General features: G+C 42.2%; 2 protein-coding genes across 3 annotated transcripts; one reads left to right on the top strand and one right to left on the bottom strand.

The window, feature by feature from the left end:
* Positions 1-40544: 40544 nt before the first annotated feature.
* ARHGEF25 (Rho guanine nucleotide exchange factor 25) lies at positions 40545-108355 on the top strand. Of its 2 annotated transcripts, none has more exons than XM_063293906.1 (16): positions 40545-40779; positions 78953-79263; positions 80895-80972; positions 83167-83294; positions 83828-83894; positions 87600-87703; positions 88307-88376; positions 89878-89967; positions 90776-90868; positions 94379-94429; positions 94865-94942; positions 95493-95687; positions 96380-96560; positions 101022-101242; positions 102874-102989; positions 108130-108238. In XM_063293906.1, the coding sequence occupies exons 1-16, from the start codon at positions 40689-40691 to the stop codon at positions 108134-108136; spliced, it is 1881 nt and encodes a 626-aa protein (XP_063149976.1). In that variant the 5' UTR covers positions 40545-40688; the 3' UTR covers positions 108137-108238. The 2 variants fall into 2 exon arrangements, with proteins under 2 accessions (XP_063149976.1, XP_063149974.1); XM_063293904.1 differs by having other exon boundaries at positions 40550-40779; positions 102874-102978; positions 108130-108355.
* A 5464-nt stretch (positions 108356-113819) lies between these two features.
* On the bottom strand, positions 113820-116039 carry LOC134492430 (transcription factor Sp5-like). Its single transcript, XM_063296599.1, has 2 exons — positions 115949-116039; positions 113820-115561 (listed from the first exon to the last, which is right to left on the bottom strand). The coding sequence occupies exon 2, from the start codon at positions 115436-115438 to the stop codon at positions 114620-114622; it is 819 nt and encodes a 272-aa protein (XP_063152669.1). The 5' UTR covers positions 115439-115561; positions 115949-116039; the 3' UTR covers positions 113820-114619.
* Positions 116040-119426: the final 3387 nt, after the last annotated feature.

Below are 119426 nucleotides of genomic sequence, written 5' to 3'. Positions count from 1 at the left end.
GCTGCACAGTTGTTTGCTATTTTCCTCAAAGTAAGCTTATTGAAATGAACGGGATTTTATTCTTGAGTAGAGATGCATAATTATGGACTGGGTATCCTATGAAATGGAAGCTACACTCCAAAATTGTTACAGAATTTGAAATATTTTAGAGATGGGTACTTATAATCAGAACAAAATCTGAAAGTCTGGTTATCAGATAGGAAAACACAGAAATGTCCATTTTCCTTGTATATGTGTGGAAATGTAATTTGTGTGATTTGGACACCTGCAAGAATTAGATTCTTGCCTTAAAACAAACACCATTTCTGCCCCTTATTATTGAGGTACATTTCAATATGCATTTGGTACCATGACATTGCTAGTTGATTGTTTGATACACAGTTCAGTGCTCTGTGTACGAACCTTAATTGGCTTGCTATTGCTTTACAGCAGCACCTATGGGTGGTAGGTCAAAAGAGGCAGGGTGGAAGATGCGGCATTGTGATCCAAGCTCCCTTTTGTGCACACATTAACATTGCTTGCATATCCAAAGGAGTGGGACTTGGATTGCCCTGCTGTGTCTGCTGACTTGTGTGTTTTGACCCCCACCCTACCCCCTGGATGCCACTGATAGTTTAGGCTGCTTGAAAAATAATAATTTAATAATTTATTAATATATGCTGCCTGACTCCCACTTGAGAACAACACAAAACAAAAAAGGGCAAAGATGGCAAAGATAACAAACCTGGATGGGACAAAATAATTGAAGGGGGCTTCAATAATGCTCTCCAAAGGCCCGGACAAGAAGCTAAGTCTTCAGGGCCCTTCAAAACACCAGTAAGGTAGGGGCCATTCAAGTCTTGGGGGGAATGTTGTTCCAGAGGGCAGGATGCAATACAAGAGGCGCCAAGCTCAAAAGCGTTGTTATTCCTGCCTTCTTTGCATGGTTGCTGGCACTAGTTGGTGTTTGTTCAGACATAGATGCTAGGAAGAGGGGTACCAAGCTAAGAGTTCTAATAGTTTTTAGTTTATGAAAGTCATGAGCTAAAAGGTGAAGATAAACTACTAGGAATGTTGGGAATGGCAGAATGAGTACACCTTCATCAGACAAATGTGGGAGAGCATCAGCTTTTTCAGATGACTTCTAATACTCCGTTTGTCTCGTATTATTCAGAGAGCTGATACTCTCTAGTAGGATCTCTGAACTCCATAACTGCCATACTGCTGAACAGAAATAGTTGAGGGTATAGACGTGCTGAAGAGACCCTAACCCTTGGCCAACGCAGGTTTCACACCCTATATTCTTGAGATAGCATGCATGAGTGGAGGAAGGTGTGTTTAAACCTATAATCCCAGGTTTATTTCAGGCCTTACCATTTGTAATCCCAGGTTTATTTCATGTCTTAGAACTTAGATGGGAGGAAAGAGGCCTTACAAACAATGAACTGAAAGGCTTCTGATGGTCTTGCAATGTATTTAGTGCTTTGTCTGTTCCATGTATACTCTGTACGAAAGGCCAGAGGAAGACTGTGAAACTGAAATCCTTTTCCTGGGAAAAAAACAGGAAGCACTGTGGGTTAGCCCCCCATTTGGCCAGTGAGGTAACTAATATGCCCCATTCAGTGGGCAAGACAGAAAGGAACAGCGATATTCTAATAGTTTCTTCCATGGTTAGATAGAAATCAAATACCTGAATATGTACTTGGAGATGGTATTTTTGTGCTAAGATTTAGCTGCTACATCATTACTCCTCTTCTGGTGGCTGCTCAATCCCATTTCCCATATTGGAATTTATACTTCTCTAGTTGCCCCCCATGCATTGACCAAGTCTCTGCATGTGCTTATTTGTACAACCTATTTTCAACTTAGAATTTGAACATTTAAAGTAGGAAATTCAATAGTTATATGCTTTTGTCTCTTGCACTGAATGTGACCACTCTTGATCCCAGTTAATTTTATCTGATTAGCTTAATTATGTTAGATCAGCAGGTCTGATGGCAAGGAGCTGTAGAGGCAAGCAAAGAATGGCATCCAGACGGAAGCATTGCCAGCTTGATCTTGAAAAGCTAAGCAGGGCTGGTTACTTCTGGTGGACTTCCAGGTGTGGAATCCCAGGGCTATTGGCTTGGCTGAAAACCTCAGAAAAAGGCAATGGCAAATCATTTCTGCTTTGTCAATAAAACTACATGGATGTGTCAACAGAAGTCGGGCTCAGTATGAAGGAGGCCAAACCTTTTTTAAAAAGAACAAATCACTCAAGGGCTACTGAGTAGGTGGACCAACATACATAACTTATACACAACAGGATAAAGGTAGGCAAGCTGTGCAACTTGTTTCCATGGATGCTTAACATTCTTCTATATCTTAAATTAACTAGGCATGGGAAACAGGTGTAGGTCAGTGACCTCCCTTATCTGAATATTAGCTGTACTCTGCTTTTAACCGAAGCACCTAAAGAAACCTAATTGTAATCAGAAAATAGGAAATAACACGTTCATAAAGAGTGGTGGATAGTCTTTAAAATGGCAGTAGAAATTCAAGCAAATGAATTTTACTAGGAGAGATTAGACTAAACATGAATTTCAGCAGTTTACTGTAAGTAGAAGCATTCAGTTAGAAGAAAGCATGCAACAAACTCTTAACAAAAATTCCTCACTTTTCTCTATAGTTTGTTCTGTTGTTTAACAATTTGTGCCATCAGGAAGTTCTTACTGTTTTGCTGAAATCTCCTTTATGGAGATCAAAACCCTATATGGGCTAAAGCTGGCAAGGCTGGAAACCAGGATCCCAGATAGGACCCTTCACACTGAAAGCCAAGAAATGAGTGGCAAGAAGGCCTTCATCATATAAAGATGGGAGAAAGAGACATAATAAAATCTTAGAGCTATTATATAGATAAGTTGCTTGATTCTACGGTAGCTGACCTTTGTTCTTAGGGCTTCTTGTATATGCAATAAAAGCAACATCCCTATTTGAATTTTGCCATTGACTCTGATGCTGTTCACTCCTGAGTGCTGGTTGAGGTTCTAGAGGGACCTATTGCTGTGCCCCTGGAGAAGTTTTAACAACAAGATCAATTACTATTCACAACCCCAAGAGAGGAGAAAACACACTCAAGACTCCAGTAATAAACCATGGCTACCAACCCTCTTGCAAATCCCGTGTCACCAGTGCCTTGCTGTAGTATCAAAACCACAGGTGACCCATATGGGCCAATTAATTGAGTGAACTAGCAAGAGGGACAGAATTTATTCTTAACTGGTGGCTCCCCTGCTTCCCTCTGCCCAGGATCCAGCGTTAGTAGCATCAATCTCTACCATGCATGTGACAAATATGATGGGAACCTTCGTAAATTCACTACCTTCCTTGATCAAGGACCGCTCTTAAGACATGATAATTTATTGTTGGAATCTTGATAGAGGGAACTGCAGAACAGCCCACACTTGGACAACGATGCAAATGTCACAATAGACCTGAGGACTTATTTTGATGATTCCATCAAGTAGCTGACTGGCAACCTGGTATCTGTTGCCAACATAGGGCAAGCATTCTATGAGAAAGTGTGTTGCTGACTTTCAGTTTTTAGCTCAGGATTTGTGCTAGAATGACAGATATTTGACCGGACTGAAGAGTAGCTATCAGATGAAATACCAGATGAGCTCATTCATCGGGGCACCCCAGGGACGATGTGAATTTTGCCTTTTCCAGGAAATTTAAAACTTAGACAAATGTGTTTAGAATTGTTGTCCCACAATGTGCTGAGTAAAGATGATAAATCCCTAAAATAAAACCTTTACATCAGTGATAGATTATACTATCCTGTGTACTGAAGAATCAATAAGTGAAAGGGAAAAAATAGAAAGTTTTCTATGGATGGAAACAGAGCAGATTAAATGGATAGTGCAAGCATTGAATTACATTAAAAATATACATTGCTGGACATTCTGATTCTTAAGTGGGTTGATCAGATAGATAACTAATATAGCACCAATCTTTAAATAGTTAAATGGATTTTTCTATCAGCTTATGCTTTTCTAGTTATTCACTGCTTAGTAGAGAAGTCATCAGTGCATAAACAAGAGTCCTTTTTCCCTAAAAAAATTACAGTGAAGATTAACTTTGGTTCTGTATACCTCAACAAGTAAGGATGCTCTCCATTCTTGGGGATATTTCCTGTGTTTTTTGTCTCTTGGTTCAAAAAGCCAAACTATGTTTGCTTCTTTAATCTCATGTGATTGAAACCTCAAAATACAGGTTATACCACTGTTCTCATCTTACCAATATGCCAAGACCAACCAACACATCTCACTGAAACTGGGGTACTGGAATTTCTTCCTGTCTTGGGGTGACCTTATTTCCTATCACACTTTGCATCAATCCAAGTCTGCATGGGAATTGATGGAGGACTTAAGGCAGCAGAGGAAGATGCCACTAATAACCTTATATTCATTCCACCTCACCCCATTCATTAGAGATGTGAGCTGTTGAACTCACCACTGGGAGCAAGTAGAGCACCAGATAAAATCTGCACCCATGTACTCAAGGTCTGAGTTTATATTGTAGAGAACCTGGCTACCTTGCAGAGGTGTGCCCTGCCAATACACCCTCTTCTGAAACATCCACAAAATATCCTGGGTATTTCACAAGCAGATACCCTAAATAGTCCAGATCTGGCTTGTCAGGGAATGAGTCAGTTCCAATCTCAAAGGCCTCAGTGTGGTTTGATGTGACTTCTCAGGATTGGTCCGCCAAGATACAGTATGCAAGGTCTTTCTTATAAACCACTCCATTAAAAAAAATCTTAGCATAACAAGAGTAAAAAGACTCTGAAAGTTTGGCTTTTCCAGGCAGATAACTAAGCAAGCGGAATTCAGTTACTTTGTACAAACAGGCCTATAATCTTCCCTTCCCTCCTGGGCCTGCCTTCAAAGGAGGTTTGAATATGGCAAATTTCTTGACATAACTGCTCTGCAGTTCAGAAATTAACTCTCTCTCTCTGCCAGCAACAGTACTGCTTCTGCTAAAACGACGATGTGCCCATCCTATAAAGTAGTTGCTATTAAATTCCTGAGAACATTCATCAAGGGCTTCAATTAAATTTAGTTGGCAATATCTCACAGTCAGCAAAACATGGGTTTTTGTGGTGTTTTTAGTTCCTCTTTCCCCTCTGGATATTCTTGCGGGGTCATTCCTCCGAAGCAGTTTCCAAACCAGTTCCTCTTTGGTGGTCTTGAACTTCTCAGGAACCTGCACATCTTCAGCAGCTTAGTCCTGCTTAATCCCTTATTTTTCTGCTAGCCATTTCTCTTCTCTTCCTTCCATTTCTGCCAGCTTCTTAGTTCATTTCCCCTTTCTCTCCCCATGGGAGACTCTGTGTGAACCCCTTATCTTCTCTTTTCTCAAACTATCAGCCACAAGTACAGTTTATATGTCTGAGTGGTGATGTGACAGGATGGCAGATAGTGTTTATCGTGTCCATATATGGAGCACCCAGATGGTGTTAAGTGGACCCCTGACATTATTGGATTTTGGCTGTTCTTTTAGCATGTCAAGATTTGTCAAAATAATATTTCTATATAAACTCCAGTTATACTACAGTAGTTGACTAGTACATGAATGATAAGTTGAAGGGAAATTTCCTTTGAGATTGACTGCATACATTCTTCTCACTCTTAACTATGGGACAAATACGCCATGGCAACTTCTTTTTCCAGTGGTGCCCCCATATCATTGCCTTCATCTTATCCCCAGCCTATAAGTAAGGCAGACTTATTATATTCTTAGATTTACCCAGTGTTAAGATAGGGTTTGGGTTTTTTTTTCCTATGCTTTTGAGTCAGTATTGGCTCCTGGCGACTGTCTGGACAAGTCCCTGCGGTTTTCGTGGCAAGATTTCAGATGTGGTTTGCCCTTTCCTGTTTCCTAGGGCTGAGAGAGTGACTGGCCCAAGGTCACCCACCTGGCTTTGTGCCTAAGGCAGGACTAGAACTCATGGTCTGCCAGTTTCTAGCCTGATGCCTTAACCACTACACCAAACTGGCTCTCTTTTTAAAATGTAGTATCCCCCACCCCTGCTTATTCCAACACTATTGAAAGGCAAAAAAAAGGTTTGTAAAATCTGTTAGACTTTGGCCATTCCTCAAATACTGATTCATGGCATCTACACAGAATCACCCAGCCATCATTAGAAATTATATAAAGTATGTCATCATTACTGTTCTTTTGGAACAACAATGGTGCTTGTCAATAGTGAGGACTGTCATCCCTTATTTTGGCAAAACCTCAGGTAACTGGCTATGACTGGGAACAGAAGCAATAAGCAGGACAGGACATATGAGGACAGCCAATTTCAGGCTAGTATAGTTTTCTGCAGACTCAAAGTTAGTGTTCCTTTTAAATCAGTCTCTCATGTTTCAGCAAGTGACTACTTGCTCACAGACATTTATATATTACAGGTAGATGCTGCTGGAATTTTGACACCCCAGGCAGTTTTCTAGAATGCCTCTAGGGTGTATTGACCCTCAGTGATATTTTTTTCTGGAATAAGTGTGTACTTTTAAAGCTTTGTGGAATTGTAGATAAATGTAAAGATGCCCTTCTTGAACTCTACTTCTGGTAACTAGCTGGACACAACCATATTGTTTTCTCGGCAGGAATACTGAAGTGATTTGCCCTTCCTTTCTTTTGGAATGTTTCTTCAACTTCCAAGTCTAGCTCATAGCCTTGGGATTTCCTAGTAGTCTTCCACCCAAGTGTTAATCAGGTCAGATCCTGAGATCAACTTATCTTGGTGAAGCACAGCCACAAAAATTGTCTTCCTCTCTGAAGTGTTTCTATTCATAACCTACATCCAGCAGAATCTAGCTATGTTCTATAGAATATGATCCTGGTGATTGGAGATCTACAGCCTCTGATTGTGAAGGCTTTAATTTTGTTTCTGTGGCTTTTAATTTTAATTACAAACTGCCACCTGATTTTTTTGGAGCAGTGTGCATGTCTGCAATCTTGAGAAAGTTCTGTGTGTACCTATTCACAAAATGGCCATGGTGATACCAAAATACTGATTTCAAAGAGGGACAGTTTTGGTAGGCACAGTCACTTTTCTAAGAAACTAAATCAAGGATAGAAGCAAGATTTAAGATTTAAAATAGAACCCCGCTTTTGTGAACTCACAGTTATTCTCATCTAGAATCATCCTCTCCAAAACCGCTCTCTCTTATATGTTTGTAGATGCCCATATATAACATTCCTAATATGCAATTCACATCCGACTCATATAATTCATATTTCGCTGTTTTAGTCTCATGTCAACCAGAATCTCAGTTTTACATGGTACACAGAGGACCTCATTCTTCCAGCCACTTGTCCTCTTTATTTCCTAAAAATATTTCTAGGTCTAAATGAGTCCATGCAAAATGCATACATTTCAAAAAGTAGCATCATTTGAAACACAGCTGCTTGCAAGGCAAGTCAATAGCCCAGGATATCTCCAAAAGGGCAGTAGCTCCAAAGGACACTGTATGGCTTAAAACCTCTCCACCAATGCTTTAGGAGAAACCAAAGGTCCATGAATTTGTGATTTTCACATTTCGTTGTAATTAATCTCCTTTAAAAAATGATGATCTGTGTGAAAATCCTACTTTCTAATTTGTCATGCCTTGGAGTAAACACTTAGGTTTTATTCTAGCTGGACCTCTACCAAAAGTACTCTGGGGAAATGCTGCTAAATGAGCAACTTGCAAGCCACCTGTGTGGCTTTAGCATTGCCTTCAATTTAATTTGCAATCTTTTCCAAGTTTCCTTAGGCATAAGTTGTCTTGAATAGAATGCAGCTTGTTTCCAAGTGACCATGCATAGAACTGGAACATATGCCCCTCTCAAAGACTTGTGAGTGCAAAAATGATATGGCTATTTCTAGCCTTGAATGTAAATATTTTTGCCTTTCTCAAATTTAAAGTGAAAAAAGTAAAGTTTCAAATCTACCATCTGCTGAACAGCCTCAGCCTTTCAGATATTTGTGAATATGGCACTAAAACAAACAAACAAAACAGCTGGTTTGGTGTACTGGCTAAGATGCTAGGCCACAAACCAGGCGCCCATGAGTTCTACTCCTCTGCTAGGCATGAAAAGTATCTGGGAGACTGGGCCAGTCACTCTCTCTCAGGCCAACCCAACTCACAGCATGGTTGTTGTGGGGAAATTGGAGGAGGAAGGAGCATTAGGTATGTATGCCACCCTGAGTTGACCAAAATAAAGGTGGGATAAAAATCAAACCAATCAATAAAAGACTGTGTATTAACATATTAGAGTTAAGATTGGCATGCAGAACAAGGTAACTTAAAAAATAACAGTGATAATTGACTGAGAAGAAGGAAGTGGTACCTGATATATTTTCAGATGCTTCCAAAATCTTCCATATTGGGATGCTGTTTTCTTTTTCTGGAGTGTAAGTGGATAGGGCTCTCAAGCCATGAGGAATTCTGGCCAAAACCAGCTGCTGTGGCTCTTTGCCAGCCTGTTCCTGAGAATAAAAAAACCAGAAACGAGCAGAAGGGGTGGGAATCTGAAAACATGTACAACTTTCCTCCACTGTTTTGCAGCAGATCACAGATCCTGAGGTCTGGTTCCTCCACAGCACGCTGAGAATCATGTGCGGCGGTAGAGGAAGAACGGCAGGCTGATTTCCCTTTCGATGTAAGTAAAAGGGTCGAGATTTCATGTTGTGTCGAGCAAAGGTTGCAGGCAAGATTTTGCAGAAAGTAATATGGAATGTAGTAAGAAACTACTTTTTTAGTGTCTGGTATTTATAAACATTTTCACCATCAACTGCTGTAAATGTGTGCACATTTGTCTTCAGTTTTCACCCACAAGGCTAAAATTGATCAAAGATATTTGGCTGCTTGAGGCAAAGGGCAGAGAGAGTAATTTGTACCCCAATCCCTACTTCCCATAAAAATAGGCGCCAACTAGACAAGCTGCTGAATAGTATTTTGGTGTAGGACTGTCTGCCCCTGAGAATGACAGCCAGGCACCCAAAACATCTCTCAAAATCACTTCCCCAACCTCTGTTTGTAGGCAGGGAGAAAGGAACAAAAGGATTTCACCAAGTTTCTTGAATGAAATGGCTTGAACTAAGGTTAACCATCAGTGTAAGGCAGCCTTTCTAAATCTTTTGAGCCTGGAGGGACCCTTGAAATATTTTTCAGGCCTCGGGGAACCTCTGCACATTCAGGCTCAAATACAGGCCAGAAGTTACAAAATTATATTTGTTTCATGTTCAGGCCTGTACATATGGATTAACAGTGTTCTTAAACTAAAAATGAAGAATGAAACTTATCTCTTTAATGTGAAGTTGCCAACATTTGAAATAATTTTTTAAATAAATCATGATCTCCCAAGGAACCCCTAGTGATCTCTTGCGGAACTCTGGTTGAGAAACCCTGGTGTAAGGAAATAGTTTTCTTTCTTCAGTTGGCAGCCTGGCCATATTTGACTCTCCCCTAGGGCCTGGGCCTAGCACTGTTATTTGGTGGGCTTTTGTACATGGCTTGGACAAAATGGTGGCCAGGATAGATGGGACCAAGCTTACAATACATCTCAGCCACTGTCCTGACTGGTTTACGAAGTCCAGGGAAGTAGGACTGTGCAGACCCACCAAAGGCGAATGTGGGTTTAGCCATCTGTCACAACTTGCTCCCCCAAGGCCCATGCAAGGCAACGGGCTTGTGCAGGCAAAGGGGGAGGAAGTCTAAGCAACTAAACCCATGTTTTTTGCCCTAATTTAACTGCTTGAAAAGATGGTAAGTCTTGACACGACCAGTCCCCACACCCATTTCCTAGAATGGAAAGCATAGGCAGGGCCGCAACTAGGGTCTGTGTCACCCAGGGCAAACATGGATTCCGTGCCCATTTTGGCACCCCACCAGCATGGTGCCCAGGGCACATGCCCTGGTTGCCCTCCCTAGTTGCATCCCTGAGAATAGGGGGAATCTTCCCATCCCAGCTAACCCCCCAGGATGTTCTCTACCATCCCAGCTTCCATTTGCCTTTTTCTCTGGTCAGATGCATGTATTTTTAAACAAAGAAGGGGTCTGCAGACACCATGTTTATTTTCTAGAAGTGCCTACAGGGGCTCCCAGTGGGTCCTAGAGAGCTTGCAGGCTCCCATTTCAGTTTTAATTAAAATGTAAAATCAGTGCAGGGGAGGATGTTATTGCAGGCAAATGCTACCCCTGGGTCCTCTGCTGCCTGCCCCATGGCAGTTTTGCCTTAGGGACTGGACTAAAGGAACCTGTTATTGTACCAGTCTTCCAGCAGGTGGAGCCACGAAGTCACACGATTTCCCCACATTGTGCAAGAGTATATAGGCCTTGCAGGGAGTTTGGGCCCCAGAGAAAAACAGGGACTTTGCCTTCTTACCGCCCCTGTCCTCCCTCTCCACACACATCTTTTCTCCCCCCCTTAATTAAGTATGGTTGTAATAATGTGGAATGTGTTTGCTGTACACATGTCAGCTTTGTTGAAGTCCCAAAGAATGAGAAAGCCTGACATATGATAAACATTACAGTGAGTCTGTTTGGTTCTTGGAATGATGAGGGTCCAGCTGCACTGCCATCCAGTTTTTGTTTTTGCAGCCCTGTGAAACCTAATCCCCAAACATAGCAGCTGTTGCTGAAGGCAGAAACCACCCCTCTGCAGCCCTTGATGCCTGAACACCCCTTATTTCACCTGCTCTGCCCAGCCCAAACTCTAGTACTTTGCCATTGCCTGGCCAATTGCATGCTTAGCGAGACTATTTTTAACTTTCAGATGCATCTATTTTTATCCCCACTCCCTTTGTGCCAGGGATCCTCAATGGGCATTGCTGATCCAAAGCTGCACACCGCAATGCTCTGGGATGGTAGACCATATAGGCATCTGGCCCATTTCACTATGGGGTCTTATAGAGGGGATGGACTGGGAAAAGAACAGCACTGGTTTCATCCCCGTTTTTCCATATACAGTACACGCCCTTTATCCCTCTCTCTGTGTTTCTGCAGCCAGCTCAGGCTTGGTTGAATTCCTCCGCTTTGAGGAGAGGATGCGGATCCTGAGGCTTTCCCCTTATTTGGCAATTTCTCTTCTGGAACCTAAGGAGGTTGGGTCTCAAGACTGGCAGAGTTCTTGTCCATCTGCTGTGTGTGCAAGTGAAGATTCTTCCAGAGATAGATTGAGGGTTATGGGCGCGGAATAGATCACAAGGAACATTTTCTTTAAGGTCTTTAATGCACAAACATTCCTGCATACAACTCAAGCAGACATATAGATGGCATGCCGTTCTACCACTTCAGCCTACTCTGCTCACATTTTACTTCAGTACAAATGAAGTGGGAAGAGCAATCTCACTTCTCAGCTTCACAGAGCACATAAAAACAATAATGAATATGATGCTGCCTATGGAATGGCTCTCTTCATTCTGAGCCAGGCTGAGAACAGCAACATCGCAATCTCTGCTGAAGGGAAGTGGGATTCTAATCCAGGACACTGGAAGAGACTAAAGGATCTTAGTTAAAACCTCCATATTCAGAAGCAGTAGTGAGCATCTACATTGGGGACAAATGGGAAAGTTGCAGCTGAGATGCTCCATGCTTCCAAAAAGGAAGTTGCAATGCTAACCAGTGTAGGGAAGGGTACCCTGGATGAGAGATGGACCTCAGTGGCAAATGTTCTTACCTGATTCAGTGTATGTATATCTTTATTTTGCTTTGTGTGCAGTTAGGCCATAGGCAGACTGTGGAGAAAAGATAATCAATCAATCAATCAATCAATCACATTTATAAATCTCTCAGGATGTCTGAGAAAGTCTTCATGCCCAAGCTCTACAGACCTCTTTTCAATTGGAATGAAGTGTTTTTAGGTTAGCCATAAGCTTGACTCTACCTAAGGTGGCTACATAGAGGACATTCATACCCGAGTCATGCATCACATTTCTGCAGTGCCTAGACAGGCATGCCATATAGGTGGGCACCATTTCAAGGTCCTCACTGTCCCTCCAGTGCTTCCTCAGAAAAAGCATCTTGTAATAAAAGTCCTCACTGCAATACGCTTTTGTGGTTGCTGTCATCCCAGGAATTTCTGACTCTTTTCTTGTAGTTGCTATCTCTGTTGTCTAGTTTCCAACTTTGTCCATTTCCCAATCCCTCAAAAGCAGCTTGGAGACAATGGGGATCTGATACCACTGATCTTGCATCTCCAAGAACAAGGAACAAAGAATCATGGCCTTACCCACAAACTACCATTGGTTCTGGAGAAATGAAATTTCCTCACCTTCCCTCTATGCAAAAAGGAAATACAATTACAGTAATTGCTATCCTTCATGCTGTGTACATTTGCCTGGTTGTGTGCAAAAAATTCATGTGGTTCCTTAAAGGGGGAATTGTAAAACCATCACACCAACTTTCTCCTGGCATGACCTGCTATGGTGACCAAAGTCCAGGAGGCAGGGGGAGGCAATCCACAAGGTTAAGAGCTACAGCATTGCATAGAAAACTACTTTGCTCCATTTTCAAATAAACTAGAGCTGAAAGAGAAAATAAACAGGCTCAGCTTTCAAAACAGGGAAGTTGTGAGACCACACAGGTTTGGAAATGGTGGAGAGTCCTTGTGGAAGAGAACTGAGTAGGGATCAGTCAGCGTTACTGCTTGGAGACATCTTGGCTGAACTGGTTGTGTAGACAGCCAGTGCAATGAAGGGGGTGAGACATTCCTCCCTTACTTCTCAGGCTATCCAACCCAAGTGCTGTACTCTCAAGAGTGTAAGAGGATGGCCGGGGTCTGATATAGACAGGGCACAGAATTGCCAACCAACAAACTTTTCCCATTTGGGATTTTGCATATCAGGCTGTGTGTGCAATAGCAGTATTCTGGCCTTGCATCCTCCTGTGGTAGATGTGTTAATGGGGCAGTTCATATCTAAAGTATAAAGATACAGGATTTAAAAAAAAAGACTATAGTGTGATATTTATGTCACATTGGACCTTTTCCCCAGGAAAAAACAACTGATTTTTTCAAAGTAGCAAAACTAAGGGTCAAAGTAATAAAACTGGTGGAAAATCTGCAATATGTAAGTTAGGCTAAGCGGACAATTTGTCTAGCCAGACACAGTAGACTTTGTGGTCAGGCAGGGATTTGAATCTGGGTCTCCCCAGCCCAGTCCAACATGCCTGTTGCCACCCAAATGTGAGAAAGAAGGGGCTTCTCTCTTCCTTGCTCCCATTCTTGAGCTTGCAGTGACTGTTTCAGTTTGCATGAGGGACTAGAGAAAAGAATATCCACCCTGTCAGCACTGGAGATGGCAAAGATGGTTAGATTTGTCTGTTTCTGCATCAAGATCTTAGTCTAGATGAACTCTTTGCCTCTTAAATGAACTTGGTCTCCCATCAGCCAGGAATGCTGCCTCATCTGTTTGAGGAGCTGCTGACCAAAGGGAATGAACAGGTCCCAAAGCCTACTGGATTGCCACAGATCTAGTCCATTTAGCAGGCCACCTGAGGGCAGTCAAATGTGCAAAACTAAAACAGATTTTTCCAAACAAGAGGAACAGTGATTATGAGGCTGAAGTTGTATCATTCACTTTTAAGTCTGAAGAAAGAGATAGAGGTTACAAGACATGAGAAATGTAGAGATGAAGTAACTTCTACTCAGCTTGGATTGAGCAGAAATGCAAAACTTCTACACATTTTTAAGCAGGCTGGAAGGGGGATACAAACCACTACTTTTAAAAATGGAAAACACCCCCCTCCAAAAAAACCCCACCCAACCTTAAAAAAATTTAATTGAAAGATAGCTTGCATTATCATTTAAAGAAAATAAAAATGAAAAGTCACTCTGTGACTGTTCACACATCACAAATGATCCAGTCTGGAATATAAGAGGTCAGCATTTATCCATCAAATCTAATACAATATTCAGGCAGCAGCTTTACAGGATCTTGCAGAGAATGTTCTTTTCAACCATTTGCTCTCCTTTTCCTTCAAGACAGACTGAACTAGATCTGGATTCTTCTGTAAATCATATGCTCCCTGTGGCCCTCGGTCTCCCAAAATATGTTAAATAGTCTTTGGCCAAAAAAAAAAAAAATTTTACACCCAGGATTTACCGTAAGAAAAAATGGAACTGGCAAAATAGCGCTAGTATTACACTTGCATTAAGGATTTAGGATAACTTTCCCTAGTTTGGCACATTTTTAGAAATGTTGGACTACATTTCCAGTATCCCCAACCAGGAGCCCTTTGGGATTGGAATTGCCAGCAGAGAGGGCACGAAGTTGGGGGAAAGCTTAGATAGTATTCATTGGGATACAGCAGGACAGAAAATTGTGAATTGTGCATAAGCTGGCATTAGGGGAATTTGAGTCAAGTGCAAGAAACTGCAGTTTGTGTACAACAGTAAGCATAACCAAAGAGTATGGTGTAACTAAAACAGAAGGGAGTAGATGGCCATGACACAGACATGGATGGAACTTCTTTGGGGGGAATCTTTGGGAATTTTCCTTGATAGGCTTATTTTAGGGCATACTGTATATAACATTTTTCAACAGCAGGAAATGGTGCCATCAGTTTTCAGCAATCACAGCCAGACAAGTTCCAAAGGCCACAAAAAGGGGACTTGGGAGATTGTGTGCAGGCTATCCATTCTAACTCTGAAGGCTAGGTTTTATGAACTTAAGAAAGTAGAAGGTTTGTACAAATAGAAACAGGCCTCTGTCACATATGTGTGTGTTCCTGATAATATGTGGGTGTTCGAAGATGAATCCATTATTTTCCCTTACAGACAAAAATCTGATGTAATGAAAAATAACAACAGCCAACAGCTTTATTAAGCAAAGTCTCTGCCACCCCCATTACACCAACTTGGCAGAGCTGGAGGCAGAGAGGGGTCTGCTGTTTCTTTAGTAATGACAGAGTAGTGAAGTATTTTCTCTGGGTCTGGAGACATACAAGCTTGGGGTATAATAAACGTAAGAACACACCACAAGCATAAGGATTATATATGAATACAGAACAATTAACATCAGGACACCTTCACTACTGTGTTACAGTACCCATTCTATGAGCCTGCACAAAACTCTACTGGCATGAAAGTCGCTTCTCCCTTTGCTGATCCCAACAGATTTCTGTTGCTTCTGTTCTGACAGCTGCTGAATGACAATGTCTTGATTTGGCATGTGCAGCATGCTGTTCGAGGAGGCATCCATAGGATCCAATACGTTCACCAGAATCAAAAAGGGAGCATTGTGACATCACATCAGCACCACTCCTTTTATTCCTGTGACATCACACCACATATACAAAAGGGGTGGAGCTTGTACCACAACGGGGGCAATAGTAATTTCATCATTTGTCACAGACTTTTCTGCCACATCACCTGTCCTTTGGAACAAGCTGGCCTTAACTCTGCTGGCCTTAAGACCTGATTGTTTTCCTGGCATGGGGTCAGGAGGTTAGCTGAGCCCATGAAGTGTTGTTTGATTGGTCTCCTCGGTTGCTATTTTATGCTTCTTTATTTAGTTATTGCTTGGTATTGATACTTTAAATTCTGTGAGATGACTGGCAATATAAATTTACTGAAATAAATTCCCCCTTAACTCACCCTGTGGATGCCTTTGGCTATTCACCCTCTTTTGAATGTCACCAACCAGTGAGAAAATTTTCCATCAATCATAGAAGTGCAACAGGAATGGGGGGCCCTACTCTTACACCCCTGAGGGTTTTGGGTTTTTTAGCAGATCAGAGGCATACCTTTATTTATTTAGAATTTCTCTCCCCTTTTCCTTTATCTAGACCAGAAATGCTGACTTCCAGATTCCTCTATGCTGTTTTCAGAGGCAATTGGGGCAGGGCTGGTCCAGTCTGTTTATTGTATTGGCCAGTGCTAACCAGTCAAGGCCTTTGAGTTAAAGCACTTTGATTACTGCTGATGGGCCAGTCTAGAGCTATTGCACAATTTTGACAGACCACAGATACCATGCTGTGTATCCAGCACTTCAGGGAGACACCACCAGCAGCAAATTAGGTTAATCAGGAACTGGAGAGAAGTGCCCAAAGAACACCTTCCCTCTGATTCACCCCACCTGCGACTGGTCATCTGATTGTGCCTCCAATAAAAATGGTGGCAAAGTGGGACTGATGTTACACACCTTGCAGTTGTCCTTGGACTGTGTAGGAGTGAAACCAGTATTTTAAGCTAATGGCTGCTTAATCCTGTTTCACCCTTGGGCAGGCGAAGAGATCAAAGGGATGTCATGGGGACTTGGCCAAACAAGACATTGCTGGGCCTGTTTGTCCTCTGGTTAGATATAAGTGGACTAGCTTGGATTGGCAGTGGAGGCCTGCTTCAAGCAGGGCTGCAAAATCTACAGTACTCAAGTGCTACTTGAGTAGATAGACCGCCCAGTATGACTTTCTATGAAGCAGCTTCCAATACTCGTTTCTCCTCCCTCCCTCACAGAAACTTGCATTACAGTATGCCGAACAATTTACTTACTCGTCTAGCCCTATATTTTCTACTTTTAACTGGCAGCGCTTCTTCAAGTTCTCCAGAAAATCAGCCCCTGCCCTTTCCCCCACCCCGTCTTCAGATCTTCCATTCTCTGCCATTAACTCTCATGGCCACCTCCACTGAACAAGCGCACGGTCTGTCTTTGCCTCAGATCCAACTACCAAGTTCTACAGATTGCAAGATTACAGAGCCCCCCCTCCACCCGCCTCCCCGTTCCTTATAGTTCTCCACTCAGTCCGCCACCACGAAGGGCGGCTTTCGTGCCTCATCCAGTGGCGCACACTTAAGACCAACCGCCTCCTCGCCCGGTTTGCGGTGTAAACGTGAGACGCCCTGAACTCAGCAATGCAGCAGCCTGGTCCCGTTTGCAGACGCTTCTTAACTCGGCCGTGGAGCTGGCCTGGATAAGTTCCCGGCCGCAGCGATCGTATTTCTCTTCCCAGCCTGCCCCTCCTCCTCGCCCACCTTGCAGCAGGCTCGCCGTTACTGCGGCGCCTTGTGTCTTGGATCAAGTTGCCCGCGAGTGGGGTGGGGCAACGCGTGGCTGATGATTATAGCAGTGAGGCGAAGAACAAAGAAATGAGGATTGCCTTCCCCTCCCTCCACGGTAGACAGAATAAAACTGTGGCGGCGGCGGCGGCGGAGAAGAAGAGAGAAAATAATAAATATACTATTAGACGTCTCGTCGAAGCCCAATCGCGGGGACAGCTGCAAAGATGCGGCTCGCGCCAAATCCCGGCCTGACCCAAACTAGCTCTGCGATTGGACAAGACGTGGCGACTTTTCCAGCTTGAGAACATTTTGTAAGAGAAGCGGGGTGAAGCCGAGAGCGAGCGGCCAGGTTTTAATTTCAGCTGAGAGTTGTCTTCCTTCTTGGAACGTGTTTTGAAACCTAGTCCCACTCAGCATTTCAGTGCTGGAATAGAAAGATACATCTGGCGTGGCTCCTGCCTGCCAACCATCTTGAGCAAATTTGGAAGCGGAGCTGGGCGAACGAACAAAGCCCACAGATTTTGCCTGTTTTGAGCGGCCAGGATTTAAGTCAAGTTGCGGGGGGGGGGGAGCTTTTCTCCTTGAAACGTGTTTTGAATTGCCCTCTTCCCTCAGCAGCTAAGCTTTGCAGTATGGACATTAGAAAAAGACGTTTGGGGGTACAGAATGCACTATCTGTCACACTATGCTTTCCAGATTTCGTGCAATTAAACCATGGTTCCTATAGGACAATGTTGGAGGAATCAACAATTCTCTTAAAAACAAGAAGAAAATGCTGCAGAGCTGAACTCGTTTGTGTAGTGTGTGTTTTGATGATGTTGCAGAGTACATTAAATATAGAATCAGTTTTCCATCTTCCATCTTTCCAGACATTAAATATAGAATCAGTTTTCCATCTTCCATCTTTCCAGACATTAAATATAGAATCGGTTTTCCATGTTTACTTGGGCTAGCAAGTAAAAATTGTGACATTATCAAGTAGTGTTGTCTCCTGTAGTGGCGTTTGGGGCAATTCATAGTTTTCAGCTTTGTTTCGTCAGCTGAAATTCAGGATAATAGTAAAAAACAGTTTCAGTAGAGTGGCATTGAAAAAGTATTTTGAAATTGAGAGACAGGTCCAGTGATGAAGGTGTTTGATTGGTCATCATGAGATCTTGGTTCTAGTCCAGCCTGAGCCACCTAACCTCCCTGGGTGACTTCAGGCCACTCACTCCCTCACCCCAACCTATTGAATGGATGTTGTGGAGAAAAATGAGCAGGGAGCAGTATGAATAGCACCCTGAGCTCCTGAACAAAAAAGCAGAATATAAATTGAACAAGTAAATATACTAATGAACCTTTTTACAGTGGTTCTAAACTTACTTATTTATGCATTTATATGGCTGCCCAACTCAGACTGACTGGCGGTATACAAAAAGACAAAAAAGACCATAATTAATATAAAATAACATACTAAACAATAAAATGGCAAACAATTGAAAATTTTTACAGATCAAAGACCAGATGAAGAGCCAGGCCTTAACATCCTTCCTAAAGGCCTGTAGGATTGGGGCCAACTGTAGATCCAGGGAAAACCATTCCAAAGTGTGGGGGCCATCACAGAGAAGGGTCCTGTAAGGCAGATATTCTAGGGAGCAGGCAATTCCACAGATAACCTGGTCCTATGCCATGCAGGGCTCAAATTGGGATCCAGAAGCTGATTGAGAGCCAGTACAGTTTGTGGAATAAAGATGTTATGTGGGCATAACAAGGGACACTCATAACTAGGGTGAGGATTTCTATGACCTAAAAGTGTTAGAAATATGCAAGCATTTATGATCTTAAAACCATTTAAATATGACCAATTAAACCAAAAATATGACTTTTAAAGCAAAAATACGACTTTACAATTTTTCTGAAATTAGCACCCAATTTTTAAAAATCTGTGCTTACACACACATACGTTGTTGTTTATTCGTTTAGTTGCTTCCGACTCTTCGTGACTTCATGGACCAGCCCACACCAGAACTTCCTGTCGGTCGTCAACACCCCCAGCTCCCCCAGGGATGAGTCCATCACCTCTAGAATATCAACACACACATACACACACACACAAATTAAGAGGTTTATTCTTCACTTCCAGTGCAGAAGTGCTAGTATTGAAGGAATCAAATGAACATTTTGAGAGTAAAATGGTCATCCCTGGATTAGTTTTCATTAACAGCAGAATTGCATTGGATGACCACTTGTGTCTCGAGGTTATAAAACTCAGAACTCCTTCTGTTGTCCACCAGTATGTTCTTGTATCTGGAGAAACTCCGACGTCACAAGAGGTTATAGGAACAAATTTGAAAAAAGAAAACTCATCTGGAGAAAGTTCTGGCTTGAAGTCTTCAAATTTTGCTTCAAGTCCATTTAGAATGCTACTTATTTTGCAAAGTGTTGAATAACCCAGGATAGATTGCAGTACTCTTTGCAGTTTATCACTAATTTTTTCAGCTACTTTCCCCCTTTGCTTGCTTTAAATCACTCTCAGTTGGTTTTACAGTTGGTTCAGTGCATCACTAAGTTCCATTCCTACAGTTTCAAGGTGGGTGATTGCTCTTGATAATCCACAGAAGTGAGATCCTATATATGCTAAGTTTCTAGCCAAGGTTTCAGAAAAGGAATCTTGCACAATCTTGATGGAGGAAGATTCACAACAGTCAAATTCTTTATCTGCTGCAAGGAAGCATAATTTGTGAAATAATACATAGCCGCATCTAGCCAAGTCCCCCAGTGTGTCACGACAGGTTGGGGAGGGAGAGCCAAGGTAGGAGCAATTTCTTTGAACTTTTGTACTCGAAGTGGAGCTTTAATGAACATTGTTTCCCCATTTGAAATTATCTTATCTACATCAGGATAGTTGCTTCGAATCTCTTCAGCCATTCTGTGTAAACCATGTGCAAGGCATGTGATATGGATCATTTTTTGGATAAAGAAGTTTAAGTCCCTTGGCTGCTTTAGTCATGTATGGAGCAGCATCTGTTACAAAGAGAAGGATATTTCCCCTTTTTACACCATCCAGCAGAGTAGTTTCATAGAATCATCAAAGAGCATAGCAATAGTGGAATTGTTTACTTTTTGTAGAGTTTCACATGTTAGAAAAAATACTTCACCAGGCTTGTCACATTTCAGAGTGCCAGTAATAACACTGGCTACATATCTTCTGTTTACATCACTTGTTTCATCTATTGAAACCCATATCTTATTGTTGTCAACAGCAGATCTTATCTTTTCTAACACATCTTCATAGCAGGCAGAGATGTACTTTTTCCTTACAGTTGATTCATTTGGAATCGGGTGACTGGTGTACTTCTCCAAAAAATGCCTGAGGCTACCACTACCTAATTTCCTTAAGGGAATATCTGAAGTAACCATCACTGTACAGAGATCCTTACAAAATTCTGACTGGGTATTTGATGAACCTGCAGTTGAAGAAGAAGCTCTCTTGAAAAGGAGATGTTGCCTGTTCTCAGTGAAGGTAAATCTTGTTAAACAACTCTTGTGTTTCGCGGTGTCACAATGTTGTTGAATATTAAAATGCTTTTGGGCCAATATCTTAACTTTACACAATTTACAAAACAAAATATCACCATCGCTACTAAAAAACTGCTCCCCAAATTCTTGAACAAGACGCCATAATTTCACACTCGCTGAACATCTACTTTTAGGCATTTGAAATCAGATTGCAGCTCTCACGTGACTCCACCACCTCGAACACACACGCCTGAGTTGGGGAGCAAATGAGAAAAAGAAAAAGAAAAAGGCAAATTCTCACTCTTTTTTTCAGGCCTGGTCAGGGGAGAAGCCTCTGCCTGCTGAAGTCATTTTAAAAAAGGTTGCTCTCCCTCTCTTATACATACACACATACAACACAGAGAGCCCTGAGTTGGGGAGCAAATAAGAAAAAGAAGAAACAGGCAAATTCTCACCTTTTTTTCAGGCCTGGTCAGGGGAGAAGCCTTTGTTCCCACCTCTCCCTCTCTCTCTCTCTCTCACACACAGACACACACCCCTCCCTGAGTTGGGGAGCAAATTAAAAAAAAAAAAGGCAAATTCTCACTTTCTTTGCTGGCTTGAACTTGCTGGCTTATCAGGAGGGTTGCCAATGACCAAAATATGACCAAAATTTGATGTTTGTTACAAAATTAAGCAGAAATATGACATAACACCTTTAAAAAGTCAAAATATGACTTTTCAGGCAAAATAAAAAGCTTCTAATTCTCACCAGATTACTCTAAAACATGTTTTAACTTATTTACAAATCCAAATAAAAGTTCCAGAAAAAATATGACATGTCATAGAAATCCTCGCCTTACTCATAACTATCTGTGCCACCTCATTCTGAACCAACTGAAGCTTCCAAATGGTCTTCAGGAAAGCCCCATGTGGACCATGTTGCAGTAATCCAAGCAGGAGATAACTATGGCATGAGCAGGGCTTCCCAATCAAGGAATGGGTGCAACTGACACATAAAATGGAGCTGTGTGAAGGTACCCCTAGCCACAGCTAGCCATAGCCGCTTCAGGCAAGAGCCATGAGTTCAGGAGAACTTCCAGATCGTACACAGAATCCAAGCAAGGCAGTGCAACCCCACCCAGTTTCAAAGATGAAATATCTCCAGTTCTGGGATCTGTGAGCTGAAGCCTGTTCTTCCCCATCCAGATCCCCACAGCTTCCAGACACTGGGATAAAGGTAAAGAATGTGTTTATGACATTAATTATAGCAAATATTTACAGTTAGGAAGAGTTGGGGATTCAGAAATAGATAACGCTTCCATTGCACTTAAGGAAAAAAAAATAGCTAGCCTTAGGATGAATTAATTAATTATACATATATAATGCCTGTTATGCAGTACAATGTACAGAATTTAAAATACAATTAATATGAAAATATTTAAAATATAGCAACAAAGCATAAGGCCATAAGGAATAGCTTTGCACCATCATGGACTCTTATCTTCCAAGGTAGGTAACAACTTTTTTTCAGGAAACATCTAAATTTAGCTAAGTGTTGGTACATATTTTCTTTCTCCTCCTTGTAAGCTGAAAACTATGTCCCCTCCCTAACTTGTAGAAGATCCCAGATTTAGTTTATAGCATTTGTGAACTCCTGATCCTGGGAGATTCCTGAACCTTTTGATGATTGTGGCTTTAGCTTGTTGGCCAAAGCATTCAATGTAAAAATCCAATTTAGCACTGCATCCATCTGGGGGTATTCATGCAGGGTTGGGTTTGTTTTTTTTAATATATTGGGGATTTGGTGTGATCTGTAGCTGTATGTTGTTCCAGGATGTGTTGGGTTAACAATGGCTGGGTTTCTGTGTTTTGCTTCTTGATTTGAAAGTACTTCTGAAGTCTCAAGCTGCCTAAATAAATAAATAAATAAAATTAAAGGTCCCCACAGAGTTGTATATTTTGTGTGGGCTTAGTGGGACAAAAGGATAACCCTCAAGCCAGAAAAGGCTCTTCAGTTTAGCTGAGTGTGTGGCTGAATGGATTCCCAGTATTGTGAAGCCCTTTTTGTGAGTGCATGCTTGTAGAAGTTTGGACAGTTTGTTTTCTATCTTTTTCTTCAAGGAGGTGAGTTCCACAGCATAGGTTTGTTGTTTTGTCCTGGCAAACTCCTGGTGCTGTTGAAGTTCCAATAGAGATGGCATTGATGATTAACTTTTGCTTGTTGTAAAAGATGCTGATTAGATGGTTTACAAGTTTATTGGAGAGAAACTGTCTTGGGGAGTCGGAAAGCAGTGTTAGAATATTGTACACATCCTAACCCACTCAGCAAACTTCTCTGATGAGTACCCCATACATACTTTTGCCTGGCACAGAGACACAAATCTTGTCTCGCCTATCCCCTACCTGAAATCTGACACTGGGTGGAGAGGGACTCTGTTCCTTCTGCAAGGCAACCTCCTCACTGTTTTTTAATTTCTGTACAGCTGGAGCGCTGCCGTTGCTTGAGTTTCTGTCAGTGTCTCAGCTCTGGAAAATTTCAAAGGATTCCTAGGAAGCAGGATCCTTGTAGATGCTCACACATGCTGCAGTTGTAAAAGATGTGCTCTGGCATACTGAGCAAAATGATTAATGTAGTCTTGGCGAATTTGGAAGGCCAGGGATTTTCACCTTGGCACTTTACCATTTTTTTTTCTTTCAGTGGTTCCATTAGACTTGGAGGTCTGGGGTCCCACTTAGCAGAGTGAATGGAAGGCAAAGCTGCCTTTAAACAGTTTTAAAGTTGTTTTAAAGTAGGCAAAGCAATATACATCTAAAGAGAGGGATCATTTACTCCAGAATATGAAAATACCACTGGACTCCTTTCCCAGAGGCCAGGCTGTCTCTTAAGAAAACCTCTATCAGAGGTGGGCAGGGGGCTTTGTTTACTCCATGGTAAGAGAGGAGGTTGTGCCTTATGTTCAGAAGTATTCTTGCCTTCATACCTTCATATGGGGTGAGTCTTATTACTGGAAACAGTTTTAGATCCACCACATAGTAGGCTCAAGTTAAGCCAGAAGTACAGAAGAGTGAGTTCTGGCTTCCAGTCTCACACTGGGCTCCAAAGATTGGGATCTGGACCAGCTCCCCCAATCTGCTACTTTGGACCACAGTGCCCACAATCATAGCCAGGGATGATGGGAGTTGTGGTTCAAGGCACTTGAAGGATGGCCATTTGGAGCAGGCTGTTTCTTTTGGAGCATGCCTGGAGACCTTCCAGCTGTTTCTTTTAGCCACATCCTCCATAAAATACTGAGCCTCTGACTCAAGTGTTCCAATGTCTCTACTCTAATTAGGCTTGTCTTACCTCACTCCCCTACCTTGTGCTGGCTATGTCTGCACAAGAGGCCAGTCTAAAATATGCTTCTGGTTTGCTGGGTTCAGTAACCCTGCTCGTGTGATTGATGTATGATTCAGAGAGTTGTGCAAACCCCAGCATTTAGGTTGAGTCAGTGAAGCCTATGTTAACATCATGTGTGACCGAAGGGCCTTTTCTCGCTACTGAGTTGAGGTGTTCTCCCTTCGTGCTTGAATTGGCAGAAAATCATACCAGCATGAAATTGGCTGTCCCCATTGCCGATCCTTGTTCTGCATTTATCACCTCTTTTCCAGTTGCTGCCAATCACTGGGCCTCCCCGCAAGGTAATGGGGAAAGAGAGCCTAAGGGAATTCATACACCCTGATGCTGCCCTTGAATGAGAGGAAATAACTACTTTAACACCACTGCAGTTCAGGACAATGTAAGACTATCTCATTTATGGGCTGGGTCAGGGGCATCCAATGGGGGGTGGGGTGTCAAAAAAGCCAAAATGCTATGTGACCGAAACTCCGCTCCTTGGTACAAGTGACATGCTGCACTTAAAGGAGGGGTAGGGTTTGTGTGGCTGCGGCACCACTTCTTTTTTTGTTTTTGCCCTCCCCCCTTTTCCTTGGGCTGGGAACAAGATGAGGCAACGTCATGGGACACGTCAGAGAAAAGGATGCCTTTTTTGCTTAAGCCCACGTACCCTCTCTTTTGTGACTTGTGTTTGATTTAGTGGTTGAAAGAAAACTCTACCAAAATCAGTGGAATTTAGATTACTCATGCCTTATGTTTTGCTTTTTGGGTAGCTAACTAGAAACAAAGCAGTTTTTCTCTTAGACCAGCCTTTCTCAATCTTTTGACCCTGGAGGACCCCTTGAAAAGTTTTTCAGGCCTCAGGGAACCCCTGCACATTCAGGCTCAAATATAGGCCAGAAGTTACAAAATTATTATATTCGTTTCATGGGTAGGTATGTATGTATGCATAAGCAGTGTTCTTAAACTAAAAATAAAGAATGAAACTTTCCTCTTTCACGTGAAGTTGCCCAAATTTAAAATATTTTTTTAAAATAAATTGTGATCTCCCAGGGAACCCTAGTGACCTCTCGTGGAACCCTAGGGCTCCACAGAACCCTGGCTGAGGAACCCTGTCTTAGACGAATCAATTCACCTGTAAAGGTAAAGGTTTCCCTTGACATTAAGTCCAGTTGTGTCCGACTCTAGGGGGCGGTGCTCATCTCTGTTTCAAGGCCAAAGAGCCGGCGTTTGTCTGTAGACACTTCCGTGGTCATGTGGCCGGCATGACTAAACAGAACGCCATTACCTGCCCGCCGAAGCGGTACCTATTAATCTACTCACATTTGCATGTTTTTGAACTGCTAGGTTGGCAGGAGCTGGGACTAGCAACAGGAGCTCACCCCGTCACGCGGATTTGAACCGCCAAATCAATTCACCACAGAGGTATATAGCCATGCAAAAGCTGGGGACCCAGGGCTTAGCACAGGGTGCAAATCCAGCCCAGGAGGTTAGCAGCCTCAAGTGCTGCGTGAATCAGTCCTGCAGGAGGATTAACCAAGGAGGTTACTGTTGTCAGCATATGCTCATTTTCCAGGGTCCAGCAGCAAGTACTTGGAGGGCGAGGGATGGGGCTGCAATGGTGGGTGATTCCAGAAGGCAGAGGAAGAGACTTGTGCATTCAGCACAAGCAGTAACTTTGGGGCCCAGAACAGGATTAAAAGCTCTCAATGGGGAGAGAAGCTGTGCAGAAGGTTTGCATGGTCTGAAGGCTGGGAAAGGACGCTTGTGGTTGCGTGGCAGAGAGGCCAGAGCTCTGATCTCTCCACCCCCTTTTTCCTTCCCTCATGGCTTGCGCTCAAGGCTTTGGCTCCAGAAATGTTTTTTGTCTCTCTGGAAAGTGGGAATGAAAAACTGCAGGAAATGAACATGAGGGTGGGGGAGACCCCGCTCCCGTATTTGCAAGACTATATAGGGCAGCAGAGAAAACTAGCCGGAGTGGCTGCTGTACCATAATTGCAATAGGCTCATGGAAGAAACAAGGAGTTTGTTGGGGTTACACATTCTTTTAAATCAACTGCCTCCAACTGGATGCCTTCTAAATGTGTTAAATGAACTCCCGTAATTCCTAGGCTGGATATGGTAGCTGAAGTTCAACCCAACCCTGGAAGGCACTGGGTTGGAGAGATTTCTTTTGGTTTTGTGTTGTGGGGAGCAAGTCTGGATGAGATTTCCCACTGAGAAGGGAACAAATATGGTTTAGTTCAAGTAAATCCAAAGAGACCACTAGAGGTAACCACTGCCACTATGAAAAGGCCACTGCTGACAGTAGTAGACAATATGCATGATGTCACATGATAACTGAGGTAGTGGCTTAATAATTGCCTTCCTTCCTGAATATAATACTGACAGGAGATACGGCATACTTTCTTAGAAGTAAACCTCGTTGGTCTCAGAAAATTTGTTTCCGAGAAGGCATGCAAGGGATCGGCCACTAAACTGCAAACCAGGAGTTTCCAAAATGAAAGATTCAGAGAAGTCAGTTGATCCAGTTGACCTAAATATTAGCTTTTGCTATTCAGATAATGCAGCAGATCTTATGGGATAAAACAGCAGTGTGAAGAAAGTCACTGATCTTTGCCATTCCTCAGAGTTTGTTCCACACAGGTCGCCTTTTTCTGGCCTGAATTTGGAAGGTCACTCTGATACTGTCCCATTGGCTTGTTCCATTTACTGGTTGCTAGGCAACTATCAAATAGATCCCATCAACTAGCTGTGTTTGTTAAAAATTGGGGTTCAGCAGAGTGCTGCCTCTGGATACCAACTTGCCTGGCAACACCTCTTTTGGCTCCTGCCAGACTCCCCTACCTTGCCGGATATTTTTTAAAACATACAAAAGAGTAAAAACTAAGAGGAAGTAAGCCTGCTATAAAGCGAAGCACCAGCTTCTAATGTCATTTTTATTTGCAAGAATCTCTCAGAATTCCATGTGGACCCTGTTATGTATTCTTAGAAAATAAAAATGCTATATGGCTGCAACTTAGTGTTTTCTTGGAAGTGTTTCTGTCCATTCAAGGGGTGAAAAAGACAAAGCTAAGTTGGAGTGGAAAAGAGCATTGCTGGGAATGTGAGTACCTTATGAGTTTGCTTTCTGGTAAATGGGTGTTTTGATTAGCAGTGTCTGCTGTGACAGCCATTTTGTGAACTGGCAAATCCCACCACGACAGCCATTTTGTCAGTGATAGGTTCTGAAAATTCTAAATCAGCCCAGGCAGGTTGTCTCCCCTTGGTAGAGAGCAGCCAGTTTTGACTAGGAAATGGCTAGGTTCTCCCCCTCAGATCTTGTTTGGAAAGAATTAAAATGATTGTACACAATGTTTTTGGCAAATGGGAAGTCATGGAAGAACTCAAGGAGCATTTCTTCTGCCTCTGGGCTTTTATTAAGGTCAGCTGAGCCTGACTATGTGGTGCCCTCTAGTGGCCTACTATCCTTGACACATATCCCTTCTGCCCAATGGCAGGACTGTTCAGCTGCAGGACTGTGTTTCTCACAGAATAAATACTGTGTGTTTATCTCTTACTATCATAATTAAACACTTGATTTTACCACCAGTTCTGTCCTCCACTCCTGCTCATTCATAGTCTGTTTAAACTAGTTTCAGGTTTAACACCTCTGAACCCTGCTGTTTGCCAGGGCTAGCTGATTTGTCTCTGCTGCTGCTCCCTTTAAATCATGCTATCCCTTTAAATCATGCTATCCGCTTAGGCATGAAAGCCGGCTGGGTGACCTTGGGACAGTCACTCTCTCTCAGCCCAACTGGGTGCAATGTAGACTAGCCTCCTTGTGGTGCACCCTGGGCAACGTGACTTGTCACAGCTAAACAGTCTACACATCTGGCTGCTGGACCTCACAAGGATTTCCCAGCAAGAAAAAGCAGCATAAACACTGAACTGCTATGCCATACAATTAAAAAAAAATGCTATCCGCTATTTTCCTTGTATATAGAACCAGGGCTGCAACTAGGGGGACGGCAAGCGGGGCATGTGCCCTGGACGCTGTGCTGGGGGGGCACCAAAATGAGCGCTGGGGGGTTGCCAAAATGGGCACAGAATCCATGTTTGCCCTGGGTGACACAAACCCTAATTGCAGGCCTGTATAAACTCAGCTTCCAGTCATGGCGACATGCTTCACTTTGTCTGCAGTGGTCCCTCTGTCCCTAATTCATTACTATCTGTGAGAGTCTGTAAATGGAGATGATGTTTAAGAGATAAAGGATTTAGGATCCAGACACACAGGGGTGTGGCTAAAAAGGCAGCAGCTTGTAGCAGGGAAGTTATGGTAGCTGGAGCTGGCTGACTTGGAAATGGTTTTTACTTGACTGTTCCAGCACCCAACACACACACACTCACTCACACACACAGACACACATGGGCAGGGTGCCCAGTCTCCTCCCAGTCCCCCAGATGTCTCCAGCTCTGAAGCCGAGGTTGGTGGGAGAAGGTGAGCAGGATCCTCGGCATCATGAAAGCTCCACAACAGGCAGGGGGACGCACTGACCAGATGCTAGGGGCAATGGGGGATATCCTGACATCGCTGGCTCTACCCAGCCAACCCTGGGTAAGATGTGAGGGAACTAGGCAGTGGGAGGCGGAAAACTTTTGCAAGAAAAGAGGCACTCTTGCATGCAACATTTAAGCATAGTGGAGATGATTTGGGGCAACTGAAGCTCTATGAGGAACTTCCCTGGGCCAGTTGTATTGCAGGTTATTGCCTGCCTGGAGAGTATGCACTGCCGAAGGAAGTGGGGGATTTATCCTCCTAGCAGGACAAAAGATGTACCTGAGGTATTGATTGTGGTTCTGAGATGAAGAGGGAGGATTGATGATTCCCCAGGAAAGAAGATAAGTATGTTCTAAACTCTTGCCATCTACAATGGTTCTGGGAGGACAAGGCAACTCTGTATCTCTTGCCTATAAGATTCTGCACAGAAATAATAATCGATGGTGGATTTTGAACTGCAAATCAATACATTTCCATGTCATTATCTGTGACCAGGACTGTTGTGGTATTTGGAAGGGTGCCAACCGTTATAGACAGAGGTTTAGTTTTGTTAATTAATTTGGAAGGTCCAAATTAATTACCCTTGATCAGACAGAAGTAAATTATGCCGAACCAGGGTCATCCCGATCCTTCAGACATTTCCAGCCCTGAAGGTCGGAAAGTAAGGGTGAAGAGGAATCTCTTCTCTCCAACTGAGCAATTTTCTTCATTAAGGCTAAGCTGGGGTTCTTAGGCTTTGGGGTGAGTTTTCCCATCATCCCCCCAACGCAGTTTCAAAGTTATTTTTATTGTTCTGAGAACTGGGATGTGGCAATGGACCCAGGGGGAATTTCTCTTCCAATTTTTTCATCAGGGTGAGTCTGTGCCCCTCCCCACCCACAGGGCTGATATCCCTAGTCCAGGACAGAAAAATGAGCTTGTGGGGGTTGCTGAGCAATGCTAAAGGGTGGGGTGGGCACAACTCTAATGGAAAAGTAAAGATTGGGTTTTTATAATCTTTGGAATGCTCCTGTCTTTGCAGAACTAAATGTGCTGCCTTGGATGAGGCTGGTAAGTTACTAAGAGAGCTTCTCGGAACGAGGACAGCATTATATGGTATCTCTGGGGTTATTTGGTGGAATGGATTCTTTTGTAGGGTTTTTCTCAATTAGGTTTGGAGTGTTGTTGTTGAAGCTGCGCAGCCATGGTTGCTCAAAACTGCATGAGGACACTGCAGCATTCCTGTTTCTTGGGGGATAGGTTTTTTTACAAACTTTTTTTTTTCATAATTGGGCCTTAAACAACAACAATAATAAGCATCTTGATTTCCAGATGCTTGTAATTTAAACAGAATATCTGGTGAGTTTAAAATGGGCTGCCACTTTCTGAACATTAGTAACATTAACAAGTAGTAGTAAAGAAGACCGCTATCCACAGCTTTGCTCTGTTGAAAGCCAAGGATAAGCAGGCTACCTGGGGTTTCAGTTCCATGGTGTTGTAGTGTTGCCCTCTCTGAGCCCCAGGGCTAATAAAGAAGATTTCCCCCTCTTACTCATGATCTTTGCCCAACCCAGAAAATTAGGGAGTGGGGGGAGGAGGGGCAGAGGCTCCATTTACCAACAACCAGTGACATAGTTGCCAAATCAGATGTTTGTGGATCCTGTCAGTAGTATTCTCAGCATGTCAAAAACAAGTTTCAAGGGTCTTCTTAAGCTAACCTTGCCCTTTAAGTCTATAAACAGTACTATCTGACAGAAATCCATACTAACCTGTTTTCCCTGATGTAGCATCAGGAAAAGTAGACTTGTGGTCCCAGGAAGGCTCAAGTTTTATTGTGGTGTAGACTCCCCCCACCCTCTTAGCAAGAAGCAGAATAACATGGCTTCCTCTCTGAATGCATTTTCATAGAATATACCTATGCTAATAAATCTACAGCATTTTGCTGGCCAAAAAAGGAAAAAGAGATTGGTTTTCATCACCTAGTCACCTGATGGAATTCTTTTTTTTAACTTTGCTGCAGGTAACTGTGCCCATAGCTCTTTGCAAGCCTGATGTGGGCGGGTTTTTGTTTGTTTATAGAGATTGGTTGCTTGTTTGGATACTGTACCACCCGGAGTGCTTGGTCATGGTGCTATGAACCACATGTCATGTTGAGCAGTGTGTATGGCTCTCTAATGGCTTGATAGGTTTTGCACAGACTTGCCCACGTATGGCAACCCAAGAGAGTAGCTGCTTAAATGTATTTCTCTTCAGAAGGGATCTACAGCAGGGCATCATTCTTGCAGTGCCCAACTTCTGTGCTTAATCATCTTGGGACTGGGCTTGGGTCCCACGTTTATAAGAAGAGGGATGACCATGCAAAGGAGGATGGAGCTTTGCTAATTTTAGGAGGTGTGGAGAGAACTGAGCAGATGTAGCTTGATGTATTGCTTCTGCAGTGTCTACTTCTAAGGGTGTTAAACAAGGGTATATTTTAGCCCCCTTCCTAAAAACTGGAGCATAACCTGTCAGGTCAGGCTAGTTGACATATAGCATTACTTTTATATGCAGATGATGCAGCCATTATCTCAACTTCACCTATGGACTATCATATTGCAATATCACAGAGGTCCTGTATTTACTACCATTTGATCATCCCAATTTCAAGGAGGAAAGAATGTTGAATCTTGAGAAATAAGCTGTGGTTATTTAATGAAGTCTGGTGAACTTAGCAATGGATTCAGGGAAAAATAAAACAAAGTGTTTATTCTTACTATGCATCTCCTGAACTCACAGCCATAGGACATAATGGCCACTGGCTTCAATCTTTAAAGTTATTGATGATAACTTATCAGTACAGTAGTTAAATAGGACCTGTTTGTACAGAGCAACATGTTGGTCACTGCCTATTCCTTTTTGTGTGTGTGGAGCGAAGCAGAAGCATTTATGTTCTGTTTACAGGTTTCCCAGTGATCTCTGGCAGACCAATGTAGAAAACAGGATATTGGTGATAAGATGGGGAGAATACACACGGGAGCCAGAATTCTCTCCTTTCCTACTTCTTTTATTTTCTGCCAGAACTGGCATGTACATTGACTTGTCTTTGTTTCTGTTCCTTTGAAATCTACTTGTAAAAATTACTGTTTTTCTTTCTGTGTCCCCAATATCCTCACACTTCCTGCTTACTCAGTACTTCACTCTGATGCTCTGTCCCCACCCCAGGAAGAGCATTATATAGCAAAAAGGTTTCAGATCAGTGTTTACAAATTAGTCTATCACATCAAGTCCGTTTAGTCCTGTATTGCTTCCTACAGTGATCAAGCTGATACCTCCAGAAAGCGCAAAAGCTGGGCTTGAAGAGGTCATCTTTCCATAGGGATTTCATTTCAGTGTTTCTTCTAAAGAGATATGCTTATTCAGAACAGAGAGATTCCATTTTGATGTGAAGTTAATAGCCTCCATTAGAGGTATCCAATTTAGTGGGAAAAAAGATCCCATTCCCTGTATGTGAAAATTTTTATCTATCAGCTCCTTTTTATATTACTCATAAAAACTGGGTCACCAATGTTTGTGGCAAGGCACTTCAACTATGTAATCTAGAGCAACTCTCAGCACCACTTTTGTAGCTTCTGTGACCTGCTCGGATGGTCAGTCACTGCGCTGTAGGAGACCAGCTTCACTGGGAGGAGAGAGGAAGTCAGGAACTTCCTCTTTTATTTAAAAAAAAAAAAAGCCCTGTAAAGAAGCAGCCAGTGGCAGTGGAAATACAGTAATTTGGTTTCCTTCACTGGGAAGAAAATTTTAATGGGAGTAACAGTAAGACCCTGAAGCTTGGAAGCAGATACTGGGAAAGAGGGAAGTACTGTTGCTCCTTTCTCCCTTAGCAATCCTGTTCTGGACCATGAGAGAGAGAGGGTGAACAGAGTTTTCAACCTCACTCCCAACATCCATGTTTAAAATAACTGGATTCCCACAGTTGGAAACTAATGATATGCAAACCAGTCATTTGGTGGGAAAAGCATGGTGGGTGAGAGGAAATATAGGTGATGATGAGGCATGAAGTTCTAACTTAGAAACTGATGCATCCCTTGGGAACAAAAATGTTGTCTGTTGCTGATCCAGACATTGGAATGGATGTTCTCCTGTACCTCTGTGAAGGCTTGGAAATCCCTGTTTCTTTATCTCTCATTCTTTAAAAAGTAAGTTTCTGTCTTCAAGCTAGGCATTTAAAATGAATTGACACAGTTTTGAAGCTTGCCATAACGGGTAGAAAAGGTTTCATTCTGTGTTTAGCTGTTATTTACAACTGTATGTCAAAGTACCTCTTGCCTTCTCTGATGGCATATGAACACTTCATGCCAGAATATACACATACAGATATACATACATTCTCAGATTTTTTCATTTGAGGGAAACAACTGCTTCAATAAAAAAAAATGAAGTAAAAAGTGCAATATGTCTGCCAAATGTAGTTCTGGCATCCTTGATGTTCACAAAATGATCTGCAGACTATGCTAATTGCATTGTCAAAAATATACCCATTAATGGTTGTGTGCCAGCTTGTGATCTATTTCTGACACTGAAGCTCCTCATACCAAACAGGTTGTCTGAATCTTAACCTAAAACCTAAACTTGTTTTTCCTGCTTCATTGCAGCTGTCAGACCTGTACTCACAAGAGCAGGGAGCTGAGATGCAACCCCAGGCTAGCAACAAAGACAACAGGGGGCAGCCTGATATGGGATCCCAGCAAGAAGCAGTAGCATCCTCAGGAATCCCTGAGGTCCAGATCACAGAAGGTGAGCCGCTTGATTTGTTTCATTACTGGGTTGCCTCTCCAGATCTAGTGCAATGAGGAAAGGAGCTTTACCATTTTTTAAATCTTGTTATGCTCTAACGTGATTGATTGATTGATTGACTGACTATACTTCTGTGCTACCGTATTTCCCAGGAACATATGTTTCCTTTCTCAGTACATTTATTCATTCACTGTGTACCTCCAAAAGCTTAACAAATAGGTAGTATACAATGTTGGAAAGTAAAGAAATGACTTCTTACTGATCTGGGGAACTTGGACAATTGTAATGATTGTAATGTCTTAATGAGTCTTGCTTTCTCTGACAAGCAGTGTTTCTCCAAAGTCTTTCCATACCACTAGCTATTAGCCTTTTGTGTGTACTCCATCACTGACCTATACTCCATTCAAGTGGGTTGCTTATGGCAGGCCTCATCCTGCTGATGTTAGGACCAGAAGCTACTCCCATGAAATCTCTGTATTACTTGCTCCACTGGTACTGCACAATCTTAATTTGGGTTTGCAGCTCACAATAATCTATAGCTTGTTTAAAATATATTTTTGAATAAGCCACAATTGATTGGATTTATACATCATGCTAAATAAAAAATCAGAGTACATCGCAATGGCTAAACCAGCATGAAATATAATGAAGTTTTTTGTGTGAACCCTCCCAATTGTGTGTGGGGTTTTTTTTACAATAATCCATGGTGAAGCAGACATGGCTTAATGTGATATTTGAATCCAGTCTAATACAAAGTGAAACCAATCCCAGTATAGCTTTGAGTAAAGTATGAACCCAGTCTTAGCTATTCTCTGCATCTTTTCTCTGCTTATGGTCTATTTCCATTGTGTTTAAAAAGATCTACTCATCATGCTGCAGGAAACAGTATGATAAAACCAGGGTAAATAACTAGCATGGTCACTGGGCAATACACAAGCTTCTCTATTATTTATATGATATTATGATATTATGATATATTATATAATGGGGTGGGAAAGATGCTCATGTCTCCCTTCCAGATCCCCAAAACAGAGTTTCTACCTGACCCAGTTGGACAGCTTGGTCCATATTAGATGTCTGCCCAGATCCAGTGTACATTAAAGACATATTTCAGAGGCCATCCTGAGAGGGGGAAGATAGCAAGACTGATAAGAGGAGGACAAGGTAGAACAGTAGGATGGTTCTGTCAACAGCCTGAGTTAGCCCACAGCCTGCCAGCTGCTAGTATTTAATCTCCGTGATATTCTTTTAAATTAACATATGGGAGAAGCGGATATCCTAGTATCCATGGCTCTGTTTTGCTATCCCTGCTTTAACAGAGAACCCATTCTTTATACGACTAACAGGAGGCAGTCCTGTGGACCTCACTGTTAAAATGGGCTCTTTGCATTCTTAAAAAAAAATTAAGACATTTGTCATTTGTCATATTTGTCTGACATGTTTTCTAGAAATCTGTCTGTTACAACAGCATAAAACAATAAAGAAAATCTGAGCTGGGTGATTGAGTGTCATTTTGGGAAATAAAACTGTCATATACCTAATCAGTGACAGGGAACCTGAAGTGCAAATGCTAGAATCAGAGAGAGGCATGCATTAAATGCACAGTTTCCCCATTTTTCAAATGTAATTACTTTCCCCAAGGCCATTTTCTTTAGCGTGATTTTTGAACGGAAGCTTTTTCAAGTATCAGGTCCCAGACTCAATTCCTAACAACAAATGGGCTGTGGAAAGCCCAAGCCTGAAATATTGTTTCAGATCTGTTGGCTGCTACTATGGAACTGCCTTCTCCTGCATGATACTTGCTAAATGTGTTAACTGCAACTCCCATAATCCTCAACAACTCCTTGGGGATTAAAGGATTATGAACCAACAACTGGTGAGATCAGATTGAAGGCAGTTCTTGATTTCATTTAACTCATCAAGAGGGTGCCAGAGTCACACTTGGCATAATTGCTCCCAAATAAGTGAAAATCAAGACTAAAAACAAGGGAGAGTCAGGGAAGAAAACTCTACATTTGATTTAATATAAATGTATATTTAATTAAAATTAATTAATGGAATACAATTAACATTACTATGAGCATATTGAATGTTTCCCCTTCATCACCTTAAAATTAAAACTGAATGGCAAAAGGTATGAGGAATTCCCCCAAAGCTTTTGGACCCACATACAGTCTAAAGTCCTCAGACTGTGTACTGCTGCTCTTAAGGCATAAAGTTTCTCAAACTGTGATCTGGAAAAACACCTGTTTATCTTTTATCCCTCCCTCCCTCCCTCCCTCCCTGAAAGTGTACAGGCACACAGAACAAAGTAAAAAAAGAGCGACAGTAGGCCCTGCTCCTAGGTTTATAATTGACCAAACAGGAGGGACCAAGTGAAGACAGGGAAAGGAGAGTGATAAGAGCCAGACGAAAGATACTTCTAGATTAGGCTTTTATTATATAATTGGTCTGCCTCATTTAGGGAATTTACTCCTTTTTTGTTTTCTTAGATTTTTTTTTCTTATACCCAAAAAATCCATTAAGGAAGAAAAGATGGAATAGCTAGATGATAACATTTCATTGGTAGCATTAGGCGCTATCCTAATGCTACCTGGAAGCATTCAAAGTAGAGAAATTATTTTTGTTTTCCTTGTTTATTATCTAATTGTGAAGAAAATAAATAAAAAATGTCAGAAAATAAGACCTTCCTTGGGAAGCAAGCAGTTGAGGCTATAGCCACAGAATAGAGGAGCCAATATTGGGTTCATTTGGTATAAAGGGGTGGGGGGAAGAAACTTATGAACGTAAGAGCATTAGAATGACTGAAAGTTGGCAGATGTTGTTTCAAATGAATACAAGAAAAAAGAGGGAGGTAACACAGAGGTCAGAAAAGAGGAGTAAGCTGTTCATGGCAATAAGCAAAATGAATGAGGAACTCAAAACAGAGGTGAGATGGTTGAAGGAAGGGGCAGAAAGGATGAAGGAATAAGCCTCTGCTGATTAATTCCCAGAATAATTAATAGAGCATCTATGAGCAACAGGCAGGGTAGTTGGGCATGTTTCTTTCAGACCTGATGACATCTGTGCGCTGATGGGCTCTTCAGTAGAGGTGAAAGCTGACTCCTTGCCAGTTTCATCTGCTTGCCAATGCCCCTGCTTTTCTTGGTTCTCCCACAGGCTCATATAAAGGTCTCTCTTCAAATAAGTAGGGAGACCATTCTGGTAATCTAGTGCTGCTAAAGCCAGCCACATTCTTACCCAACTGGATCTGGAATTGGGACTAGTGGCCTGCAACTCTACTAAGCCAGGTCTCAAGGGCTTGATTCTGCTCCACTGAGGACTTGGCTAGTATCTCCAAGTGGCTAGTCCATTGACTATAAGCTTGCAGTGTCCTGGGTGGAAAACTTTTTCCAACTGTGAGCTTTCTAATGAACTCATTATCTGGCAGCTTGAACATCTCCAACCTCTCAGGAGAGCAATTGTGAATTGGAAGAGCTACCAATTTAAAGGTGCAACAGACACGTTTATTCCCTTGAGTGATTATGAGTATAGAAGTAGTAGGTAAAATGTGCATGCCAATTAAATAATAGATAATGTAAGAAGCGTTGCATATATTCTGATAACTGATTTGTAGTTCCTCATCTATCTTCTGTCTTTGCCCTTGCAAGCACAACCAATGTTCTGCAAACTGACTGGGACAGTTTGCTTCCTCCCCCCTACCATATACCAATTCTAATTAGGGGAAATTGAAGGGGAAAAATATACTGTTATTTTATGCCCCAAGTCCACCTACAATCTACAGTTACCCTGATGTAGCTTCTGCTTCTCTTGTGCTTCTTTTTACTATCTCGCTTTGCCTTTCTTTGTCCTATCCCACAGCTTCACTATACAAAAGTACAGTTGCCACGCTCTTCTCACAACATCCTGGCAGCAGGATACCAGGGCTTGCCCTCACCTCCATCTGCCCTGATATTTGAGTAACATCCACACAACTATTTTTTAACATTCTTTCCATTCTGAAATTGTAGTTTGGGAGGGGAAAGCAGCTGGACTATGTTCTCTCCATGTGACAGCTCCCATCATCAATAGGCATTTTGGTTTAGGGTTATAGAGATTATAATTTAAAATATTTGGGGAGTACCAGGATGAGTAAGACTTGACCTAGATTCTATAGCAAACTATTCTCAGTGTTGGAAGTTTTGGCAAATCCAGCATGCCTCATTAACATGTAAATTAAGTTGCCCGAAATGCAACTCTGAGGAAGCTGTTCGTTGCCACTCCCACTTCCTCTTTCCCCCTTCTCCACCCAGGGAGAGGCAGCATGGATGCTGCTCTCTTCATCAGGGCCATGTGCTTGGGCCCTGATGAGGGATTCTACCCCTTTCTATCACACACCTCTTGGCAGCTGTAGGGCTGAGAGTTTAGGGCAAACTATGTAATTGGAAAGAAAAGAAGAACAAAGGAACTTCATCTTTTCCACCAAGATGGATGTAGCAGAAGCAACAAAGAATAAAGTCAGTAAGCTTCTTTTTACTTCTTAACCTAATGTGTCTAAGCGTGTGATTCTTTATGCTTGGGAGGGCTGAATGTGTAAGAGCAATAACCTGTGTTTCTCTGGCATGCTCACTGAAGCTAAGATAATTTTCTTTTTCTGTCCCAGCTTCTAAGCTGTGTTAAGCTCTGCTCCATTTCAGTGGTTCTAGCAGGCCGTTGAATTGGCTTCACTCAGCACCTCACTAGAAGCAATGACTAATTTAAACGGTGCATAAAACCAATGGTCTTAGGGTGAAAACATACTACTATCAAGATGCTTACATCTTTAATAACAAAAAAGGAAGGGTGCTATGGTTTAAGCCAGGCTTGAGAAGAGTAGAATCCTAAATATCCTCTTGAGTTATCTTTGAAAAGATCCTGAGAAAGAATGACAGTTTGCACAGGTCACTCTTACCATTATTATTGCTCCATATGTTATACACTTGAACTTGCACTCTGAAAATAGGTGCCAGAGCTAATCTCTGATTCAAATCTGATTTGAGATAAAACACAACATATACCAAAATTGAACAGTTTGCAGAAAAGGTCTAATATACAGTTTGCAGCAGAATGGAGTGGTAGAGTGACAGAGGAGATTGTACCATATCTCTGAAGAGCATGTAAATGCATGATGTTATTTTCAAAAGCTATCCCATATAACAACCAAATACATCCTGCAAGTAGGAAAACATCATACTGGGGAGAAAATGTTTTCTCTCAACTTCCTTTTTTTATGTCTTAGCTTTTTCCTCTAGGGAATTGATTTTATGACTGGTTTTTAATGCCGAACATTAAACTAGCCCAATGAGTTGATCGTACCAAAATATAGCCATCATTCTGTGGCACACTGGACAACCTGAAGGAACTTTGTGTTCCTGGATGACAATTTTGAGTCTGTTTCTAGTTCTGCAGGATAAGCATTTTAATTACTGTACTGTTAAGATTCCGGTTGGAGATGATGGGGGTTGTAGTCACAACATGCCTGGGGAGCATTAGGTTGTGGAAGGCTTCCAACAGTAATGAAACATGTTCCTGATAGAGGATTGACTTTTTTTTGTGGGGCAGTAAGAATTTGAAAGCATGACATTGTGGTAATGAGGAAAAGGAAAAAAAAATAACAGATGGCAATAAATGTAACCACTGGGGCAGGTTTTCTCAGCCAGGGCTCCGTGGAACTCTAGGGTTCCACGAGAGGTCACTCGGGGTTCCCTGGGAGATCATAATTTATGTAAAAAAAATATTTCAAATTCGGGCAACTTCATTCATTCTTTATTTTTAGTTTAAGAACATTGTTCATGCATATATACAGGCCTACAAAATATAATAATTTTGTAACTTCTGGCCTATATTTGAGCTTGAATGTGCAGGGGTTCCCCGAGGCCTGAAAAACATTTCAAGGGTTCCTCCAGGGTCAACAGGTTGAGAAAGGCTGTACTGGGGACTGGTGCAAATGTAATCAATATTTCCTTTATTCAAAAAACATTTTTGTGTTGATTTTGTATATTCTAGTTATATCTAATATATCTAAAAACTTCAGTCTATATGGTTCTCATCTACTCACCCCCATTTTGTCCTGATAACAATTCTGTAAGGAAGAATGAGTATTATGATTGCCTCAAAACATCATATGGCTGAGAGAGGATTTGAACCTGGACCTTCTCAGATAAGTCTGGCACTTTTGATGATTAGACTTCATTTGGCCATTCATCCCCCACGCAGATTTCTTTATGAGGAAACATGAAGCACTGCACGCTCATACTTTGTACACACAGCAAAATAGTTACAGTATGTACTGCCTGTGGCTGTCATCTGCCCTTCTTTTTAAATGTATTGGTAGACTTTTTCTGGGAATTCGAAGTGTGCATGGGCGTGGGCAGTGTCTAAACTCATTTCATCATCTCAACAAGAATCCCTGAAATAATTGAACTGAGAGATAATGATGGGCTCAGAGTGAGCCGGTGTGGACTTCGGCCTGGTCTCCTGAGTCCCAGTCTAACAACTTAACCTCTGCATCATACCAGCTCTTATGTGTTACAGGTTTCGTGTATATATTTTTTCTATGTGAAAATGTATTTGTATTTTATTTGTTAGATTTCTATCCTACCTTTTCTCCAGGAGCCTAAGGACCCCAGCACTCCTTTCTCCAATTTTATCCCGAGAGGCAGTTGGGCCAAGAGAGAGTGGCGGGCCCAAACTAACTATTGCCTTCTGGGTAGGCATTTTCAGCTGTCCTTTTTGTTCAAGATCTTGAGGTTGGATCTTGAGGCTTCGGCCTTTGCTGCAGGACGTGGGTGTGAAAAGGACTGTACAAGTCCCTCTCCACTCCTTGTTTTTGGAGTACTGCTGTCCGGTGTGGGCAGGGGGAACTGTAACACTGATGCACAGTGTAGGGTTCAACCTTCACAACCCTCAGCACAAGAGGAGTTGCCAACTCATTCCTGGATGTTCCATTAGCTGATATGCTGTCTCCCCCACTTTGTACACTCTGGATAGTCAACCTTTTCTATGTGTATGTCCACACACACTCACACAGACACATGCATGCCCTCTAATTTATTCCTGCTTGTTTTCTTGCATGTCCAGTCCCGGACTGCTGCATCCACTGAGGTTTATTTTCTTTCCTCTCCCCCCTCACTGTAGCCTATTTGCTTGCCTTCTGTGTTGGTAGGAGCTCCGGAGATCTCACTTCTGCCTGCTGCAGGCTCAGCTGCTGCAGAGCTGGCTGCAATGGCTCAGCAAGAGTGAGGAAGGAGGGAGGGGGAGTCTGGCTCCGGGAAGCTCTGGAGATGGATGAAGAGAGGGAGGGAGGGAGGAGAGAAGCAAGGGGGCAGCTGCAGAAGCTCCTCCTCCCCACGGGCAGCACCAGCCCAGCCCTGTTGTTCTGTCACTGAGCAAACGGCTGTGGTGGCAGGAACTCCCCACCCCACAGCCCCCTTTCACTGCCTGGGAAGTACTGTCCCCTCGCTCGATGGCTGGCATAGTGAGTGACGGAGCCCAGCACAGCCGGGCAGCACCATGAGAGGTGGGAGCCAGCAAGGCTGTGCTTGCCACCACTTGTTCTGCAAAGTCCTGGCCAAGTGCAGCTGCTGCCCCTCTAGGGCACGAGGTGAGTGGGATTCCCAACATAGGCACTGTTCTTATCCTCTCCCCAGCTCTCCCCACCCCCCTCCCCCACTTAGGCACAACAGCCTTTATGTTGCCTTTCTTCTTAAATAGACACTGCTCATTCACCCATCACTGCTCGAATGCCACCTGGCCAATACCAGCATCACTGTCCAAAGTGGGCATCACCAACCAGCAGCATGGGATGGGCGTTGTCTTCCTTGCTAGTGATATCACCTGGCCTGGGATACCTTCCCTGGTCATCCCTGCTGCTTCCTTCTGATCAGACATTAATATTACTTTACCTGAGCACACCATTTGCCATTGAATCACCCCTGTGCCTGACACAGAAAGGCATCATTTTCCATGCCTGGTCCCTTTCGGTGCTTCACATGTGCCAGGCTTCCCCTGGATGGGTATGAGTTTCCTCTTCTGGTGCTGGATTTGGGATGGGATCTGCTTTCCTTAACATGGTTTCTCACATTCTTGTACTAGTCTGGCACTTTCTGCTTACCAAACAATTAGATGGGAGCATACCAAGTTACCTCAGATGCCAGTCTTTTGTGGCCATACCCAGGGGGCACTAAGAGGGGGCAGAGTGACACAGCATGGGGAGGGGCGGTTGAGAAAAGTTTGTGGCAAGTATCAGAGGTACAACTGGAGAATAGGTGGTCCAGTATCTTGGCTTTCAGACAAGTGGTCAATTTTTAGTGGCTGTTAATGAGGTGCATTTTTTAGAACATATGAACATGCATAACCTCCAAAAGAGTGCACCCTTGTTTGTTGTTTATAGTGCTTTAGCATGATTTTGCATGCATATGTGTATTTAGAATTGCAGATGTGAATTGGACCTCTACATCAATCTCTGTAAGATCCCTGTTTGCCTCTGTCAATGCACAAATCTGCTTTTGCATTCAGGTTGTACATGTGTGTGGAGGGGACAACTTGTGGGAGGCTATAGATACAAGAAGGCTGGCTGTGGGAGAGAGAAAAAGAAAAAAACTGTGGCTGTGGGGGAGGCTGTGCATGCACGTCTGAATGTTTGGCTGTGTATCACTACGTGTATGACTGCATTTCTCTTGCAGTCTGTGAATATGTGAGGTTGCATATTTCAGTGGACTGTATTCTGCACATGGGCTTGAGAATATAAAGCACTCTCTGCATGAGCAGAGTTTAAAAATCCTGAAAAAAGAGAGATGAGCAGCAGCAGGGAGGGATGATTTGGGAGCTGTCTTCCCCTTGCTGTGAGTTTCCTGCTACTCAGTGCTGCGCGCGCCCCCCATTTCCAGCTAGTCTTTATTGCCCAAATATCTAAGATTGAGGCTGAAAGCAGTACAGTAAAGATATGAATTAAGGAATCATAGAACTGAAGGTTGAAGGTGGTGTTGTGGGACTAGAGACTTGTATCGAGGCTCCAAGTGTTAATCCTGATCCGGTAAGCGGGGGTGGAAGGCGAGGTCCATCTCTTTGTATATATATATATATTGCGTTCCCTAATGCTTGGAACTTGCTACAAAGGGCTATCACTCTGATTTCCCTTCCCCAAATCTTATCTTAGCCCTCCTTTCTCTGTGCTTGTTTTTGGCTTAAAAGCCAGGTGCCTATACCCAGCCATCAGAGAGGAAGACTAGGTTACGTGTACTGTAACTACCATTCGTTATTCCTTGCTATCTCTACATCTCCCCTTGCCTTTCCATCTGTTGACATTTAGACTGTAAGTTCTTCAGTGCAGAGATCTGCTTTTTAAAAAAATGTAACTCAAGACAAAGCCATGTGTTTGGATATTTCTTATAAAAATAATAAGGATGTGTGGGTAGCGACTGGCTATGTTGTTGGCTTTTTATACTTCTCATTTTCAGGGAACTTTTCTGTGTTAACTCTTTTCTACCAAGGATCCTGCAGAGGATTCTGAGCTCTATGTTTGAGATGCCATCAGGGTTCAACATGAGTTCACATTTTAGTGCACTCCAAAACATACCCAGCACTCCCCTGTGGCCTCAGGTTGAAGCTTGGTGATGGTAGGGAGGCTGTCTCATTCACTATTCCCACTTGTCTCATTGAGAATCCCATGATAAAATGGTTAAGAAACCCCAACGTAGTTCTGGAATCAGTTTGAAGACCATTGGACTTACATGGATTAATACATTTACCCACATATACATGTAAAAAAATGCATATATGATTTTGATCCTATATGGACTCTCAGTTTGGCCTACTCACATCTGACTCCTTGTCTTTTCTTTTGTGCCTTACATGTCCACCCAAGTAATTCTGGCCAGTAATATGTTCCTTATTGCTGTTTTCTCTCTGTGTACTGGAACTTCCCTGTTCTCTTCCCTTCCACTGAAGAAAGGTGAAGCCTGCCAATTCTCAGTCACGCAGCTAAATTAATAATAGGTTAGAAGGGACAAGCTGTGGGTTGGAATCTTGTTGCCAAATAGGTACCTGTGCTGCTCCAAATACTGTATACAGAAAATGTTCTTTTTAGAGTCTGGGTGCTCCTTTTCTTGGGCATTGACTACTCATTTGGATGGGAGTCAGACGATTTCAGGCACTGACCACAACTTTGTGCCATGGCCTATCTCAAACCACCCTTAAGCTTTTAAGAAATGGCTAGTTTGGGGAACTGTTATAGGATAGGTGGCTTATATACAGGGTTTGCCAGCAACAGTCACTGGCTTCAAAATGGTGGATGCAACAGAGCGATTGAAACCCTACTGTGTTAATGTTTATGTAATGAGGGTGACACATGTTAAAAGGGCAAGGCCCTTGTTTATATGGTTTAGAAATAGTTAAAAAGTTCCATTGAGGGCACACTACATATGTAAGTCTGCATATCATTTAAAGAAACTAACTGCAAAAACTGTAAGGAAGCTGTAGAATTTTGTTTCTAGTGTTCTCCGATTTTTTTAATGGAATGCCTTTCCAAAATCCTCAGTATAAGTTGGATGCAGCTCCCATTATTTATTTATTTTCTCTCCCGCCTTTATTATTTTTATAAATAACTCAAGGCGGGGAACATACTTATTACTCCTTTTTCCTCCTATTTTCCCCACAACAACAACCCTGTGAGGTGAGTTGGACTGAGACAGATTGACTGGCCCAAGGTCATTCAGCCAGCTTTCATGCCTAAGGTGGGACTAGAACTCTCAGTCTCTTGGTTTCTAGCCCGTTGCCTTAACCACTAGGCCAAACTGGCTCTCTCATTACCCTAAACAGGAGGGCCACTTCATTATGGATTAGCCTGATGTGTGTTATCATTCACAAGTGAAAGGCACCAGATTTGAGATTTCCTTTAGTCTCCATAGAATTATGGTTCCCAAGGTCCATTGATTAGAAATCATGGGACTTGAACAGATCTGAAATTCGTAATGTAGACTTTAGTTAAAAAACTGATTTTTTTTCTAGAAGAGTTTTTGGATTTTTCATTTCCCTGTATTGCATTAAAATTGTTCACATCCCTGTAATAAAATTGGGATTGTATTTTCTATTCATGAGCAAACGTATTGTTGGTTTTCTCACTGCTGATCAAAGTTTTTGGGCCTCACACTTATGAACATGATTCTTCCAAAACACTACTGTAACTCATAATGCAGTTTGTTTGATCTTGGTATAATATGTTTTCTGAACCCATTGTGAAATGTTCAGAAACTAAACAAAACTATAGTTTATAGCTTGCCATGTTGTGTGAGGCCAGCCAGTGGTCATTTCTATGGTGATTAAGCAAAAGATGGCTTAGTTTGACATGTGAACCTAATCATAGAGCACAAAGACTTGTTTATTTGCCAATCTCTGGTCTATTTTGGTCAGACCTCCAAGGCTTGCTGGTTTATTCCTCTGGTTTGATGGGCCTGGAACTAGGCCTCTTGGGGTCTAGAAGCAGCTGTAGGAATCATAGTGGTCCCATGAAACTGGAACAAAGGTTGTGGGAGCAAACATGACTTTTGTCCTCATTTCTGGGAGCACTGTTGAGACTTAAGTGGTGAAGCAGAAACTAAGGGAAGAGAAGCTGGTATTAATTCCCTTTCCTTTGTTCTCAGATCAAAGGTGGATTGTTAATGCCCCTTTCCCACTGTCAAATGGAAGTGCTAAAATATACATTGCTTGCACATCTCCAAGCTCCCTTTATTAACTATGCAGGCAGCAAACAAGGCTTCCATGCTGGAGGGAGAATCAGCATAGGGCCTTTTCATTATGCAGGCCTCCCTTCCTGCAAGAAAAGAGTGCTTTGAATCATGTCCAGAGTGCCTCTTCTCCTGACACAAGTAATCACAGCTGGTTCAAGTGTACTGAGGGATTAGGAGCAAAGCTTTCCAGAACAAAGCTAGTGACCTAGCAACTCTTTAAGCACCCAGGAAGGATTAGGATGCCCCCTCTTGCCTACTCCTCTCCATAGGATGTTTCTTGAGAATCTGACCCAGAAATAAATGCTGGCCAAGTCCCAAACCCTGCAGCTGGCTGCTGCAGTTATAAACAATGCCTCTAGTCCAGATACAACTGGTGCTGCTCCCAGATTTCTGGTGGTAACCAATTGCTCTGCCCTGCCCAGGCCTGCTTTCCTGTCCCAATCCTGTTCTTCACAGACAGGCATAGAAATATTTTGCAGGGCAAATGCTACCCATGGGAGGAAAACAGTGGTAAGGCCTAGTGTTAGGCTCAGTCCAAGTCAGATGTCACTCAGGTTCTGACTGGAAGTGCTTTCAGCCTCAGCAGTGAGGAAGGAATAACAAGAAGACAGTCGCTTTGAGCTGGTGCAGAGTGGCTTTTCCTCCTCCACGTCAGAGCAGTGGGCTGCACTGGAAGAGCCAGAAGTCTCAGGCGCTGGGTGGCTGTTCAGCGGGCTTGAGGTTTGGGAAGTTCTTATTTTAGAAATTGCTTTCTGGAGAGAGGGCATGTGTGTCCACTTAGGCATCCTGCCTCAGCTCCTAACAGAAAAAAGGGGAATGCAGTGTCCTAAGCCAGGGTGTCTAGAATAGGTAAGTTATCATCAGTCCAAACTTTTCCCTTGGTGGAATTTGGGGTCCAGGAGGGCTGGTGGAACTTGGAACTACTTCATTCTGCAGAAGTCAAGTTGTAGTCATGTAAATGAAGTGCTCAAATCCTCACATTTGTGAGCAGGCTTTCTTTTCTTGGAGCATGGGGGAAATGAGAGCAATGATCTCAGGCCCTACAAATGCAGGGGAGCCATTTAAAATGATCAGATGTGACAATGCATCAGTACTGTATAAATCCAAGTGTTATTTTAATAATTGTGTTTATTGGGCCATTGATGTCAATGGATAAGAAACCATGGAGGAAAAAATAAATTGATGAGGGACTCAAACATTATCCCTCTCTGAATCTTTAAAAAAAATCTTGCCTGGTGACTGAGAAAACCTGAACCAGTATATAAATGTCAGCTGGATCCAGATGTGCCCATTGGCATGAGGTAACTCTGCAGAAACTCAGAAGCTGGAATAAACTGAATATCAGTACCACTGTATACTTTATACCCCAAATTACTTCTCAACATAAATAACTTCTGAGTATAATTTCAACCATTCCCCTTTTCCATAGCTGCAGTTATAAAAGTGAATAAGAATCCTTGATTTGCCCATAAGTGCACTGTGAAAGGCTGGGAGGCTTTTCAGCTTACAGTACTCAGCTGTCTTTAACCACATTGATGGTGCATAGCTGCAAAAAGAAGTTACAAACACCTTATTAAGAGTTCTTGAGTATATGACATTGCTTAATGTCATTAGGTGATTAAAATACCCATGAGTAATTAAATTATTTGATTGCTGTCCTTCTCCTTTACACCTGTTTGTTAGGAGTTCAGAATTGGCCAAGCTAATTACTTCTCATCCTAACTGCAGACTGAATTTGTCTCCTTTCTTTGCTTCAGTGGGCACTCTTCTTCATAGTGATCTGTTAGACTAGGGTTTCCCAAACTTTGAGGTGTCCCTCCCTTGGGGAGGTGCAGACAGAGTCCAGGGAGGTATGAAGAATCTTTTAGTGGTACATTGTTACTATAAATCCACCTTTCCCAAATTTTCACTGTATTGTTTTCATTGTTCATTTGTGTTCATTTTGGTGTTTGGATTTTTAGGGGAGGTGTATACATTAAAATTACACTAAAGGGAGGCCTGATGGCAAAAAGTTTAGGAACCCCTATGTTAGAAGGTCAGGTCTCTAAAATCTACACACCATATATTATTCCACATAAGAGCAGACTTAGATGTTATTGGTAATTGGAATGAATATGGAATTAACTCTACAATACCTCCTTGTTTTTGCCTTAAATGATCATACAAATTGATTGTCTTTATTCCATAATTTGATGAACAGTCCGGCATTCTAAGGATTAGTGCTTAAGACCTTGTTATTTTGCAGCAATCACTTGTTTCTCTGAGAATTTGGGCCATCTTATTGTGGAAATTTGTCTAGTTAGTTCATCACAACCAGGCATCACTATTTGGCTTGGCATGCTGGGCCCAAAACTGTTGTGTGTTGTGGAAGCAACCAGTTGCAAGCAGAGCTGTTTTCAGATCAGCCTTAAATGACAGAACAAGCTGATAGATGAATTTTCAGTGTCATACGTTATTTTGACAGATGGCTGTGCAAGCTTTTGAGTTACACTGAGCTCTTTGTCATGTACCCAAATGACTAAGGAAGGATTATTTCTTTCATTACTTGGGTTTGTTTCTAATGATGGAAACCAGAGATAGAAAATGTTGTAAATAAGTAAATTTTCCTTACTCTCCTTCCAAAGTAGTGTCAAGAGACAGTGCAAAGATGAATAAGGTTTTACCACTGTAAATAGTGTTAGTATGAGTCTGAGATATGCTTCCACCCATCTCCCCTTCTGGTGGTTTGTGATGCATAGGAATTGCCTTGTTGGACAGGGCCAGCAGCCAGCTCATCAAACATTTGCCCACCAGATGTATCAGGCACATGCATAAGTGGTAAAGCTATGAATTTTCCAGCTACTGTGAGTTGCTTCCTGAAATACATGTAACGTTTGACTCTAGACACCATTGGGGGGGAGGAAGCAAAATTCCTTACCAAAGCAAATTCTTACAGCTGTTTTAAGTAGGGAGTGCCTGGGCTACTCCATTTCAAGATTAATCATCTGAAGAGAAAATACCCAGGCAAAAGATGGAGAAAGCAGAGATCTCCTCTAAACTACATGATCCATTCTGTCTGTGTGGGGTTTGGAGAGTCAATTCAGGTCTTTAACTATTGTGGCAGACAAGATCATTTTTTGAATGGGCCGTCAGGTCTGAAAGCAAATCTCTTCTCTCCTACTGTTCCTGTAGTAATAAAATAATAATTTAGGTTGGTTGGTTGGTTTTGGTGCACCAGCTCCTGTACTATTAACACCATCCCAACACATAAAAATTAAGCAGACAAGCTTTTCCTGGCATGAAGATGGGATAGGCATAGTCTAAGGGTCAGCTAAAACATGATGCTAAAGTCCTGCTTGCATGTGATACATCCGGTCTTTTTTCCCCTCATAAATAACAGCCATGATGGGCACTAACGAAAGCTTGTTATGGAAGAGTCTTTTTAAACCCTTTCCTCTTTTCAAAAAGCCTAATGAAACCCGTCCCCAAAGCTGCAGTTAGCCCTCAGATGGACCTTTCCACTGATACCAATGATTGGGCTATAGATCTGTAAGACCTTAGGTAGAATTTTCTTTTGCAAATTGATCACCTTAGGGCAATCCTCTCAGCTTCAGTATTCATCTGCAATTATCATTTGTTATCATTAATTAATACTTATAAATAGTTTTTCTAAACACTATGTATACAGTATATTGAAAGGTAAGATTGTACAAGCCCACAGGTTCAGTGTCTGATAGACACGATAGAAAAGGAAAAGTAAGTGGAGAGGGAAGGGGAGAACAGAGTAAATAATGGAGTAGCAACGCCTTTCTTTGGCCAACAATTAATGTTCCCCCAAGCAAGGATACTCTGCCTAGGAGAAGGGGAATGTAGCTTCCCAGCACTGCTTGGTCTCTAGGCCAATGGATGGTGCCAGATTATGCTGCAGGTCTGATGGACACAGCACTACATCATTGGGTAAAAGCACTGCATAATGCTGCTGATGTTAAGCAGGTATGCCTTCTGCTACGTTTTTACAGAAGTGACACAAACTTTGTAAGAACCTGCTGAGAGAGCTCCTTCCCTTGGCCGCTTCCCCACAGCTCAGTCTGCTTTCTCCACCTGCTTTCACAGTGATCTCATCCTTCTTCTCCATTCACTATTGTTTCCTCCATCCATGCTGCCAATTCCACCGGCATCCAGTTCCAGCATTGTTGTGGGGATGAACAATTTCTGCAGTAGCAGAAGCCTGTACTGTTTTCCTTGAACAGAAATTAAATATATAGCTGAACCAATTCACGTGCTGCCTTTGGCAGTGCTGAAGTAGCATAGGACCAGGTTTATTGCTTCTTCTCCATGCATCTCAAGGAGTTTCTGATTGGTTCAGCTACCTGTCATCATACTTGGAAAAGTAATTTCTTTTAAATTATATGCTGCTGCTACAGGTTTGCCTATATGGAAACCTGCAGGCAATTATCCCTGTTTATTTCCAAAGAGACCAGGAGTGGCTCTATACTCCTAAACTCTCTTGAGGCTTCCTTCAAGTTACTATGGATTAGCCAATAAGCTAAAGAATACTGTATGAATGATGTTTAATTTTTTCTCTAAGTACAACATTGCTCTAAAATGATACAGATACACCATCTGTTGTCTGAAGCACTTGCAGAGAATGGTGAAAGTATGTTTTTGGAGGGTGGGGCAAAAGGAACAGTTAGATCTGTCTAAAAAACAGGTAGGACTTGGAGGACAATTCAACAACTTCTGAAGATACTGTATATTTTAGACTAAGTCTGGATTTGCAGTTCCCTGAAACCTATTAGCTGCACTTAGATTTTGTTTGCTTTTTTGGTTGCCTGAATATCTGATAAAGTTTTATGAATATGTTCTGTGCTGAAAGTTTTGTTAAACTGAAGTCTACCCATCTCCTTCATTGGCTAAGCTCATTCACTTTACAATAGTTCTTTTTTGCTTTCTCTTCTGCATGGACATAGTAATAGTTTAAACTAATTAGTGCAAGAGAAATAGAGAAATGATACAGGCACCTCGGGCAGCCTGACTAAGAAGTTGAGCAAATTATCTTCACTGAATAACAGAGGTAAGATAAAGTCTTCTTGCAGATGAGCTCCTGTTGGCTTCATGGGTATGTCCTTGCAGTTTTCTTGGCAAGAGGATTTTCACTGTCTACTTTTTGGATGTTTTTATAACTTCCCAATCTGGTTATTGCCCTTAATTCTCTAATGGCTTCTCATCCAAATATTAACCAGGGCCAACTCTGCTTAGTTTCCAAACTCAGACATGATCAGCCAAGAAAGTACTGCCACATACTGAGACAAATAGTAAAAGAGGGGGCAACAAGTTTAATAGGAGCTTGTACTCTTTTCATAGCACCCAAGATGTGGTTAATATAGAAACAAAGAAGACAATTAATTTGCACCACTGAAAGGATTAGCCCTATGGAAAGGGAGGATGATCTTCCCAGAATGGCTGCATCTTTCCAGCCCTTGTATGCAAGTGTTAGAGATTTATGCACATTCCATTGCTGCTTGTGGCATTCTCATTGGCATGTTGTTCTATTTCCTACTCAATAGGCTCCTTCTGCAGGAAAGGCATTATGCAAGCAGCTACCCTAGAAGAGGCTGGATGGGATGATCCACACAATTGTTCTTCTTGTGAACGTTCTTTCATTTTTCTGCCTGAATCCAGTTATGCACATGGTGAATGGGACTTCTGGCCATGATTTGTGCAAGGTCTACTAACCATAGCTTCACTTTTCAAAGCAGATTGAATAGTAGAATGGGGAAAAAATGTTCTACTCTTGGTGAATAGTTCAAGTATTACCTTTGACAGCTATATATTGCATTCTAGAAAAAATAACACCTATCAAAATGAAAGCTGACTACAAGGTGAACCACTGTGTGAGTCATCTTAGCCTACTGACCAGTTTTCAATTTAGTGCCTTCCAGATGTGTTGAACAATATCCGTGATGCCTAGCTATCATGCCTAATTAGTGCCTGTCTGGGGACAATGGAGGATATAGTGTAAAATATAGACAACTCCCTTAGAGTAAGATGAACATATTTTGTGTGGAGTTCTATATCATCTGAACACATGAGTGAGCTGATCAGAGAATTACCATTCTATAATGATTGCCTCAAAAAGCTTCAGAGTGTAGTGAATGTCTAGAAAGGTGCACACCTTTTGTCACTCAGAAGCTAAATTCATGTACTCTTAGCTTTTTAAAAAGTTTTACTGGAGCAGCATTCCCCAAATTGGTACCCTTCAGAAGTGCTTGGGTTACAGTTCCCAGAATTCTCAGCTGGCATCTGGAAGACACCAAAGTTGGGAAGGCTGCCTAGACCACCAGTTCCCTTATTCATTGCTTTGATTAAAAGAAAGCTTAAAGCTAGCTTAAATTCATGGTTGGTTGTGCTGTTAGTGTTTGATGGCTAGTTACACTGTGCTTTTAACCTGTAAAAAGAATTTAGTCTTCACCTATTTTGCCTGCTCAACATACTTGTGAGGTGAATCGCAATCATTCCCAGATGGGAAAATTGAGATTGAGAGAATATATTTGCTAACAACTTGTTAAGCAGAGCAAGGATTTGAGCTCAAGCCTTCTGTTCTATATCCAGTGCTCTGGGTACTCTCCATTAACTTAATTGCAATGATCTTCAGCTGTACCAGATGTGAGATTTTCATTTGATTCTCAATAAGGCATGATTATTTTCTTTTTTAGTTTTAATGCCACATTTCTTTGTCTAAATCTGACTTTTTTGGTAATTTCTTTTCTCCTTGTTATCCTTTCTCCCTCTTTGATTCTCTCTTTTCTCTGTTAGCTCATGGCTATGGCACCAGTAATATGATCCATGCAATTGAATAGATGAAGACCCATGTTCTATGGGATGCCTATATTAGGCTCAACTGTCATCCCCCTCAGGGAAGAAAAAGAAAGGGCTACTTCTCAGTCATCATCATCAATATAATGTGTGTAAATTTAAAATAATATTCTGTTTTGAAGGCTAAAAATCTCAGCTTTGCACACGCTGTTTAATGAATTGTGAATAATCTGATAAAACTTATTTTAAGTAAGTTTACAGGGCAAAGACGGATACAATATAAAAATACGTTTTGGTGGATTTAACCATAGGGTGAGCCTTGTTCTTTACAGTTTTGCAATTTAAATAATTGACCTAGATGCCAAACAAATTGAATTCTGATTCAGTCATCACTCTTCCCCTTGTTCTTGCTTCAGTGTGCCTTGCTTTTTCTTGCTTTTGAAAGCAAAGCATGAATGCTTATCAGTCCAGATATCCATTCTTTATTTTATTTTTAATACACACAGATGTATAAATATTTTTTATCTTTTCAGTATAAAGTAGTTCCCATTTCATTCCTTGATGGCGTGTTCATAAAGACAGTTTTTGTTTCCTTTATGAAATCTGCCATAGAAAGATAATATGAAATGCCTGTATAATCTATACATGTGGACTCTCGTTGCTTGTCCTCATATTTCTGCACACACGTTTTTGTTTATTTAATAACGGCAGAAATGTTACTGTTCTTTTTCCCTGTGGCTATTTGGCTGAATGATTTCATTTTCTTTTTTTAAAGAAACGATTAAAAGGAAATATCAGGCATTTAGTGTTTACCTAGGCACATGAGGGTGGGAATTTCATAGGCAAATTGATTTTGTGGCTTGTTCCATGTTTCTGTCATCACTTATTGATTTGTGATGCTTCTCCTCCTGCTCCCATAATCCACACAGAAGAAAGAAACTCTTTTAGTGCTGTTGTTGTGCAAATAAAGCATAAACAATATCAGGGATAAGGACTCCCAAGATTTGATAGTGACCCTTTTTATGGGACATAACAGATGCTCAGTGAAGCCAGTCTGATGCTGGCCCTAAGTGCTGATTCACCTAGGAACCCTAATAATTTAAACAGTTAACTATTTCAACTGAAATAAAACTTGTCTATTTCAGTATAAAATGTTATGAGCCCTTTAGACAGTTTTTCCTCTCCCCTTCCTGCCACTAGTCTTTTTTATTTTCAGCGAACTGAAAATCAATTTTATTAGGATCTTCACAAGAAGATGAATCAAATGACCAACTCAAGCCTGTGTTGTTTTTTAAGTAGGGATTAGAATGTTTGGTAGTGATACACTGAGAAAAATTTACCACTTCTTTAATAAAAATTCTCTTTTCTCTGGCAGCTTAATGTGTGAATAGGATTAGAGATTTTTTGTTAGATTTCTTTCTGTGAAGTCTAGGTAGTATCATGAAACTGCAATTCCCATAATTCTCTTGCAGAAAACTATGATATTCAAGTTTATACAACCAATATATTGTATATATATTGTATATGTATTGCAGTATAGAATAAAATGAAATGAGGCAAGAGTCCTGAGCTGAGATGAATCTTTAAGAATTATATGCGTGTTTCCTTTTCTTTTTTACAGTTGCACTTGAACCATAGACATTTCTAACCCTTTCCTTTTCTGTATTATCCTTTTGGGATGGGCCCATAACTCTGAGATAGTTTATGTATTCCTGAAAAATACATAGAAGGTCTCAAGTTCAGTCTTAGCTTTCTCATCTAAGAGGATTTCAGACAGCAGGACTGAAAAAATCCTTCCTTTCCTCTGAGGTCTGAGGCTACCAATGCTATTTAGGCAGTACTGAGTCAGAGACCAGATGGATCAATACTCTGACTCTGTACAGTAGCTTCAGATATGGGTCTCTCTAAAGCTGAGCCAGCCCTGCCTTTAGGCATAGCAGAACAAACTTCCAAAGTAGGATATTTTGGTTGTATTAGCTTTGTGCTCTTAAGGTAGCTTGGTGTTTTCAGATGCAGAGGTAAACTGCTGATTGCCAATGTTCTAGAAATATTCTGGAGGTGTTCTAGAGGCTGGTGAAAGCCCAGAACTGAGTATACTGCAAAGGCCAAGAGTGACAAAGAAAAAAAAGACAAAGGAAGAAGCATGAGAATAGAGGTGAGCCTTGGAGACTGGCAGGAAACTGTACCAGTGAACCAATAGGAAGTGCTACTCCCAATCTCAGATGTTTCTACACCAATATATAGAGTATGGGAAATAAAAAACTTGAAATCTTAACACAGGAAGACAAATATGGTATCACAGGCATCACTGAAACTTGGTGGGATGACTGCTTGTGTTCTAGTAGATCACAAGTTGAACATGAGCTGAAAGCGTGATACAGCTACTAAAAAGGCAAATCTATTGTGGGGTGTTGTATTAATGGAAATGTAGAGTTCAGATCATGAAAAGTAACTATCCCATTCTACTCTGCCCTGGTCAGACCCCATTTGGAATACTGTGAGCAGTTCCAGACACCACAGTCAAAAAAGGTCATGGTCAAACTGGAGTGAATTTAGGGGAGGGCTACCAGGATAGTGAGGGTGTCATGTTCACTGTTTCAATGTGCACTGCACATCTTAACGTTTCACATGCCATGGCGCTGACGCGTGTTTCTGTTTGGGAGAGAGCTGCTGTGAGACCTTGTACCAAGCTCTGTATCGGTATTCATTACAATGGAATGTGTTTGGGTTATGTGCTCTGTTCAAGGACTTTTCCCGCAGACCATCAGCAGCTGTTAGGAGCACCTGGGATTGTGAACTTGGGAAGATTCTACGGGGGGAGGGATCTCATTTGCACCGAGGGTTTTTAGTTTGCGTTTGGCGCGCTTTTATCATTCTCAGCTTTCTTTGTGATCCTGCATACTATTCTTTAATAAATCAGATATCTTTGAATTCCTGCTCATGAGTCTGAGAGTGTTTTAGAATAGACAATCATTACATAAAGCTGAGAATCAGCAAAGTTGTACCGTTAGCTCCTACCAAGATTAGTTTCTTGTGAGGGAAAATAGTTAACGATGGCCAAGTCCAAGCTCACGACCGGGGGACTTGAGGAGCCAGCTAGCTTGATGCCCGAGTCAACGGTCAAGAGCGGAGAACTGAGCCTCACCCCAGAACCTTCAGATTTCCGGCTGGATTCAAGTTCCAGCCCTGAGGTGGAGGAATCTGACGATGGGGGAGAACCAGAGCAATCGGCACCCAGCGAATCGCCCGCAGAGTTGATCACCTGGGATGCAATGGGAGAACCCCAGCCAGGGACGTCCCAGGCGTCCTGGAAGTATTGGTTCCCGCTGACCCCAGATGTAGAATCTACCACGATATCAATGGAGAGACAGCCTAACATGCGAGGGAGGGAGGAATCTCAAACCCCTGAAAGGCTAAGAGTGGTGAAGGCCAAAATAGAATCGATGGAGTACATGTTAAGAAACCTGTCTCTATCATTGGGGGGGCAGGGGAGGCGCGGAGGAGATCCCAGCTTCACGCAACCATCCCCCATCCTCCCATCCGGACCACCAGCAGAGCGGGGCCGGAGACGGCTCCGGGATGAATCTCCACCCCGCAGGGCTCGACCACCAGTGTCCCCACCCCGAAGAGGAAGAGCTACTGTAACCTGGGGCCCAAGCACTCAAGCAGCCGCCGATTCCGCTCCAACAGGAGTGGGGGTGAGAGACTTTTCTGTCAAGTTTGATGGGGATCCAACCAAGTTATCTTTCTTTCTAACCAATACTAAAAGTTACATGAGGCAGTTTGGAGCATACTTCCCTTCCAAAGAGGCTAAGATAACTGCCATTGCCACCAAGTTGAAGGGTTGAGCGGCTGACTGGTATGTTCAATTAAGTGAGGCTGACTCCCCTGAACTTGAGTATTTCGAGGACTTCATGTGGGCATTAAAGCTGCATTTTGAGGATCCTCTGGCCAAGGCAAGAGCTAAGAAGGCACTGAAGGATCTTACCCAGGGCCAGCTGTCTGTAGCTGATTATGCCCTGGAGTTTAAGGCTTTAGCTGGGAAAATCCCCGACTGGTCTCAGTCGACCTTAATAGAACGGTTTAAAGAGGGACTCAACCGGGATGTCCTATGGTGGGCGTTGTGTAGAGACGACCCAGAGTAATTGTATAAAGGGATCTGTCTGGCCGGCAAGGCTGAGCACGCTCAGCATAACTTCATGCAAACCAGACAACCTGAAAAACCACCAGCCACCATGAGGGGACCCCGAAGTGCTGCAACTGCTGCCTGGCCAGGCTATAGAGCCTGGGAAGAGGAGAGAGATTGGCGCTATGCGAGGGGTCAGTGTCTCCGATGCGGAAAGGAAGGGCATCGAGCAGCTGATTGCCCAAAAGCCAAGGCTGGAGATCGAACGGGCAAGCCGCTGGCCAAATCACACACCCCCTTGCGGCGGATGACAGCAGCCAAGGGCGCAGCCAACGCTGAGGAAATATTCTACTTCCCGGGAGAGGCTGAAGATGACTCTAAGGAGCTGGCGGGAAATGCCAGCCACCTGCCATGAAGAGCGCCTGTGGGCAGGTGGAGGAGGATGGGCGCGAGGATGCTATGGTGAGTGCTGACTGTCCCACTTTAGCAGTAAAAGTGAAATTGGGCTCCCGCACAACGACTACAGAAGTCTGGGCTTTAGTTGACTCTGGGTGTTCCAGGTGTCTAATTCTGTCATGAGTACTGATGGCGAGCAGGAGGGGACCTCTATCCAGGGGGGAAAACGCATGCGTAGTACTGAGGAATTAAGCAGCCATTCAAAGAGACACAGATCAGACCCGCCCTAACTTTTGGGGTTTATCTGTCTGGGTTTTCCCACGCTTCTTCAGTTTGTTAGGATTCTGTCTTACGTAGCAGTAATAAACACTAGAGACCTACTCCTCGTCTCAGCGTGATTCCTGACTGTTAGGACATTTGGAAAATGTCTTCGGAAAACCAGGAAATTCGACAAGCCATCCAACAATTGGCAGCAGCCCTGCAACAACAACAACAAGTAGATCTCCAGATCAGCAGCAGCTCCACCAGTAGTCTTGAGATCCCAGGGCAGTCTACCAGAGAAGTTTGGAGGAGAAGCAGGACAGTTGAGAACCTTTCTCACACAGTGCACTATGTTTTTCGACAGCAGACCGGCAGAGTTTCCCAGAGACAGAACCAGAGTCACCTTCATTCTAAGTCTGCTAAAGGGACCAGCAGCCAAATGGGCTATTCCCATGGTGGAGAACAACTACCCAATTCTCAACGACTACCAGAATTTTCTGGCAGGGTTCCGAGCACACTTTGACGACCCGATCAGAGAGGCCACGGCCAGCCGGGAAATTCGGAAGCTCAAGCAAGGCAACAAGAGAGTGGGAATCTACATTGCTGATTTCAAGCTGTTAGCAGGAGATCTGGACTGGAATGAGAGTGCCTTGAAAGACCAATTCAAACAGGGGCTGGATGAAGAAATTAAGAATGAATTAGTGCACCAGGGAACACCAGCTACTCTAGAAGCCTTATATCAGTTGTCTGTGGTCATAGATGCCAGGCTAGAAGAGCTCAGACAGATGCAGCCAGGGAGAGGCAGGGGCCTCAGGACGCTTCCAGGATTTCCAGCTCTCTCCGCAGCATCTCCTTACTCAGGACCAGAGGAGCCGATGCAGATCGGGGTGAGCAGGAGGCTTATTTCCGAGGCTGAGAGACAAAGAAGGAGAGAAAGAGCCCTCTGTTTCTACTGCGGAGTCCAGGGGCACATGGTGAGAGCTTGCCCAGCGAGAAGCCAAGCAAATTCCGTAAGAGCCGCAGGGCAAGCAGCTGAAACGAGCCACCTCCACCTCTACTTCCAACCAGGGAAACTCCGTTGGTCTCCCTCCACAGAGCTCAGCAGGGAGACCATCAATCAATTAAGAAGGGTTCATTCCGAGGAGTCCAGGCAATCCTTTTACTACTTACCAGTAATAATGCATGTAAACCCAGAGCACCAGGTCAAGCTAGAGGCCCTCGTGGATTCTGGAGCTTCCACCAATTTTATTGATGTACAGACCGTACAAGACTTCAACATCCCGACCATAGAATTGCCACATCCCATAGAAGTGGAGACCATTGACGGCCAGCCCCTCAAGGCAGGGCCGATTAGAAGGTTCACAGAACCTTTGCAACTAACAATGGGAGACCACACTGAGTGGGTCCAACTTTATGTTACGGCATCACTTAATGTGCCTATAGTCCTGGGCACACCTTGGCTGAAGATCCACAACCCATTGTTGAACTGGACTATGGGAGCAATCTCCTTCCCAGCTAAGGAATGCCAGCACCACCGCTCTCCTCTCTCCAGCAACCAACGCAGTCATGGAAGCAGGGGGGGGGTCCAGTTGCCAGCCAAGTATGCAGATTTCGCAGACGTTTTCAGCGAACAAGAGGCCACAGCACTACCCCCCCCCCCAATAGGGACTGTGATTGCACCATTGAGTTGATACCAGGAGCCAAGATTCCAGCAAGGAAACAATATCCCATGTCCCCCAAGGAACTAGCCACCTTAAAGGATTACTTGGATTCTAATCTCCAAAAGGGGTTCATCCGACCATCTACTTCCCCAGCGACTGCTCCTACCTTCTTCGTACCAAAGAAGCCTGACCCATTGACACCGGCAACCCAGGAGGCACCCATGACAGTGGTCCACAATTTCAGTTCCCTCAATAAACTCACAAAAAAAGAAAATTATCCCATGCCGATAATATCTGATCTGCTGGATCACTTACAGAAAGCACGCATTTTTACTAGGTTGGACCTCAGGAATGCATACAATCTGATCCGGATGAAAGAGGGGCATGAATATCTGACTGCCTTCGACACCAGGTTTGGTAAATTTGAGTACCTTGTTTTGCCCTTTGGCTTGTCTAATGCAGGAGCCATATTTTCCCGATTTATGAATCAATTTTTTTCTGATTTACTAGATAAGTATCTGATCATTTATCTAGATGACACATTAATTTTCTCTGAGGATGCTACAACTCATGTAACCCATGTACGTAATGTCTTAAAAAGACTGAGAGAGAACAAGCTGTTTGCCAAGCTAGAGAAATGTGCCTTCGATTTAACTGAATTACATTTCCTGGGCTATAAAGTATCAACAGAAGGCATATCCATGGATCCTTCTAAGGTCCAAGCAATTCTCTCTTGGCAACCCCCCCGAAATGTGAAAGATGTACAAAGGTTCCTGGGGTTCTGCAATTTTTACAGGAGGTTCATAAAAAAATTTAGTGACAGGGCTAAACCCCTCATACAGCTTTTGAAGAAAGGATCAACATTCATTTGGGGGGAGAGGGAGCAAACAGCCTTCCAAGAATTTAAGCAACTCTTTGCATCCCAGCCGCTGTTAAAGCACCCTGATCCCATGAAGCAATTCATAATGCATTCAGATGCTTCCGATATTGCCATTGGGGTGGTGTTATTGCAATATACAAACAAAACCGAGAATACATTGCTTCCTTGTGCCTTTTTTTCATGCACACTCTCACCAGCAGAGAGAAACTATGATGTTTTTAACAAGGAGTTGCTAGCAATTAAAGCAGCATTCCAAGAGTGGAGGCACTGGCTAGAAGGTGCAGCCTTTCCTGTGAAAGTTTGCACCAATCACAAGAATTTACAGCTTCTACAAAACGCCAGGTCCCTCACACCACACCAAATCAGATGGAGCCAGTTTTTCCCCCATTTCAATTTTGTTATTTCTTATGTTCCCGGGGCACAGAACTGTTTGGCAGATGCCCTGTCTCGATCCATTCGGGCAACCCCCGCTACTCACCAGGAGGTACAGGCTACTATATTACAACTTCACAACTTTGATCAGTCTATGAGGGGGAACCAGACAGAGATTTTAGCAGCAGGCAGACTACCAGAGGACCTATGTACAAGAGTCAGAGCTCAGCAGCAACAGGACCCGTATGCCAGGGCCAGGATGGATGACCTCCAGAGGGGCCCACAAGACACTGCCTCCCCCTTTAATATGGAGGCAGGAATCCTCTGGCATAGCGGGCGATTATACATTCCCCCCTCATTGAGGGAAGAAGTACTGAGACTTTGCCATGACCATCAAACGGCAGGCCACGGAGGTGTTTTCAAAACTCTCCATAGAGCTCTGAGAGACTACTGGTGGCCTAAGATGACTGCAGACATAAAGGGCTATGTGGCTTCTTGTCATACCTGTAGACAAGACAAGCCTCTCCCAGGGAAGCCCACAGGACTCTTGCAACCCCTACCCACCCCCAGTCAGCCTTGGGATACAATCTCCATGGATTTCATCACTGATTTACCCCCGGTCCAGGGGCTGACTTCTATACTAGTGGTGGTGGACCTTTTCACTAAAATGGCGCATTTTATTCCTTGCAAGGACCTTCCATCTGCGCAAGCCACAGTGCAGTTGTTCATGGACCATGTTTTTAGGTATAGAGGCATGGTGAATCACTTGGTGAGTGACAGAGGCCCACAGTTCACTTCCAGGTTCTGGAGGGCCCTTTTCCAGTCATTCGGGGTCCAGATCCACCTATCATCATCACATCATCCGGCTAGTAATGGGCAAGCTGAGAAAATTAACCAATGGTTACAGCAGTATCTCAGGTGTTACACCACTTATCAGCAAGACAATTGGCCAGCCCTGCTCCCCATGGCAGAATTTACATATAATAACTCTGTGCAATCCTCTACCATGATGTCTTCTTTCCAAGCACTCTGCGGGGTTAACCCTCGGGTGTTGCCCACCTCCTCCCAGCAGGGAGCTGTTCCAGCTGCAGCTGATTTCCTTAAAGAGCAACAAGCCACACAGGAGTTGTTAAAGGAGCAGCTGAACAGGGCAAAGAGTGCTTACAAGAGAGCTGCAGATGCTCACAGACAAGAGGGGCCAGCGATTGCGGTAGGAGACAGAGTGTGGTTCTCTACCAAGTTTTTGACCTCTACCAGACCCTCCAAGAAGTTGGACTCTAAGTTTGTGGGCCCTTTCACTGTGGTACAACAGATAAATCCAGTGGCTTATCGCTTAAAGCTGCCAGCATCCATGAAAATCCATCCAGTCTTTCACAGAGCCTTGCTAGCCAAAGACCCTTCCCCAAGTACCTTGCGATCACAAATGCCCCCCCCCCCTCCAGTAATTGTGGAGGTGGAGGAAGAATACAAAGTCGAAATTCTGGACTCTAGGAGGAGGGGAAGGGGCATCCAATATTTCATACACTGGAAAGGGTACCCTGAAGAAGAGCACACGTGGGAGAGTGCCAGAGATGTGCATGCACCAACGCTGGTTCATCGATTCCATCAGCTTTTCCCTCACAAACCCAAGCCTCGCACTCTACCAGAGATTCCTCACTTGGCTGAGCAAGCAGAGGAATCCCAAGCAGAGGAGTTCATAAGTTTGCAGTTTCCACCCCTGCCTGAAGCCTTGACACCAGTAACAGAGGAGTGGGGGGAACCGCAGCCCTCCACCTCAGGCTGGCATTTCCCAGGGGGGAGGGGGGACGACTCTTCTAATTATCTAGCTATTTTCCAGCAGCAGCCACCTGGGCCAGAAGAGTTATCAGGCCTGGAGAGCAGCACTGATTTGTCCTTGGAGGAGTTTTCCTTTGAAGACTTTCCATCGTTGCCCAGTTCCCATGGGAGCTTAGAAGGAGACATAGACTCTTATCAAACCTCTGGAAGGCAGGGGGCTGAAATGGAATGTGAACCTGGAGGGGAGGGTGATGTCATGAGTACTGATGGCGAGCAGGAGGGGGCCTCTATCCAGGGGGGAAAACACATGCGTAGTACTGAGGAATTAAGCAGCCATTCAAAGAGACACAGATCAGACCCACCTTAACTTTTGGGGTTTATCTGTCTGGGTTTTCCCACGCTTCTTCAGTTTGTTAGGATTCTGTCTTATGTAGCAGTAATAAACACTAGAGACCTACTCCTTGTCTCAGCGTGATTCCTGACTGTTAGGACAAATTCACCCTGATCTGGTTGCTGCTTTGGACCTGCCTAGCTTCCCCCTCCAGCAGCCTTTGATCTTCACACAGTTGGATGGTTCAACGGCGGGGGGGGGAGGGGGCTGGCAACCCATTTCACTGGGACTGTCACAATCCAAATGGGCAGCCACCGTGAGACTTTAAAATTCGTAGTAGCACCTGTTGGCAATCCCTTGGTAATTCTGGGGATCCCCTGGTTGACCTATCGAAGCCCATATATAAACTGGGAACACAGAACTGTGACTTTTAAAGATGGGTTTTACCAAGCTCCTACAGTGGAGAGAGCTGCATGTGCGGGGGTTGGAAGGGCTGCGGCCACCACGCCGCGCCCTAACTTGGCACATTTAGAAGGCTTGCCCGATCGATACCAAGACTTTGCAGACGTTTTTGGGGAAATGGAAGCAGTTCAGCTACCCCCCCCCCATTGGAAAACTGACTGTGCAATAGAGTTGGTTCCCAAAGCTCAATTGCCCAAGCCAAAAATTTATCCAATGACTCAGAAGGAGCTTGAGGCATTATGAGACTTTATTGACAAAAATCTGTCAAGGGGGTTTATTGAACCTGCAAATTCCCCAGTTGGGGCCCCTGTGCTATTCCGGGAAAAGAAAGATGGCACGCTTTGACTCTGTACGGACTATCGGGGGTTAAATTCCATCTCAATTTGCAACAAGTACCCTCTTCCGCTCATGAAGGACATGTTAGCTCACTTGTCTAAGGGCAAGATTTTCTCCAAGCTCGATCTTCGTGAAGCCTATTTCCGCATCCGCATACGGGCTGGAGATGAGTGGAAAACCGCTTTTAATTGTCCACTGGGTTCATTTCAGTACAAAGTCCTCCCTTTTGGGTTGGCAGGGGCGCCCGGAGTCTTCATGCAATTGATTAATGAAGTATTACATGATCATTTGTTTAAAGGGGTCCTGGTTTATTTAGATGTTCTCATTTACACTGAAACCGAGGAGGAACACGAACACCTCCTCAAACAGGTGTTAAGCAAGCTTAGAGATGCCAAGCTCTATGCCAAGCTTTCCAAATGTGAGTTTCACAAGACCCAACTTGACTATCTGGGCTATAGGGTGTCTGACAAGGGCATTGAAATGGACCCTGCAAAAATTCAGGCGATTTTAAGTTGGGAACGTCCCTGTACCCGGAGGCAATTGCAAAGTTTCCTCGGGTTCAGTAATTACTATCGCCAATTTATCCAGGGGTTTGCTGAGATTGCTTTGCCCCTCACTGATTTACTCCGTACCAAGGGCTTGGGGGAGACACGCAAAGTAAGAAACCCTGGGGCAGTGCTGAATTGGATACCTGAATGCCAGGCAGCATTTGAGAAGTTAAAAACCCTCTTCACTGCTGAGCCTATTCTACAGCACCCGGATCCTGAACTCCCCTTTGTGGTCCAAGTTGATGCTTCTGACTCCTCAGTTGGGGCTATATTGTTACAGAGAGATTCTGAAAATCACTTAAAACCCTGCGCTTATCTGTCCAGAAAATTTTCTGAAACCGAACGCCGGTGGCATGTTTGGGAAAAGGAGGCTTTTGCTGTAAAAGCCGCTTTGGAGGCCTGGCATCACCTCCTGGAAGGCGCTAAATGCCCTTTCAAGGTTTGGACCAATCACAGGAATTTGGAAGCCCTCCGCACCCCCCGGCATCTCAGTCCTAAACAAATTCGCTGGGCTCAATCTTCTTCATTGCTTTCCCTGGAATGAAGTTTAAGCATTTTATTTTTTTTTTTTCTCCTGTAGTGTCCTGGCTCTAAAGTGATACCTTGCCATCCATCAGAGCTCCAAAAGCTCCAGAAACTCCTGCAATGGAGGAAAAACATATCCTTATTGTTACTTACATTCATTCATTCTCCCTCAGATTTGATGGAAGAGCCTATAGGTGGTAAAAATCTTGTTATCTCAAAACCTCTTGCTATGCCAGAGTTGTTTATAGAGCATATGAATGCTATGGCCTTTGTGTTCATTTTATACAGAATGTGCAAAAAATTGCCACCATCTTTTAAAGCCTCAGCCACCAGACCTATGGGATTTTCATGGGAACAATTGGTTAGGAACAGGAATTCCTGGACCAGATATAGATCAATATGCCAATGAACTACCTGCATAATGGTGTCATTTGGGCTGGTGCATGGGTATCGCAGGCCATGAATGAAGTGGGGTAGAAAACCCCAATGATGCGACCCGTTAATCCCAAAGTATAATAGGAAAGTAAATATCAAAGAATCTGTTTGCTTTTACTGATAACATAAAATGTTCTGCCTGAGGCAAGCCACTTCGTTGTACTGAATTAAAAGATAATGCTGTCAATGTTAACACTTTTTTAACATTTGTTTTTGTGCTTTGGTAATTTGTTTTGTAATGCAGTCCTCCACATGTCTGTTTAGAAGTAAACCTATTGATTTCAATGGGATGTATTGCTGGATAACTGTGTATAGCAGTTTTTCTCACTGATACTCAATTCTCAGAACCAGCACAGCCAGTGGGAACTGAGGTCCATCATATTTAGGTTGTGGGATGCTAGTATGTAGGGTCGCGGCCTTAGAGAGTGAGCATTTCACTCTATATCCATTAAAGTAGAACTTTCACATAGCAGAGGGAGAACTGGGAAGCCAGCTAGATTACCTCACCCCCCCCCCCCCCAAATCCCTCACTTCCATTTTTGGATTTCGGGGCATGTGTCTCTTTCTTATGCTCAACTAAAGAAAGAAATAAAGGTAGGAGGATCTCTCAGCTGGCAAATTTCTTTTTAACTTACCTGCCCTCACCTCTGTCTATTAAGTCATTCTGAATGTACCCAAAAATTATTTCAGCATGTAGAATTAAATAAGTTTTCTTTCAAGATCTAAGAGGAAACATCAGAAAGTATCTTGGATATGCACCCCTGGAGAACGTGTGGGAAGGAGAGAGATAAAATATTAAGTTGGAGGGGACCCAAATTAGTGTATAAAATAATTAGAATCTAGCTGTTCTTATTTTAGAAGAGCAAGGGCACAGTCCATCTGCAAGGTGTTGTTGTTTTTTTGCTAAATGTTGCACAATTACTGTTTATTTCAATGGGACTTGCACAGGAGAATTTCTTAGGAAATTGGAGTCCTAAGTTTAATTACTAGCTTTCATGCTTAAAGAGGGGAGGGATGTCATTTTGAAAATATGATTCTGTCTGCTATTAATTCTGGAGTTACCTAAAAGCAAATACCATAAAAAGAAGTTGATGATTTTGTCTTTGAAGTCTGGAGATTATAAATAACAACATCATATTTTCAAGACCTTAGTCATAATGTTTGCAATTGTCTGTGATTAGTGATCCCAGAGTTGGCTGGACACCTACGTTCATGTTGCCAAATGTCCCTTATATTACATAATCATCTCTATTTCTGCATTACAGCCTTGTATTATATGGATGTACCTTAAAGTTTGTCCAAGCAATGATGACATCTTGTGCTTCTTTGTGAGGGAAGATAATGGTTTTCAGAAAGTTGGCACATTTTCTGTGTGGAATTGCCCCCTTCATAACAAACACTATAGAGTTGCCATCTTTTTCTTTATGGACAAAAGGTGCCATATCCTGCAGCAGTTCAAGCTATTCCTACCATAGAAGGGCAATTTTAAGAAAGGTTTCATCTCTAAATTCTGCAATTTGTGAAAATGTAATAACATAGGAGCATCTCTCCATAAAACATGGGAACGTTAGAAGCCACAGAAAGAGAAAATTCAACAGAATGGTTTTTGTGGCTTGCCTTCCATTATAACTCCTGAAGCTGGATAATGAATTGTACCTCCTAAGAAACCCTGTACCTCACAGCTGTGTAGACTAATGTGCACCATCATGGCTTGAATCAGCCATCATAGATGGACCAGTAGTGTTCTCAGTCAACCAAAGAAAAAACATGGGCCCAGCTTTTATTTCCACACTTCCATAGGCTTTAATGAATGTCTTTATTGCACAATTTGTGGCCCACCAGGTATGCAGAACAGCCCACAATGTGGTTTTATTCTTTGTTTTAAACATTGACTTTTTAGAAGGTATTTGTGTTTAATAGTACACAATACAAATGATGAATTATTTTAATATACCATTTCATAACTGAATTCGCTGGATGACTTTCAGCCAGTCAGCTAACAGCCTTTCCTCACTCCCGGGCCCAAGTACTCTTCACCCATCCTTGAATCAGCAGAAAAGTATTCCAGCATGAAATCTGTTGCCCTCACTACTGATCCCTAGCCTGCTTCTCTTGCCTCTGTTCCCTGTCATGGTAACCAGACTTCCCTGCAAGGCAATGGATAAAGTCTAACAGATTTTATATACCTTGAGACTGCCCTTGGACATTGTCTGAAGAAGGGAGAAAAACAGTTAACATCAGTGCAGGCAGGATGACTTAAGGCTGTTTCTCCCATGGAACTGCGGGCACGATGAAAGCATTATCATGGGGACATGGTAGAAAGATGTTGCCAAAGCCTGTTTGAGCTGCAGTTAGTTTCAAGTAGAGAAAGGCCCAGTGTTTTTGTGAGGATAAAATAAGGGGAGAATCCATGTGTACTATCAGGAGCTCCTAAAGAACAGGCGAAATATAAATACAGCATTATCCAATATGTATAATACAGTACTATACAATAGAATACAAGATTTTCTACCCTTCTACCAGCCTTCCAGGAGGACAGGAACCTTACCTTGTTTTTACAGTCCCAAGCAGGTAACAACTGTGGAAACGTTTTGGAATTCTTATGGTCGGGGAACTGTATCCTACAGGAGCCCCCCCCCCCTTTAATATAATTTTAATTGAAGAAAATTTTAACAAGATAAAAACAATACAAATATTAGAAAAGAAACAAAGAAAATAAGGAAGAATAGTGAATAAGTAAGAAAGAAAAAAGAAAAAGATAGGGAAGTATTATAAAGAAGCGGCTTACAATCTTTTTGAGAGCAGTTTTAAATGCATTTAGATTTTACCCTCTCTCTCTAAAGTTACAGCATAACTTCCTTCTTTCCATAGTCTACTCTTTCTAATCTTCAGACCCATAAATCACAAGTTCGTTTTTCTCTTTTTTCAGCAAAAAGTCCATAAGGGGTTTCCAGTCACTGATAAATGTAGTTATTGATCTTTCTCTAATCAAACAAGTCAATTCTGCCATCTCTGCTAGTTCTGTGATCTTCACCAACCATTCCTCCATTGTGGGCATTTCAGGCTCTTTCCATTTTTGCGCATATAATTTCGCATCAGTAATCATATATAAAAATAATCTTCCATGGCTCTTTTCTAATTAACTGTCTATTAATCCCAGCAAGAAAAGTTCTGGTTTCTGTTGAATGTTGATCTTTAAATTCATTGTATCATTATATATATTTGAACCCAGAAATTTCTGGCTTTTTTACAAGTCCACCAGACATGATAAAATGACCTTTCATGTTGTCCACATTTCCAGCATAAATTTAAAGTATCTATACATTCTAGACATTTTTTCTGGAGTCATATACCAATGATACATTATTTTATTAAATAAATAAATAATTTTATTTTATAAAAATTCTCTTTTAAGTTATAACATAATGTAAACGTCAGTTCTTTTAATCACATATTTTCCCACTGTTCCATCAGTATATTCTGTCCAAAGTTCTTAGCCCATTTTATCATACAGTCTTTCATTTGCTCTTCTTCCATTTCAAATTTCGATAAAAGTTGATACGTTTTAGCAATTACATGTTCAACATAGTTCAACTTCAAGTTCTATCTTCTGCTGCTCAATTCCAAATGTCCTATTATCTACCTTAAATCTTTCTGTTAAACTGACCATACAAAAACCATTGAAAACTAAATCCCTCTGCAGTCAATTGCTCTCTTGATTTCATCTTATATTCTCCATGTTCTTGTTCTAACAACTGCCAATAAGTTAACCATTTTGCTTTACTGTTTCCTTCCTGTAAAATGTTTCTTGTGCTGAGACAGGAACCCTCTCTCTTGCACAATCTTTTCATGTGCACAGTCAAGGACATACATTATTTTATTTCACAATGCAAAAGCATGGGTCCAGTTCTGTTTGAAAATTTACCGTCTGAGTGTCTGATGCCCAATCTCAGTTATGGCCAGTTTTTCAGGGGGCTTGGAAAGAGGAGGGACAAAGGCGATCTCTGAAGGCTTAAAGAAGCTCTCTTACTTTGTTTTTGTTTCATACCCATTCTGGATGGGAATCTTGATACTAAAAAACAAGATCTGGAGCCCTGCCATAGTGAGCTCTAAGCACTGAATGAGCCTCTCTCAGTTCCCTCTGTGGGGACAATTTTTTAATGCCGATTGAAAATAAAGTGTAGAAGTTCAGGGTTTTGTTTTGTTTTTTGGTAATACAGGTTGAGAATTGCCATTAAAAAAACCATGAAAAATAGATTGGTGACGAATAAAGGAAAATGTGTAAAAAAAATCCTCTTCCCCTGTGTTTTGAGACTTTCTTTCCCCCACATGGCTCCACCCACCAGTACACTGAACTCCTGAAAAACAGATGGTGGAAGGCGCAGCCAGTTACTTGAGCCCTGCCAAGGAACGTGCTGTGCGCATTCCTCCTCCACTGATATTAATGGTTGCCCCATCACCCATAGAAGTAGCAGGAGGAAGCTAAAGGAGATCAGCATTTAGCAACATATAGCTTGTGTGAACATCATTGCTGTACTCTTAACTCTTGTTTTACTTCTGGAGAGCAGCCAGTGGGAGCAGACTGGCACAATGGTGTCGTTAAAGCAGGCTTGTACAGCTATTTCTGATCCACTTTTTTGAGGATGCCCCACCAATCACTTTCTGGGACCCAATAGATTCTTGACAGATTCTCATTTCCTTTTTCTTCTCCTGTGCCAGCAAAACTAGGAGGTCTGTCTGTTCGCAGAGATTATGCCAGCCTTAAAGAGGGTGAGTCTGAGGTAACATGTGGTAGGGTGGCATTATAAACAGCTAGTTTTTAAAAAATTATTTCATATTCCTCTTACAATACAAAATATGGTTTAAAACTGGCTGTGCACACCTGTTTTCTCTTAAAATGCTTCAAATGCTCCACCACACTGAAAATGTTGACCCTTTCCTTGCCAATGATACCATTGCAGTCACTATCATGCCTCCTCCAGCCATCAGAGCCCTTGCCCAAAGGTTTAAATTAGCAACGTCCCCACCTCAAAAAATGTGTGTTAGGGATAAAAGGTAATTGGCTTGTGGAGTTAAAATAGCACATGCATTCATTGAGGATGTGGCATACTTAACCAGATTTACAAATTATTTAGGCTAGAGGTAAATACAATCTACATAAGCTGGTCTTGAAGGTGGTTCACGCATGCATATATAGATACTTCTTGCAAGCTTGGACCAGATATCCAATCTGAACTTTTCTTTAAAGTCATTTGATTTGGAGAGTCCTTGCAATTATTATAAATAAAAAACAAAAACTAGAGCCCAATAAATCTGCTTCTGGTCTATGTCACTTCAGAGTGCAAATGAGAGGTCCTTTACATACTCCTTTCCATTAGGGATCATAAAAAGGCTTTTGACCTTGTTCCTGACTCACTAGTTTTCTGTCTAGAAGTAATCTTTTCTATGGAAGAATGCTCAGTCAACACGAGTTTCAGCACCTGAGGTATAGGCTTGAGACTATGGAGTAATGAAGCAGCAGCTGTAAAGATGACATTGCATGCTACACTTTGTGGGTGCAAATTGTTTTTTTTCTAAGCCTTCGTCCTGAGTAGACCATGGACATGTACAGAGCTGGTCGGTTGCCATAGCAACACCCCTCACACTGTCGTGTTAGTTTCCTAGGTGGGTTTAGATGCCTGTGGCATTGGCTTGACACATCTCTAGTTCCTGACGCAGGCAGTGTTATTTCAGGAACAGGTGCCATGCCACTGCATTGAATTACAGCCCCTGGCTGAATGGGTTATTGCTGCAATTCAGTAGTCTTTTCTGCAAACAAGGCTGTCATCATCTTTATCTTGCTAGTTGTCCTGGAACAATATTGCTTGCTTACAAATATTTATGTGTGTATCTCCAGCATACATTTTCAGATATAATTCCTTGCATTCAGGCTTACTTCATGACAGTAAGCAGCAAATGGGCCAAAGTAGCCAAATCACACACTTCTGTTGAAACTAAACATGACTGGATCTGATTTTTTTTTAAGCAGATGTGGGGAGACTGCTTTTTCCACATATGCTGGACTCCAGCTTGCAGCATCCCTAACCAGCATAGTCAGTGGTGAAAGATTCTGGGAGTTGCAGTTCAACAACATCTGGAGAATACAAACTCCCTGCAGATTTAAAACATGTTTGAATCATTCCTCATCAAATTCAGATTTTACAGTGGTGTGCAGTTAGATTGGACGCTCAAGAGGAACCATATTGGAATCACTCCTACATGTCATAAAATAATTAATTCACATGTTGCATGTTGATGACCAAGTCTAAGTGTTGGATTTGTGTATGATACAACTTCATACAACATCCCTGAACCGTTTTTTATAAGAATTTTATAAAGTTTCAAGCAAAGATAAAAGCTACAGAAAAATAAAAAACTACAAAGAAAAAAAAAAGAAAAAACTAAAAAAGTGTGGAAACACAAGAGATTTTTTTTTAATTACAAAAAGAGGTGACTTCTGACTTTTAACAGCAAGGATATACAACAATTTTCCATAATCAATCCGTTTGTTGTTGTTTATTCGTTTAGTCGCTTCCGACTCTTCGTGACTTCATGGACCAGCCCACGCCAGAGCTTCCTGTCGGTCGTCGACACCCCCAGCTCCCCCAGGGACAAGTCCGTCATCTCTAGAATATCATCCATCCATCTTGCCTTTGGTCGGCCCCTCTTCCTTTTGCCTTCCACTCTCCCTAGCATCAGCATCTTCTCCAGGGTGTCCTGTCTTCTCATTATGTGGCCAAAGTATTTCAGTTTTGCCTTTAATATCATTCCCTCAAGTGAGCAGTCTGGCTTTATTTCCTGGAGGATGGACTGGTTTGATCTTCTTGCAGTCCAAGGCACTCTCAGAATTTTCTCCAACACCACAGTTCAAAAGCATCGATCTTCCTTCTCCCAGCCTTCCTTATGGTCCAGCTCTCGCAGCCATATGTTACTCCGGGGAACACCATTGCTTTAACTATGCGGGCCTTTGTTGTCAGTGTGATGTCTCTGCTCTTAACTATTTTATCGAGATTTGTCATTGCTCTTCTCCCAAGGATTAAGCGTCTTCTGATTTCCTGACTGCAGTCAGCATCTGCAGTCATCTTTGCACCTAGGAATACAAAGTCTTTCACTGCTTCTACATTTTCTCCCTCTATTTGCCAGTTATCAATCAAGCTGGTTGCCATAATCTTGGTTTTTTTGAGGTTTAGCTGCAAGCCAGCTTTTGCACTTTCTTCTTTCACCTTCATCATAAGGCTCCTCAGTTCCTCTTCACTTTCAGCCATCAAAGTGGTATCATCTGCATATCTGAGATTGTTAATGTTTCTTCCAGAGATCTTAACTCCAGCCTTGGATTCCTCAAGCCCAGCTTGTCGCATGATGTGTTCTGCATACAAGTTGAATAGGTAGGGCGAGAGTATACAGCCCTGCCATACTCCTTTCCCAATCTTAAACCAGTCCGTTGTTCCATGGTCTGTTCTTACTGTTGCTACTTGGTCGTTATACAGATTCTTCAGGAGGCATACAAGATGACTTGGTGTCCCCATACCACTAAGAACTTGCCACAATTCGTTATGGTCCACACAGTCAAAGGCTTTAGAATAGTCAATAAAACAGAAATAGATGTTTTTCTGAAACTCCCTGGCTTTTTCCATTATCCAGCGGATATTGGCAATTTGGTCTCTAGTTCCTCTGCCTTTTCTAAAGCCAGCTTGTACATCTGGCAATTCTCGCTCCATGAACTGCTGAAGTCTACCTTGCGGGATCTTGAGCATTACCTTACTGGCATGTGAAATGAATGCCACTGTTCAATAGTTTGAACATTCTTTAGTGTTTCCCTTTTTTGGTATGGGGATATAAGTTGATTTTTTCCAATCTGATGGCCATTCTTGTGTTTTCCAAATTTGCTGGCATATAGCATGCATTACCTTGACAGCATCATCTTGTAAGATTTTGAACAGTTCAGCTGGGATGCCATCATCTCCTGCTGCCTTCTTATTAGCAATGCTTCTTAAGGCCCACTCAACCTCACTCTTCAGGATGTCTGGCTCTAGCTCCCTGACCACACCGTCAAAGCTATCCCCGATATTGTTATCCTTCCTATACAGGTCTTCTGTATATTCTTGCCACCTTTTCTTGATCTCTTCTTCTTCTGTTGGGTCCTTGCCATCTTTGTTTTTGATCATACCCATTTTTGCCTGGAATTTACCTCCGATGTTTCTAATTTTCTGGAAGAGGTCTCTTGTCCTTCCTATTCTATTGTCTTCTTCCACTTCCACGCATTGCTTGTTTAAAAATAATTCCTTATCTCTTCTGGCTAACCTCTGGAATTTTGCATTTAATTGGGCATATCTCCCCCTATCACTGTTGCCTTTTGCTTTCCTTCTTTCTTGGGCTCCTTCTAGTGTCTCAGCAGACAGCCATTTTGCCTTCTTGGTTTTCTCTTTCTTTGGGATGTATTTTGTTGCCGCCTCCTGAACAATGCTGCGAACTTCTGTCCAGAGTTCTTCCGGGACCCTATCTACTAAGTCCAGTCCCTTAAATCTATTCTTCACCTCCACTGCATATTCCTTAGGAATATTAGTGAGTTCATATCTAGCTGATCTGTGGGTCTTCCCTAATCTCTTTAGTCTGATCCTAAATTGTGCAAGAAGAAGTTTGTGATCTGAACTACAGTCAGCTCCAGGTCTTGTTTTTACCGACTGTACAGATGTCCGCCACCTTTGGCTGTAAAGGATGTAGTCAATCTGATTTCGGTGTTGTCCATCTGGTGAAGTCCATGTATAAAGCCGTCTCTTAGGTTGTTGGAAATCAATCCGTTACTCTATGTCAAACCAAAATCACATTATTTCTATAAATCATTCCACTGGCACATTATAAAAATCACTAAATACAGTTGCTCCCTCCCCTTATATTAAAAGAAAAAAAAATATATAAACCTCCTAATCAATTTCTCCACCAAAGATAACATTTATTTAATTATTTCCTTCCTACTACTATTCTGTACATTCCTGTCTACTATAATAAAGATCAAACTAAAAAACATATAAATTGTCTGCCACTGCACTTGATAATACAACCATTTTAATAATCTTAATCATATTAAACCCAAAACCAAACATTTATTATTTTTATTATACCTTAATAATCTTAATCCAAATCATTAACGATAAATAAAATCAGCCAAACCTAAAAGCAATCCAGAATGACATTCTTCAACCCTTATCCCACTTCAGAATAAACCAGAGCATTTACATATCCCCACAATGCACACCGTGGGACGCGGTGGTGCTGCGGGTTAAACCGCTGAGCTGAGCTTGCTGATCGGAAGGTCGGCGGTTCGAATCCGCGTGACGGGGTGAGCTCCCGTTGCTAGTCCCAGCTCCTGCCAACCTAGCAGTTCGAAAACATGCCAATGTGAGTAGATTAATAGGTACCGCTTTGGCGGGCAGGTAACGGCATTCCGTGTAGTCATGCTGGCCACCTGACCATGGAAGTGTCTATGGACAAACACCGGCTCTTCGGCTTTGAAACGGAGATGAGCACCGCCCCCTAGAGTCGGACACGACTGGACTTAATGTCAAGGGAAACCTTTACCTTTACCTTTACAATGCACACAGAACCTTTTTCTTTAAAAAATCGAACAGCCCAACTGCCCCCCCTCAAAAACTCCAACTTCTCTTCAGAAGACCTCCCATATGTAACAACCCTTTCCTTTCCACGACATCCCATCAGAAGATCAATTTCACTTATGGCTTGCAACTTGATCTCTCCCTTTAATTTCTTCAATTCGATTACCTGATCTTCATCCAGCATTTCAACAGAAGTAGAAGAGACATTTCTGTCGCTGTTAAATTCCTCAGTTTCATCCTCAACATCCCCAACCAATGACACATTTTAAACCTCATAATTTCCACAATGTCCTGAACGCCTTGCATAAAAACTTGGTAGGAATCAGAAAGAATCTGTTTAAAATCTTGGTGGAAGTCAGAGAAAGTCTGCTTAAACTCCTCCGTGTCTCAAGCAGTAGATTATGGTGCCCCCTAGGAGCTTAACCAGCGAAAGTCGAAGATATGAAAGAATTCCGGAATGTGTTTATGCAAGTGAAAGTGAGTTATGCAGACAGTTTCCCAGGGAAAGTAGAAGCAGAAGACTGAAAGTTCAAAACATTTTCATGTAGGAAAATGCCAATATCTTCAAAGTTAGTACAAAAATAATAACGGAGATAATTATTTACTCTCAATCCTGCTTAATATTTGGACAGAAAACAAAATCCAAAACTTAGAAAGAATTTTTTTAAAAAAAAATGGTCCCCAAAATAATGATAAGCACCAAGAGAACCTGCTTCTCCTTGCTGTAGAAAGCCTCTCTTAGGGTACACATACTTAAAAGAAATATAAATTGGGTGATTTAGAAATGGGGTGGCCAGTCTTAGTGTCCCTTTAAGGCTACAACACGGCTTGGAAATGCTGATGTCCTAGCCTCCCAGCTGCTGTTTTCCAGTGTGAATGCTGTCTGCAATCTTCTGGCTGCAAGCAGCTGTCCGGAGGACAGATGGGGTGATTCCAGCTGTTTTCCTTTTTCTGGAAAAACACTCCTGGGCTTCAGGAAAAACCTGCCTGAGCCTGAAAAAACTGCCACGTTGTCAGTTCTGCCGGCTGAGCCCGTGGGCACAGCTGTTCAGTCTGCCATGTCCCCACCGGAAGTCACAACATCCCTAAACTTTTATGAATCAGCTTACATGTATGTTCTGGTATTTATGGTGTAAATTAGAGCCAGGAAGACCTGAAGTTACATCCTCATGTGGCTGTGAAGCTTCCTGTATAACCTTTCTCACCTTAACCTACCATAGATGGTAATTAATGGAGGATGAACTGGAAGGGAAAGAACTGTGTACATTACCCTGGGCTCCGTGGAAGAAGGTGGGATAAGTATATGACAAAAATTAATTCATCTGCCAGTCATCAGTTCTTGGTTCACATATGCACATATTTTACTTGATTTCCTTCTGCATGATTACATAATGGATGGTTTTGGTCTGATGCACAGTGAAATTAAAGTGTCTGTGTGCTCATTCATTCATAGATGTAAACAGTCAACAGACAACCCTAAACCTCAAGTACATATCTGTACATATCTGGTGTAGATCTGCATGCAATCACTTTACTGTGTCGTCAGTTTGCAATGTAACCATGTATATTGCCTTATCCAGAATAGGATGTTATTGAGATAGTAACATTAAGGTTTATATGCAAAATCACATGTACTATGTAGCTGATCTCATAACTGCTTTTGCGCACAGCTCAATCTATTCCTGACACAGAATTTGGATTGTGTAAATTGAGCCTCCTCACCCAGATGAATGCATTTTCATACATGCTTGATAAATATTAATGCATACAAATGAACACCTGTGCCCATCAACCAGGGTTTAATTTAAACCTTATTTCGTTATGTCAACTCAATACTAGAATGTAGGAAAAGCATATTAATGCCTTTACTTCAGAATTCAGTTTCTCTAGGCCCATCAGCTGCAGTTAAATAAAGGCTGTGTCTCCTAGAAAAGTGGTTGTACTCTTACTCTTACTGAATCTGATGTCTTGAGTAGAGGCATAAGCAGTGCTTCAAAAAAACATCCTGTCCATGATACTGGTTGGGGAGGGAGAGAGAAGAAACATTTTGAATGCAAAAACATTCAGTTCACTTCAATATATGTCCTTAATTTCAGAGGTGGTGGGAGCTTTTAGTGAAATTGAGGGACCTGCCACTTGCAGTGGCTTTTCACCAGGCTGGATGCTGAATTTTGGGTGATGAACTTTGTGTGTCATGTATTAAATGAACATGTAAATCCCGCCCCCCCCTTTTTTTTTTTAAATATCCAGACTGGGCTCAAGTGTTTGCTAATTACACGGGGCTATTGCTGATGCAACTTCTGATCACCTTCAAATTCCACTGACATTGTCCCAACAGAGTTTACAATGCTTAGCTGTAGAACAGCTGTGCTATAAAGCACATCATTTATTTGTTTGTTTGTTTATTTGATTTTATTTGGATACCACCCAATTCCAGATAGACTCTGGGCGCCTCACAGTATTAAAAGACAAAATAACAAATACACTGTATACAATTAAACTGTAGAACATTAAATAAGATGGTGAATCTGACAAAAGACAGAAAAACATATATCACACACTCAGCAAGGGGCTCCAGCCACCCTAGCCCAGCCAGGTCTTTAGGGCCTTCCAGAATACCAACTGACTGGGACCCCCCAAATTGAGGGAGAACCTCATACCAGAAGGCAGGTGCTGCATTAGAGAAAGCACACTTCTGAGGACTTGATAGATGGCACTGCTTAATCAAAGGAAATTGGAGCATGCCAACCCTGTCAGATCGAATCGGCTGGGCAGACACCAGGGGAAATAGGTGATTCCCTCAAATAACCAGGCCCCATGCCATATAGGACTGTATAGGTCATAATCAGCATCTTGAATCACATCCAGAAGCAGACTGGCGACCAGTGCAACTCACAAAGCAGGGGTGTCACATGGGCATAACACAGGTTGTCCATCACTGCCTGGATCACTGCATTCTGAACCAGTTGAAGCTTCCAACTGGACTTCAACGTCAGCCCCATACAGAACATGCTGCAGTTCATACAAGGAAGCAATGTCATGCATAAGGATCTGCACTGATTTTTGAGGACTGGCAGCTCATAAGCATAATATGAAATTTAGTATTGTTCATTTCAAATAACCTTGGAAACTACAAAGGGATGAGATTAGAGTGGCTTCAACTCTTTGACAATTCAGGAAGACCATTAGTACCTGATTGTTTCAGGAAGCCTTCAGGAACTGAAGTGGAGATGTCCCTATTGTAGTTTGTTTATACTGAAATAATGTTTTCTTGGTGCATTAGACTTTTTTAGTATTAGTAAAGGTGATTGATTTGTATTATTTTAATCCTGGTTATGGAGGTGGCATTTATACTGCTTAGAGTTGAATACAATTGAAGCATCATCCTATAAGCCTGAGAAATAAATAAATAGATGTCTGTCAAATTAGTTGTTGAAGAAGTAACATGGGATCAGTCTCCAAATGGTTGGGTCCTAATTCCTAACAGCTCTTTTAATCACTCTAAATATCCCAATGAGAGCCAGTTTGGTCTAGTGGTAAGGTGCTGGACTAGAAGTGCAGAAAACTGAGTTCTAGTCCTGCCTTAGGCATGAAGGGTGACTGTCCTGTTCAGACTATGAGATGGCCAGGCAGGATTACTTAAAACCCTTTTATTACAATTAACTATTTACAATAATAAAGTCCTCAATAAGTAAGCAACACAATCAATCAGGTCCACCCAGGCAGAGGAGGAAACTAGGCAAGGCTGCAGGATCAGGATCTGATGGAGACTGAGGCAATACAGCTAGGCAGAACTCTGCTAGACCCCTCAATGAGGCAGCAAGACCCCGGGAGGCAATTGCACGTCACAAGAAGGAGACTGGAGATGCGGGGCTCGATCTTGGCATGGAAGCTGGGCAAGGCTTGACTGATTCTGTAAGGCAGGACTTGGTTCTGGAGGCGATACAGGACTCAACCGAAGCAGCAAGGCAAGTGGTGGAACTCGGAGTGGTAAGAGGCTGAACTGGAGCGGCGAGGCAAGGCTTGGATCCAAAAACAAGGCAGGACTTGACTGGAATAGAAGAACGAGGTGAGGAACTAGATGTGGAGCTAGACTGGACTGGAATGACAAGACTGGACTTGAGAGCAGAGGCAAGACTGGGCATAACTGAGGTGGCGAGACTAGACTGGGAACTGGAAGCAAGGCTGGGCTGGACTGGAGTGGCAGGACAAGACTTGGAGCTGGAACTCTGGCTGGACTTGAGTGGATCTGCACAACAAGGCTTGATGCTGAAGGCTAGATAGCGCGTGGCTGAAGCAACAAGGCGAGGCTGGGAGATGAAAGCAAAGCTGAGATCTGCTGGACCGGTGAGGCTGGACTCGATCAGAGCGACTTGCAAGAGAGGCAGTCCCACAATGTTAGAAGAAGCTGGCTCTGATTCCACAGTGGCTACAGACGAGGCTTCTGACTCCGGTAAGGACTCTTCCTCTGAGATGAGCTCGAAGGATCGGTTGTCTCCAGCAGCTGGCTCAGCGCGCGCTTGCCTTTTAATGTGTTCCTTTCCTCACCTTTTCTCTTCTGCAGCCAATTGGGATGCCTTCTGATTCGCATGCTTCTCTGCTGTCTTGTCTCGCGCACTGATTGGAGGTTTCAAATCCTCCTCCGGATTTTGCCCAATCAGTGCTTGCGCTTTCTCCCGCTCTGCTGAGTCGTTTTGGCTATCTGTTTCCCTGATTCCACCCAGATAAGTTTTGTTTTCTTCAGACTGCTCAAGATAAGTTTCGTTTTCGGAGTCTGACTCAGACTCAAACCTCACAGTGACCTTGAGCCAGTTACTCTCTCTCAAGCCTAGGAAAAAGGCAACAGCAAACCACTTCTGCCTAGAAAATTGCACGGAATTTTTCATGTGGTCACCAGGAATCATATCTGACTCAACAGCAAAAGAAAAACCCTACCACCAAAGTATAGGTCATTTTGAGGCCTCCAAGGTTATGTAATTCATACTCATTTCAATTGTTGGTCTTCAACTGCTGTGAGAACATTGGCCCACTTGTTAACTATGAGACTAAATGGTGCAGCAGCCTTTCTGAAGCTGGACAGGATTGGTCTTGATCAATATCTAAGTTAAGGCTAGCAGGAATCCCATGTATTCAACAACAAATCCTATTGTTGAAGAAAGATAGGTTAATAAACAAACCAATACAACAAAAGGTTTCTTTGGGAAGGAAAAGTGGTATGAAGATAAAATAAAAAATACAGCAAAGGGCTATCTTCAACCAGTCTTGTTTCTCTATGCAAAGCATATACTGCAGCACTGAGTGATGATCCCGTCCAAAAGTCAGTGAGAATTTATAGAATAACATAGAGGTAACACTTTTATAATTAATGGGAGGACTTCCAGGTTATGGGGTATAATTTATTTGGGCAGTCCTGAGTCCACTTGCTTAAATACTTTGCCTTGGTGCCTTACATTTGTGTCCATGCACTCATTGTCTGTCTCTGTCTTCTTCTTGCAGATCCATACTCTGTTGCAGGCAGCGATGGCAGCATCTCTGCCTCTGTGGCCTCAATCCAGCCACAGGCATCTAGCAGCTCAGCTCCCAGCTCCCCTGCCTCCCGCCACTCAGTTAGCACCCTCAAGAAATGGCTTACCAACCCTGTGCGCAAGCTAAGTGGTGGTGGGCTACCTCGGGGAGAACGCCCACTCAGGAAAACAGAAGGCCGGACACGGCGTCACGGGCGCCAGGAGGATCGGAAAAGTATTGACTTGGGCCTCCTCAGCCAAGCAGAGGGCCCTTTTGCTGTTCCACAGGAGTCAGTAGGCACAGTAAGAGCAAAAAAATGCATAGTCATGCAAAAAAAGGCTATCTTGTTCAGCCCTCACTGCAAGGGGGGACTAGACAACCACCAGCCCTGATAGAGTGGCCTGTTGAATCTAGGCTAGCCACCTGCAATTTGGATGCCTGTGGCTGAGGATTCTCCAAGTTGCGGTCCACACATGTGGAAGGTACCCAGGTTGGGGAGGCTGATCTAGATGGCAAGATATAGAACAAATAGATCTTTTGAGCAAACGAGACAAGACATATGTTGTGGAAGATTACCACCATTATGCATCTGATACTGTGAATCAGACATATCTTTGTATCACCCTGTCAAAATGGATTGGAAAGAGTCAGCCTTTAAAATTGCATCGGACGATTGTCTTTTTAATTCACCACTAAAATAGCATTAGTTATCTAGGCTTCCCTTGTATTGTATTTTCATATGGAGCCAGACTGGGAGTTTCCTAAGTTCACCTTGCTGCCTTTTTTTGGACTTCACACTTGGTTTTCAGAAAGGCTTTGATTAAGTGCATTAATTTTGCTGGGAGCTATTTGAATGGTTATAGCTATACCCTTTGAGGGTTTTTTTAAGCTATTATTCCTTTTTTATTTTGGCAGATTGACTCCTAGTCTTAAAAGTTTTTGATGTAAAAAAAATCCAGAAAAGATTCTTCCCCAAAAGATTCTACTCCATATTATTGTCTTTGTTTTTGCAAAAAAGTGTGCCTTTTTGTTCTCAGAATCCAGAATAAAATAAAGGGTACATAAATAAGCTCTTTTTAAAGATTTTTTTATCCCATCTTTATTATTTCTATAAATAACTCAAGGTGGCAAACATACCTAGTACTCCTTCTTCCTCCTCTTTTCCTGAGGAGGGCTGAGTTGGGCTGAGAAAAAGCGACTGGCCCAAGGTCACCCAGCCAGCTTTCATACCTAAGGGAGGACTAGAACTTACCATCTCCTGGATTGTAGCCTGGAGCCTTAAAAAAATTAAAAACTCTTGCTTTTGATTTATATAATTCTGGTTGAAGGAATTCAGTATCCCAATTAAAGAACTGTGATTTTTAAGAGATGCTTAATTTTTCCTATGTCTTAACTTAAGAAGAAGTATTTTTGCAGGGAGCAATTAGTAATCAGTATTCATTCCTCTTGGTTCAGCTTTCCCCAAGCTGGTGTCCTTCAGGTGTGTGGACTTCAGCCCAGCCTGACTACTGTGGAGAGCTAGAATTGAAGTCCACGTATCTGGAGAGCTCCCAAGTCTGGAAAAGGTGGACTAGTTTATCTCTAGAGGTGTGACCACTTTTTTTTTCCTTTACTTTATTAGGAAAACATAGGGTTGATAAAGTGGGATTTTGAATTGTACCATGCACATTTACGTTAACATTAATAGAATGAAGTCAAATAAGGGATAATTCTAGTATGAGTTGAAAAGTAGAACAAACTGGCAGATGTCCAGAGCGCGGCCAGAGATTTTGGATGCTAAAACTGTTAACTGTCAGCTGGGTGATGATGAGGGCAATAATGCTATTATCTAAAGGAAACTTAAAAGTGGAGGACAGGAAAATTCTGTATATCTGCTTATAAACCAGGGTATGAAGTTTTCTTTCTTTGATACCCTTCCCTTATATCATTTCAGGATGGCAATACTCATCTCCCAGACCTTTCCCTGCTCTCAAACCTGCTAGAAGGAGATGGCTCAAAAACACTCAACCAGGTGGGTGTGAAGGTGGGGAGAGGTAGGAAGAAAAGACATCTTGTATTAGCTGTTGTTTGATGCACACCTTGATGGATGCTGTTATATTTAAGTAGGCTTTAAAAAAGAATAGACCACTTTTGTGGGGCAGTGAACACATTTGGAATTTTGAGATCAAGTTGAGACACTATGAAATGATCATTCTTACCCCTGGAAGCAAATTTGTGAGGCTTTGCCTCATCACTCCTAACTCTCAGGATACTTACTTTTATCTTTTCTCTGGGATGGTAGACACAGTTCCCACCACACTAGGATATAGGCTGGAAGCCCTCAAAATTAAACCCATGTGTAGTATGTTGTCTACCTTGGTTCAGAAAAACAGACTTTGAAATTGAAGTTAAATGTTTGCAGATAGAGCTTATGTAGTTAGTGTCGCATGAAATGAACCATTATCTGTAGCCAAAGGTATGGCAAAGAATAGAAATGATTGGACAATCCTGTGATGACCACTTTTAATAGGGCTCAGTTCTGCTTTATATCCTCTTTTCTTTCCTTTTCTTTCTCCCTCCCTTCTTGAGCCAATTGCCCCTCTTAAAGAATTACACCATCTTCATAGAAACAAACATGTACTTTACTTACAGTTAGACAATACCAACGTTCCCAAGGAGATAGGAGAAAAGAAATTATTCTGTGTAATCATACCATGAGAGGAAAGTAAAAAGAAAGAAAAGTAAAAGTGGCGACAACTGGGTGAGGTTAAGGTAATCTTCCAAAATCTCACAATTGCCAAGGGACTACCTAACTTATACATATTAATGTGGTGCTAGCTGCTACAGTTAACCCTTCCTTGTGCACGTAGGGTTGTTTAACTCAACAGTTAGATGGGATGAGTTTCATATGGAAGGTCCCAGGCTTAACCCTTTGTCTTTCCTAGATACAAGATTTAAGAGAAAAAGTGATGGAGATACGGAGAGATACAACCATTGCAGTTAACTAATATACATAGGGCTAGATTAGACCGTTGGATTGATTCCACATAAAATAGGTTCTTATGTTCAGATGGAGCCCACTGTTATCCAGAAGTTTATGTACACTTATTTCTGACTATAAACAGGCTAGTAATGCTTTGTTGACCAAAATGTTATTAGCAAATGTCAAGATGTACCGTAATGGGCATTCATTGTTTTGTAATAATGCTGTACAGATTCAGGCTTTAAAAGCTGTAATAGTTAGGTAAAGTGGGAAAGGTTTAATGTTTCCATATAAATGTTTCTCTAACAAAAATATTATAGAATGAATGGAACAGGTTACATGCAAGAACCACAGAACTTAGCAATACTTTCATTGTGAAATTTGGCAGGCATCAGAGAAGGATGAATGTCTAGTTATTACAAATAAAGTCAATTTTGGGAATTGATGTAAGGCTTATTGAGAAGCATTGCTTGATTTCCCCACAGATCATATACCTCTTTAACTTTGTTTCATTTCATCGCAGATATATGTATGACTACATATATATGGGATTTAATATTATTGTAATCTATATCATCAATAATTTTGTTTATACTATTAAAAATTCCTGAAAATGTTATATAAAATAGATGACCTGAAAACCAGATCCTCTTAAATCAGTTGCTTTCCATATATTTGACTGACTGACTGACTGACTGACTGAAAAAATAAGCATTTAAATTGGGGGGGGGGTTGTTTTGTTTTGTTTAAAAAGACATGGATTCTGTAACTTCCTTCTCTTTGGCAAAGAATAAGCTGTCTGCAAAGCCTCCAGTAGCTTAGTGTATTAGTATATTTTCTTTCCCTTTGGGATTCTGTTACCACAGAACCTGCAGCAGCTCATGTAGGGTCAGCAATTTGCTTTATTTTCCTCATAACTTCTGGATTTGCAGAAGTGAAGAGGTCTCAGAGAAACTGGGAAGTCAGAAGGGATGTGTGCCCAATGTCAAAAATGTCCAGCGTCAAAAACAAGTGATCTGCTCTGAACTGGAGAAGTGCTCCTGGATTTGTGATTAATATTCCTTCCTGAGCACCATCAAACTTTCAGAGCTTCTCATATTCTGAATGAGGTTATGGGAAATGAGAAACCATAGTAGCTCTTCTTGCTTGAGTTGCCCTGGGTCCCCAATGTGCCTTATCCTCTTAACCCATTATTGCCTATTGCAAGTTTTAACATGGAATCTTTTATCTCCTCTCTTGGCAGGATCCTGAGCCCTCTCTGCTCCCCACTGACCCCAGAAGTCCTGGGTCTCCCTTGGAACCTCTTGTGCAGCCCCCAGCCTCTGAGGAGCAGGAAGAGGAGGAGAGGCGTAGTGCCTTAGAAAAGAGTATGTAAGTGATTTTCCTTGGTGCAGTGGCTTACAACCTTGATGGGAGAAATGGGCAAAGACAGGATTGGTGGGGCGCAAATGTAGCAGACATTGCCCCAAGACCCTTGGGATGCTGAAAAGCACAGAGGCACGGACTTAATGTAGGTCAAACAGGAGTTATTTCATAGCTTCTGTACTCAGGGTATATCCCATCAACTCTTAAGTGTTCACTCCAGATGTGCTATGACTACTTGCTATATGGAATCAACTGTTAATTATGGATCAAAATTCCTGTAATACTTCAGGATAACCATGACTGCACAGATGTACCTGCGGCATACTTGCTCTGTCTATCACATCTTAAGCAGCCTGCAAATAGGGGGCTTTCTCTGTGTCATACAAGACTCTCCTCAGCACAGAGAAGGCTTTGCTATATGTGGCACATGTGTGCAGGACAAGGAGATGGGAGGGATGCCATGCATAAAAAAAGAGGGAACAGGGCTCACACAGTGAATTTCCTTCCCCTTAGACACTGCTGCTTCGTCTCGTCTGCAGGTTTGTTCTCAGGGAGTTGATTGAGACCGAGAAGATGTACGTGGAAGACCTGGGCCAGATTGTGGAGGTGCACACATATACTCTACACCTTAGGCACTAAATCCCCATCCACCAGCAGGCCATCTCCAGATTTTTTGGGGTTCTGGACAAAATACTTTCCATCCTCCAATGAGAGTAGACTGCTTGAAACTGCCCGTCTTCTTGCTTCCTGGGTTTTTTGATATACTGTCTCCTTATTCTCCTGAACATTGGGATAGCAGAAGGAAAGGAAAATTATGCTTGATTCTAGTCTTCAGTCAGTTTGAAGAGCCATTCAAGTGGGGAGTGGCTCAGGGCAATCCTGTGCAATTTGGGGATTCACTGCATTGCCACTCCTGGCACATAATGCTCTTTTGGGGTTTCAAAACCCTAGTTTCTTATGAAGAGAAGACTCTCCCCTTCTATTGTTCTTTTTTGTGATTTATCCTCTAGTCTATGGCCCAGCCCACTTTTTTTGAGATGGGCTGGCCATCTCCAGAAGTTCACAGTATACTAAATTTTGACAAAAGAAAAATCCCAAAGACTCAAGTGAGGACTGGTTGCATGCTTGTGGGTACAAAATATTTATTGGCTACTGGGGGAAACATAAAACAGGGGGTGGGATGTAATATCCTGGTAGAGAGCATATTAGTTTACAATGCACTATTTTGTTGAATGTCCTACTTGTAAATTTTAATGTTGAATCAGCTTGTTCCTTGTGGTTTGCTTCCATTTTGAACCCTATTTATTTATTCCCACCTTCTATTGCTTGTCTTTTCAATTACCAACCAGTCCATCTTCTTACCTCTTGGCTAGTTGTGTGTAAATTGTTTGGCATTCAAAATGTTCTGAGCTTGAAAAGCCCTGATTTTTAATTCAAAACAACCTATTTCAACCTTAACCATAAGTGGGTCAAGCTTGAAACAACCCTCTTCAAGCTTGTAGTATTTAGAAATGGAAATGTTTACATATCCCTGTGTTTGACTGCTGCATATGCAGGGTGGACAACATTTTTGTAGTCAGGGACTGCACTTATTAAAGTCATATTTTTCTGCTGGGCTGGAACTGGTGGCTTCTTTTATATCTTCTTTGGAAATTTGATAAGGTTTTTTTTAAGCTAAAATAGGTGAGTTCAGCCTACTGGAGGCTTGTTTTTGGAGGAAATTATTGGAGAAACAATGCCAACATTATCAGCATATTTACTGAATATCAATGACTTCCCATCAGTTTTCAGCATCACAGTTGGGGGTGATGGAGTTTTTAAATGTTAATAAAAGAACTCCAAGCAGCTAACAGCAATCTTGCAGAGTAGAAGCGTGGACCAAAAAGAGAACTTGCACATCAAGCTTAATTATGTTCAGAAATAAGTTCAGTCTTCACGCTGCAGTTACATGAAAAACAATAGAGATAGCTTACTTTATTCAGCAGATCTGGATACAGATAGGTTCATGGTAGAAAGGCACTTCATCACTGATTCTTTGTAGACGCTTTCTATGTGGAGTAAAAAGTCTGTGCGCAAGCGAGGTGTTAGAGGACGAGGCCTGCATTATGCAGCCCTCCTGCCTGCATGTCTGCCCATGAGGTAAAGATGGAGACTGTGAATCTCCCAGACCAAGAAGGAGGAGGAAGAGGAAATCAGGTGACCCATGTGACTTCCCACAAGCACAATAGAGACACGCCTATCAGACAAACCCTCTTATTATGCTCATGAGACAATGCTGAGTTGACCCCTGATAATTCCAACAGGGGGATCATTTGGGGGCTGCCAGAAAAGGAAGCTGAGGGCTGAATGTGAGCTGCTTGCTCACCACATTATAGCTTCTGAACAGCTGAGAATACAGGATTCACCGGATCACTCACTGGGTCTGCAACTTTATTGATGCCTCTGTAGTATTTTGAATGGCTGGCAGGGCAGAACCTCCCTTTGCAAAAATCTGACAATTTTTCCTTAACAAGGCTTGTTCTTATGCACATTTTACAGTACATCTTAAATTTTCCATCAATGTATCTCAGACAGGCCTGTAATTTCCTGGATGTAGTCTTCTTTTTTCCTCTCCCCCAACCCGAATCACTGTCTTTTCAAAAGATTACTAACATATTGGCTACCTTCCAAGTTCTCTGTTAAGAAGTCTGATTTAAGAGATGTTACATATTTTGCCTCATGCTTCAGCAGTTCCTCATCTGTTCTTTAAGATCTGTTGGGTGAATGCCACCTGGCTGCAAAGCCTTGTTCCCTTCTGGAAAAAAAAAGTATTTATTTTCAATCAATTCTGATTCAGGCATAGGTACACTTCCAGCAACTTTTAAAATAAAGACTGATGCACAAAATTTGTTTGATTTATTTGCCAGTTTCCCTGACTCCCGTAATGACTCCTTCTATGTTATTGCCATATAATGGTTTCACTGCACTTCTGGCTGGTTTCCTGCTTCTTATATTTTTAACTTGTATTAAAGTAATACAAGTTGTTATGTTTTTAATATCTTTAACAATTGGTCTTTCACCTTCTGGATTTTTTAAACATTTTGTCATTTTGATCCCTACATTTATTTTACAAAATTTGTGTCCAGTTACACATTTTCTTGAGTTGGGCAGAACTTCTCCCTTTGTAATAAGAATAATGTTTCCTGTTATACTGTGCTCACTTTAATTTACTTACTGCTGACCATTTTTGTGCCATCCCTCTTCCTCCTCCTCCTCCTCAACTTGTTACACTTGTTATTTGAACTTCTGTTACTGCATATCTAAAATGAATTTGTATTTTCTTTTATTTTACGCTTTCCTAGTCATTACTGCCAATGGGTTATTTATGGTTGAACTCTCACAGTTTTGCTAGAATTCAGATTTTTCAGGTTTAGAGTCAAAGCACTGTAGTGCAGAGACCTGGTTTAATGGAAAAGAGAGAGTAGTACAGAAATAATTCCTGAACTTTAGTGATGCCAGGAAATGGAAGAAAAAGTGGCAGTACTTCTTTGTGTCCCTTGTTTATCAGTTATCCTCATATTTTTTGAAGTCCTTGCCCACTAGAAAAGAAGCACAGGTTTGCTTCTTATTGTACAGTTCAGCTGGGTACTTCTTTTCTCCACCAACTAATAAAAGCACCAGAGTGGGAGTAGATCACTATCTCAACATGGTACTCCCCAGATATTTTGGTCTTAAACTCCGATAAGCTCTTTACTTTGAGATATTGTTGGCTGGCGCTAATGGGAGTTAAAGTCCAAGCAAAATATCATGGAGGCAGGATGCCTACCCTACCCTGAGGTATGGACCTACATTCTAGGTAAGAATTTTTAGTTAGTAATGCAGCTTGGTGCAGACATGGGATTTGTCTTATGTACAAGGTAAACAGCTTGATCTTCATTTTAGCAGGTCACTGTTTTGTTAACCATCACTCCATGTGAACTGAAGGCATCCTAACACCCCTAAAATCTTCTGCTGCTGCACATTTCATGGAAAGATAGTTAAAAATAGGCAGACTTTTTTTTTAAAAAAAGGAATTGGTTAGCACTGCTTTCATTGAGAAATCTGTGATGTATTTCTGAATCTCAGGGATCACTCAGAAAACAGAATATCATAGTTGCTGTAAATAAAATATATGCACATGTACTCCCCTTCTCCCAGTTACCAAGTCAGAGCCCATGATCCCTGCTTTCCGTCAGGACAGGAATTCTGTCTCAATTCCTCTTCCATTCACTCCTTCCATGTTTTAAAGAGGAAGCAAATTAGTTTCTCTAGCCTGTTCTTCTGATTTTGCAGGGCTATATGGTGACCATGAATACCCGTGGCATCCCTGAGGGTATGAAGGGCAAAGACAAGATAATCTTTGGGAACATCCACCAGATCTATGACTGGCATAAAGAGTGAGTGAACAAGCAAGCAGTCATTCCTGGGTACAGCATGGCGTGGGGTGACTATACAACCTGGGAATGGAACCCCGAAGGGCTTAGGTAGAGCTTTCCAATAGTCAGGTCAGCTTGCTATAATGGCAACTGTAGTTCAGTGCCTCTATTTGGGGGAAGTCTGGCCTAACCATAGGCTATTAGTTGGTAACTGTTTCAAGGCTGATATTGACTCAGTGATTACCTACCCAGATGTTTGTGGCCCATATGACATTAGCACGGTAAGGGGCAAGGACCTTGATGGGCCACTATCATATTGTTCAATGGATTACCAATCCTCTTTCCCTTCTTTCCCAAAATAATCCAGTCCTAAGAAACACTTTGGTATTTCTTAGCCTCCTTTGAAAAGCATTTTGGGTTGAGTTTATAATATAAAACTGCCCAGAGTTGTAAACCGCCCAGAGTCCCCCTTTGCGGGGAGATGGGCAGTGACAGAAATTTGAAATATAAATAAATAAATATAAAATAAATAAATAAAAGCCAGGAAAGAATGGGGGGACAGGATATGGGCACATATGTCATGGATCTCATACCATATCTGTTCCTCTCCTCCCCCAACTGCAGTTATTTACTCAAGCAGCTGGAGAAATGTCTGGAGGACCCTGATCTTCTGGCTGAGCTGTTCATAAAGCACGTGAGTCCCTACAATTGTTACGAGGAAGGTAGGAGAGCTGTCAAAATAGAAGAAGAATGATTGAATGAAACTTCTGAATTGAGGAGCAGTATATCTCTAGTTTCTAAACACTGAGATAAAAAAATTACCCTTTTTATCTGCATTAAAACATTTTCATAATGGCCATTGTCAGAAGCAGAATGCTGACCTAGATGGAGTTTTAGTTTGATTGAATCACATAATACCTCCTGAAAGTATGGCCAGTAGCCTTGTTAACTCAGGGATTGTGCAAGTTTAAGCATAAAGGAGGGCATCTTGAGAAAGACTATGCTAGATGCTCTAATGATGATTATATCTATCCCTTTTTCTTATCAAGCATTTGTTTGCCTGACCTATGCCATATTTGATAGGAGAGATTTTTCATTGGCTTTGAGCACTGATAATTATTGTTCCACATCTGGTGGCAATAACTTGATAATAGTGCAAATGAAATGAAGGAGTGGAGTTTTGCAAAGTGAAATGTTATATACATGAGGCACAGGCTTCCCCATTGTGTTGGATTTTAAATCCCATAATCCTCAAACATCATGACCTTTGGCCATTCAGTTGGAGATTATGGGAGTTAAATCAATTATCTGAAGGTTGGAGAAAGAAACATTCTTCTGATAGAAGCCTAATGGATGTGGAATTGACTATACCATGTCACAGGCAGCCTCTGTTCTAGTCAATTTCATGCTGCAAAAGAACATTTAAAAATAATTTGAGTATACAGTAATAAAGAAGAAGTCTGGACACTATAAATTTAAAAAGTACCTTTGAAAAGTAGGAGGATTGCTGTCTGAGAACAGATACCTTTGTACTTTTTTTTTAATCAAAGGGCTACATTTAAATAATATTAGACTCCAAAGAGAAGGCGGGTTGTCATGAAACATTCACATCCTGGTTGGATCTTGTTTTCCACAATATTCTTTTGTTGCTGCTGCAATGAATTACTATGATTAACCCATAGTCCTCCTTTGTACAAGGAAACTTGGTGTTTTTCCTAGTCTACTATTTTACTGTAGTAATTCCTCAAAATAGCCTCTGGTCCCAGATAAATGTGATAGATACAGTAGACAGAGATAGAGATAGAGATGTATCTTAATCTGAAGGAAATTTTATTATGTTTATTTCATAGTAAGTATGTTTAATAGTTACAACCACAAGCTGTGAACCATAAGCTATGAAAACTGTATACACAGTTATTTATAATCTGCTACAGGAAACTAATTCTGAGTTTCCCCAAGTATTGTTGGAAGCATTATACAAACAAGTGCTGGCTTAAGAATAGAGAATGATGAGAGAATAAAAAATGAACAAATGTCCCAAGGGCAAAGACAGCATGTGGCCATAAAATAAGATTTTCATCAGAACTAGTAACTTGTTTAAGCTGCTCAGGGGGTTTGGACCTGGCTCTTTAACATACATGTTGTTAAGTTTTATCTGAAGTGTTCCACTGAATTGTTTCCCTGTTGTATTCTAGGAGCGCCGTTTGCACATGTATGTTGTTTACTGTCAGAACAAACCCAAATCTGAGCATATTGTTTCTGAGTTTATTGACACTTACTTTGAGGTAAGGGGCTATGTGCCTTGACTGCTGCTTTGTTCTTTCTTCCTGCCCTCAGCCTCTGCCACGTAGCTTGCTTGTGTCTCGCTCATCTCCTGCTGGCATAAGGGAGCCTTGATCCTGTGCTGTTGTGTGCCCCTTTCTGAGCCAATGCAGATGAACTCCAGAGTTCCTGGCAACCTCTTTTGGTCCTATCACCTAGCAGCTCCCATCTTGTGGAGAAGCATTTGTATGGAGCAAGTGCCACCCACCACATCTGCCTCTTCTTGCACACTACCACACATCCATCTAAACGGGGGTAGGCAGTAATCTGTGAAACCCATGGGAATAACTCCCAGCATCTGTTAGTGGTAACTGAGGTGAGAACTCCTGGCTGAGGGAGACTTTAAAAGACATGTACCACCAGAGGTTGCCTGTACTAACTCTTTAAATTGGCATAAGGATTGTCAATTGGCATACAGAATTGTCCTTCCTCTCAGAAATCTCTGTCCTTGAGCTAGGTGGGGAAGGAAGATCTTTTGAAAGAGTGATGAATTTCCTGTCCCTGGGGTCCTTCTGCTCAGAGATAAAGAATAACAGGCTGCAAACGTTCTTCTATGCCAAGCTCCACTCTAAATATGTAAACGTATGAAGCTGCTTTTAAATGTTATATTTTTGGTCCCATCTTGCTTTTCCAAGTCTCTAATACTAGTCTTTCTCTTGCAGGTGTCCTTTTAAAGCATGTCACATTTTGTGTGGTATCTATATAAGCATGTACAGTCAGTCTCCCACACACTTTTACACAGTTGGCTGTACATCTTTTTCTCTTTTCCAGGAACTGAAGCAGGAGTTGGGGCATCGCCTGCAGCTAAATGATTTACTTATCAAGCCTGTACAGCGGATCATGAAATACCAACTGCTGCTCAAGGTGCTGAAGCAGAAAGTGGATTGTTGATCTCCAAAGCTAAGGCGAAAAAGCTGAAAGCTGAAGCAAATCCAGCAAGGGAGAGACTGTACACATATTTCCTGCTGATGTCATGAGTACTGATGGCGAGCAGGAGGGGGCCTCCATCCAAGGGGGAAAACGCATGTGTAGTACTGAGGAATTAAGCAGCCATTCAAAGAGACACAGATCAGACCCGCCTTAACTTTTGGGGTTTATCTGTCTGGGTTTTTCCCACGCTTCTTCAGTTTGTTAGGATTCTGTCTTACATAGCAGTAATAAACACTAGAGACCTACTCCTCGTCTCAGCGTGATTCCTGACTGTTAGGACAGCTGATCTTTAAATCTGTAGAGCAAGCTTCCCCAGCCTGTTATTCTCCAGTTGGGTTGAAACTCCAATTGCCTTAATTCCCATTAATTCCATTAATGCCCATCTGGAGGGCACCAGGTTGGAGGTGGCTGCTGTAGAATCCAGAGGAGAGCAATTGGGAAAAAGGGGCTCCTGACAGCATCTGGGTTTTCTCTAGGGCAGTAGGCCAGTGAATGTCACAAAAGGAGTGGCCATTCCATCTGGTGGTGTTCTATCGCCCGCTACTGGACAGTAATTCTGTCTGATCCCCAGAGTGACGACAATGATTCAGGCTGAGGGCAATTCCCCACTGCAGCCTAAGCCATTTGTTTCTTATGCCAGCTTCAGAAATGCTACTCTAGACAAGGGCCACTCAAACCTCTGATTGGCCATTCTCCTGTTTCTTATCCTTTCCATTCTTGCAGGGCAGGCAAGCCTTGTTGGCTGGCTGCCGTGGGGGCTACTCTACTGGGCCCGCCTTTTCCTTTTAGAGATTGCTCCCTAATCATTGGTCCTCATGCCTTTCCTTTGCTTTCCCAGATGTTTGCACACATGGATGACTTCATCCTTCCCTTACCACTTTATTTCCTTTGATGCCAATGAAGACCCTTTCTGTTTTTTTCCCCTTACGATACCTTTGTAGCTCCAATGATACAATAATCAAAGCAATGGGAAACAGGCTGTTCCTCCTACATTTCTCGGTAGGACCATGGAAACTTTGCAGCAAGGAAGAACTGATAGTTCAGCTTCACAGAAACCAAGTCCCAATGTTCTTACAATGCAGTTTAAAGATGTTCAAATTAAATGAAGGGCAGGGAAGTTCAAGAGTACTATGGGAATGGGTTCAGAAAGGAAAGAGGGGGAGCCTGGACAGAAATAGGAAAGGTGCCTCTGCTGAGAGAGGTAAGGATTGACTGGAGCACAAGCTTTTAGGACTGAGGATAGTTCAATGATTGTTAGATCAGTTGCAAGATTATTAACAAAAAGCAACAACCTGCAACTGCTGAACAGTAGAGAACATTACTCTGTGCCCAGCAGCACAGGGCAGGACCACCCAGTGGAGGAGTGGGCAGTGTGCCAGGCACTGGAGCCAATCAGAGCTGGGGCTGCTATTAGAACAAAGTGAGGCACTGGAGACCACCCCCTCTGAAGGGCTTAAGATGGCTTGGGTTTGAAAACAGCAGTTTGGAACTGAAGGTGGGAAACATGGGAGTGGGGTGCATTTGCAGTGGAATGGGAGTGGGAGGAGGACACTGCCATCCATTCCTGCAGTCAGGAAGCAGGGAGTGGCCTGTACTGGTGATGGGCCAAACAAAAAGTATGGATCTGCCCAGTTCAGACATTGATGGCAACAAATTTGAATTTGCCATCCTGTCTACCCTTTGGCATTAACTGTTTCTTGATCTTTTCCACCAGATTTCTAATCTTTATTTTTACATATTCCCAATTTCCTGAATACTAAGACCTTTGAAGGATAGCACTGCTGGTTTTGGTTTCCTTTGGACAAAGAGAGCACTGGAGGCTTTCTGGTTTTGGAATACTGTTTTATTTACAAGAGTACAGGCAACACAGCTTAGAAGCCAGAGAAGCAGATATCAGTCTGAGCCAGATTCCCAGAGAGGAATTATTGCAGCATTATTGCGCTCCCTCCTGCTCTGTTGTTCCAACTAAAAACTGCTCTGGACCCATTTTTATGTTAGGTACTGCTGTCATCCCTGTACCTGCCCCAGCGAATTGTCCTAGAAGCATTAACATTCTTTTTTCCATTTAGGATAAATGTCACTCACAGATTTCTCCAAGAGTTCAGTTAAACTGGAAACTAGCATGTAATTCTGTTGAAGCATAGACTGCTTCTGCTGCCTCTGGTACTTTAACACACCAACCTAGAAAGGGCAGGGGTGCAATCCCTCTAAACGGAGTTATGTAAATTAGAATATAGATGTGATTGGATACAGCAGTGAAGTATTTGTTTGGGTATAGCAACACATGTGTTTAGTGAGATCAGTTGTGGGGTGGATTCTGTGAAGTAATGAGAGCAGTATTTAGACAATGGTATAGTTGAGAAGACAAAGAGGCAGTATTTCATATATATAAGTTTCTTTCTGGAGAGTTACTTTTATGGGATTATTTTCTAATGGTTTTGCTTCCCCGAGCCTTTTTCATCTTTTAGTACCTTCTAACTCTGTCAATATTCCTCAGGTTTTTGAGTGTTTTATGGCTAAGCTAACAGGTTGTAGTGTTTCTTAGATCCCTGGGAACAAAATTTAGGGAGGGGGATGCTCTGATAGAACCATATTTTCTCTTGCATTAGTCCAGTAGTGGGCTTAATTACACACAGGCTTGCAAGTATTTAAAAAAAAACCTATTTGTTGCATTTTTAGAATTTTAATTTCAAGTTTTCTCAAGATTAATATGGCTTAATGTGTTTTGTCAAGATATTCACAACATGGTAGGTATCATTGTGATTAGAAAAATTGGCACTCAGATGTGAAAAAAGTCCTCAACATTATTGTTCCAAAGTGGCTTTACCTCTGCACAGTACGTGAATGTACACAAACGTTCATATACAAACATTGCGGCATTTAGTTCATTTAAAATTTGGGAAACTGATCCAGTTATAGATTCCTGCCTAATGGGAATGTTGGCCTTTATGCAAACAAAATACACAGTGGTGAGGTTTTGTAATGCTGCCAACTATCTTAGGATGGGATGCAATTTAGTTCTACGCCATGACTCACCTCTTGGAGACTAGGAGTTTATGTCAATCTTGCCTCATTTGGTAGCCTCCAGACGTGTTGGACCGTAAGCTTCCATCAATGGTCATGCTGTTAGAGGATTATGGTTCAGTACATCCTAAGTACACCACAGCCAGAGTTATATTCTCAACATACCTGAAGGGGGCACCAAATTGGTGTAAGCTGATGTAGGTAAGTCATAGAACAATGGTAATTTCTGGTGAATGGCACTGAGTAAGCAAAAGAATGGAGCTAAATGTAGATATAAAGAGTGTGTCCCCAGACTCTGCTTCAGATGGTGTAGACTGAATCTAGTCACTCAACATAAACTAGCTCATGTTGCTCTCTTTCTCTCTCTCTTATGAAAACACTAATTTTTTTTTCTTCTCTTCTCTCTCTTGCCCTCTGTAGGATTTCCTGAAGTATTATAGCAAAGCTGGGAAGGACACAGAACAGCTGGAGGTAGGAGTTGAAACCAATGGGAGCTATCATAGAGCTATCATAGAGCCACTGTTCCTATGTAACAACGTTGATATTACACTATTGCTTTTGAATGAGGACTTACTGTCACATGGGTTGGTTGGAATACCACCCAGCATTCAAAAGATTGACAGCTGTGTCCCAGATGGAGAGTCCACATTTCTATCTCAGTTATTGTACATTTGATACATCTTGAGATCTCAGTGCAGTGAAGTCTTCTATATTACTAGCAGATCCCATCTTGTGATTTTCACCCAGTTTACCTTCTCCTTTGTAGTTTAAGATGTAGAATAATAGGTTAACAAAGTTATTGTAGTTCACCGATGAGCACTAAAATTGATATATCCAGTGGGCATCAGGCTTGGAGAATTCAGTACCTCTTCTTTTCTAGCTTCATTCTCTACTTTTGAATTTCAGAAAGCTGTAGAAGTTATGTGCTTTGTTCCCAAGCGCTGCAATGACATGATGAATGTGGGGCGTCTTCAAGGCTTTGAGGTAAGTTCTGGAGATCAATGTCTGGTTGGAGACTCTTAGTTCTGATTTTTCTGATTAGCCAGCTCAGTATGGTAGGACAATATTGAGATGATTCTCTTTGTTCACACTACCCCCCCATCATCACTCTAGTCTTACAGTGATGGGAAGGCTGTACATCTTCAAGGAAGGGTCTTACTTGGTTATCTCTGAAGGATCTCAACTTCAATACAGATTTACCTGGAAATGTGAGCTTAAAATATAGGACATTGCTGGGTGCGGGTGGGGGGGAGGATTTGAGGAAGTACTGGACAGAAGGAAGACATAAGATCGCTGTTTCAAAATGCTTGGTGAAACTATCAGTTCAACTATAGTGGCATGTGTGAATGCTGTCCCAACCTACTTTTTAGAAAAATCTTGACATAGAAAGCTACCATTTTGGTAGGAGAGACCTTTTGACATGGAGCAGCATTAAAAGTGTGTGCTAGACCATACTAACATTCTGCTGTCAGAATAGGGTGATTTTATGCCATTGGGAGAGTTGGATAAATTGCAGCTTACCTTTTCTCTTCAGGGGAAGCTGACTTCACAGGGGAAGCTGCTGCAGCAGAACACTTTTTGGGTGATGGAGCAGGCAGGCGGGATCCTGGCCCGGGCTCGTGAGCGCCGCATCTTTCTCTTTGAGCAAATTGTCATTCTAAGTGAGACCTTGGAGCGAAGACGTGGTCCATATGCTGCCCCAACATATGCCTTTAAGAGCAGTATCAAGGTATTGCAGGGTTAAGTGGCGAATCTAGATACATCTAAGCACCTGGCACTTACTCATAAGGGATTTTACACTGGAAATGTTCCACATCCAAAGTTGGGTGCCCCATCTTTCTACAGTGGCCTTGTGCATCTGTATACCATAATGCTGCACAGTCAATTTGGCATCCTCTTTGATATATGAAGATATTTGGACTTACAGCTGCAGAGTTAAGTTTGAGACTACGTGGGCAATGCTGGATGGAACCTCTGGAGTAGACAGTGCAGTAGAGCTAATGAAAAAGAAGCTAATATGGAAATTTGCTTGATTTCCATGCCTCATACAGATCAATGAATGTAGTTTCTGTTTGCATAACAATACAATCTGACTTGCTGCAGAATAGCCAGGGGGTCATACAATTTCTATATGGACAGCGAAAAAATAAAAAGGGGTGGGAGGGGTTGGGGCTGGGGTTGTAATACTTGCAATATATTACTGTATGGCACAAGTTTTCATGAATTGGAATAAGCACCTAAGTCTATTCTCAGAAAAATAAGTAAAGGCTTTTATTTGCTTGACTGCTGAGTATCTCACTCTCTATGAGTGCCTATTTTATTCATGTATTTTTCTTGCTTTTTAGCACTGTTGCCTGAGAAAAGATACCATACTCACATGGTCTGAACTTTAGGTTGATCCACTATCCATTTCTCTTCCAGGTAAGCTGTTTGGGCCTGGAGCCCTGTGTGGACAATGATCCCTGCAAATTTGCACTGATCTCTCGTGGCGCAGAACGAGGCACCATCCGTTATGTACTTCAGGCAGCAACACCTGAGATTGCCCAGGCCTGGGTGACTGACATCAACCTCATCTTGGAGACACAACGTGACTTCCTTAATGGTAGGAGTGAAAAGATAGCCACTTACCAACTCTGGCCATTGGAATCATCCTGCTGGAAACTACTTTTTAAACTTTGCCCAACCTTCTTCCAAGGCTTCAGTATTTCTTATATCCTATTGCCAGCTCATCATGTGGACTGGATATGAAGATTACTGGGAAATTCCCACACTGCTTTGCAGAAGTATGGGAAACAATAACTAATTCATAGATAAGTAACTTTTCAGATAGCAATTGAATTAGGGGCTTTAAAATAATATACTAAGTTTTGCCTTTCACAGGATTTGATGTAGTTTGGTACTTTCTGAAGTGAAGGAGAATATCTTGTATTTCACTGAGTATCATATTTTTGATCCAGGTACCATTTCATCAGTGAAGGAACTATTTAATTCTCCTCTTGTTAATTATTTTCCTTTCTGTTATTCTTCACTTTCAATTTCATACATATCTACTGTATATCTTATCTCAATTTTATAGTTATTTTTTCTTTGCCACAATAGTACCTAGGTTGATCCCATGTAGGTAGAAGTGGACATTTCCATTTCTCCGGGAATCCTTCTAGTTCCATATAGATAAGGAACAAAGGCAACAGTTCCATCTCAGCTTGTTCCCTGCATGCTGATTTTCTACTCCTAGGAAGGTTTGTGTTATTCAAAGATGTGGTTCCCTCCTGTCAATTCATCTGTAATTTCCATTCTAATAAGATCAGGTCTTAAAGAAAGTGAGCAGATAAGCAGCAAACATGTCTCACAATGGGGTGCTTTGATTTGTACAGAATCAAACACAACACAAAACACATTTGAAGGAAGGGAGCTGCAGAATCCCAAGTGAAGGCCGTTCTACTTGTTACACAGAATGTGGAGGCAGAACCTGTAAGTTTGCTTACGCTGCCTTTTCAATACTTCCAAGCTTTTCACTTGGAGTATTTAATTTTAAAATTTAGAGGCTACATGACTCCACAAGATTCTAGGCAGCTAACAGCTTTTAACAGCAAGAACAATAATAAAGCAGCAAAAATCACAGACATCTGAACAAACAATTGATAACCAATGTCAAATCCTACAAAGGCTCAATACCATCCCTACCCCAAGGCCTGGGAGAACAGCCTGCTGTTCTTTCCCCCGTCAACATTGACTGGAACCAGCCACAGAGAAAGAAGAAGAACCCCTATAACATAGTGCCCCCAATCCTCCCAGCCAGTCCAGAAGGGTACTGTGATCAACGATATCAAAACCACTGACAGGACAAGGAGCAGATGCTTCTGTGACTTGTCCTTCCCCAGCAAGGATTGAGTCGCCTTAAAGAGAGCCATTGGGAGGCTAATGGCATATGTAATAAAGGTGAAGAAATAACACCATTACACTATCCTTATTGCCATGTATAATCCTGAATGTTGGCTCTTACTCATGTTTGATCAGATTATAGTAAAACTAGCACAGTAGAGAGGAAATCTTGTATTAAGCTCTCCTCCCTGGTATGGTTGTTAGTAAGTGTTGTTTATAAACAATTGGCCTTCTGAGTAAATGAGAGACAGAATATAACAACACTTCCCTAAGTACTACACTGCCATGGAAAGAGTTGACAAGATCATGTCAATATAAGAAGTTCGTATTATTATTTTGGGTTGGTGACAGCAAGTGCTTAAACTACATTTATTTATTTATTTCCAAAATAAATCTGCCACTTTTGATCAAATAAACCTGATTTCAGCACATAAAGTGACAGTAGTACAATATGAATTCCCAAAGGAGTTTGCTTATTTATTGTATACTGCCAAATCAATCTATCTGACTGAAAAGCTTGAAGAAAAATTGAGGCAGGAACCGGGAGGGAGGGAGGGAGGGAGGGAGGGAGGGAGGGAGGGAAAAACTGGCTGGGTGACCTTGGGCCAGTCCCTCTCTCACAGCCCAACTCACCTCACAGGGTTGTTGCTGTGGGGAAAATAGGAGGAGAAAGGAGTATTAGGTATGTTCACTGCCTTGAGTTGTACATAAAAAAAAGGCAGGATAAAGATCTAAAAAAAATCTGAGGAAAAAGATTCTTTAAAGGGTATCATAGAAAATTAGAAACAACAGAGGAAATATATAGAGAATAGTTGCATAGAAAAAAAAAAGAAAACTGATATAACAGAAATGAATTCCAGATTCTGGACAATGAGCAAAGCTAGGTTAATTTCAAAAAAATCTGAGGAGGAATCGATTTTACAGTGTGTTATTTAAAAAACAGCATGGAAGATATGAGACTGTTACTGACTGAAAAAAGAGTAATTAAAAGAAATGAAATTCCAAATCAGTTTAATAAAGATTTTGAGGGAACAGAACAATGAAAGAAAAAAAAGAAACCAAAAATTTCAAATGGAGTTGAGATATAGAGGCTCAACATCATGAAAAAAAGTTCTATCTATCTATCATATTTCTCCACCACCCATCTCATAAAAAGAAATGTTGCAGGTTAAGGTTCAACTGAAAGATACCATTACCCTTAAAGGTTTTGCCTTATATATGGTTGAGGAAGATCCTAATCCATACATCTTTCTGTCAGTTTTTGAGAGAACTGCTAAAACATTGAATTTAAGAAACAAGAACTTAATGAAATTCATCCTATGTTTGATTTGAGGAGAGTTGGCAGAGGAGGACAACAACTTTTCTGAAGAACAAGCTGCTCTGAATCTTTAAACCAACTGTACACAAGAGGTTTACATTTTTTTCAGGAACAACTTTAAGTCCACAACAATTGCAGAACAGTTGCAGAGATGGCAGGTTATAACTGTGACAAAAAAGGATCATGTGAAGACTATTATTTCAGTTAGCCCATGCTGGCCAAAAAAGGGGAAAAAATAGTAAAACTGAAGAAGTATGCCAATGTGGACTTTAATTACTAAATGTGATGAAAATGACAAATAAGGGAATCCCAATTTGGGGAAATGATAAACATAGCTGCCTCCTTGTCTGTTTTGCATACAGAATCGGAGGACAGAAAAAACATCTGTATTAATATGTAATGACAGAAAAATTTGGAAGCTAAACCCCTTTTATATCACCAGTGGCAAGGCTCTCAGTGGAATGGAGAGGAAAAGGAGGGTTGTTTGAAGGAGCTATAATTCAGCATCAATTTGTACCATTTATTATAGGAAGGGACATCCTTGGTCCCAATACAAATCCTTACCAGGAGACAAAGGGGACTATTAGGTTGGGTAATGGTATTCTTGATAATTGTATTCCTGATTCAGAGCAAGTGCTGAAGCTGAGGAAAAGGTAGGTAGTGTGGAGGAGTCAGCTTAAAAGAAAAGCAGGTGATAGCACAAGAAACAGGAAAATGTTGTTAGGAAAGGAGTGGCTGTCAATTGGGTATTTGGGGGAAAAGAAATCGTTGTGGGTTTGGTTGCTGTAAAACCTGAAGACATAATTCAATAGCAGAGGCAATAATAAAAGCTTTGGTTGAAGCAGGAGAAGAAAAACAATATGCTGAAAACATTCTGCTGTTAATAAAATAGAATACCATGCTGAAAAGGCAAACCAGCCAGCCACAGCTGTAGTTGAGAAAATGAAAGCCATTTCTACCGAAAAAGGTAAGATGGATTAAAAAAAGGAAGAATTAAGAGAATCCTTGAGTTCCAAAGAAGCATTACCTTTGCTCCAAGGGAAATTATTTCTCTGGGTGATGTCAACCAATGACATGAAATAAAAAAAGTGAAGTTGCTGCTCAGGTAGAAAAGGAAGGAAAGGATGACTAGATGGAGCAGCGTGAATAGTCGGGATTCAAAGGAGACATAGGAGAGTGCAGTGTAGCTACATTGGCTCTGACAGCAACTCTGGTTTGTGGATCATCTCACTTTTCACAAGGGATTGAAAGTGGTAGAAGTCAGCCGTCCCATCTGGTCAAAAAGCTGATGGAGCTACAGACACTTTCCATCTTGCTAAAGAAGAGAGGAAATGGAGGAAGAAGAAAGGGGACAAGGAAACGAAAATAAATCTGGATCAGATTCATAAGAACTCTATTATTTTGGGTTGGGGTCGATGAGATTTTGAACTATATTTATTGTCACAATAAACTTAGAAGAAATTATGCTACTTCAGATCAAATAAACCCAGTCTCACCAAACATGCCAGCAACATGAAATCTATTTTTAAAGTCTAAGAAAGAAAATGATGTAAAGATCAGGGTCGTCTCTCTCCCCCCTCTCCAGCAGCTACCTGGGTACCTTAGAATGGAGAGGTAGTCATGGGCGGAATCAGTAGATGATGTTAGGGCACAGGTAAACCTAATCTGTGATGGCTAATTCAGACCTGCAAATCATCACATAGTCCTTTTACTCAATGAAGTAGCCTCTTGGTCCAGAAAAGGTTTCTTGTTATTCTTGGTGAATACCATACAACTTCTTTTTGGCATGTACATTGTTTGATGTTCCCAGGTGTGACCCTGCTGTTCAAAGTCTGTTCCTATTGTTGTTGTTTTCCCTCACAGCACTGCAGTCGCCCATAGAGTACCAGCGTCGGGAGAGCAAAACCCACAGTCTAGGACGAACAGGGGCCCTGCACCACTCGCTGACCGGTGGATCAGCCCGGCCCTGCTCCTCCTCCTCCATGGACCAGAACAAGGGATCCAGCCTCCAGGCCCACAATGCCTCCCTGCCCTCCCTTTACCTTCCTGGCCCTGCCCCACCTGAGCCCCTCCCCTCTGTTGAGGTAAGGCAGGAAGGTCATCAGTCAGGCTCCCAACTGAGATAGTAGTTCTGTGTGGCTGATAACAGTTTTTGTGCTTTGGAGAAGAAGGCTTAACATTTAGTGCAGTACTTTGATTTAATTAAATAGTAGCTCTTAACCTATTTGAATGCCTAAAACAACCATTATATAAAAGCAATCATTCATAATTAAGATAATCCCATCCTGTCTGTTGTTCAAAGTATGTTGCAAACAGGCTGCCATAAAGACAAAACAAAGTTTCTTGCTCCATTCTTAATCAATGTTGTTTCGTAAAATTTCCATGATTGATTTGAAAAAAAGAGATAGAAGAGGAGGTTATTGGCCAACTTGTAAACAGAGCAGCTCAACAAATAATGAGAAACTGGAGTCATTTACTTAACATGTTGCTATTTCCTAAATAAACTGTCCTAGAGATAATTATAGTGAAGGATACTATGTAAATATTGAAAATAAACACCAATATATTTGGCTACCATATATCATTGTATTTAGAACAACTCATTAGTAGAGTCAAAGGATTCTGAGCCCATGCCAAGTGTGTTTATGTAAATATGTCTGTCTGTGGGATTGTGACTGCTGTGTCCAAATGTTGAGGGTTGGAGATGATGGAGTCATAGTCAAATGGAAAGGAAATCAGGTTGTGGAAGGCTGACCTAGCGTAGGACTTGTTAACTCATCTAGGATGGGATAACTTCTTTCCTTCGTTAATGAGAGGCTATACAGATGAATAGAAGGAGGGTGTTGATCCACCCACCAAATTGTTAGGGAAGAGGGGATTGAGAAAAGATAACTTTAGAGCTGATTAACTGATGTAGATAAACCAGATGCATGCATTGTGAGGTCATCCAGACAATGTTTATTATGTGTTTACTGATCATTGATAATTTTGCTGCTGTTAGAGTAATATCTTTTTCCACATCTATCTGATTTTTCTAATTCATCTATTTGCATTTGGAAAACAGTATCTCAGGAATTATTTGTAATCAGGGTTTTTTTTTAATCTTACTGTTCTAATAACCTTTTGAACTGCATTTTTCTTATGGTTATATATACATTATGTTCATTTCTAAAATAAATGATGGTGAAATGAATAGAAGCCCAAATTAAAGAATACTGTTCTAAAAAAGCAGTGATGCAGGGTGATGGCTGAAAATGCATTTGTATCTTCAGAAATGAGGTGGAAGATGCAGTGGAATGTATGTTTTTGGACACTGGGTGTTTCCAGAATTTTGTTCCCAGATTAGATAAAATATAACTGTTACATAATCTCTGATAGACTAAAAGAAGAGACTTGGGAACATTGGGAAGATCACTCAGTGTGTTTTTTTTAATCTGGAAGATCAGATGATTCATTTGCCGTATTAGATTACTGGAATCCACTTTTCTCATCTTCAGTGAGATCAAAATATGTGCTAAATTAATGATGGGTCCAGTTAAACTATGAGTGGCATGACGTGCCTTCAGTGTGGAAAACCAGCATACCCTTTTAAGGATAATTTCTTTCACCCAATGCTAAATGGTGCGCTCATCCCTAAAATGCTCAGCGTTTGGTTTGTTGTTCTGGACTATGTTTCTCCCCAGATTAATCTCTTCATCCCACCTTTCACCTACAGCCATCTCGCAGCCAAAGCTCCCCAGGACCTGAATCTGTTCACATACCACCTGAGCACTCTGATATGCAGCTCTCCAGTGTCCCTCAGCAGGAAACCCAGCACTTGGTGAGTTCTTGGTGAGTTCAGAATAATCAGTCTCTTGATTATTCTGGTTCTGTTGACTTCCCTCTAAAGTTAATTGTTTCCTTTCCCTTTTGCTGGAGCTTAAGTTTCCACTTGCATGCTTGCACGCATACATACATGCTCCTTGGTCCTTGGCCAAGGGTTACTTTTTTCAGCTCTTAACCAGGGCTTTGTCTTGGGAGAGGGGAATCATAGAGAACCTTTCCCCTCCCCTTTTGGGATCATAGACCCCAGTGAGCACAATCACTGCAGAAGACAACAATAAACAATAATTGAATCAAAGCTTAAATACAATTTTAAATATTTAAATATTGTCCCTTCAATATATTTCTCAGTTTCAGAATAGGTACATGTTGCTGATCAGTACAATTTTCCCAACTAATAAAAGCAGACAGGTTATCTAAATTAATAATCAGATAGCTACCAAAAACTGTTTAATTCCAAAAAGAGTTCCCAATGTGGAAAAGGTAGTGAGAGAAGTAGCAGGCAAAAAGGAGCAAATAAAATAGCTAGCTATAGAATAGAAAAACTGCTGCATGTTACATGTACACACACACTTTGCTTACTTCGCCCAGTTTACACACAGAGATCCTCTTTGTCTTCTATATAACCTAAAATGTTGGTCTCTGAACAGTTGGCTTTTATCGATCTTGTCATGGAATATTCTTCCATTTACAAGACAATTTTGGGATTGATCTAGCTGTTCTTGAGCAGTTCTTGATCATGGAAGCTCATGTCCTCACTCTTGGTGCTTTTATCCATCAGTCATACTTCTTTTGGTCTTTAGCACATTATTTAGTCCACCCTAGCATGATGTTGCACTTCCATGCATTCAGGTGGACTGTATGTACTTAATTAGACTGACTATTCATCATAGAGTTCATTAAGACGGACTCGTCCCTGGGGGAGCTGGGGGTGTTGACGACCGACAGGAAGCTCTGGCGTGGGCTGGTCTGTGAAGTCACGAAGAGTCGGAAGCGACTGAATGAATGAACAACAAAAAAAGCTCATTATCCCTCATGATTGCTAGGAAAGGCTTTTTGCTGGGCAAGTCCACAAAGAGTTGCATTCTGATCAACCATGAATTCTCTCTGGCTGAGCTAACCCTTGCTTTCTATTTGTCTAAAGTGCCTTCCAATACTGTGGTTATGCTGTCAGTCCATGAGAATGCAGATAAACACAGAATCTTGCACTGCCCATAGAACTTGAATAGCATTCACCATTCCTGATTATCTAATTGACTAATAATTCTTATGGAATCATTTTTCTATGAAGAATTAGTAACCTGCAGGGGTTAAAAGATTAGATGATATGCAAAAACAATAAACAGTACCCTGCCCATTTCTTTTCTCTGCTATTCTTTTTTTCCTCTCTCCAAACACACCAATAATGTACCAAGACAACTAAATATGTAGGAATTGCTTCTGTGTAAACCACCATGAGATTGGATTGCTAAGCCTATTTTTAAAATATCAAAGCAGCCACAATTTCCCTGATCAAAATGCCACTGCAGGCAACTTCAGAGGGCAAGACATTCAGGTGTTAATGTGTCTCATCTGCTATTAATGTTGTTCTTAGAAATCTGTCTGCTTATGGGTCTCCCACCAGATGAAATGCATCTGTGCACTTCTATCAGCAGAATTTGGTTCTTTTGCTTGATTCTGCTTCTCTCTTCTATGACATTTGGATGGTGATAAATAGCATTTTTCACTATCACATGTCATCATAACAGGATGGCAGAGACTCGACTAAAGGCTTTGGCACTCTATCCCTCTTCCTTCTAACTTTCTCTTCTCCACTGTCCATGCATGCAGACTGCAGACCAATGGAATATTTGCACCCAGGTGCACTTTGTACAAAACACATATGGATTAGCAGGTAGACAAGCTACTACTCTAAAATACATCCTCAACTTCTGAAGCTAGGGTTCACAAATGCAGACATGATTTCATTAGGGAACCTTTCTAATATTCTGGCTGCCTTACCACAAGGCCTTTAAAACCACACTGGGTTCTCATACAGTTCTCTTCCTCCCATTTACCTGTAATTTCCTTCACTTGGGGGCTAAAATATGGGTGGGCATTATATGTCATAGTTTTTCTATGTAATTGTGTATGTAAAAACTTTCTACAGACAACTATCCTATTACATACACAGACATCCATTCTGGACAAAAGAACCTGCATCTGTAGCACCTATTTTGACTAACGAATTGTATTAAAAGGTGTAAGCTTTTGTGAGATGGAGCTCATTTCAGCAGATGCATAGAGTGGCTAGACTGATGTAGGATTTTAATTGCAGTAAGTTGGGGGAAAAGGTGAGGGGGAAAAGGGAGCAGAAGATGGGTTGGTTATGCAGATGCAGATAACGTAAAAGGCAGCTTGCAAGTACCTTATCACTTGGGCTCCTGAAACCCATCGTTTCTCTCTGCTACATATACATAAGGTGAAATGGACATATACTACATGTTGTTATTTACATATACTTTGTACAATTTTTTGTCAGGGAAGTGATACCCAGTTGCTTCTTGATTTCAGTTTTATCAGATCCTTTTTGTTAAGGAACTGGAGTTGGCATACATTGTTGCTGCTATCTGGTCACTGTTATTCATGCAACAATCCTGTGAGGGAGATTAGGATAAAATACTCTTATTGTTTGTTTGTTTGTTTGTTTATCTTTCACATTTATATGGCTGCCCATCTCACACAAGGCGACTCTGGGTGGCATACAACAATGAGATAAAATAATGAATAACTAAGAACAATCATTATAAAAAAATAAAATGATTATTAAAAATATTATCGCAAAATTATAAAATCACTATAAAATATACCAACCCTGCAGAGAGAGTAAGAATGTCAATCATAGTGGAGCCATCTGAGAATGTCTCCCGTTCCCAAAGACCCCCAGGCCTGACAACTCAACCACGTCTTGTGGGACTTCCTAAACAATAGCAGGGAAGGAGCAAGCCTAATTTCAAGGGGGAGAATGTTCCACAAGGAGGGAGCCAAAGCAGAGAAGGCCCTCCTCCTGGGACCCACTAAATGCAAGTCCCTGGTGGATGGAACCCATAATATGCCTTCCCTGCTTGACCTAATGGGATGGGCTGATGTAATCGGGGAGAGGCAGTCCCTCATATATCCTGGCCCCATGCCATGAAGGGCTTTAAAGATCAAAACCAGCACCTTGAATTGGACCCGGAAGCAAACTGGCAGCCAGTGCAGCTCGCAAAGCAGAGCTGTAATATGTGCTCTTCTAGGGGCACAGATAACTGCCCGCATAGCTGCATTCTGTACCCGTTAAAGCTTCTGGATACTCTTCAAGGGCAGCCCTACGTACAGTGCGCTACAATAGTCCAATCTGGAGGTGACTAAGGCATGAGTGACAGTGAGCAGAACCTCCCGATACAGAAAAGGGTTCAACTGGCGCACAGCACTCTTACCCAAGGAACTTCATGGCTGAGAGTGGATTTCTCTTCTCCTAGTCTGATACCCTTGACCACTTTACTGTATTGGCTTTCAAGTTTGTAGAGGATTCATTGTGTCTGATAGAAGAGAATATATGTAGCTCAGGGCTGAACTGTAGAGTCCCTGGTGCTCTCTGAGCTTGGTTGTTTGCTTGCAGATGTTTCATTACCCAACTAGGCAACATCATCAGTGTGAGTGAGCGTGGGGTTTGCTCCCTGTTTATAGACAGTAGCTTGTCCTGCCAGTGTTGGTGGGGGTGTGGTTTTCTCCTTGGTAATTCCTTGATTAGGATATTGTTTTCTGCTGGATTGTTTGTCTGGTGTTTATCCCCTGCTTATCCAGATGTTGGTTGTTGGAGAGGAGGTGTTCTGGTCTTTTTGTTTCCTTCTTATCTTTTTTATTGTCTCTTTTGAATGGTGTGTAAATGTGGTTTATCTCTGTGTGTCTATTGATGGTTGATTTGTCTGAATGCCCAGCTTCCAGGAATTCTCTAGCATTTTTGGCTTTAGCTTGGTCTAGGATGCTCACAGTTTCTCAGTTGAAACTATGGTTGAGTCTATCCATGTGTTGTGAGATTAAGGAGTTTCCATCATGACTTCTTACTGCTGGTTAGTGTTCAGGGATGCGCTCTGCTAGTCTTCTGCCTGTCTGTCCTACATAGTGGCTGTTACAGTCCTTACACTGTATGTTGTAGATGACTCCTGTTTCTTCTTGGGCTACTGGGTCTTTTGGTTTACTTAAGATGTTCTGGAGGGTTTTAGTTGGTTTGTGTGCTATGGTGAGGCACTTTTTGACCACTCAACCCACTGCAGCACAACCAACACAAGCTATGAAAAGGATAACACCGCCATACGTCAGAAACATCTCAGAAACAACCAACAGACTATTACAACCACACCCCCGCTAACACTGGCAGGGCAAGGTACTGTATATAAACAGGAGCAAACCCCACACTCACTAGTGCTGATGATGTCACCTAGTCAGGTAATAAAACGTCTACAAGCAAACAACCAAGCTCAGAGAGCACCAAGGACTCCATGATTTATTGTGTGTTTAAGAGATTAAAAAGATTTCAGTTGTACTTGGAGTGTAGTAAATATTGAACACTCCACTGCTGATATGTTTGTTGCTCTGGAAAAATGGCTGATACAAAAGTATCGGTCATTGCAAGTAGGATCACTATTTGTCCTATAATTAGCTGAAGCAAGGTAAATCAGATTAAACATATATACAGGAGGTCAAATATGCTTAGATTATTATGGATAACAGGTCTGTCTATGGCTATGAAAAATAAAAATTAATTTATTTAATCCTCATTTAAAAATAATGGTCAGTATCAAATCCCATTTTCTGGGAATGGAACAAGATGGTGGTTTTTCATGTTGTGAAAATATATTTTGGGGATACAAAATAGTCCCGAGCATGGACCAGATATAGGAAGGTTGTTCACATGCTGTAAGATAATTAAATTGTGCATAAAGTATACAGATTAGAGAGTGCAGCTTTTCTTAAGGAAGAATTCAGATTGCTGTGCTTTACAAATTTTTCCTAAAACACAACACACTGAACTACTACAAATGGGCATGGCAGAATGTTCCTGGCAGCTGTTTTGGAAAAGAGTCTTTGGCAGATTTCTGGAGTTGACCATTTCTCTGTCCCCCATCAGGCCCTGACTGAAGATGATGCCAGGCCACTGCTCCCTGACCCTGAGGTCCCAGAAATCAGCTTCCCTCAAGGCTGTGCCCGACTTGCCAAACTCGACGAGGATGAGCTGTGACTCTTGGACTGCAGGACGGCCTCTGCCAGGCCCAGGCGCTTTGGCTGGGGAGACCTAACTGCCTCTCCCCCCTCCCTCCTCCCTCTCCCTGGCAGCTCTGGAGGAAAGAGAAATGCGGCAACAGCAGGATGGAAGATCTCGCTGCCCTCTGATCCTGCTCAAAATGCCCAGACATCACCCCGTTCCTCTAAAGGGTGCAGGACCCCTTACTGGGACCAGAGCATACCCTTCCCCCCAGACCCCAGTATATGCATGCTGCGGGGCTCTAGGGGCTTTGGGTTGGGGCTCTTGGATGAGGGTGTTAGATGATACGAAATGAGAATATTTTGTTTGTTGTAATAAAGATTTTAATTAAAACTAACAAGGAGGTAAATTGCTTCACAGCCCAGTGTCACATGAAATCTGCCCAGGCATTGCTAGGTGATTTCCACTGCTGATTTCCACAACAGCTTTTCATGAAGAGCCTGTGGGCTGCATGTCAAATTCTCTGTTGGTCTCCAGTTCTTTATAACTGAACACACAAAGTGTTAGGCAGGTAGACTTCAAGGCAGTGAATAAGAGAATTCTCACTGAATTAAGAGAATATGTTCTTCCTTTCCCAATTTTAAATTATAATTTAAACAAACTATTCACACATCTATTTAGCTCAATATCAAGTCCCTAGTCATATAGATTACAAAGTCCATCATCCCAGTCATTAGAGGAAACTAAAATTCTTGCTTGCTTTTTTTTTTTTATCACCAACACATAACATTTAATAAAGACTTTGTACACTCAGCAGCTATTTTGCTGGGCTGTACAAATGTCAGTTAATCACAGGAGTTTTTTCCATGTCTTACTGACATTCCCCCAATGTCTCCTCCTTCCCTGCCCGAGAGGATGCAGAGCCATGCAATCAGCTCCACGCAGGGGTTACTATATTCATGCTCATTAATTTGTCACTGTAGGGTGAACCAAGGGGGAATTCTTCATTAACAATTTTAAAATCTCCAACAGATTTCTTCTAAATCCATCCCGTTTTTTTTAATGAAATCAAAAGAATTAAACACAACAGTTCACAGGACAGTGATGTATCAGATCATTTGCCACACTTATATCAAACAGTGTGCAAAAATCTGTGAATGTAGCTGATATATTCTGAAAATTGAGTCCCTGGTTTGACTCTCAGGATCTATCAGCTATTAATCCATTTTTGCCATCACTGGCACATCATTATGTACCAGCTCAAGGAACTAACTATTAATTTGCAAGATGTGTTGATTAACATCAGGATAGAGGGATCAAGGAAAACTTCCTATCTACAAATCCTGAATTAATAGGATTGAACTTAGCATGTGAGAGGAAAGGGTTAGGAAAAAGGATTTCTCCTGTCAAACCCCTTTTAACAACAGACCCAGAGTCACTGAGATATAAATGAAAGAAGCTTGGTCCTTTTTCACTTCAAAGGCCTCACCGCCTACTTTGACAGAGGCAGCTCTGCTCAAATGTTGATCCTGATGGTGATCAGAAGCCTGTCTATGTGAAACAGACAAAAGGTTATTTTCAATTAAGCAGTTTTTGCATTTGTTTCCTGTAAAATTTGCAAGTGAAAAGAATGTCAGCCATCCCATTCACCAAGTATTAAGTTCAAAAAGTGCCTTCTGTTAAAACACACAAAAGTTCCTATCTAGGATGATGATAATTAGGAATTATATTTCTCTAGGTCCTTCCAGAATTGCCCAGAGCAGGGTATGAAGCACTCATAGAAAAAACACATTATAACTCCAACAGTGCTTAAAAACAATAAATACTAACATTAACACAGCACCCATTTTTAAAAAGTAGAAAAGCAAAATACTAGGCAAACTGTAAGAGAATTGCATCTTCAAGTAGTTGTTATCTGATCAGTGCTGGATGATACCTTCCATTGTTGTCTAAGAAAGAGATGGTGTGGGTCTGCCAAACTTGCTTCAGGAGAAGGTTTCACCCCTGAGGAATTGCCCAAAAAAGACCCTTCTGCTGCCCACGTCGCTGTGAGCTGAACTAATCTGTGAGGTGCGAAGCAGGGTCCCTCTAGTTGATCTTGATGCATAGCTTGAGTGGTGATGGGGTGTGGGGGTGTGGTGTCTTCTTTTATGGGCTTGGGTCCAGGCCCTGGAGATGTGGGCCTGACACTTGCTCAGCCCAACCTGCCACACGGAGCGGGGTAGGGGGGATAGGAAGCAGGCACACTGAGATCACCACTTTGAGGTTCTGAAAGATGAGAATGATATAAATCTAACAAGTAAATAGATAAGCAAATATAATATTTGGGCTTGAAATCCCATTAGCCCTAGAGCATGGGGAATGGCAAGGGATCACAGGATCCCTTGCAATCCCAAGAACTGGAAGGTGACAAACTGTTACTTCTCCTTTGGCTTTGTGTGCAAGGAGCATGGGTGGAGAACAACATCAGATATAGTATCCAGATGCAAGTCTTCCCATTAAGAGCGTTTAAATTATCAACCATCAGCATCCAGGCAGTTTAAACATATCAGTCATAAAAACCTTGGCTGTTCTTTCAAGACATCCAAAACTGGCTACTTGAGGCTGCCCCCTCATTCCCCCTCATGGTAACTCTGGGAGGTGTTCCCTGTGACTGGAAACCATTTGTCTTCTTCCTGGCTGTGGAGGGGCAGGGGTGTAGAAAAAGGAAGTTTGAAAACAGCTGAGCAAAAGAAAGGGAAGCTGAAGATTAGTTAGATTATTTCTCCTCTCTCTTCTGTGCTGGTTTTTGTGCAAAGCAAAAGCCCACCTCACAGCTGCTTCATGTGCGAAGAGGGACACAATTGACTGCTTTTCTTTGGCCTCAGTGATGCTTTCCTGTGGTTTCCAGAGCTACAGGGAAAAACAGATCCCATGGCCTAGACATGTCAGCAGGGAAAAAGCAAAACCAAACAATTGGTAAGCTTTTGTCTTTGCCCAAAGCAACACACACACACACACACAGGCACAGTTCCATGCCCTATGCTAAGAAACTGCCCTTCCAGGGATGGAAATAGGGTTAAGGATGCCAAACAGGGTGGGGACAAGCTTGTCATCCTTGACCATCATAATAGCAGGATATTGTAATAGGAGGGAGAGGTCGAGGTCGAGGTCTACAGTATTTGCTTTTATAACTTGCTTGTTTAGTTTCTTAGCTGGCTATTGGGGGAAGAAGAATATTGGATCTTCAGTTTGATCTAGTGGTTTTTAACTCTAGTTAACCAGAAGCAACCTTCAGGCATCATGCTAGGATTCCGCTGGACGTGCTGAGCCAGTGTGAGCTCAGGAACTCCCAAGAGATAAATACAGATACAAACACTGCAGGAACTTTAGCCACGTGTTCTGTGTACCGTAATGCTTCTCATGATCCAAACAGAGCTGCTCCTTAAGGAAGCACATTATGAAAGGAAGATGGCCTGGTGTTACTGCTGCATTCCTTGTTGGGGGAGACTCTACCCATGCTACAGGCAAAAGGATACCCATGCATATTGATAATTTACATACAAGCTATCACAGAGACTAGGGCAACTCATAAATGTACACAGTTGTGCATCCATCTTGGTTAAAACACAGGCTGGCTCATTTCCCATTCTCAAAGGGAAAAGCCAATTGTGTTAAAGGCCCCATTGTGATGTAACCCCCACCACCCCACAGACACAAAGCTGATGCGCCGGTTCCCGTGGCAATTAAGAGGAGGAACAGAGAACTCTGCTCAGTCACAAGCAGTGTGGCAGTATGTGCAACCATTACCTCAAGTAGAGCTGGAGAGTGTGTGAAAGGACCTATCCTTCCACTGGAGAGCAGAATTGCATATTCCCAGCCTGCTCTCCTCATGAAAAGAGGTTAGTGTCTCAAGATCTTTGTAGAAGGAAGGTTCAGCTACCAGTCCACTCTGCTTCCATACTGTATAGTTCTGAGTTGGGTGTGCATTTTTGAGCCTGGGTTAAGGTTTAGGTAACCCAAGGCTCATTACAGATTAGCATTTTACTTTACTTCTTCATTTTAAGCAGTTTGCTACAGAGGGTTCCATGAAGACAAGGCACCAAGCCACCCTAGCTCTCTTAATTTTTTCTTTCCCACAAGTCAAAGTCTGAAAGAGGGATGTGTTTGTGTGGGTGGGCATGCATGCACAGAGGAGCCCCAACACAAGAGACTGTGTATTTCATGGAATGAAATATGACAAGAGGTTGGATGGGGACACACCAGGAGGATGCTTAATTTTTGTGAGTTCTCATTGAAACATAGGTTTACCCTCAAACTTTCAGCACTTTATATCACAGAAGCAGCAAATGAGATGGTAAAATGTTTCTAGACATTTCCGTTTCTAATTGCAGACAGTGGAATCAAAGGTTTGAGTGTTACCACCCGGGGGGCGGTGGGGGTGGGAGATCACTGCATAGATGAAACTAGCGTATCAATAAGGCTATGCCTGAATTTCCAATCACCGTAATGGGAATGTATATATTCATGTTCTCAAGCATATGAGTGTCAGCACTCACAGCTTCACACTGGCTTATGGAGCCCTTTTCACTGCACACTGGTTTTTGTGTGCAAATGGGTTGGCTTGTTTAAATCACAGCAAAATCGGGAAGGCTGGGTTAGTGTCAGTTTATTCACCAGGATATTAAGCTCTAAATTCTTATAATTTTTGCCAAAGTGAAGCAAGAAAGAAGGAAGCAAGAGACCCTGTATATCGAGGAATGGCTTCATTCTCTGATTTGTTAATGTTCTCTCTTACAGCTTTTAGTGCAAAACAGATGATTAAAAAAAAACCCAACTATGTTGTCGGATGAACTGCAAAAATAATTCCTGTGATGTCAGCATCAAATGTATAGGACAGAGCAGTATTTCCCAACCTTGGCAACTTTTAAGACCAGTGAGCTTCAATTCCCAGAATTCCCTAAGCCTGGGGAATTCTGGGAATTGAAGTCTACAAATCTTAAAGTTGCCAAGGTTGAGAAACACTGGGATAGACTAAGAAAGAGACCAGTTACTAATGTTTAGATGCTTGGCTTTCTTTCAGTGCTATGGAGAGCAGGGGGCCAGGTGGTGATGAAGGCAATAAGGGCATATTATTACCATGTGGCTTGCAATTGGTCGAGTATACTTATGATTCCCCATAGCAGTTTTGACTGCAGATGTGCTGTCATGAAATTTTTGGACATGCCCTTATGGAGTCTGCATTCACTTTCTGGAAATGAATAGAAATTGCCTCCTAGCAGACCTTGTCTAGAATCAGAAATTAAGTAGGGCTGGGTCCTGTGACCATTTGGATGGTAGATCACTTGGAACCTCATGACTGGGAGACTGGAAAGTCAAAAAACATCCCAGAAGGCAGCAATGGCAAACTGCTTGTATATTGATATATTGATGTGTTTCTGAAGTCCCCAGAAATCACGCTCAACTCAAAGGGGACTTTATCTGAGAATTTATTTAAAAGTGTGTTCATTCACATGGGTCAACTCTGTTTTGCACTTGCTACAAATTCTCAAGGTAACCCAAGGCATTAATTCCCTATTAACTTCCTTTCAGTTCATGCATGAATTGCTTATGTCCGTGAACTCCTCTGTGGTCACCATTAGGCTCCTTATCCAACATGACACTAATGTTTTGAATAAGTTTTAAAATTAAAAAAGCTAATTGGAAAGTTGGCATGCTGCAAAGCAAAGCACTGGTCTCTTTACTTCCCAAGATTGCCTCCAGGTCCAGTAGCCACATTTAGAGGATAAAAATACTTTTGTGCTGCAACCCAGTTTTCTGCTTAGAAATGTGCTCTTGAGCCTAGACGAAAGAACATCACTCCTCCAAAAGCTAATTTAAGATAAGGAAATTTGAGGGGAGGGAGGCTTGAAGTGGTAGTGGGGAGCAACTCACCAATTTGCCTTCTGAAAATGGAAATGTTGTGACCTGGCAGCCATTTAGTCCTAGACAGCCCAGGATGTGCTGTCTGAATGCTGCCTGACACATAAGAATTGTCTGCCTGCTTCTGCCTCTACACTTGTGGAATTCAGGGTGCTGGGGAATCACTACTGACTTCGGTGGACCTAACCAATCATTCGTTCTTGCTAGGGAACGTTGGCAGGACTTAGCGCTTTCTTACTGAGACTTCCTAGCATCCCACTGATCTGCAGTTCCCAGGCTCTTTGGGAAAAATTATGATAGATTGAAATTAGGGTTGGGTGTAAAATGAATTCAGTTGCACCATAGCAAGGGCTGCGGATCATTAGATGTTAGAAAAAGTATGCAGAACAAGCTATCTCTTTGCTGCTGTCTGGTGGATGTCCAGATTTTTGCAGCCCAGGTATGGTAACCCTCCTGTAGCTTCTCCTTGCTTCCTTGACCTCAACTCTGTCCTTTTAGGCCTCTTTGTTTAACATCACTCTCGCTTGATGCCCACTGCTGCTGCTGCCACAACAGCTACATTCCGCACCTGCTTTCCCTGGTGGGTCTTGATGTGCTTTGCCAGGTGGTCACTCCGCATAAACCTCTTGGGGCACAGCTGGCAGCCAAAACGCTTCTCCCCCGTGTGCGTCCGAAGGTGTCTTTGCAGCTCATCTGAGCGAGTGAAGCTCTTCCCACAGTATAGCCAGGAGCAAATGAAGGGGCGCTCGCCCGCATGCCAGCGGAGGTGGGCCTTCAAGTGAGAGGTTTTGCCATAGACCTTGCCACACCCTGGCAGATGGCAGACATGTTGCTTCTTCCTGCCCGGCTCCTCATGGGACCTACTGGCTCCCTGGCAATTGGGACATTTGCAACGCCGGCAGCGGCGAGCTGTGCTCAGCAGCCCTTTGGGAGGGCTCTGCAGGAAGGGTGCAAGAGGCAGCTGGGGGCTGAGGACTAGTGGATGTCCCAGAGGGAAATTGCTGGGCTGCTGCAGGGTCCACCAAGGGGCATCATCAGTGGAGGGAGTGCCTGGAGGAACAGCTGGACTCAAAGGCCATGGGCTTTGCAGAAAACTGGAGGAGTTCTGGGCTTCTGGGAAAGTATATGAAGGATGCACTGTGGGTGCCAACAACTTGACGGGTGACCACTCCAAGGAGTAGGTGGCCTCAGCTGGCGGTGTCAGTGGCAGTTCGTGGGCTGAGGCACCACCATTGCTGGCCACCATCTGCCCATGATATGGCATCTTGGGTCGTCCAAAAGCCATGGTTGTATGTGAGCGTGATGGCACCTCATTGCTCCAGAGCTGAAACATCCCCACAGACTCATAGGACTCTGGAGAGCTGGCTGAAGAACAGGGAAGTGGAGGTGCTGCTCGGAATGCCAAGGTGGGGTAGTTGACAGTGATGTCCTCTGGAGAGGAGTTGGGAGACCGGTCCTGAAGCAGAGCAAAAGAAAAAAAAAAAAGACTGAGCAAGAGTGTAGATGTTAATCATCCCAAACCAACCTATACTCAAACTCTGCCCGAGCAAACCATTTTCTGTAGCACACTTTCTGAATCTTACACTTTGCATACATCCTATGATTATCTTTGCCTGCCATGCTAAGGTTACCAAGTGTATTGCCATTTTATCTTCCCCCATCATGCACAGATCTTTAACTCACCTCTGTGAGTAATGTTTCATCCAAGTCTGAAATTGCCATTATCTGTGATGGGAACTGTACCATTCAGTATGCATTACCAATATGCCACTGAATATGCAATACCATTATACAAATGTTTGCTGGATGAAAATATTACCTATGGATGCTTAAAATGTTGTACCTCTTTTTGAAAGGACAAATATAGTAAGGAGGGCTGGGTGAAGCAGGGCCAATTTATGAAGCTGCTTTGGCTCCAATCACTGGAAAGAGATCCACTTCAGAGCAGGACTTTTATGCCTTCCGTCAAAAGCCTGTATGCTAGCCATTTTTCATTGCCCAAGCACCGCACTTGGGGGAAAGATCTGAAATGCAAAGCAGTTGATTTGATGTGGTTCTAGTGAAAAAGCTTGAAGTAGATACCGCTCCCCAGAAGGTGCATTTTATCATACTGCAGAGCCCTGTCAAGGCTTCAGGCCAAGTATTGATAGGTACTTTTGAACTTCGTAGTTTCTCTTTGGTATGGTTTTTGCTGTTCTTTGTTTCCATGTCCCAAGTTTTTTTTAACTGTTCCTTATTATGCTGCTTTGATCTTTTACTGTTGAAAAATATTTAAGAAGAAAAGAAGCCGAGGAGACAGAATCTAAGGAGCACTGCCATTAAGCAGGAAGTCTCTACTCCTAAGTCCTGTCTGAATGAGTATTAGAAAAAGATGGATAGCCAGAAGGCAACATTAATTGGGATTATTTTACATTCAAAAAGAGAATGCCTGATCATCATTCCATGAGATGATGTAAAATATGTAACTGCATCATCTATAGTTTAAAATCTGTGTACTACAGTATCTTCTAGAATAATTGGAAAAGGTTTCCTTGGATTAACTTTGCTAGTTCAAACCCCATGCAAAACTCTGTTTGTACATTGCCATTAAAAAAACCTAGCTAATTCTCTTTAAGAAAACTGAAGTCACTGGACTATTTCCTATTGAAAAAGTATAGTAAAGCCATAGGTTGGGGGAGACAACCAGGAAAAAGAGAGCAAGAATTAGTGATGGGAATTTAAAAGTTGAGTGAGCTTTAATTATGTGCCACCTTTTAGTGGGGGGCTTGAAGAATGTGTATGAAAAGTGGGAAATAGCTCCCAAATTCTTTTGCAATTTTTCAAACCTCTATTAAAGCATCAGTCCTATACAATCTGAGAGTGCCTTGGACTGCAAGAAGATCCAACCAGTCCATCCTCCAGGAAATCAAGCCAGACTGCTCACTTGAGGGAATGATATTAAAGGCAAAACTGAAATACTTTGGCCACATCATGAGAAGACAGGACACCCTGGAGAAGATGCTGATGCTAGGGAGAGTGGAGGGCAAAAGGAAGAGGGGCCGACCAAGGGCAAGGTGGATGGATGATATTCTAGAGGTGATGGACTCGTCCCTGGGGGAGCTGGGGGTGTTGACGACCGACAGGAAGCTCTGGCGTGGGCTGGTCCATGAAGTCACGAAGAGTCGGAAGCGACTAAACAAATAAACAACAACAACAACCTATACAATCCTCCTAGGAAGGAAGTCATACTGAATTCAATGGAACCTGTTCCACAGACCACTCTTGAAATGTGCAGACAGGCAGGAAATGCTCCCAACCAACCAATGTTTTATCCATCTGATCAACAGGAGAGTTTTCAGAATGGAACTTAAGCTGTGTCCGCCACCTGAGTTGCCACAGCTTCTGGAGCAATGAATATCCAGGAGGAGGAGGAGAGCTAGCACCCTTTTCATAACATGTTTTGAGCTGGTGATTTGCAGTTGTTGGGGGAGCTCCCTGCTGTGAAGGCACCATTCTGTTCATTGCTTAAAAAGCCTTTATTAGCTGTGATCCTGGAAGGATAGCATGGTGGCATTCTTGCAGGTGGCCCACTTTTCACAACAGATTAAATTATGATTGGAGGTTGCTCTACAAAACCTCTCTTTATGTATGTGGAATGATGAGGAGAAAAAGTGAATGGGTAAAGGTGGGATCAGGCAGGAATTCTGTGCCTGTTACTTCTATTGGCATGGAAAATAATCCCCGGTAGGGTTTTTTAGGTTGATTTTTTAAACAGAGGAGCGTGAAACTAACTAGAAACTGATCTGAAGGATTAAGATGGCTCTTTGCTCAAGTTCTTTTCCTTGCATAATTAGATTGCGGCAGATAAGAGCTTGTTTACATCTAAGAGCTGGAAGGCTGGCAAAGCAAGAGCTAAGCCAACAGAACAGAGCACCCCAAAGCCCTGGCTTTGTTCTGGTTTTAAATAAGTCAGTGAGGAGCCAGTAAAAATTTCTGGCTTACAGCAAAATACGCCAATATTATGGGTAAAGGCAAGTTCAGAACCAATCAGGGAGCTGTGCAAAAATGATACATGGGGAGATCCTTAGTCTGCATCTCAGAGTTGATGATACTAGTGATCTACCTTCTAGGCCTGTTGTTAGGATACATGAGATAAGAAGCATTTTCTCTAAAGAGTGGTGCAAATAATTGTTGTTTCCTGGACTTCCTAGATTTTTAAACTTTGCCTTGATAGGCATTAATATGTTGCATTGCCCTACTCAAAGAATGTTGCCTCTTCTAGCTAGAATTAGGTGTCCAGACAATATTGCCTAAGCTCAACTGCAGCTGCTCATCAGCTTCTCAGGCAGATTCTTTCCAGTTCCCCCACTGCCTGGTTTTTCATCTGGATATATAGGGACTGAATTTGCAACCGTTTCCAAGTAAAGCTATACTACTGAGCCACAGTCTCCTTCAGTCTACTTACAGTCCCTCTTGGCACTGAACAGTATGCAGTAAGATCTACTTGCCTTCTACATTGTACATAATATACTCATACAATGAGCACATACTGATTTTCCAAATGAGTATGTTCTCATTATACAGGTATTGCATTAGACATTTGAAATACTCAAGGACCCAAAAGGAAAAATTGGCACACTATCGGTTACATTCTGGGAGTCATATACAACAAATATATAGTTGAAAATTAATGTTTCCATTCAAAGTAAGCAGAGTTCTGTCCCCAGCTTAAGCAAACCTTTAAAAAAACACTGTACCCCAAATTGTGTCCATTTTTGTTTCTTTAAAAACCTTTCCCACTTTTTAAGATGTTCTTGCTCTCTAAAAAATCACCTTCAGTTAGGACCGGTTATTATCCTGCCCTTTCCACCAGCATCTCAGCAGACGTACCGGAGTCCAAAGTTAGTATTGTTCTAATACATCTCCTATGCATTTGCACCCACAGTTCTTGCAGTTCAAGAGCAATTTACCCAGCGTGAACACAACGTGTGAAATCCATGTCTTCCTCACAGTGCTTGTTTAGCTATTCCTTAAAATGGGGGTGCAGGTTTCAACACAATCTTAGAGGAAGATATCGAGAAGAAAAGGGCAAGCAGATGTGGTTAATCACATGCAAGATAAGGAGGTGAACAACCCTTTTAGCAAATCCAAAAGATAACTTGCCCTGCGATTCCCTATAATCCAGAGCTCTGCATTCCCTCAGAATTTACACAATTGTAACCCCACAATCTCTTACAGAACATTAAGTTCAACAGTGCGGGGCAGACCAAAGTGCTGTAATCAATTGGTGATGGTTGCTAATTATGAGTTTGTAGTTTCTTTTTTAAGATGTCATTTTACTT

The sequence above is a fragment of the Candoia aspera genome, chromosome 2 (assembly GCF_035149785.1).
Source record: "Candoia aspera isolate rCanAsp1 chromosome 2, rCanAsp1.hap2, whole genome shotgun sequence".
NCBI classification, from domain to species: domain Eukaryota; kingdom Metazoa; phylum Chordata; class Lepidosauria; order Squamata; family Boidae; genus Candoia; species Candoia aspera.
This window is presented reverse-complemented; position numbering and strand designations above follow the sequence as displayed.

What these genes read in the sequence shown, in the direction of transcription:
- LOC134492430 (XM_063296599.1), bottom strand. Translation starts at nt 115,438, where the DNA reads ATGTTTCAGCTCTGGAGCAATGAGGTGCCATCACGCTCACATACAACC.
- ARHGEF25 (XM_063293904.1), top strand. Translation starts at nt 40,689, where the DNA reads ATGAGAGGTGGGAGCCAGCAAGGCTGTGCTTGCCACCACTTGTTCTGC. An exon ending in CTGCCCCTCTAGGGCACGAG is followed by an intron (nt 40,780 to 78,952) that starts GTGAGTGGGATT and finishes TTCTTCTTGCAG; the next exon opens with ATCCATACTCTGTTGCAGGC. An exon ending in CTGAGCTGTTCATAAAGCAC is followed by an intron (nt 88,377 to 89,877) that starts GTGAGTCCCTAC and finishes GTTGTATTCTAG; the next exon opens with GAGCGCCGTTTGCACATGTA.